This window comes from Hemitrygon akajei, chromosome 12, assembly GCF_048418815.1.
Source record: "Hemitrygon akajei chromosome 12, sHemAka1.3, whole genome shotgun sequence".
Classification (NCBI taxonomy): Eukaryota; Metazoa; Chordata; class Chondrichthyes; order Myliobatiformes; family Dasyatidae; genus Hemitrygon; species Hemitrygon akajei.
Window position 1 is genome coordinate 95353801 of NC_133135.1, and position 144179 is coordinate 95497979.

The window sequence follows — 144179 nt, forward strand, 5'->3', positions numbered from 1 at the left end:
AACAAACCAGGGATCAGAAATAAAGAGGTATCCAGGATTTGCACTTACAGAAAAGTGGCAAGGAAGAGAAATTCTACACGGGTCTGAGGCTCCCCCACTACCGGAAACATCCTCTCCATATCCACTTAATCTAGGCCTTCAAATAAAAAATTGTGAGATCCCCTCATTCTTCTGAGCTCCAGCGACTACAAGCCTAGAGCCAGCAAACACTCATATCACGAAGCCAGTGATCTGAGAGGGGCAGAAGCCAAGAGAAACGAATCAACTGAGTGCCCAGCTTTCACCTGGAATGCATCAGCGAAAACCCTTGATTTTCTTGCTTCTCGGCATCTGCTCAGCCACTAAGCACTTCAGTTTTTCCCCCAGCACAACAGTAAAGACTAAAGTAAACTAGCAGCTTTTTCTTGGAGAGGGGTGGTGGCGAGAAATGCTCCTGATCACTTAGGGCAGGATATAGTTTCAACTCGACACTGACGGAATGGAAAAGTCGGCCAACTTTTGGTGGGGGCGGGAGGGGAGTTTGGAGAGCACAAAATGAGGGAAGTGGTTACACTTAAACCTCCATAAAAGTCTTGAGTGACATAAGTCACTCAGGAGCCAAGTACACCAACTCTGGGCGGGTGGCTGTGTTTAAAATACAGTTGCGGTTGGAACTGGGTGAACTTTACCCTACTTAGCAGACAAAGCAGCACTGTCTCTTTAAAAGAGCCCAATGCATTCCTCCCAACAATAGCCGCAAAGGAAACGCCCCTCCCCCAACCGACAACGGCAACAGAATTAACCCATCGAGGTCCAGCGCGTAAAAACAAGCCCAAAGACCAAGATTAAATTAAAATAACTTTTAATTCATGTAAATTATACCATTAATACAATGAAAACAGTATTACAAAAACGAATAATCGAACACATTTGATGTCTTTATAAAACAAAGACGTTAAATAACCCGCACAGCAATCTAAACTGCTCAGTACGAATCCAATGCATATTAATATCTGCGAAAGGGCGCAGAACATACGGGAAAAAGGCAACTTATTCAGCAAGCTGTATTTGGTTTCGATATACTGCAAAACTTTGAAATACTCTTGCTACCTTTTCAACATTTACCGGGTCGCACTATTAAACCAGAAAAAAATCCACAGGAACTCCCAACTCGAAGAAATGTCCGCCACCGAGACTGAACACGCCTGTCAGAGGCCACCTATCCTCGCCATTTCCTCATTGAGAGGTGGTGCTCTCCACGTGATGCTGAGGGCGCCTTTTGAGAGGTGCAGGATACGAACCGAACCAAACCTCCTCAGCCGTGGCACATGCTCCAGAAATGAGAACCAGTCAAAGCCGACAAAGTCCTGGTCTCCATCTCTCCCAAAGGGCGAAGCTTTCAGAAAGCGACAATCGCCCTGTTCCAGGAACCCATGTTCCCCAGTACTTGATCACAACAGATCTGCCCGCTCTCGCCGTCACTCTCCTCCTTACTCAGGAGCCCTGAGAAACTGGAGCCGAAGATATTGATGAGATTGGAGACATTGGAGGTCTCCATTTCCTCTTCCTCTTGTGGGGAGGCAGTGGAGATGATCAAATGCTTCTCGGTTCTGGGCCTTTTAAACAGACTTTCAGGCTCGGCCTCCCCTTGCTCTCCGCTCCTCTTTTTACGGACGCAGCCCGGCTCTCGAGTCCCCCGGGCCTCCAGCTGCTGGGTACAAGTCGCAGGAGGCTGGCGGGGGGCGTGCTGTTCTTGCGGGGCCTTTGTCTCCGACCCTTGCTCATCGGAGGGCGGGCATAAAGTCCTTTCCGCCTCCGCCCAACTTGGCGCCTGTTCTTGAGGTTCAGTCCTCTCCGCCGCCTCCGCCCGGGCAGGCCCGTGCTCCCCGGGGCCCTCGCCAGCCATCCTCGCCTCCATCTCAGCCCAGTTGGGAGGCTGCTGGCCGCCCATTGCTGCCACCGGCTGGAACTGGCCTTGCGCCCGTAGGTAGGACTCTTCCTGCTCGTTCAGGTAGACCTGCCGGGCGCTCCTGAGCACCAACGACACCAACAAGTTCTTGTGTAGTTTGATGCCACCGCGCTGGACCCGGGACGAGTAGATCTTGCCGAGGGAGATGGTCATGATGCGGTGCGCCTCCACCTTAAACTCCATGATCTGGCTCGCAAACTTTCAGTCCCGGGAATCGAACGGGGAGCAGCCAAACCACCCAGTGGGAAGCTATGTGCAGTTGGATGAGTGATTTTCCCCGAGTGACTGGTAGCAGCAAGGCGCTTGTGAAATCTAGCTTCCCGCTACACACAAAACCACCGCGCCGCTTCGGGATAATAGTAACCGTTTAAAAATAGCAGTTCTTTATACCGCCCAGCCGACTCAACACTGTCCAATCACCATCGCCACAAGCGTTCCAAAAAAAAACGCACACCGACTCATCTAAGCCAATAGGCGTCCAGGCCCGCCTCAGCTTTATTTGAATAAGAGCCGTCACCAAACCGCTCTTAAAGCGGCATGATCTGCATTTCCCCAGCACTTTTGTACCGAATTTCAGGTGCACACCTTAAAATACCATGGACCCCGAAGAAAAGAAAGAGGATTACCTCCCTTTTTTGTTTGTTTGTCTCCCTGATGGGAACAAACATTATTCAGTTTGCTACACAGTCCAAAAATAATTGTGAGTTTATTTCAATTTCAAACTGGGTAACTTTCTTTGTGTCTTCTCAATTTCAATTATAGTCTCAAAACCTGTAAAAATCAGTAAAGATAGTGACTCTCTGAGTTTGCATTGAGGTAATATCTTTACCATTGTAAAAGAATTTGAGACCCAGTAACTTTATCAAAGTGGCCAAATCCTCAAATGCATGTGTACCCACCCCTTGCTGAAGTCAATGACCAGCTTTTTCACTCTGCTGATATTGAGGGGAAAGTTGTTGGCATGGCACCATATTACTAGACTCCGTACTTCCTTTCTGTACTCTAACTCATCATTATAACCCACTACTGTGCTATCATCTGCAAACTCGTAGATGGAATTAGAGTAGAATCTGGCCATGTCAGTTTCTGGGAGTAGAGTAGGGAGCTGAGAAGATAGATTTGTAGAGCACCACAGTTGCTGCCCATTTTATTTATATCTCAGTCCACAATCCTGGTTTCTGAACAGTCAAAGGAGACCCGCCCCCCACCCGCCATAGTATCCATTAACAGAAAGTGAAAGATGGTCATTTGAAATTTGTCTGGCCTGATTCCCTTCACCTATCCCAAGGCTGTGTTGCAGTCAGCTCTCTCCAGAGAGAGGAAGTGCATCACTTAGCAAACTCAAACTCTTCTATAATTGGTGAGCATCTGAGATAGTCAATTGCAACAATTAGTAGAATATAAAGCTTTAATTTATGTTTTAGTTCTAAAATAGATATTAATACAACATAAGAAGTGGAGAAGAGCACAGACCTATAATTTTTTATCCAGTAAACCATCATTGAAATAATAGTCATGTGAGACTGTAGATGCTGGAATCTGAAGCAACAGCCAAAGCAGTTACATCCCAAATGCACCATAATCGAGATTTCCACTTTTAGATACCCCACCACATTTTTCTTTATCCCTTTCTTTCTGTCATTCCCTCATTTCTGATCCTCTTGTCCTCCCATTTTTTATCCCCTTTCTCTCAGCCACTCCTTCACCCATCTTCTTCTCCTTCCCCTTACTGGCTATATCCACCTACTTGACAAACAGGTTTTCCATCCTCCCCCCCCCCCCCCCACCCATCTGATTACAACTGTCCTGATGAAGGGTCTCATCCTGAAGCATTGACTGTTTATTCCCCTCCATTGATGCTGTCTGACTTGCTGAATTTTGTGTGTGTTGCTAATGGTTCTCAGTCTCACCACCTTTACTTATTAGAATCTAGTACTGATGGTTCTTTGTATCCTTGTCAGCTCCCTCTGGCATCTTCACACTCCCAACTTGCTTGTTTTTTTAACTAATTCTTCTCTCTGACTACCTGAATCCATCATTCACGCACTACTGTCTCCCAACTCCATCCAATCACCTCCCCTACTTGGTAATACCTGCCTGTTATCTTACAGCCCTCCTCACTCCACCCCACCAACCACCTTGGATTCTTTCTTGCCACTCCTCATCTAACTGGCTGTCTTGCCTCTCCACTGTCAGATCTTTTGCAGGGTTTTGAACATAAAAATTTCTTTCCTCCCACAGATGTTGTATGGCCCACTGCATCCTTCCTGCAAATAGTTTACTGATTGAAATAAGAAATATTGTTAAGGGTTTCAACATAAGATGAACTAAAACAGGATAGGAGAGGTGTTGCAATGGAGGTGGGTGCAGTTCTACCTGGTAATATGGATCGGCTGAGCTGGAAGCTCAACTCAGAATCAAAGACAATTCCAAAGGAGTGAGATGGCTGTGAAATATGGCAAAGACAATAGCCAATTTGATATTATTTGGAAGAAACTACTCTTCACCTGATAATGAGTTTCAGAAATACAGGTGATGAAACACAAGTAATGGAGAAATCATGAGTGAGAAGGTGCAGAGAGATTTTAAGAGAATTGTTAGAGGATTTCTTGGGTCGACTGGAATTTCTGAGGATGGTTCTCCCCAAAATAGAGAGATAAGGTTTCATAGAAATGTATAAAATCATAAGACCATAACCATAAGATTACCCTTCTTCTCTACCCTCCTTTAAGAGCAGAATTATGCTATTTGGCCCATCGAGTCTACTCCACCATTTCATCATGGCTGATCCATTTCCCCCCCCTGCACCAATCACCTGTCTTCTCCCTGTAACCTTCCCTGCCCTGACGAATCGAAAATCTATCAACCTCCGCCTTAAATACACCCAGTGACTTGGCCTCCACTGCTGCCTGTGGCAATGAATTCCACAGACTCACCACTCTCTGGCTAAAGAAATTCCTCCTCATCTCTGTTCTAAATGTACATCCATGAGGTTGTGTCCTCTGGTGGGCACATCATAAAATCACGATGGGTTCAAAAAAATACAGAGAAACTGCCCCAAGACTTGATCATTCACAAATCAGGGGACATAAATATAAAATGACAGGCAAAAGGTACACAGGGATGTAAAAAGTATTGTGGTTTCACCTGTAAAGATATTAAGGAAAGATTCAATCAAAGCTTTCTGTAAGGACTTGGGAGCTGAGGGGAGTGGACTTGACTGGCAAGAACTGGACAGTTCAAGTGACCTTCCTGATTGCCCTGCTGATGGAATGGGATCGTCAGTGGAACCCACAGTGTGAATTCAAATGATGCCACCAAGGATCAGCAGGGTAAATAAACACTAGGCAGGAGTCAAGGACGCATCCTAGGTGGATCCACATAGGTGGATTGGAAGGAAAAGCAGGCACAAATTTGAAAGATGATAATGCTAGTCAATATGTTCCATTGATTGTCAACACATGGTCCGTGAAGTGTAGTGAGAAAGAGTTGGAAACAGGTATTAAGCCAGGCTGCCATGAGTTGAGTGAGGCATTCTACATTTTTAGAAGTTGATCCAGTGTCCCAGTAAATACTTATGCTTCAGCAAATGCCATCTTGCCTTCTGGGATCTTGCTGTGTAGAAATCAGCTATTGTGTTTCCAACATTACAAAAGCGAGTTTACTTAAAATTCACTTCATTTTGTTGTAAAGCTTTTTTAAATACATTGCGATTGTGAAAGGGATCATGTAATCGTGTCCAGAATGCTGCCTGGCATGTGCTATAAGGAAAGGCTGAACAAACTGGGTTTGTTTTCCCTGGAGCAGCAGAAGCAGAAGGGACTTTATAAGACTACCAGAAGCATCAATAGACAGCCAGTATCTTTTTCCTAGGATTGAAATGTATCATACCAGAGGACATGCATATTGAAGGTGAAAAGAGAAAGTTCAGAGAAGATGTGTGGGGCAAGTTTATTTTTTCATAGTGGTGGGTACCTGCAATGTGTTGCGGGAGGCGGGAGGTGTACACAGATGATAAAGGTGTTTAAGAGGCTCTATGAATATGCAGAAAATGGAGAGATATGGAGTGACAGGCAGAAGTGCTTAGCCACTGTAAATTAATTACTGTATGGCACAGTGTTGTGGGTAGAAGGGTTCTCAATGTAATTTGGTGAGCTATTGTCAAGGAAATTAGTTGGTTTTAAATCTGAATTAGCTTATTTTTATAACCAAGATGAAGGAATTTGAGGGGAAATAAGTTGCACGTGCAGATATGATACTAGTGAATAGTTTGAAGGCCTGAGTGGTTCCTGTTCCTGCAGACACACGAGACTATGGACACTGGCACCTGGAGCATCGTGTTCCTAACTTCCTAAAATGAAGGAGCTACCTTCGAGCCGGTCTTTACACCATCCGCTAAACAAAAATCTTGCTTGTGCGTGTGAGAGTGTACCCTTCTTCTCTACCCCCCTTTAAGAGTAGTGTTTTGATGAGGAATTTCCGCTGATGTAATGTTTATTGTCAGTTTCGGTCAGTCATGTGCTAAAGAAGAGGCGGGGCCTATTCAACATGTTTAAAAAAAATAAGATTATTTATTGTAGTTTTTAAAAGATTGATCGAAGTACAGCACTTGGGCTCAAAATTTAACGGTATGTGAACGAGTGGGATAACACGGGAGATCAGATTTGAAATAATTTGTACTTTTAATTTCCAATAGTTTACCATAAAGTAAATTTACAAACTTAGCGCCGCCGAAGTCAACCAACTTTTAACTTGCATCACTTTTTTTAAAAAAGCCTTGGAGAGCTGAAGATCGTCTTAATATTCCTGTCTACAAATGTTTTAACTCTGGCAAAAAGCAATACCTATTCAATTTGTTTCAATTTGCTTGTGTGTGTGGGTGGGGAAGGGTGCTTAAACTGGGCGGATCCTCTCTGTCACCACATCACCTGACAATATTAAAGAAATGACAAGCACAATGTGAGGCCAGAGGCTGGTTTCTGTAGTCCCTACGTCACGATTCAACATGTTGAAAGGCGTAACTTTCCATCTTTTACAATGCCAGAACGCATTTGGGAAATGGAAGCGAGTATCTTCATTCACTGACTCATATAGACCACAGTCTAGGGTTCTTCTCCCGCGGGAGTTGAGGGGTAGGGGGGCGGGGTGTATACACCTGAACAAGTGTATGTAAATATGAAGTAACAAAGGGCCACCTGAGTGGCTAAAGTATGGGAATGTAAAGACTAATGGAAACATTTGTAAAGGACTGAGAGTCATTGAATGGTTTATTGTATATAATTTTATTTTTTGAATAAAGTATATTTTGTTTAATAAAAAAATAGTGACATATGCAACGGCAGCCCAATATTGTTTTTTTGCCATTCTAAATTGTAATGTACAAGTTAGGGACTTCATTTTTAACTGGGAAAGCCTGCAGCTGACGTTTACCTGTGGCACAGGGTTCAAATTATCAGATCATTGGAACCTCTTCTGGGACAGGCTGCACTTTAACTGGAGGGGAACCAATATCCTGGCAGGCAGGTTCGCTAGTATTACTGGGGAAGGTTTAAACTACCTTGACAGGGGGATGGGAACCACAGCAACATGTCAGAAAGTGGGGAGATTGAGAAGAAGGTTCATATCATAGGCAGGGGCAAGGTAATGGAGAAAATTGGAAATGTTTAAAGGTTCAAAGTATGTGTATGTTAATGATAGGAATATTACGAGTAGGGATGATGAACTTGGAGCATGGATCATTATATGGAACTGGCCATATGTTGTGGCCATAACAGAGATCGAAGGACAGGAATGGTGCTTAATATTCCAGGGTTTCCATGTTTTGGAAAAGATAGAGAAGGAGGTAAAAAAACAGTGAAGGGGGGGCGAGTTGTATTATCAATCAGCTACAATATCACAGCTGCATGCAGAGGGGATGTAATGGAGGGCTTATCCACTGTGTCTGTGGGTAAAATTCAAAAATAAGCAAGGTCCAATCACTCAGTTGGGATTATACTACAGGACCCCCCTCCCCCTTCTGAGTTCCTGCTGAATTTCTCCAGCACTTAGTGTGTTTTAAGCATCTGCAGAATTTCTTGTATTTATGATTCTGTGATGTACTCTGGTCGCAGACCTTTACAAGCTTTAAAAACAAGTAAGAGAACTTTAAAATCAGTTCTAAAAGATATAGGAAGCCAATGCAGAGAAGCAAGTATGGAAGTGATATGTTCCCTCACTGGTTTTGGTTAAACGTCTACCAAGCGGTGTGTTCTGAATAAGTTGAAGTTGATCAATGGAAGACCAGTAACAAGTTCAGAGCAGTAATCTAGTCTGTTTCGTATAAGGGCGTGAATTAGTTGTTTTGCATCATTATGTGACAGAAAAACATACATTTTCAATATTTCTTAAATATAGAAATGCTGCTCTGGTGGGATTTAAAATTCAAATCTGAATCAAGGAAAACACAAGTTTATTACTTCTGATTTTACAAGGGGACCTAAGTTCCCAGGTTTATCAAGAAGTTTATCTTTTTTAGCTTTGAGACTATCCAAAACTATTTCAGGTATGTGCAAGGTTTAGGAAGCTAAGACCAACATAGCCCTTGAGGATTATAAAGAAAGCAGGAAAGAGCTCAAGTAGGAAATTAGGAAAGTAAAGAGGGGACGTGAAAAGTCTTTGGTAAGTAGGATTAAAGAGAACCCCAAGGCCTTCTATACATACATCAAGAGCAAGAGGATATCTAGGGAGTAGATAGGACCACTCAGGGATAAATGTCAAACATATGCTTGGAGACAGATGTGAGCAAGGTCCTAAATCAGCAATTACTGGAGAAAAGGACATGGAGGAGAGAGAAATCAGTGTGGGGTGTACTAATTTATAAGGGCATTTTGGGATAAAGAAAGAGTTATGTAGGGTCACAAGGTAGATAAATCCCCAGGGTATATGGGATACACTTCAGATTATTGAGGGAGGTAGAGGATGAGGTTGCTGGGGTCTTGACCAATATCTTCATCTCTAGTCTAGCCTCAGGTGAGGTACAAGAGGACTGGTGAGTAGCTAATGCTGTTCTACTGTTTAGAAAAGAAATGGGGATAACACTGGGGACTGGTGCACAGGACCGAAAGAAGCTGCAGAGAGTTGCAAGTTTAGTCGGCTCCAACTTGGATACTAGCCTACAAAGTACCCAGGACATCTTCAAGGAGCAGTGTCTCAGAAAGGACCTCCAACACTCAAGGCATGCCCTTTTCTCACTGTCACCATCAGGTACAGAAGCTTGAAGGCACACATTCAGCGATTCAGGAACAGCTTCTTCCTCTCTGCCATCAGATTCCTAAATGGACATTGAGCTCATGAACATTACCTCACTTTTTTTGATATATATTATTTCTGTTTTTTGCGTGATTTCTAATCTACTCAATGTACATATACTGTAATTGGTTTACTTTTTTTGTTCCTCTTCTTCTATATTATGTATTGCATTGAACTGCTGCTGCTAAGTTAACAAATTTTATGACACATGCCGGTGATAACAAACCTGAATCTGAATCTGATTCTGATTCTGGTGAGTCTCATGTCAGTGGCAGGGAGGCAACTGAAGAGAATTATTAGGACCATCACATTGACACCGATGAATATGCAAGATTTGTGACTGACTAAGTAGAGAACTGCATTGAAATCATTGTCATTATTAAACACATCTCTGTGAGGGTAATTTAGAAGTCATGGCTGACAGCAGAGGTCCAGGCACGGCTGAGAAATTGGAATGCTATCTTCGATTGGGGGATAAGACGACTGAGGTCAGCAGGATCTGCATTTTCCTACACCATCAGGAAGACAAAACAAGATTGTTCACAAAGAACATACAGCCATTTCTGGGACATCAGAGATATGAAGCATAATGTGGTAAGGCATTCAGATCATAATGGACTACATCCACCCTGTGCATCAATGACAATGAAGGACGTCCATTTAGAACTGAGATGCGGAGAAATTACTTTAGTCAGAGGGTGGGAAATCTGTGAAATTTGTTGCCACAAGCGGCTGTGGAGGCCAAGTTGTTGGGTGTATTTATGGCAGAGATAGGTTCTTGATTAGCCAGGACATCAAAGGGTATGGGGTGAAGGTAGGGGAGTGGGGATGACTGGAAGAATTGGATCAGCCTCTGATTGAATGGGGGAGCAGACTCGATAGGCTTAATGCCTACTTCTGCTCCTATATCTTATGGCCTTATGGACAAAGCGCCTTTCTTCCTGATAGTTTTACACTTGGTCTGATGGACAGAATGATGTGCCAGCAAGGAAGGCCTCCTTTCCCCCAAAGAGCAGACACTCTGGCTTCATCTGGTGTGAGGAAAACCCTAGCCAGGTAGAGCTGCAGGGTCTGATAACATACGCTGGTGGGTTGCTGAGGAACTGTGCAGCAATGTTAACAAAGGTTCTAAAAGATACCTTCAACATCTCTCTGGAATAGACCACTATCCTCTCAGGTTTCAAGGTGGCCACCATTGTCCCAGTGTCCAAGAGGGTGACAGTAACCTATTTCAACAACTATTGCCCAGTGGCACTGACCTCAACAATAATGAAATGCTTTGAGCGGTTGGTTATGGATCGTATTAAATCCGCTACGTTGGGCCCTTTCCAGACGTCCTATCACTCTAATTGGTCCACTGATGAATCCATAGCCTCTGCACTCCACTCTGTCTTGTTCCACCTGGAAAATAGTGTCTCATAGTCAGGATGCTCTATATCAACTTTAGCTCAGCATTTAATATGATGATTTCTCAGAAGCTGCTGGATAAACTGACCTTGTTCGGTCTCAACATCACTCTCTGTAACTGGATCTTGGACTTCTTGACAGAAAGGAGCTATAAGTACATGTTAGCCGAAACATTTGAGGGTTGAGGGTAGCATGGATGGTGGAGGAAGGGAAGCCCCTTTCTTTGAAAAAGGAAGACATATCCTTCATTCTAGAATGAAAAGCCTCAGATGCAGCAGAGACGGAGAAATTGAGAAAAGTGGATGGTGTAGTAGGGTGGGACAAGGTGTAGTCAAGGTAGCTGTGAGAGTCTGTGGGTTTGCAGTAGACATCAATGGATACGCTGTCTCCGGAGATAGAGACAGTAAGATCGAGAAAGGGGAGGGTGGTGTCAGAAATGGACCAGGTAAATTTGAGAGCAGAGCTGAAGTTGAAGGCAAAGTGGATGAAGTCGACGAGTTCAGCATGGATGCAGGAAGCAGCACCAATGTGGCATGGGAAAAGTGTGGGATGGTCACCAATGTAGGCTTGGGACATAGACTGTTCCACATAGCCAACAAATAGACAGGCATTGCAGGGACCCATGTGAGTGCCCATGGCTACACCTTTTGTTTGAAGGAAGTGGGAGAACCCAAAGGAGAAATTATTGAGAGTGAGAGCGACTTCCGCTAGGCGAAGGAGAGTGGTGGTGGAAGGGAACTGGTTCGGTCTGGTATCTAGGAAAAAAACCGGAGAGCTTTGAGGCCTTCCTCGTGGGGGATGGAGGTGATTAGGGACTGGACAACCATAGTAAAAATGAGATGATGGGGGCCCTGGAACTTGAAATCCTTGAAAAGATCAAGAGCGTTTGAGGTGTCACAGATGAAGCTAGGGAGGGTCAGAACCGGGGGGGGGGGGCGGGGGGAATAAAACAGAGTCGAGGTAAGCCAATAGGAGTTCAGTTGGGCAGGAACAAGCTGAAATAATGGGTCTATCTAGACAAGCGGGTTTATGGATCTTGGGTAGGAGGTAGAAAAAGGAGATGCGGGCTGCGGGAACTATGAGGTTGGTGGCGGTGGATGGGAGACCCCCAGAGTCAATAAGGTTGGTAATGGTGTGGGCTACAATGGCTCGCTGTTCCTTCGTGGGGTCCTGTTCAAGAGGTAAGAGGAGGTGTCTGAGAGTTGACGCTGGACCTCTGTTAGGTAGAGATCAGGACAGCACCTCCCTTATCTGCGGGTTTGATGGTGAGTTTAGAATTAGTGCGGACGGAATGGCGAGCAGAGCGTTCGGAAGGAGTGAAGTTGGAAAAGGACTGCAGCAGGCCAATGGGAGGGTGCTTCCCGTCGTAACCAGGGGCAACGCACACCCTCTGACCCGGTAGTGCTTGTTGACGGCCGGAGGTGGCAAGATGGTGCTGACGGGCAAGTACTGAGCGGAGGTCGGCCGCGGGAGAGGCGGAGCCCGGCCATCAATCGTCGACATGTCGTTGGAAGATCCCTTCTTCGTTGTGAAAGGGTTAGCAACGCCGTCTGCTAAAGCGGATGGAGCTCGAACCGGCCTCAAAGACCCCACCACCCGTCCTTCATCCTTCATCCCTATCGACCTCCCACCCACCCACCCAGAATAGTTGTTGCTACTTCCCTACCCACAACAACCCCATCCTTCCTTCTCCCGCAACAATCGATTTCCTCACACCATCGCTCCCTTCGTGATACCCTTCACCCGTAATTTCCTACCCGTCCAACACCGCGATCCACACCCCTCACACTGTGATTGTCGCTGATACCCTCCCCCACCGCACCCCGCCTGTGATTCCCTCCCCCCGTGACGCCCTAGCACCCCCTTCTCCCCTAGTTCTCTCCGGAAGTCCCCTCATTCCCATCAGTCAGCTCTCCCCTGACAGTTCACATCTCTCCCAATTTCCCCACCCTCCCCAAATAGTTTCTTCCGAGCCAGTCTCCTTCCCCTGACAGTCTTTTCCCTATCAGTGTACTCTACTCTCCACCTAAGTTTCCCCGAAATCCTCCCTCCCCTCAATTGCCCCAACCCCCTCTCCCTCCACCAAGTTTCTCCCTCTCCCCTTATGTAGACTTTACTGATTGATAGGTACCAAAACATATGTTTACTAATGTGTCCTTGCAGTGAAGTGCAAAAGGCAGTGAATACATCCCAAGGATTGTACCAACGATGGACTGAACTCCTTACTGATCCCTCTTCAGCCAGCAAGGAAGAGTGTGACTGGACAACCAATGAGCTGAGGAACAGTCTTCGTAGTATTGAGTGGGACTTGGAGGATCTTGATGAGACTATTAATATCCTTTAACTGCAGGTGCACTGTTTTTGATATTCCCTTTAGTCACTTATAATATTCTGTCAGTTTTGATTAATTAACCAAATCCACTAATGACCAGTAAGGGTGTTTGTGTCAAATCCACATGTTTCTGCCACAGACTGAGGGGTCCGAAGACCCCAGGTTGGGAACCCCTGCCCTAAGGGTTCTTGTTGTCCATGGAGTTGTTGCCTGTCAAAGCCTCTTCAAAGGCTGCTGATGTAACTTGCCACAGAATTGCAAATTATTTCAGGTAGCAAGATTTTCACTATAATTTATAATTCATTTAAGCATTTCAGAAATTTATAGCTTTGTGGTTTCCCTTCAGCTGGAAAAAAAAATTGCCATTTCAGTGAATTCCTCTTCCCAGTTTTTAGCCTGTAGATGACATTGCATCAAATGCAAATCCAAATAAATTTCATATGTGCTAAGATTTTCTCTTTGAATAAGGAAGGTTCATACCACACCAACCTCAGAGTTTTTTTCCCTAGATTGTGCATTAGTTCCACCATTTACCTTAAAACTACAATACTGTGCAAAAATTATATAGCTAGGCTGCTGAAGACTTTTGCACAATACAGTGCTGATTTTATGCACTGTACTGCTGCAAAAAAAATTCATGACATATATGAGTAAGTGCTAATAAGTCCCCTCCTTTACTCCCATGATTGTGTCACCACCCACAGCTCTAATCTGCCAATTTAAATTTGCTGACGACACTACTTTGATTGGCCTAATCTCAAACAATAACAAGGTGGCCTTTAGGGAAGAAGTCATCTCTGACACAGTGATGTCAAGAAAACAATCTCTCCCTCAATGTCGCAAAACAAAGGAGCTGGTTGTGGATTACAGGAGGAATGAAGATGGGGGTTAGAGGGTAAACAGCTCTAAATTCCTCAGCATCCACATCACCGAGGACCTGATGTGGTCTGTACACACCAGCTGTGTGGTGAAAAGGCACAACAGCGCCTCTTTCACCTCAATGGTTGAGGAAGTTTGGCATGGGACCCCCAAATCCTAAGAACTTTCTACAGGAGCACAATTGAGAGCATCCTAAGTGGCTGCATCACTGCATGGTATGGGAACTGTAACTCCCTTAGTCACAGGATTCTGCAGAGTGTGGTGCGGACAGCCCAGTGACTCTGTAGTTGTGAACTTCCCATGATTCAGGACATTTACAAAGACAGGTGTGTAAAAAGGTGTGTAGGGTCATTGGAGACCCGAGTTACCCCACCCACAATCTATTCCAGCTTCTACCATCTGGGAAACGGTATTACAGCATAAAAGCCAGGACCAACGGGCTCCGGGACAGCTTCTTCCATTGGGCCATCAGACTGATTAACTCATGCTGATTTGAGTATATTCTATGTTACATTGACTGAGAACAATTGAAAATAGAAATTTATTATAAATTACTATGATTGCACATTACACATTTAGACGGAGACGTAACGTGAAGATTTTTACTCCTCATGTATGTGAAGGATGTAAGAAATAAAAGTCAATTGAATTCAATAATGATTCTGATTCTGATATGCATCTCTATTGGTCACGGGGGTGGGTGATTGAGGGCATCATAGTTGGGAGAAGGGAAAGGGAGTGGGAAGCACCAGAGGGACATTCTGTAATGATCAATAACGCGAACACCTTGCCTGGTGTTTCAGGGGTGGATGTGTCTGCATCCAAGCCGCCCTGTGCCCTTGGCACTCCTTCCCAGCCCTCTGCCCCACACCCCTCCCACGCCACTCCACCCTTACCATTCCCAACATTTTTTGCTCCTGGCAGATTTATAAACTCACACTCCGCTTCGCATTGACAAATGCACTACTATGCAAAAGTCTTAGGCGCCCCAGCTATATATGCCTAAGACTTTTGCACGGTACTGTATGTCCTCTAGTAGTTAAGCATTCTGTACAGCCCTTACTATTGATGCTACCTGGGTGTTCTATATTGTTAAATAACTTAAGTTTAGATATGGCTATTATCATTCAAGTTACTGAATCGGCATAAGTCCCTTCGCAGCAGACGGAAGTAAAAAAAAACTGATAACTAGATTGCTATTGAAAGAAAAAAAATTCTGGTTTATTCTTACCTCAGATCATACTGACCATAACACCAGGCCCATAAATATGGTTGTCTCTTAACTATTTTCTCATTTCAGAGGCAGATTGGGATGGACAGTAAATGCTATGGTGGCAGCACCATTGCATCTCATGAACAAATAAGAAAGCATCTCATTTGTCTCTTTCCCAAAGCAAACTAACCTCAGCCAATTATACTATAAATCAATTTCTGCAATACTGTAAACATTTTCATAGATCTTCACCGTAGTTGTACTGTGCAAAAGTCTGAGGTATATATTTTATAGCTAGGGAACTTAAGACTTTATAAATGTAGAGTGAGTTTAAAATCTGGTGGGAGCAAAGGATGTTGGGAATGGTGAGGGTGGAGTGTCATGGATGGAATGTGGGACAGGTGGCAGAGAAGGAGAGTCAGGGGCAGGTGGTGGCGTGAGTGCAGATACACCCAAGCTTGAAACACCAGGCAAGGTCGTTTGATTTCATACAATTGTTTTATTGATCATTACAGAATGTCTTTTTGCTGTTCCCCACTCCCTTCCCCTTCTCCCAACCATGATTTCCATCTGCCTGCCCACTTCCCTCTTTCTCAGTCCACAATAGAGATCCATATCAGAATCAGGTTTTCCATCATTCACATATGCCATGAAATTTGTTTATTTTTGTCACTGCAACAGTACAGTGCAATATGAAAAATTACTACAGTACTATGCAAATGTCTTAAGCACCCTAGCTATATACAGTAGTGCTAGAAAGTTTGTGAACCCTGTATAATTTTCTGTACTTCTGCATAAGTATGACCTAAAATGTGATCAGATCTTCACAAAAGTCCAAAAACTAGATAAAGAGAAGCCAATTATACTTTGTATACAAAACATTATACTTGTTCATTTAGTTATTGAGAAAAATGACCCAATATTACATGTATGTGTTGAAAAAAGTACGTGAACTTTTGCTTTCAGTAACTGGTGTGATCCCGTTGTAGGGCAATAACTTCAAACGTTTCCAGTAACTGTTGATCAGTCATGCACATTGGCTTGGGGGAATTTTAGACCATTCTTCCTTACAAAACTGCTTCAACTCTGGGATGATGGTAGGCTTCTTTGCATAAACTTCTTGCTTCAGGTCCTTCCACAATATTTCTATAAGATTAAGGTCAGGACTTTGGTTTAGCCTTCCAAGTTATAAATTTTCTTCTTCTTAAACCATTCTGTTGCTTATTCACTCTTGTCTTTTGGATTATTGTCTTGTTGCATTATCCAACTTCTATTACACTTCAGGTGACGGACTGCTACCCTGACATTCTCCTGTAAAGTGTCTTGATACAATTTTGAATTCATTGTCCCCTCAATGATTGCAAGCTGTCCAGGCCCTGAGGCAGCAAAGCAGCTCCAAACCATGTTGCTCCTTCCACCACGTTTCACATTTGGGATGAGGTTTTGGTGTTGTTGTGCAGTGCTTTTTTCCCTCCAAACATAGCAATGTGCATTTCTGCCAAAAAGTTCAACTTCTGTTTCATATGTACACAGAACATTGTCCCAGAAGCATTATAGAATATCCAGGTAGTCTTTTGCAAACTTCAGATATGCAGCAATATTTTTTTTTCCAAGAGCAGTGGTTTCCTCTGTTGTGTCCTTCCATGAACACTAGTCATATTAAGTGTTTTTCTTATAGTGAATGCACAAACAGAGACTTTAGTAAGTTCTCAAGATATTTGCAGCTCTTGCTGTTACCCTTGGGTTCCTTCTCACCTACTTTAGCATTGTACATTGTGCTCTTGGTGTGATCTTTGTAGGATGCCCACTCTTAGGGAGAGTAGCAACAATACTGAGTTTCCTCCATTTGTAGACAATTTCTCTTGCTGTGGACTGATGATCATTCAGGTCTTTCAAAATGCTTTTGTAGCCTTTTCCAGCTATCAATGTACAATTCTACTAACATCCTCTGAAAGTTATTTTGATTGAGGCATGGTGCACATAAGCAGATATTTCTTGAGAAGAGCAGGCTCTGCCAAAAGCCTGACTTTATGTGTCTCTCTAATAGGGCAAGGTAGCTCCAGAACCCACACCTCCAATTTCATCTTACTGATTGAAACAGCTGACTCCAAAAAGATTTTGTAGAAGGCATTACTCCAAAGGTTCACTTACTTTTACCAACAAATACGTGTAATATTGGATCATTTTTCTCAATAAATAAATGAACAAATATAATTTTTAATTTAATTTGATTCTCTTTATCTTGTTTTAGGACTTGCGTGAAGATCTGATCACATTTTAGGTCATATTTATGCAAAAATAAAGAAAATTCTACAGGGTTCACAAACTTGCTAGCACGACTGTATGTGCCTAAGACACTTAGATGTCACCACATCTGTTCTGAAATTTGGTGAACAGACCTACAGTAAGCCAGCTATGTGTTATCACGCAATGATTAAAACTGGAAGTGAAGTTCACTGTCCAATTTACAACCAGCATTAATACTGGAAGTAAGTTGCCCCGTGATGGAATTTCCAATGGCTAATATTTGAGTAACTGGAATAATTTCCCAAAGTAAATGTTAAAGTAGTTGTGCTTACTAGCAAATTGAATTTGGTGACAGTATTGTTAAATCAAGTTGTAATACCTTAATAAAAGTACAAACCCCATTTCCAGAAAAGTTGGGATATTTTCCAAAATGCAATAAAAACAATAATCTGTGATATGTTAATTCACGTGAACCTTTATTTAACTGACAAAAGTACAAAGAAAAGATTTTCAATAGTTTTCCTGACCAACTTAATTGTATTTTGTAAATATACACAAATTTAGAATTTGATGGCTGCAACACACTCAACAAAAGTTGGGACAGAGTTAAAATAAGATTGAAAAGTGCACAGAATATTCAAGTAACACTAGTTTGGAAGACTCCACATTAAGCAGGCTAATTGGTAGCAAGTGAGGTATCATGACTGGGTATAAAAGTAGCGTCCATCAAAGGCTCAGTCTTTGCAAGCAAGGATGGGTCATAGCTCACCCCTTTGTGCCAAAATTCGTGAGAGAATTGTTAGTCAGTTCAAAAGGAACATTTCCCAACGCAAGATTGCAGAGAATTTAGGTCTTTGAACATCTACAGTACATAATATTGTGAAAAGATTCAGAGAATTCAGAGACATCTCAGTGCGTAAAGGGCAAGGTCGGAAACCACTGTTGAATGTGCGTGATCTTCGAGCCCTCAGGCGGCACTGCCTAAGAAACCGTCATGCTACTGTGACAATTATAGCCACTTGGGCTCGGGAGTACTTCGGAAAACCATTGTCACTTAACACAGTCCATCGCTGCATCCACAAATGCAACTTGAAACTGTATTACGCAAGGAGGAAGCCATACATCAACTCTATGCAGAAACGCCGGTGAGTTCTCTGGGCCTGAGCTCATCTCAGGTGGACCGAAAGACTGTGGAACCGTGTGCTGTGGTCAGATGAGTCCACATTTCAGCTAGTTTTTGGAAAAAAACGGGTGTCGAGTTCTCCATGCCAAAGATGAAAACGACCATCCTGATTGTTATCTGCAAAAGCCAGCATCTGTGATGGTATGGGGGTACATCAGTGCCCACGGCATGGGTGAGTTGCATGTATGTGAAGGTACCATTTACTCTGAGGCGTCTATTAGGATTTTAGAGAGACATATGTTGCCATCAAGGCGATGTCTCTTCCTGGGATGTCCATGCTTATTTCAGCAGGACAGTGCCAGACTTCATTCTGCACGGGCTACAACAGCGTGGCTTTGTAGACACAGAGTGTGTGTGTTTGACTGGCCTGCTGCCAGTCCAGATCTATCTCCTATTGAAAATGTATGGCGCATCATGAAGAGAAGAATCAGACAACGGAGACCACGGACTGTTGAGCAGCTGAAGTCTTATATCAAGCAAGAATGGACAAAATTTCCAATTGCAAATCTACTACAATTAGTATCCTCAGTTCCAAAACGATTAAAAAGTGTTATTAAAAGGAAAAGTGATGTAACACAATGGTAAACATGCCTCTGTCCCAACTTTTGTTGAGTGTGTTGCAGCCATCAAATTCTAAATTTGTGTATATTTACAAAATACAATTAAGTTGGTCAGTAAAACTATTGAAAATCTTTTCTTTGTACTTTTGTCAGTTAAATAAAGGTTCACGTGAATTAACATATGACAGATTTTTTTTATTGCAGTTTGGAAAATATCCCAACTTTTCTGGAAATGGGGTTTGTAGAAAATGCTGGAAATAGTCACCAGGTCAGGTGGTGTTGATGGAGAGAGAAACCAGAGAATTGAACTGAACATTTTCAGAACTGAAAAAATGGAAATTAAGTGTGATTTAAGTTGCAGAGAAGAAAGAGTGTTGTTGAGTGCCAGAATGGTTGTGACAGGATGGTGACCAAGAGCTAAAACTAAATTGCAGAAGCAGGAAATCAGAAATTGAAACAGAAAATAAAAATTGTATAGTAACTTAGCAGCATTTTCTGTTTTTATTTCAGGATTCCATTTTCTGTGGTTCTTGCTTTTAGACTACAATAATCCATCATTGTTTGAAAAGAGAATTAGATTCAGCCAAGCTACCAAACACAAGAATTATTTGTTAGGTGAAAGTATATATAGAAACAGATCAGAATCTGACATCTTTATAACAACAGTAATGTTGGGATGGCACCAAAAGGAGGTTGTGGAGTTTACCTTATTGCCTATAGGTTTAAAGTATATTTTAAATTGAGTAATTTGGGAGGAGATTGCTATTTGTGCCTAAGTTGGGGTGATGTGGGAAAGAGTGAGAGCAAAAGATGGGATTTTGAAATGTTTGGTGGCAAGGGCATTTTTTCCCCCCTGAGTATGTAAAGGCAATTAAAGCTAAAAAATGCTATAATCTGAGTAATTAATTTTTTTTACTGGATTTGATTATGTTTCTACAAAGCACATAATTCATTATGTTAAAGACAATATAATTTGTTGTTGAGTTTAAATCTACCATACATGCATCAGTTAGTTTGCCTGAACTGCACATTACGCATCGTGGAGACAAACCCTCGCAAGTTTAACCTCAATCCAGCAGAATTGAGTAAAAGGAAAGCGTTCATTACCAGTACAAAACAAATTGTAAAGGTAAGCCTTGCTGATGCTTGTGAAAATGAGTGCTTCATGTGAGTTGTGGCAGTGTAAACCGGAGGCCGGGGCTATGGGAGGTTGAGGATCAGTATCTCCTATTGTTGGGCAAGGACACAATGAGACTTGAGAGAATAACAGGGAAGATTGTGAGGAGAGGGAGTACAAAATTGTCCTCTTTTGTGGTTAATGCTATTGCTAAAAATGTATTAGTGTCTGGAGTTAACTTTGGTGCAAGGTATTAGTTAAGTTGTTTGCCTGTGTGGAAGATGAATGGATAATCCAGAAAATAATTTCAAATCTCACACAGTTTAAAGTCAATGGCCTGCTGTCTGATTGTAATTGAAAACTGAACTGATGTCCTAAAACTGTTTCAGGAGGGAACAAAATGTCATTTCCTTGTTATAGACATACCAAAAAATCTTTAGGGAAGTGAAGGCCAGGTTTAGTACAGAGCAATGCTCCCTCTGCAATCTTTCCCATAAGTACATTGGACTGTAAAGTGCCCTCTGGCTTATTCCAGCATTTCCATGAGGAAATGATAAATGGTAATCAAAGTCAAACGTATTAACTATGAAAGATCTTAGAATACTGATGTGTTTTGATATTCATATTCTTATTGCTGATATGGGAAGAAGATGCAGGACAAATCATGGAAAGATAACTCCTACAGATGTGGTTTTCAAGTATACATTTTCTACACTGTGTTTGTAGCCATGATTTAGCTCTATAACTGAGGCCATTTAGGTAACCTGCACATCAACCAAACAATTTGACTGACCATCTTGGCTTGGGGTGTTTGAGGGAGCATTAGAATCCTGTTGGTCATATGGAACACAGTACCAGTGTCTAGTGTGGGAAGTGTAAAAAGCATGTTGGAATCCGTTAGATCCGTCTGTTTGTTATTTTCCTCGCAGTTTAACAATTATCTGCTTATATTTAAGTAGTTCTAACAGTTTACTATGCATCTAGTGGCTATACAAAGTATAATTATGGAAAGCTCTGGAAGTTTCTTTGTTTTGTATTAAGTGAGTAAGTGCTTTCCCATTGGTTAACTGGACCCGCCATATTAATATTATTGGGAAGAAAGCATGACAGTTCCTCTATTTCCTCAGGAGTCTGTGGAGATTTAGCATGTCGTCAAAAACCCTGGCAAACTTCTGTAGATGTGTAGTGGAAAGAGTGCTGACTTGGCTGCATTATGGCCTGATATGGGAACACTAATGCCTTGAGTGGAAAATCCTACAAAAGGTAGTGGATTCTGCCCAGTACATCATGGTTAAAGCCCTCCCAAAATTAAGCATATCTACATGAAATGTTGTCATAGAAAAGCAGCATCCATCATCAAAGATCCTCCCCACCCAGGCCATGCTCTTTTCTCGTTGCTGCCATCAGGTTTTGTGCCTCTTGAGCAGTGGTTCCCAACCTTTTCTATGCCCCACACCCCTGGGAAATGTTTGATTAATGTTCGCAAAAGTAATATCACATTTGAAGATGAAGTCTAATTTCTAATTTTTGAACCACATACAATACTGCGGGTGAACAAATTGAACTTGAAAAAATAAGCTTTTAACTCAGTGCATAAAATGCAAATATAAATTGAGCAATTAGATTCTAATTTATTCAGAAAAAATTGTAAACAGTAAATTGATGAGACTCCTCAACTCTGAGGTGTAACTCCCAGGTAACACTGATGAGACTCCTCAACTCTGAGGTGTAACTTCCCAGGTAACACTGATGAGAATCCTCAATGCTGACTTGGGCAGCGGGAGACTGGAGTGAGTTTACGTCTCTCTCGACTCGGGCAGCGGGAGACTGGAGTGTGCTTGGGACAAACGTTACTACCACTTTTCAAGACACACTGGCAGCTGTCTGAGTGATGACTCATGACTTGTCACTCAAACACACAAGCCACTCTTTGTCGCACCCCCTGAAATTCCATCTCGCACCCCAGGTTGGGAACCCCTGCTCTTGAGAGAACTTGGATTAAGCACTAGAATCTAACAGAGTTGCTAAAGGATTGGAGAAGGAGCTTTGCTATGTATTTAACCCACCCCTACCTTTCCTTCCTTCACGATTTTTAGAACATTAGTTGTGTTTGGGTTTGTCCATAGTTTGAAATGCGAATTTATTTCTACTCAGTTACACTAATATATGCAGTAGTGGAACAAAATAGATGGGTAAAAGAAACACAGTCAGTATCATGGTTAACACTCCTATTTGGTGAGATTTGTAGTTACCTGCTGTGGTAAAACCCGAATCTGTTGTACTTACAGGAAATGAAAGATCACATGTCCAGTTCTTCGATGCAAGCATTAGTGGAACAGAGAAACCGACAGGTGTGTGGCTTTTATTGACGTTTGTTTATTATTGATTCAGAAACCTTGTGCGTAATAGGCACCACAGCTGAGATTTCTCATGGCCCTTTGGATAACATCAAGGTAAACAAGACATAACCTCTCAGTGGATTTCCCTGATGTGATTATTTTATTTTTTGAGATTCAATGCGGAATCGGACCCATGAGCTGTGCCACCCAGAAACCCCAGTTTAGCTCAAGCCTAATGACAGGACAGTTTGGAATAATCCTTACCATAAAATCCTTACAGACAGTGGTGGGAATTGAACCCAGGTGGCTGGTACTGTAAAGTTTTGTGCAACCACACTGCCTGTTAATTACTGTCAATGATGTCAGCATTATTTCAGTGTTGTACCAATTTGCCAAGAGCTCTGTTCCCTAGCTTGGAATCACTTGTCTGGAAAATTAAAGTCATTCCTCAACATAACAAGCTCTTACACCCCCTTTAACATGATTACCATGGCTGATTAGAAATACATGTTCATTAAAATCACTTACACTGACACTATTTGCCTCTTCAGAAGGCTTCCTCATTTGGAGAAGTGCCCAAAAAACAACGCAAAGGCAGATGTAGTATCGAGATGCCCTGGTCAGAAAGTTAGTGATTCTATTTGTTGGGCTGTTGGCTGGTTTTGTTTGGGATGTTGTTGGACAGATGGCTCCAGAAGCTAAGAGGAAGAAAATGTCCACTCGTATGACCACAGCTGGAAATTGAAAGCCATGGAATACTGACATCTCAGGTTCTTCCAGACCTGAATTCTAGTTGACTTTGGGCCTAGGCCAAATAGACCAGTTCCACATATTCCTATATTACTCAGCAGTTGCACACTGGGGTCCATTCACCTTGTAGGTTCAAATTCATCTTCGGGATCATTAGCATTTAAACAGGCTGTTTTAAGTACTTTCCATCTTTCAGATGAAATATTAAGCAAGAGATATTAAACCCATTACCATCCATGGTGTACATATGTAAAATAACCCACAGTACCGTATGGGTGAGTTCTATCTGGTATCTTCACCAGTATTTATCTGTTAAAATAGCATTCACAGTTTGAAGGATTTTTTGTTTTCTTTGGGCCTTTCCTCGATGGAGTTCAGAGGACGATGGTCTTAAAACTTAATATTGAAAAGCCTAGATTCAGATTCAGTTTATTGTCATTTGGAAACCACAAATGCAATGCATTTAAAAAATGAGATAACGTTCCTCCAGAATGATATCACAAAAGCATATGACAAAACAGACTACACCAGAAAATCCACATAACGTTTGGCAATCCCCAATCCAGAGTCCGGAGAGGCTGCTGCGTATTAATATCACGCTACCATCTTAGCACGTTCCCCAGAAAGGAGCTCCAAATCCACTAGACAAACAAGACCAAAAACTAAAGCTACAAGACCTGCACAAAACCACATAGTGTAAACAACAGTGTAAACAATAGCATAATTGATTAAAAAAACAGACTATGGGCACAGTAAAAATAGTCCAAAGATGTTAAAGGACTATAAGTTCAAAAGAAATCACCACACAGTTTCCACAAGTCCCCAGGGGTCCTGACAGACTCGCCATCCCACGCCAGCGGCAGAAGGGAATACCCCCGCTATGGACTTACACGGTGCCGCCCAACTTAGCCTCGCAGACGCAGCACACAACGAAAGCTCCGTCGAAACCAGCCTCGCAGATGCAGCACACACCGAAAGCAACCTGACCACAGCGGACTCCAAGTCCGTTGAACCTCCGAGCCAATGACCATCCCCTCCAGCACAGCTTCTCCGAGCACCATCCTCTGCCGAGCGTATTAAGACGGCCCAGTCATCGGCCATCGGCAACATGACCCCAAGGACTGGGGGCCTGTTCTTCCCAGCAGAGTCCCGAACCTCACAGCAGCAGCAGCAACGAAGAAGGTCTTCCTGGAGATTTCCCGATGTTCCTCCGTGCTCCCACATCTGTTTTCAATCGATTATGATTGCGCACGGCACCCCACTTCACAAATAACAGATAATCAGCTCCAGAGTGGCCGCTGCAAGCTGCCTTGTGCCACCATCTTGAAAATTATTTTAAAAATAAAAGATGAGGTGGATCTGCAGAGAATGTCTTCAATATTGAGGGAGCCCAGGATCTGAGGGTACAGACTCAGAATAAAGGAATGTCTATTTAGAACTGAGATGAGAAAGAATTTCTTCAGCCAGAGGATGGTGAATCCGTGGAACATTGCCATAAAATGCTGTGGAGGCTATTATTGGATGCATCTAAAGCAGAGATAAATAGCTTCTTGATTGATTAAGGGTTAAAGGAGAAAACAGGAGAATACAATTGAAAAATTAAAACAAAAAAAATCAGTTTTCTTTGAATGGTGAAGCAGACCCCATGGACAAAATGGCCCAATTCTTACAATTTTGCCTTTAAAACAACTGATCTGGTTATTATCATGTTTTAGAAACTTATTTGTTTGGTTTCTTATGTACTGCTTTGGAATTTTCTATATTAACTCAAGTTCTTTTATCCTGTTATCTTTAATGTGGGATGTTACTGTGTGGAGAATAGCACTGGCTCTTTGATGTTTGTGCAGGCACTGCTAAGCGCTAGGGGAAGCCAGAGACCAAGCTCCACTTCAGACAAATACAGCCGACTTGATCAAGAACTGCAAGCAGTGAATTCTCAGTTCATTGAGGACCAAAACATGCAACAGCAGGTAACCAAGCAAACTGACAGCACAATTGCTGCAAGTTGATTGCAGTGGGTGGGGAAATGGAAGTGTAGAATATCTTACAGCATTTGTCTATGATGGGAGGATGAGGCCCAGACTTAAGACATGACACCCTCTCAGAAAGGCTTGTATAGGGAGAGAAGGAGGCACAACCAGTTGATAGGATTGCCCTGTCCTTCACCAGATTACAGATCTGGTTCTAAGGCTGGGCTGAATGCAATTGAAATTAGGAAATGCACTGTTAAACTGGACAGGAAGAAACAGGGGAATTGTGATTGACATCAGCTTAGGTTCCTGCTTTTGCTGTGTTCTGCTCGTAGGTACAAGCAAAGCACAAAGCTAGGCTGCGAAGCCTATCAATGACAGCAACCTTTTGTATCCAGTGTCACAGTGAACTCAAAGACTTAAGGAATTACATCCAGCAAAAAGAGGAAAACAAGTTGAGCAAAGAAGGGAGGAACACTATAGAGAGCAGAAAAACTACCATCTACTGGAAAATAGCTAGGGTCAAGTGGGGAATCTTTGTGTAGATAAAGGAAGATGAGTTTATGGACAGCACAAAGAACTCACCATCCTCAGTTATAGAAATCTACCAGTCCTGTGTTGGTGATAAGTGGCTTTATTTAAGGAACGGAGGACCTAGGGACTTTGGGTTTTTGTTAACCTTTTTTAATGCCATTCGTCCACATAGTTGATCGTGGAGCAACAGGATGATCAGCTGGAGCTGGTTTCAGGCAGCATCGGCGTTTTGAAGAACATGTCACAGAAGATCGGCCATGAGTTGGATGAGCAAGCAGTGTAAGTGTTAATTCAGAAATATGCTTTCCTTAAGTTTCGCTTTTGTCCTGTTGTGCAGTCATTGCTCTGCTAAGTCCCAAAGTAAAAAAGCAATAAAGATGAAATATGAAGGTAAGCTCGCCAATACTGTAAAAGATACCAATATTTTTTGGATATATAAAAAATAAAAGGGAGATGAGAGTGAATATCAAACTGCTGGAAAATGATACTGGAGAGGTAGTAATGGGGAACAAAGATATAGCACTCAAAATTAATAAGTATTTGTATCAGTCTTCACAGTGGAACTCACCCAGTAGTATGCTAGAAATGCAAGAGAGTTGAGGGCAGAAGTGAATTTTGTTGCTATTACTAGGGAGAAGGTACTTGGGAAGCTGAAAGGTCTGAAGGTAGATAAGTCACTTGGACTAAATGGACTACACCTCTGAAAGAAGTAGTTGAGATTGTGGAGGCATTAGTAATGATCTTTCAAGAATCACAAGATTCTAGAATGGTTCCAGAGGACTGGACAATTGCAAATGTCCCTGCTCTCTTTAAAAAGGGAAGGGGGCAAAAGACAGGAAATTGTAGGCCAGTTAGCCAGACTTCAGTGGTTGGGAAGATGTTGGAGTCCATTATTAAGGATGAGGTTTTGGGATACTTGAAGGAACATGATGAAATAGGCCAAAGTCCTTGAGAGGTGATCTTGCCTGACAAATCTGATGGAATTCTTTGAGGAAATAGCAGGCAGGGTAAACAAAGGAGAGACAGTGAATGTTGTTCATACGGATTTTCAGCAGGCCTTTAACATGGTGTCACACATTAGGCTGCTTAACAAGATAAGAGCCCATGATATTACAGGAAAGATGGATAGAAGATAGGCTGACTGGCAGGAGGCAAAGCTTGGGAATAAAGGGAGCCTTTCTTGGTTGAATGCTGGTGACTAGAGATGTACCTCAGGGGTCAGTGTTAGGACCCCTACCTTTGATATTATATGTCAATGATTTAGATGATGGAAGTAATTGCTTTCTGGCCAGGGTTGCAGACAGTACAGAGGTAGGTGGAGGGGCAAGTAGTGTTGAGGAGGACGTGAGTGAAGTGAAAGGAAGGGAAGTATATGGTCATGCAGTTTGGTAGAAGGAATAAAGGCACAGACTATTTTCTAAACAGGTACAAATTCAGAAATCAGAAGTGCAAAGGGGTTAGAGAGACCTCGTGCAGGATTCCCTAAGGTTAACTTGCAGATTGAGTCAGTGGTAAGGAAGGCAAATACAATAGAACCATAGAACATTACAGCACAGAAACAGGCCTTGTGGCCCTTCTTGGCTGTGCCAAACCATTTTTCTGCCTAGTCCCACTGACCTGCACCTGGACCATATCCCTCCATACACTTCTCATCCATGTACCTGTCTAAGTTTTTCTTAAATGTGAAAAGCGAGCCCGCATTTACCACTTCATTTGGTAGCTCATTCCACACTCCCGCCACTCTCTGTGAGAAGAAGCCCCCCCCAATGTTCCCTTTAAACTTTTCCCCCTTCACCCTTAACCTATGTCCTCTGGTTTTTTTCTACCCTAGCCTCAGTGGAAAAAGCCAGCTTGCATTCACTCTATCTATACCTATCATAATTTTATATACCTCTATCAAATCTCCCCTCATTCTTCTATGCTCCAGGGAATAAAGTCCTGACCTATTCAACCTTTCTCTGTAACTCAGTTTCTCAAGTCCCAGCAACATCCTTGTAAACCTTCTCTGCACTCTTTCAACCTTATTAATATCCTTCCTGTAATTCAGTGACCAAAACTGCACACAATACTCCAAATTCGGCCTCACAACTTCATGCCCACAACTCATTAAACTTAGCCCATACACGAGGAAATCTGCAGATGCTGGAAATTCAAGCAACGCACACAAAATGCTGGTGGAATGCAGCAGGCCAGGCAGCATCTATAGGGAGAAGCACTGTCGACGTTTCAGGCCGAGACCCTTCGTCAGGACTACCTGAAAGAAGAGATAGTAAGAGATTTGAAAGTGGGAGAGGGAGGAGGAGATCTGAAATGATAGGAGGCTTTTTCCACTGAGGCTAGGGTAGAAAAAAACCAGAGGACATGGGTTAAGGGTGAAGGGGGGAAAGTTTATAGGATATGATGTGTGCCTTATACAACCTCACCATAACATTCCAACTCTTATACTCAAAACTTTGATTTACAATGTGGTCATACTTCCAAAAGCTCACTTTACTACCCTATCTCCCTGTGACGCCACTTTTAGGGAATTTTGTATCTGTATTCCCAGATTCCTCTATTCTACTGCACTCCTTAGTGTCCTACCATTTACCTTCTATGTTCTTTCAACTAACCTCCCATGCGGGACTTTGTCAAAGCCCTTACTGAAGTCCATGTAGACAATATCCACTGCCTTCCCTTCATTCACTTTCCTTGTAACCTCCTCGAAAAACTCTAATAGATTTGTTAAACATGACCTACTACACACAAAGCCATGTTGTCTCTCCCTAATAAGTCCCTGTCTATTTAAATACTTGTAGATCCTATCTCTTAGTACTCCTTCCAATAATTTACCTACTCCTGACATCAAACTTACCGGCCTGTAATTTCCCAGATTACTTTTAGAGCCTTTTTTAAAGAACAGAACAACATGAGCTATCCTCCAATCCTCCAGCACCTCACCCATATATACTGACATTTTAAATATATCTGCCAAGGCCCCTGCAATTTCAACACTAGTCTCTTTCAAGGTCCGAGGGAATTCCCCGTCAGGTCCTGGGGATTTATCTACTCTGATTTGCCTCAAGATAGCAAGCACCTCCTTCTTTTCAATCTGTATAGGTTCCATGACCTCACTACTTGTTTACCTTATTTCCATTGACTCCATGCCAGTTTCCTTAGTAAAAACTGATGCAAAAAACCCATTTAAGATATCCCCCATTTCTTTTGGTTCCATACGTAGCCAACCACTTTGATCTTCAAGAGGACCAATTTTATCCCTTACTATCCTTTTGCTCTTGATATACTTGTAGAAGCTCTTTGGATTAACCTTCTTCCTGACTACCAAAGCAATCTCATGTCTTCTTTTAGCCCTCCTGATTTCTTCCTTAAGTATTTTTTTGCACTTCTTATACTCCTCAAGTACCTCATTTGCTCCTTGTTTCCTATACATGTCATACAACCCTCTCTTCTTCTTTATCAGAGTTCCAATATCCCTAGAGAACCATGGTTCCTTATTCTTATTCACTTTGCCTTTAATCCTGACAGGAACATACAAACTCTGCACTCTCAGAATTTCTCCTTTGAAGGCCTCCCACTTACCAACAACATTCTTGCCAGAGAACAACCTGTCCCAATCCATGCTTTTTAGATCCTTTCTCATTTCTTCAAATTTGGCCTTTTTTCAGTTTAGAACCTCAACCTGAGGACCAGATCTATCTTTATCCATGATCATGTTAAAACTACTGGTGTTATGATCACTGGAACCAAAGTGTTCCCCTACACACACTTCCGTCACCTGTCCTAACTCGTTTCCTAATCGGAGATCTAATATTGCATCCTCTCTCGTCAGTACCTCTACATATTGATTTAGAAAACTTTCCTGAACACGTTTTACAAACTCTAACCCATCTAGACCTTTAACAGTATGGGAGTCCCAATCAATATGTGGAAAATTAAAATCCCCAACTATCACGACTTTATGTTTCCTGCAGTTGTCTGCTATCTCTCTGCAGATTTGCTCCTCCAATTCTCGCTGACTATTGGGTGGTCTGTAACTTAACCCGATTAATGTGGTCATACCTTTCCTGTTTCTCAGCTCCACCCATATGACCTCGGTAGACAAGCCCTCTAATCTGTCCTGCCTGAGCACTGCTGCAACATTTTCCCTGACTAGCAATGCTGCCCCCCCCCCCCCCCACCCGTCATCCCTCTGCCTCTATCACGTCTGAAACATAGGAACCCTGGAACATTAAGCTGCCAGTCCTGCCCCTCCTGTAGCCAAGTTTCACTAATGGCTACAATGTCATAATTCCACATGTCATTAGCATTCATTTCAAGAAGACTAGCATATAAAAGGATGTAGTACAGAGGCTTTATAAGTCATTGGTTACACATCACTTGGGGTATTGTGAGCAGTTGTGGGCCCCTTATTTGTGAAAGAAAGTGCTGGCATTGGAGAGAGTCCGGAGGTGGTTCGTGAGAATGATCCCTGGAATGAAAAGATTAACATATGAGTTGCATTTGATGGCTCTGGGCCTATACTCGCTGGAGTTTTAAAAAAATGAAGGCAAATCTCATTGAAACCTTTCAAATATTGAAAGGCCTAGATAGAGTAGATGTGGAGAAGATGTTTCCTGTAGTGGAGGAGTCTAGGACTAAAAGACACAGCCTCAGAATACGAGGACAGAGATAAGGAGGAAATTCTTTAGCCAGGGGTTGGTGAATCTGTGGAGTTTATTACTATAGATGGCTGGGGAGGCCAAGTCATTGGTATATTTGAAGCGGAGGTTGATAGGTTGTTGATTTAGTAAAGGCATTGTTTGAAGTTTTGTGGCGAAGGTGGGAGAACAGGATTGAGAGGAATAATAAATCAGCCATTATGGAAGAGGAACATGACCTAATTTTGTTCCAATGTCTTGTGAGTTTATGGAAATAAGCTTTGCTTTGATCTCTCTTCAACCCTCTGTTTTCCATGTCCTTAATTTTCACTGATGTGTTGCAGTTCTAGAAGTTGCAACAGCCTTTAGCAAAGTGTCCACTATAGCTAGATTTGACAGATTCCATCACCTAACCTCACCCTATTGTTACTGGGTACACGCGTGCACTTGGTAAGAACAGCAGGTTGACTGTCATCAACCCTGAGGTTTTGGAGACAGATGGCAAGGGTTCTGACAACTAAAGGAGATGATCTTTGCACAAAGGTAATGAGTTTGATGCTTGCTCTTTTCCAAAAGCTATTGATGCAAGGGATAAATTGGGAATTTCAAAACTTTGTTTCATTTTTATTTGACAGCAAATCAGACCAAGATGAATGGATGGAGTTGTGATACAAAAGACTCATGATTTGATTAAATGGTGGTGGAAACAAGGGGCTGAATGTCATTGTTCTGTTCTTATGGAGGTTGACAGAAGTACTACGAATAAGAGAAGTTAATAGCTAGCTAATGATTTGCAAACAAAGGTCTAGGAGAGAAGGTGAGAGGGAGTTAGTGACACTGGCTGTAGCACTGAACTGTTGAACAGAATGGGGGTTGTTCTCTTCCTGAGCTATTTCCCTAAACTCAATACAACAATTACTAATGTTCATTGGAGATTTCCTGCTTTTTCACTGCCCTGTTTTCTAGCTTTGGGGATGATGTCATTCATTTGAATGACAGTCAAGCAGGGATAGCATCGTAGCTAGAGTAACGTGTGTGCTTTAGTCTAGAACTGGATTATAATTTTTAAACTACATAGAATCAATAATACAGTGTATTCCAGTAAAGTGGGACACATCAGGACCAGTTAATTTTGTTCCAATTAAGTAGCTGTCCCAATTAGCCAAAGTTTCTCGGAAACATTAACATTTAAAGCAACATTTGTTGCTTTAAAATCTTTGTGACCCAGCTTCTTAGCTATCTTCCCTGACTTGTTTTTTAACATTGATTTACTGATGTGGACACCTTGTCCAGTTACAATAGGAAACCCTTGATTGAGGACCTCTTCAACATCTGGGTCCTTACCTTTACACTTTCATTTTTGGGAAGTTCCCTGTTGTTCCTTGCATAATGCCCATTCTTCTTGCAAATTATCTTGCTGATGTATTAAGTGTGCAATTGTAGATTTCAACACTCCAGTTTATCTCTGCTTGCTGACAATCAGTGGTGTTAGGCAGATAGCTTTTAATTTGGTCCAGTAGGATAATTTTTTCGGCTGGTGTCAAATCTTTTTGTGGCATCTTGGTAAGGATCTGAACTTCTTTAAAATCAAAATTAAAAAACCAAAGTGATCAAAAATCACTGCTTTTTGAATAAGCGTACGTTGGTCCAAAAGGACAACATAACACAAACACACGCAACTGATGCTGTTTAAAAACTGTACGCTTGAAGCACGGGTGTAATGTCTAATGGCTGCACAAGTGCATGTGACTGATGCTAGTTAGAAACTGTTCAGCAACAGTCTCTCATCCCAATTAAGCATCATGGTAGCCCAAATAAATGAAGGGGATCCCCTCTGTCTTTTTGATTAGTTTTTGTCCTTGTCTCAAACATGCAGCTACCCTGATTAACTGATGGCCCAATTAAGTGGAATCCATTGTATATACTGATGGAATTGACAGCGAGAGTTTTATATATTTGTGAAGAACAAGGGTGTGTGGGGGAGCCATGGGGCAACTTATTTTATCTCATATTTAGAGTAAAGGTGTTTCTGTCTTTGTGTATGTTTTGAGGGGATGTGGATGTGATAGGGTTTATTTGTAGGTGTTGGAATGCTATGCATATATAAGGAGGTGAGATATTTGTTGGTGAAGGAGAATGGCTATTTTCTGCATGTATTTGGAGGTAAAGGTAAGGAAGGTGTATACTGTTGGGGCTCTTACTAAGGATGAAGTCTTAAGTAGCTTTATTTTTAGAACAATCATGGCAAGGCATTGTAACTGAGGGAGAAGTGGAAAATCTCATATAAAGTGGAGTGAGTAACAAGTTCTATAAATTATTCAGTGCGTGTGGAGGGTGAAATTGGACCCCACTCCTTAGTTTAAGGTTTCACTGTATACTGTAATCTCCCACAGTATGCTTGACGAGTTCTCCTATGAGTTGGATAGCACACAGTCACGGATGGATAATGTAATGAAGAAGCTGGCCAAAGTGTCCCACATGACCAGTGGTAAGTTTGAGGAGCTGAACTTTCTTAGACCAAAATGCATGAATCTAATTAAGCTCTTTGAATCTAATTATTTTCTTTGAACTAAAGCCTAAGAGAATGTTTGTCTTCCCTAGGTTTTTTTTCTCTTGAAGAGAAACTGAGAGTGGAATTATTTAATATGCTGCAAGTTATGCAAGTTCTTGACTAATCACATCTAAGTAAACTTGTTTACTGTGAAAAGAATTAAAACTTATAAATTTTTCATCAAATACAACAACAAACAGTAATAATCATATGACAGAAATATTGTCAATGCTATAAATGATAAAAATGCTGGAAGCGGATTGCTGCTCAGCATCAGTGGAGGGTAAAAATTAGAGTTATTATTTCAGATAGAAAGTGTCACTGTACATGGAAGGCCATTTGACACTTTGTATAGCACTTTAAAAGTGTATTTAGTTATTCCACACTTGAGCATATTTTCTTTTTTGAGTACATTTCCAATTTATTGTTGACTTTGCCTAAGTAAATAACTGCTTAACTAAACAACACACACAAAATGCTGGAAGAACTCAGCAGGCCAGACAGCATCTATAGAAAAAAAGTACAGACAACATCTCGGGCTGAGTTCTTTTGACAGAAAGCCAAAACTGATTGAACTTCTGGACATTTGCCCTAATAGCATCTTATATGTTCCAATCTCTAATTTTGTGTTATTGCTCCAATGAAATGCTCTTGCTAATTTTTCCTCCATTGCTGTTACTTGTGACATTAGGTTGGGAATGGGGGGAAAGGGAACAAGAATAGTACAAGAACAAGTACAAACTGAGATGACCCAACACAAAAGGTGGTTAAAAAGTCAAGTTTAGAAGAAATAATGGTTATAGCACAATGTCGGTATATAAATAGTTTGGCATGAATAGCTCAAACAGAGATTCAGCGATTGATGGCCCTTCATCAGACTGGGAAAGTGAGGAAATAAGCATGCTAAAGAAGAAGAGGGTGGAGAGAGCAGAAGGAATGGCTGATAGTATGAAGGTCACAATAGTCTGTGATAATTGCTTTTGGTGCTATTAGTTGAGGGAAGTACTTGTAAATCATAGTCAATCTGTCTGAAAGAGTGTAGAACAAGCAGTAGAGAGTGATGAATAAAAATACATTGACAACATGCTGGAACTGATATTCAGAATCAAGTTTAACATCACTGGCATATTTTGGGAAATTTGTTAATTTTGTGGCAGCAGTACAATGCAATAATGATAAATATAGAAAAGAAACCAGAATTACAGTAAGTATATTAAATTAAATAGTTAAGTTTAAAAAATAATTGGATAGGGTGTATGGACGGGAAAGGAATGGAGGGTTATGTGCTGAGGGGAGGTCGGTGGGACTAGGTGAGAGTAAGCGTTCGGCACGGACTAGAAGGGCTGAGATGGCCTGTTTCCGTGCTGTAATTGTTATATGGTTAAAATATGTGGTGTAAAAGCAGAAATTTTTTAAAAAGTAGTGAGATAGTGTTCATGGTTTCAATGTCCATTCAGAAGTCGGATGGCAGAGGGGAAGAAGTTGTTCCTGAATCACTGAGTGTGTGCCTTCAGCCTTCTGTACCCCCTTCTTGACAGATAACAATGAGAAGAGGGCATGTCCTGGGTGGTGGGGGTCCTTAGTGATGCATCCCACCTTCTTGAAGCACCGCTGCTTGAAGATGTTTTGGATACTCTGGAAGTTAGTGCTCATGATGGTGCTGACTAAGTTTACAGCTTTCTGCAACTTACTTCAGTCCTGTGCAGTAGCCCCTCATACCAGATGGTGATGCAGCCAGTCAGAATTTTCTCCATAGTACACCTGTAGAAGTTTATGAGTGTTTTAAGTGTCAACCAAATCTCTTTGAACTCCTAATGAAATATAGCTGCCACCTTGCCTTCTTTATAGCTGCATCAACATGTTGGGTCCAGTTTAGGTCCTTAGGGATATTGACACCCAGGAACTTGAAATTACTCACTCTCTCCACTTTTGATCCTTCTATGAGGATTGGTTTGTGTTCCTTCGTCTTGCCCTTTCTGAAGACCACTATCAGCTCTTTGGTCTTGCTACGTTGAGTGCAAGGTTATTGCTACAACATAACTGAACTACAACACAACTACGTTGAGGGCATACAGGAGCTGGTATATCTCACTCCTATATGCTCTCTCGTCACCATCTGAGATTCTACCAACAAGGGTTGTATCATCAGCAAATTTATAAATGGCATTTGAGCTATGCCTAGCCACATAGTCATGGGTATAGAGGGAGTAGAGTAGCGAGCTAAGCACATACCCCTGAGGTGTGCCAGTGTTAGTTGTTGTTGAGGTGGAGATGTTATTTCTAATCCACACAGATTTTGGTCTTCTGGTTAGGAAGTCGAGGATCCAATTGCAGAGGGAGGTTCAGAGGCCCAGGTTCTAGAGCTTTTCGATCAGGACTGTAGGAATGATTGTGTTAAACACTAAACTGTAGTCAATAAACTGCATCTCATATAGATATTTGTATTATCCAGGTGATCCAAGGCCACATGGAACACCATTGAGATCAGGTGTGCCATAGACCTATTGTGGTAATAGGCAAATTGAAGTGGGTCAGATCCTTCCTGAGACAGGAGTTGATTCTAGCCATGACCAACCTCTTAAAGCATTTCATCACCATAGATGTGAGTGCTACTGGATGATAGTCATTACGGCAACCCACCCTGCTCTTCTTGGGCACTGGTATGATTGTTACCCTTTTCAAGTGGGTGGGAACTTCCAACTGCAGCAATGAGAGATTGAAAATGTCTAAATGTCCAAATTTATTCAGAACAAAATGCTGCAAATCTGAAATAAAGGAGAATACAGGGAACACTCAGCAGAACAGTCTACATCTGTGGAGATCTGCATTACAAATGGATGCATTTGCATAAGAGCTGGTTGGCTCTGACACAAACTGAAAGGGCTGCTTATCAGAAAGTGTTGACTTCAATATTGAGTCTGGCGGGGTGCTACATGCCAAGAAGGAAGGTGACGTGCTGTTCTTTGCACCTGCTTTCGACTTTGTTGAGGCCACAGTGTGAGGGAGATTTAAAATGGTGACTGGAAACTCAGGGTCATCCCTGTGGACTGCATGGAGATGTTCAGCAAAGCAGTCACCAAATCTATTTGGATTCTCCAGTGCAGGGGAGACTCATTATAAAAAACAAGTACAATGCACTAAGTTTGAAATGCAGGTGAATCATTACTTCACTTGGAAGAACTGTATTTGAGTCCCTAGATGGTGAGAAGGAAAGGTTCCCTGTGCCTGTGAAAGGGTGAGTAGTTGGTGGAGATGTAATGTTGAACTGGAAGATTGTGGAAGAAACAATGTTTTACAAGTGCTGGCAGGGGAGAGAAAGGAATGATGTGTTTGGTTGTGGACAGTCATTGAGGGAGCAGTAATTAAAGGATGAGCCACTAAATGCAGAGGCTAGTGGCTAAAGAGAGCCCTGTCTTTTCTCTGGCTCTAGGCAGAAGGTGTGAGGACAGAAATGTGTGTCACAGAGAAGGTGTGATTGAGATCTCTGTCAGTTATGAGAGGATGGCATCTGATAAGTACAAGCACGGAAAGTATGATTATCAGAACAGCCGACCATAACAAAGGAATTGGATGAAGAGAATAGTGTGCTGGGAGGCGGTGTATTCAAGATAACTGGAAGTCATTGGTCTCGTAGTTGCTAACCTCTCCTCTCAATTGGAGACAGACATTAAGGAAAGGAAGAGTCAGATTTGGACCATGTGAAAGTGAGGGCAGGAGAGAAACTGGCAACCAGAATGCAGCATTAATACAGACTCAAATAAGGACTGGTCTGGAAATCCAAGAAAGAAATTGAACAATTTCAGATAACCAGCTTTACTTCTTTTGTAGCAGAATTGGCCAGTTCTGGTATAGGGTTATCCATCATTTTGTTTTCTCTCTGCATGGATGTTATATGACCTACTGAGTATTTACAAAATTTACATTTACTTGGATTTCCAGCATCTGTTGTAACTTGCATCTCACAGGTTCAAACATCTGTCTCCAATTGAAAGGGTAGGTTAGCAACTAAAATCCACTGCTAGCCCAGTGACTCCTAGCCCAGTTTTTTTTTTGTCTCTCTGATCCCACCATTCATCATCCTCTTCACAGTCCCTCCAGACAGATCAACTGTCTGTCCCTCCAGACAGATCAATCAGATGGCTCTGAATGGTCCCCATGCTATCACAGATGTTCTTTTCACCCTTGCCCCTCTTCCCAACTTAAAACACACACATTTTCTCAATTTTAAATATCTGATGAAGCAGAATCTAAAATGTTGAATTTCTCTTCACAGGAGTTGTTTTACCCTGTTCCTCATTTGGGAGTTTGTACCTTCAGGAAAACACAAGAGAAAACAGAACTAAAATCCTAGCATGAGTGTTGTTTATTACTGAACAAGACAAGCAATCTTCTCCAACTAAAACAGCTCCTATAATTTATGAAGGGCTCATGATCTGGGTGCATTCATGAATTGTTATATTCAAATCAGTGTCCTAGAAGCAAACTATAAAGATGATTTTTAAGTTTATTGGGACTGCTCAGGCTTCTGATAGTGGAGTACTATTCTGTATCTGTTTATCTCTTAGAATGTGTAGGAAGCTGGTTGAAAATACCCAAATATGGCAAGGGGTTTTGATTTGCAGCAGGAAGTTGCAGAATGGAACAGGAAGTGTGAAGGGGATCTTGACAGGAAATGACACCAGGATGTAAGTTGGTTTCCTGCCTGGTCACTGACTCATTCATTGTTAAATCCTTGAGAAACATGCAGAAAGTGATATATTAACAGCACATTGCACCAGTAGTCTGTGAAAACACAGGCTTGTAGCTTCACTTCTAACAAACACTGAGCAATATAGTTGCATTACTTATATTTAGTGACCGCTTTATTGGCTTCACCTGTACACCTGCTTGTTACATAATCAACGAATCACATGGCAGCCACTCAATGCAGAAAACCATGCAAATGTGTTCAGACCAAACATCAGAATGGGGTAGAAATGTGATCTTAGTGACTTTGACTGAGAAATGATTGTTGGTGCCAGGCAAGGAGGTTTGAGAATCTCAGAAACTGCTGAACTCCTGGGATTTTCACAGACAGTGTATCTAGAGTTTACAGAGAATAGTGTGAGAAGCAAAGTGTATACAGTGAATGGCAGTTACTTGGGTGGAAACATCTTCTTAATGAGAGAGGTCTAAGGAGAATGGCCAGACTGATTCAACTTGACAGGAAAGAGACAGTAACTCAAATAACCGTGTTAGAACGGGGTGTGCAGAAGAGCACCTCTGTATGCACAACACATTGAACCTTGAAGTGGATAGGCTACAGCAGTGGAAGACCATGAACATACTCTCAATGTCCGTTTTACTCGGTACAAGAGGTATGTAATTAAGTGGCCACTGACTGTCTAGTTCAATGTTCTCAAAGGCAACATACAGTGTAGCAATGTTATAGACTTGATCGCTTGTAGAGAATATGTAACTGAGGTTGCACCAGCACCTGTGGGTTTTCTGGTTGGTTTATTTTTATCTCGTGTACTGAGATAACAGGATGCCTTCCAGAAAGATTATTCCATACATACCTCAGGGTAGTATACATGGAAAACAAAATGGATTAAAACATATAGTGTTACAAATAAACTACAAACACCATGACAAGGTAGTTTGAGAGATCAAGAGTTTATCTTTAGTGTACAAGGGATTTGTGTGAGTCTATAACAATGGAACCATGGGCCTGGCGGTACACGATTTCAAACCTTTTGATGATGGGAAGGGGGAGAATAGAGAATGACGAAGGTAGGGTGTTTTGCACAGGTATAACTTGTGGAGGGCTGTTTCAAGAGCGAAGAGACAATTTGTATATTTGAAACAAGTTGTACAATTAGTCAGCTCCATGTTGGATACTAGCCTCCATAGTGTCCAAGACATCTTCAAGGAGTGGTGTCTCAGAAAGGCAATGTCCATTCTTAAGGACCCTCCACCCAGGGCATGCCCTCTTCTCATTGTTATCTGTCAGGAAGGGGATACAGAAGCCTGAAGGCACACAGGAACAACTTCTTCCCCTCTGCCACCTTATTTCTAAATGGATATTGAACCATGAACACTACCTCACTTTTTAAAAAATGTATATTATTTCTGTTTTTGCACTATTTTAATCTATTTAATATACATATATATACTTACTATATTTGATTTACTTATTTTATTGTTTTCTTTCTATATTATCATGTAATGCATTGATCTGCTGCTGCTAAGTTAACAAATTTCACGACACATGTCAGTGATAATAAACCTGATTCTGATTCTGCTTTTGTGAGGCAGTGAGAAGTGTAAACAGAGTCAATGGAGCAAAAGCTGTTTTTTGTGATATGAATGCATCCCCATCCAACTCTCTGGAATTTCTTGCAATCCTGGGTAGAGCTGTTGCAATACCAAGCAGGATGTATCAGGTTAGGATGCTTTCTGTAAAAATTGGTGAAGGTCACTGGGGACATGCCAAATTTCCTTAAGGCTAAGAGTAGGTTGAAGCATTGGTGTACTTTATTGGGCCTACATGGTTGGTCCAGGACAAGTTGTTGCTGATGTTTACACCAAAGAACTTGAAGCTCTCACCTAATTCCACCTCAGCACCATTGATACAGATGGGGCATGTACTCTGTTCTGTTTCCTGAAGTAGATTAGCAGCTCCTTCGTTGTCCTGATATTGAGAGAAAACTTGTCTTGACACCAAGCCAGCTGGCTCTCAGTTTCCATCCTATGTTCTCTCCCATTATTGTTTTGAGGTCAGGCCTGGTACAGTGGTGTCATCCTCAACTTGAAAATGAGGTTTTAGCAGAATTTGGCCACACTGTCCTGTGATTCCTGGGTGCACAGTATTGATCACAGGATCATTGATGATAGGCTATTGCCTAAACAGTTAGTTTAGAGCCTTCCGTGCTGATGAATGATTTACAGTTCACACGTGTAGCCCTGTGTGCCACCCATGCACAGAATGAATCATCGATTTCTGCAGATTGGTGGTTACTGCTGCCCACTGCAGGATATGAATTTCCTTTCCCTTGGGTTGCAAGTTTACTTGTAAGTGCTCATGCTGCAAGTTTTAGCATCAATATCTTCACTGTCTGGAAAAGCCCTGAGATCACAAGATGCAGGATTTTTTGATGTCTACAGATGGAGCAGTCCAGGAGTGGTGCTCTCAGATTTTCACTTCTGCACACAGTTGTCTTCAAACTCCTGCGGTGTGGTCAACACACACAAAATGCTGGTGAAACTCAGCAGAGAAGGCAGCATCTATGGAAAAGAGTTAATAGCCAACATTTCAGGACAGGACCCTTCCTACAGTGTGGTGTTGTCTAGGTCAGAGGCATAACAATCTTGTAATGCTGGTGCATAGAGATCTTCACTAATGTCAGTCAATTTTTTTCATTTCTCACAGATTCAGGGGTTAGTCTGCTGTGCCTAAAAAAAGTCTTCCAAATCTGGCTCCCCTAGACCCATAAGTAATTAAGAATCCCTTTAATTAAGATGAGCTGCTTCCTGTTTTCATCCCTGCCTTCCTGTGTATGAGCTTCATTGTATGATAGGTGCATTCATGTGGTGGGTCAAGCATCAGCTAGAGTTGTGCCAAGGCAATGTACTTGGATCCTGACAAAGTGATGAATCTTACAGTGAGTGTCCCAGGTATTCTAGCATGGATAGTTGTACACCCAGGCAAGCTCCACTTACCCCTGAAAGGAAGGTAATTCTTACCAGAAGTTGCTTAGGAAATAACTAAAGTACAGCCATTTTTAATTCTGTGATCTTGTTCACACAGGCTGTACATAACCCCTCAAGGAGTGACTTTCCTGATACCTCTCTCTAGTTCCCAAGAGCAAATGAACCAGACATTTTTATGGTGCCTGTTTCAAGCCAGATGGTGCAGGCACATTTGAAGTAACTATAAGCCTGGTTGTACTTGAATGTTGAGAAAATGTAAGCAGCTGATGTTTCAGGCTGAGAAGGGTCTCGACCCAAATCGTCGACTATATATTCTTTTCCATGGATGCTGACTGGCCTGTTGAGTTTGTCTAGCATTTTGTATGTGTTGCTATGGATTTCCAACATCTGTAGGTTTTCTTGTATATATGGAAAAAATGTGTAATTTTTTTTGGAGATACAGGATAAACTAACGACCGCGCCGTGTAGTGTGCTGAGTCTCAAGCTCTGGCATTGTTTACTTTCTCAGCCTTGTTCTCTCATAGAATAGGTGTCAGTGTATCAGTACTCAGGAGGGGTACAGTATTGTTGGTTTATTTAAAAGTACAGTGCAAAGTGTTTGTCTCACTTATCTTTGTTGTGTTCTGCTTTTTTCTGTTCACTCCTTGCATCTCCTCTCATCCTCATTTAACTGCACAAGGAGAAGTAGTCAGTTTTACATCAATGTTGATTCTGCCTTGACAGGTTACAAATGTGTTTGCTTAGTGCCTTTCATTATCTTGAATTGGCCTTGTGCAAAAACTATTCTTGAAGTGTAATACACTAGGAAATAACAGTGGCCAACTCAGGCAATTAGATCTTACCAACAACAATGTGTGAATATAGAGCAAGTTATTTTAAGGTGCTGGTTGAGAGATAAATATTAGCATTGGAGCACATGGAAGAAATCCCTTTTCCATCTGAAATGGAGTTCTTTTTTTGTCCACACCTCAGCCTACAGTCTAATCCCAGTGGTAGTATCTCCTTCATTGCAGACCTCCTTCCATGTTAGACAGCAATGCACAAACTTTGGACTTGTTTTTCACTTGGGCAAACTGTATCTACTATCTTAGTTAACAGTAGCCACTGTGGTTAAGATGGATCTTCATTTAATCTGACTACCTGTCTGGTTATAACAACCAAAAGACACATTTGAAGTTCTGTTTAAACGAGATTGGAAGATAAAGTTACAATGATGCAAGCCCACAAGGAGATACGTAGAACATCACAGCAAAGGAACAGGCCCTTAAACCAACCATGTCCATGATGCCAATCAAACTAATCCCATCTGTCAGCATAAGGCCCATACCCTCTACTCCCTGCATGTTCATGTGTCCGTCATGACTGTTACTATTGTGTCTGCATCCATCACCTCCCCTGACATTGAATTCCACGCAACTACCACTCTCAGTGTAAAAACTTACTTCATAAATCTTTAAACTTTCCCTCTCTCACTTTAAATCTGTCTCTCGAAGCATTTGACATTTCTACCCTGAAAAAAGAATCTTATCTACCTTATCTATGCTTGCTATAATTCTATATTCTTTGTCAGGTTATCCCTTACCTTCCAAACTTGGACATAACAGTCCAAGTTTGTTCAATCTCCTTATTACTAGTATATCCAATCTGGGCAATATTCTGGTAAATCTTGTTTGCATCCTCTCCAAAGCCTTCAGGTCCATCTTGTGTGACACCCAGAACCTTTAGCTAACCAAAAAATTATACAGCTGCAATATGTATTCCCAACTTGCATACTCAGTGACACAACTGATAAAGGAAAGCATGCTGTACAACTCCTAGCCCGTTGTGTTGCTACTTTCAGGGTGTAATGGACCTGCACCCCAAGTACATCAGTGCTCCTAAGGGCTCTGCCATTTACTCTATACTTGCATTTGAATTTAACTTCCAACACTCCCTATCATTGCTCTGCCCTAGTTTCCAACTGATCTATGTTCTGCTGTATCTTGTGACAACCTCGGTTCCTACAAGTCCACCAGTTTTCGGGTCATCTGCAAGCTTACTGATTAGGCCACCTGCACTTTCATCCAAATCACTTATTAATACAATAAAATAATAAATAATACAATTAATACAAACAACTGATTCTGAGAACACTAATTATTATAGATCTCCAGTTAGAAAAACACTCCTGCACCATTTCCACACAGTCTTCTATGACCAAGCTAATTTTGGATCCAATGTACCAACTCATTGTAGACCCAATGTGCTTACTCTTCTGGTCCAGCCTACCATGAGAGATATTATAAAGTGCTCACTGAAGACAATTTCATTGCCCTATTCTCATCCATCATCTTAGTCACCTCCTCAAAATATCTCAGATTACTGAGACATAACCTCTCTCTCACTCAAAGCCATGCTGGTTATTCCTCATAAGTCTATCCTTTTCCAAATGAGACTAAGTCCTATCCCTAAGGATCCTCTCCAGTAATTGCCTTAACACTGAAGCAAGGCTTTCTGACCTATAATTTCCTGGCTTGCTCTTGTTGCCCTTTTTTTTGTAATTCAAATTTTTATTATTATTTATTCTTATTTTACAAAGCAGCACAGCATATCATAGAGCAGATACAGTACAGCATAGTTATACAGCCATCCCATGACAGGAAAACATGTAAAACTAAGAAACAGAAAAAACTTCTAATTTATGTTTAAATTAACATACAACCAAAATTGATCCCACACGTCTTGCACTTTTCCCTCACTGTTAATTCTTCCCAACATGTGTTCATATGATGAAATCTTAACCATTTTCTCAGTCCATTCCTTCACAGTGGGACATCTGGGTTTTTTCCAGTTTTGCAGCTGTGATGAGACCCACCTTTAAAATAGTAAATTTGTCATTGTTTACATTAGGTATCATTGTCCTATCACCCAGGAGACAAAGCCGTGGGCACAAGGGCAGTGTAGGACCCGACCAATTCCCCAACAAACCAAGAACTTTACACCAAAATGGATGAACCATGGAACACTCCCAAATCGTGGAAATATGTGCCCACCTCATTTTATATTTCCAGCATAAATGATTATCAACAATCCCCATTTTGTAGAGTCTAGTTGGTGTCCAATAATATCTGTGTACTATCTTATACTGAATAAATTTCCCTCTCGCTTCCCAAGTATGTCTACCCACATTTGATAAAATATTTGACCACTCATTATCTTCAATATTGCTTCCAAGATCCTTCTGCCATACTGCTTTGAGATTGTTACACGGTTCACCCACAGAGTGCTTGAACATTTTATAAAACGCTGATGCTTTATAAACTTCCTGTGGTAGTGTAAAGTATTCAGTTAAAGGGTTACTTTGTGGGCCACCATTCTTGAATATGCTACTAACACAATGTCTTATTTGTAAATACTTCCAGAAATTCCCTTTATCTACAGTTAAATTTCCTCTGCAAGTCCACATACGACATAAAAATCCCATTCTCATAGAGATCACCTACTGTATTTACACCTTTAATCTTCCATTCTTTCCTGTACAACATTCTTTTTCCAATGCATATCGCAGGGTTATTCCAGAGCGAGGAGTATAACTGAGTTAAATGTGACATTTTACAAGCTTTATGAATTGTACTTCACACACTCCTTGAGTGAAATAGTATAGATTTTAGATTACAACACACACTAAATGCTGGTGGAGCACAGCAGGCCAGGCAGCATGCTGCCATTAGATGCTTCCTTTCTTTTCCAATCTTTTTATTATTATTATTAATATCAACATAATAAGATTAATACATAGATAATGGGATTACAAACATACAAATTTAAACTGAACATGAAAGGATACATAAGCAATAGTTACAATATAAATGAGTCTTCCCAAATCATGGATGATACAAGTAACATATAAACAAAGCAAAACTCGGTATATCATAATATATATTAAAAAAAAGAAAAGAGAAAAAAATTATGCTAGAAAAACTAATCTAACAACCTAATAACTAATAAGGGAAAAAAAAGAAAAAAAAGGGGGGGAAAATGATGAAAAAAAAATGGGCTGTTTATAATATCTAACAAAAATACAAAATCATCAGTGTCGTCAACTCCGATCCTCTCAACATATGTAAAATCAAAACTGGAAAAACAAATAGGCTTGGAACAGGGTCACATTACATCATATGAAAATATTGAATAAATGGTCTCCATATCTTTTCAAATTTAATAGAAGGGTCAAATACAACACTTCTAATTTTTTTTAAATTTAGACATAATATAGTTTGAGAAAACCAATGAAATACGGTAGGAGGATTAATTTCTTTCCAATTCAACAAAATAGATCTTCTAGCCATTAATGTAAGAAATGCAATCATTCGACAAGCAGAAGAGGATAAATGGACTGAGTCCATCATTTGTAAACCAAAAATTGCAGTAATAGGATGAGGTTGTAAATTAATGTTCAATACCGTGGAAATAATATCAAAAATGTCTTTCCAATATTTTTTCAAAAGCGGACAAGACCAAAACACGTTAAAGACGCTATCTCAGAATGACATCTATCACAAATAGGATTTATATAGGAATAAAAATGAGCCAATTTATCCTTGGACATATGAGCCCTATGTACAACTTTAAACTGTATTAATGAATGTTTAGCACATATAGATGATAAATTAACTAATGGAAGAATTTTCTCCCAATTCTCAATAGGGATAGTAAGGTTAAGTTCTCTTTCCCAATCATTTTTAATCTTATAGAAGGGCTCTGAACGTATCTTCATAATTATATTGTAGAGTTTTGATATTACCCCTTTCTGAGAAGGATTTAGTTCTAGCAAATTCTCCAAAATACTCAAAGACTCAAGATTTGGAAAGGTAGGAAGTACAGTATTTAAGAAATTCCTAATCTGTAAATAACTAAAAAAAAATGAAATCTAGGCAAATTATATTTATTAGATAATTGTTCAAAAGACATAAAACAATTATCCAAAAATAAATTGGGAAAATCGTAGTAATCCTTTAATCTTCCAAGCTGAATAAGCTTGGTCTATAATAGAAGGATAAAAAAAGAAATTGGATACAATAGGAATATTTAAAACAAACTGAGTCAACCCAAAAAATTTCCGAAATTGAAACCATATACGTAAAGTATGTTTAACTATCGGATTGTCAACTCGTTTCTGCAATTTAGAAAGAGCAAAGGGAAGAGAAGACCCTAAAATAGAACCCAATGAAAATCCTTGTACAGATTTAATTTCCAGGTTCACCCAATGAGGGCTAAAAGATAAATCCCAATCCTTTAACCAACATATCAAATATCGGATATTGACTGCCCAATAAAAAAATCTAAAATTAGGCAATGCCAATCCACCTTCCTTCCTTGCCTTCTGTAAATATTTTTTCTCTAATCTAGGATTTTTATTCTGCCATATATATGAGGAAATTTTTGAATCAACATTAGCAAAAAAAGATTTCGGAATAAAAATTGGTACCACTGGAAATATATATAAAAACTTGGGTAAAATAATCATCTTAATAGCATTAATCCAACCTATCAGAGATAAAGATAATGGTGACCATTTAGTGAACAGACATTTAATCTGATTGATTAAGGGTAAAAAATTAACCTTAAATAAGTCCTTATAATTTTTTGTGATTTTAATCCTTAAGTATATAAAAGAGTCATTAACTAATTTAAAAGGTAAATTTCCATAAATTGGAACCTGTCTATTTAAAGGAAACAATTCATTCTTATTAAGATTTAATTTATACCTGGAAAAATTACTAAATTGAGCCAACAATGATATAACTGCAGGAATGGATTTCTCAGGATCAGAAATAAATAATAATAAATCATCTGCATATAATGATAACTTATGTATATCCGTCCCACGAGTAATGCCAAAAATGTTTGGTGATTCTCTGATAGCAATTGCCAAGGGTTCTAAAGCAATATCAAATAATAATGGACTAAGAGGACAGCCTTGTCTAGTACCCCGAAATAAACGAAAAAAGGGAGATCTTTGATTGTTAGTAAAAACCGAGGCTACTGGAGTATGATATATCAGTTTAATCCAGGAAATGAATGTCGGACTAAAATTAAACTTCTCAAGCACAATAAATAAGTATGGCCATTCAACTCTATCAAATGCTTTCTCCACATCTAATGAAATGACACATTCTGAAGTGCTATATGAAGGAGTATAAACAATATTCAATAATCTCCTAACATTGAAAAAAGAATAGCGATTTTTAATAAAACCAGTTTGATCTTCCGAGATAATTTGAGGTAATACCTTCTCCAGCCTGGAAGCCAGTAACTTGGAAAAGATCTTGGAATCTACATTCAATAAGGATATTGGTCTATAGTCAGTAGGGTCTTTATCTTTCTTCAATATTAAAGAAATGGAAGCTCTATAAAAAGATTGTGGCAGATTACCCAATCTAATTGCTTCTTCAAAAACCCTGCATAACCAAGGAGAAAGAGAAGGGGAAAAACATTTTAAAAATTCTACTGTATACCCATCTGGACCTGGTGCTTTCCCAGAATTCATAGAGGAAATAACCCCTTTAATTTCTGCATCCGTAATAGGAGTTTCTAATATCGAAAGATCATCTGATGATAATTTTGGAAATTTCAATTTCCAAAGAAAATCATACATGATATAATCATGAGGGAATTCAGAATGATACAGGGAGGTATAAAAATCTTGAAAAGATTTGTTTATCTCATCATGGTTAACTGTCAGATCACCATTCTGCTGACGAATCTTAATAATTTGGCGTTTAACCAAAGCATTCTTCAATTGATTAGCTAACAGTTTACCCGATTTATCACTATGTATATAAAAATCAGATCTGGTTTTCATTAATTGATTTTCAATCGAAGATGTAAGTAATAAACTATGTTCCATTTGAAGTTCAACCCTTTGTTTGTAAAGCTCCTTACTAGGAGCAGTCGAATATTTCTTGTCAATCTCTTTAATTTTATCAACCAATAAAAGAGTTTCCTTCTTAATGCGTTTTCTCAAACCAACGGAATAGGAGATAATCTGTCCACGTATATATGCTTTAAAAGTGTCCCAAAGTGTTCCGCAAGAAGTATCATCCGTGGAATTAGTTGAAAAGAAGAAATCGATCTGTTCCTTCATAAATTTAATGAAATCCGGATCTTGCGGTAAGGTAGAATCAAATCACCATTGTCTAGCACTAGAAGCTGTATCCATAAATTTTTTTAAAAAAATTTTTCCAATCTTTTTATTAGTATTAATAATATTATGAACAAAATACAATTGATATATTAATAAAGGGATTACAAACATACAAATTCCCATTACACATGAAAGAATACATAAGCAATGAATACAGTATAAATAAGTTTTCCCAAAACATGAACCATATAGTATATATATGAACAAGGTAAATCTAGATATTTCATAATATATAATATAAAAAAAGAAAAAAAATATATATATGCAAAATTGACTAACCTACTAATCTAATATCTAAGGAAAAAACGGAAGCAAAAAAAGAAAAACTAAAGAGAGAAAAAAAAGGGCTGTTTATAATATCTCACAAGAATACATAAACATCAATGTCGTCAACTCTGATCCTCTCAACATAAATACGATTAAAGCTGAAGAAACCAATAAGCTTGGAACAGGGTCGTATTACATCATATGAAAATATTGAATAAATGGTCTCCATATCTTTTCAAATTTAATAGAAGTATCGAATACACCACTTCTAATTTTTTCTAAATTTAAACATAACATAGTTTGAGAAAGCCAATGAAATACAGTGGGAGGATTAATTTCCTTCCAATTCAACAAAATAGATCTTCTAGCCATCAAAGTGAGAAAAGCAATCATTTGACAGGAGGAAGGAGATAAATGAAGTGAGTCCATCATCGGTAAACCAAAAATTGCGGTAATAGGATGGGGTTGTATATCAATGTTCAGTACCGCAGAGATAATATCAAAAATATCTTTCCAATATTTTTTCAAAAGCGGACATGACCAAAACATATGAGTTAAAGACGTGATTTCCAATTGACATCTGTCACAAATAGGGTTTATATAAGAATAAAAATGAGCTAATTTATCCTTGGACATATGGGCCCTATGTACAACCTTAAATTGTATTAATGAATGTTTGGCACATATAGATGATGTATTAACTAATTGAAGAATTCTATCCCAATTTTCAATAGGAATAATAAGATTAAGCTCTCTTTCCCAATCATTTTTGGTCTTATCAAGGGGCACTGAACGTATCTTCATAATTATATTATAAAGTTTTGATATAAGCCCTTTTTGAAAAGGGTTTAATTCAAACAAACTCTCCAAAATATCTGAAGACACAAAATTTGGAAACGTAGGAAGTACCATACTTAAAAAATGCCTAACCTATAAGTATCTAAAAAAATGAAATCTAGACAAATTATATTTATTAGATAATTGCTCAAAAGACATAAAACAATTGTCCGAAAATAAATCAGAAAATCTTAATAAACCCTTAGTTTTCCAAGCCAAAAAAGCTTGATCTATAATTGAGGGGTGGAAAAAACAATTAGATACAATAGGAATATTTAAAACGAATTGAGTCAACCCGAAAAATTTCCGAAATTGAAACCATATATGTAAGGTATATTTAACTATTGGGTTGTCAATTCGTTTCGGCAATTTAGAAAGAGCAAAAGGGAGAGAAGTCCCTAAAATAGAACCCAGAGCATAACCTGGTACCGATTTAATTTCCAAACTCACCCAATGAGGGCCAAAAGGACCATCCCATTCTTTCAACCAACATAACAAATATCTAATATTAACTGCCCAATAATAAAATCTGAAATTGGGTAATGCCAACCCACCTTCCTTCTTTGTCTTCTGTAAGTATGTTTTACCTAACCTGGGATTTTTATTCTGCCATATATATGAGGAAATTTTTGAATCAACATTAGTAAAAAAGGATTTCGGAATAAAAATTGGTACCGCTTGAAAAATATATAAAAACTTAGGTAAAATAACCATCTTAATAGCATTAATCCTACCTATCAGAGATAAAGATAATGGTGACCACTTAGTAAACAAGCCTTTAATCTGATCAATTAAGGGTAGAAAATTAAACCTAAATAATTCTTTATGGTTTTTTGTGATTTTAATCCCTAAGTAAATAAAAGAGTCATTAACTAATTTAAAAGGTAAATTACCATAGCTTGGGACCTGTCTATTCAAAGGAAACAATTCACTCTTATTAAGATTTAACTTATACCCAGAAAACTCACTAAATTGAGCCAACAATGATAAAACTGCTGGAATCTATTTCTCAGGGTTAGAAATGAATAATAATAAATCATCTGCGTACAAAGATACCTTATGAATATCTGTTACACGATTAATACCCAAAATATCCTGTGATTCTCTGACGGCAATTGCCAAAGGTTCTAAAGCAATGTTAAATAGCAATGGGCTAAGAGGACAACCTTGTCTAGTGCCCCGAAATAAACGAAAGAAGGGAGATCTTTGATTATTAGTAAACACCGAGGCTACTGGAGTGTGATAAATCAGTTTAATCCAAGAAATAAAGGTCGGACTAAAATTAAACTTCTCCAGCACATAAAATAAGTAAGGCCATTCAACTCTATCAAATGCTTTCTCCGCATCTAATGAAATAACACATTCTGAAGTGCTATGTGAAGGAGTATAAACAATATTCAGTAATCTCTTAACATTGAAAAAAGAATAGCGATTTTTAATAAAACCGGTTTGATCTTCCGAAATAATTTGGGGTAATACCTTCTCCAGCCTGGAAGCCAGTAACTTGGAAAAGATCTTGGAGTCCACATTCAATAAAGATATTGGTCTATAAGATGCACAGTCAGTAGGGTCTTTATCTTTCTTCAGTATTAAGGAAATGGAAGCTCTATAAAAAGATTGTGGCAAATTCCCCAATCTACTTTAATTGCTTCTTTAAAAACTTTGCATAACCAAGGAGAGAGTAGCAGAAAAACATCTAAAAAATTCTACTGTATACCCATCTGGACCTGGTGCTTTCCCAGAATTCATTGAGGAAATAACCCTTTTAATTTCCGCATCCGTGATTGGAGTATCTAATACTGAAAGATCATCGGATAATAATTTTGGAAAATTCAATTTCCCAAGAAAATCACACATGGTATTATGATCCTGAGGGAATTCAGATTGATACAGGGAGGTATAAAAGTCTTGAAAAGACTTATTTATCTCATCATGGTTAACTGTCAAATCCCCATTCTGCTGACGAATCTTAGTGATTTGATGTTTAACCCAAACATTCTTCAGCTGACTAGCTAACAGTTTTCCCGATTTATCACTATGTATATAAAAATCAGATCTGGTTTTCATTAATTGATTTTCAATCGGAGATGTAAGTAATAAACTATGTTCCATTTGAAGTTCAACCCTTTGTTTATAAAGCTCCCTACTAGGAGTGGTCGAATATTTCTTGTCAATCTCTTTAATTTTATCAACCAATAAAAGAGTTTCCTTCTTAATGCGTTTTCTCAGACCAACAGAGTAAGAGATAATCTGTCCACGTATATACGCTTTAAAAGTGTCCCAAAGTGTTCCGCACGAGATATCTTCCGTGGAATTGGTTGAAAAGAAGAAATCGATCTGCTCCTTCATAAATTTAATAAAGTCCGGATCTTGCAATAAGGTAGAGTCAAATCGCCATTGTCTAGCACTTGAAGCTGTATCCGTAAAATTAATAGAAAGTTTTAATGGAGCATGGTCAGAAATAGCTATAATATCATAATTACAACCAATTACCGATGGAATAAAACAAGAGTCAATAAAAAAAATCAATTCTCGAATAGGAATGATAAACATGTGAGAAAAAAGAAAACTCTTTGTCATTAGGATGGTGAAATCTCCAAATATCAAAAACTCCATTATCAGTCAAAAAGGAGTTAATACAAGTGGCCGACTTATTGGGTAAAGTCTGAATAGATATAGATTTGTCCATCAAAGGATTTAAACAACAATTAAAGTCACCACCCATTATTAACTTATATTCATTTAAATTAGGTAAAGAAGTAAATAAGGACTTAAAAAAATCAGGACAATCCACATTTGGAGCATAAACATTAACCATAGCAACCTTTTTATTACAGAGTAAACCCGTAATTAACAAAAATCTACCATTCGGATCCGAAAGGATATCATGTTGAACAAATGCAATAGAGGAGTCAATAAAAATTGAAACTCCCTTAACTTTGGCATTCGAATTCGAATGATACTGTTGACCCCGTCAAGACCTAAAAAAGCGATATTTGTCCTCCTTCCTCACATGAGTTTCTTGTACAAAAATGATATGAGCATTAAGTCTTTGGAATACTTTGAAAATCTTCTTTTGTTTAATCAGATGGTTTAAACCATTAGTATTCCAAGACACAAAGTTAATGGTTTGAGCCATGCTTCTAAAGTCAACCCTTTGGTATAGAAAGGGTTAACCAAATTATAAACTCATGCACCCGGAAGAGGAACAAAAATAAAGAGCGGACCCGGAAGTGACGACATCGTAGACATATTTGTAGTTCAAAAACAGCCCGAATGAAAAAACTGAAACAAACTGGTTAAAGAAAAATAAAAAAGGAAAACAGACCAACCCCCACCCCCACAAGAAAAAGAAAAAAAGCCAAAATATGGCTAGAAAAAGGAAAAAATGAGACTAATTCTACCCCCATATCAGTGGCAGACCACTCTGTATTTAAAGGATATATAAAAAAAAACCACCCCAACTTTAAAAATTATGATCACAATACTAAAATCTATGCTTCTTAATATGCTTAGTTGTAAAAAAAAGAATATAATCACTAAAAGTTTATAAATCGAGTTATAACCCAAACAAATCAAGAAGTATTTAAACTATGATAAGTGATGCATTATAGGAAGAAGACGAAAAAAGAAACAATAACGCCATCTTAAACAAAACCAAGAATATTTTTGCAAAAAACCACCATCTTGATAATAAAAAAAAAATTCCCTTCGAAAAGTTAAAAATATACCTTCAAGGGAACAAAAATAATAGTCAAAAATATAGTATAGTGGTTAAAGTGTATAAAACAGAACGATTAATATAACGAAAACACACTTTAACTTAAATATGAAGTATAGGATAAACCTACACCAATAACCAGAGACTAACTCTGGTTTGAAGAATCGAAAACCATCTTACACGATCAGAATCACTCATTTATTAGGGATTAGTATCTATAGCAGTAGGGAAGTTCTCCTCCAGATACTTTCTCGCTTCAAATGTAGAAAGGAAAACCTGGCGTGGAGCATTCGACGGAGATATTCTAAGCTTCGCAGGGTATAAGAGCACAGGTTTTAGATTTTTCTCATAACATTCAGACATTAGAGGTTTAAAAAGAAGCCTTTTTTCATAACTTCAGGACTAAAATCTTCCACCAAACGGAAGTAGTAATTTTGAAATTTAATCATCCCAGCCTTCCGAGCCTCACGAATAAGTTGTTCTTTGTCGTGTACATAGTGAAACCGGACAATTACCACCGGGGGTTTAGCTGAAGCACTCGATGAACGACTCCAAATTCTATGTGCTCGATCAAGTAATGGGGGGTTCTCTGGAAAAACCGACGGAAACGCATCTTTTAAAAGTTGAGCAAAATATTTCGAAGGATCGCCTTTTTCTATGCCGTCTGGGAGACCAAGTATACATAGGTTCTGTCTTCTGGACCGATTCTCCAAGTCGACACTCTTGGCTTTAAGTGTTTCCACCAATTTAATGGTCGAAATTAAATCCTGTTGCAATTTTTCAATTGTCAAATCTCGTTTCCGAGCTTCTTCTTGCAGAGACGCGATAAGAGCTTGCTGCTGGTTAATTACTGAATCCGTCTTAACCATATAATCTTGAAAAGCTTTTATATCTTGTTTAAAAACTTGTTGTAGTTCATCGAATTTTTTATCCAAAACCTCCATAAACAGTTCATAAGTTAACTCAGTGCTTGCTTCTTTCCATTACCGTTCGGGTTACGCCCCGGTTCTCGTCCTTTGGATCTAAGAGCCATTTCTGTTTGCATATCTTCAAAAATTCACAATAAACTCTTAACGATAAGCCAGAGAAAATAGCAAGAATCTTTTGGTGTAGGTAAAAATAAGTTGAATAAGGGTGATCAAAGGTTAAAAAAAGTAAAGGTTATGGAGCGGATCTAAAACAGTACTCACTCCATGAGCGTCTCCCGCTGACCTCCTCCATAAATTTAATAGAAAGTTTTAATGGAGCATGGTCAGAGATGGCTATAATATCATAATTACAACCAATTACCGATGGAATAAAACAAGAGTCAATAAAAAAATAATCAATTCTCAAGTAAGAATGATAAACGTGAGAAAAATGAAAACTCTTTGTCCTTAGAATGCCGAAATCTCCAAATATCAAAAATTCCATTATCAGTCAAAAAAGAGTTAATATAAGTAGCCGACTTATTAGGTAAAGTCTGAGTAGATATAGATCTGTCCAACAAAGGATTTAAACAACAATTAAAGTCACCACCCATTATTAACCTATATTCATTTAGATTAGGTAGAGAAGTAAATAAGGACTTAAAAAAATCGGGATAATCCACATTTGGAGCATAAACATTAACCATAGCAACCTTTTTGTTAAAAAGTAACCCAGTAATTAACAAAAATCTACCATTCGGATCCGAAAAAATATCGTGTTGGACAAATGCAGTAGAGGAGTCAATAAAAATTGAAACTCCCTTTACTTTAGCATTCGAATTCGAATGGTACTGTTGATCCCGCCAAAACCTAAAAAAACGATGATTGACCTCTTTCCTCACATGAGTTTCTTGTACAAAAATAATATGTGCATTAAGTCTTTGGAATACTTTGAAAATCTTTTTCCGTTTAATCGGATGGTTTAAGCCGTTAGTATTCCAAGAGACAAAATTAATGGTCTGAGCCATATTTCTGAAATCAACCCTTTGGTATATAAAGGGTTAACCAAATTATGAACTCATGCGCCCGGAAGAGAAACAAAAATAAGGGGCGGACCCGGAAGTGACGACATCACGGACATTTTAGTAGTTTAAAATCAGCCCAAATGAAAAAACTAAAAAAAACTGATAAAAAGAACATTAGATTTGGAAAAAAAACCCCACCCCCCCCACCCAAGAAGAGAAAGCTCCTCCCAAGCCAGGAAAAGGCTGGGAAGAAAGAGGAATGAAACTAAATCTACCCCCATATCAGCAGAAGGCAACTCCGTATATAAAGGAAAAAAAAAGATCCACCCAAACTCCAAAAAAAAAAGATCACTATACTAAAACAAACTTCTTAATATAATTGCTAGTAAAAAAACAAAAAGAATATAATCACTAGTAACTTATAAATCGGGTTAAAACCCAAACAAACCAAAAAAAAAATTAAGCTGTGATAAGAAATGCATCATAGGAAGAAGACGAGAGAGAAAAAAAAATGGTGAAATAAAAAAAAAGCAGAAGATATTTTAGAGAAGAAACCGCCTTCTTAGTAAAAAAAATCACCTTCAAAGGATTAATAATAATGACCAAAGGTAAAGTACAGTGGTTAAAGTAAGTGAAATAAAAAGATTAGTACGTCGAAAAAAAACTTTAATTAGAATATAAAATATAGAGTAAACCTACACCAATAGCCAGAAACAAAATCTGGTTTTGGAAACAAAAACTATCTTGTAATGATCAAAATCACTCATTTATTAGAGACGAGAATCCGAAGCAGTAGGGTAGTTCTCATCCAGAAAGCTTCGAGCTTCAGATGTGGAGAGAAAAACATGCCGTGGTGCATTCGGAGGCGAGATTCTGAGCTTCGCAGGGTATAAGAGCGCAGGTTTTAGATTTTTCTCATAACATTCAGACATCAGAGGTTTAAAAAGAAGCCTACTTCATTACTTCTGGACTAAAATCCTCCACTAATCGAAAATCGAATTCTTGGAATTTGACCATACCTAAACGCCGAGCCACACGAATAAGTTGCTCTTTGACATGCACATAGTGAAATCGGACAATTACAACCGGTGGTTTAGCTGAAGAACTTGGTGATCGGCGCATAATTCTGTGGGCGCGATCAAGTAACGGAGGACTGTCTGGGAATACAGAAGGGAACGCATCCTTTAAAAGTTGAGCAAAATACTTCGAGGGGTCCCCTTGTTCAATACCTTCCGGGAGACCAAGTATGCGTAAGTTCTGTCTTCTGGACCGATTTTCAAAGTCAACACTCTTGGCTTTAAGTGTTTCCACCTGTTTAATCATCGAAGATAATTTCTGCTCCAGTTTTTCGATTATTAAGTCTCGCTTCTGAGCGTCCTTTTGCAAAGTTGCGATTAGAGCTTGCTGCTGGTTAACTACTGAATCAGTCTTATCCATATAATCCTGAAAAGCCTTTATATCTTGTTTGAAAATTTGTCGTCGTTCTTCAAATTTTTCATTTAAAAGCTCCAATAACATTTCATAAGTCAATTCAGTGCGCTTAGGATCGGTCTTTTTCTTCCTTCCGTTCCCGTTAGAATCTTTCCCAGGGTCTCGCCCTTTAGATCTCAAAGCCATTTCTGTACTCATTTCTTCAAAATACATAATAGACTCTTAAAGATAAGTCCAAAAAAGTAGCAAGAATCTTTTGGTGTAGGTAAAAGTAAGTTAAATAAGGGTGATCATAGGTTAAAAAAAGTAAAGGTTAAGGAGCAAATCTGAAACAGTGCTCACTCCATGAGCGTCTCCTGCTGACTCCACCATTAGATGCTGCCTGGCCTGCTGTGTTCCACCAGCATTTTGTGTGTGTTGTTGTTTGAATTTCCAGCATCTGCAGATTTCCTCGTGTTAGGTTTTAGATTATTCTTGTTTTCCACATGTTGTGAGAGAATGTTAAGGGGAGAATGTGGTGCAGCCAAGCTCCGTTCCATAACTACCCAATCTAAATCAACATCAGCCCTGTCCCAATGTTTAGCTAACTTGGTCATTTCAAAGGATAATTTATATGCCCTGATGTCTGGTAGACTGAGCCCACCCATGTCCCTGGACATACACATCTTACTTATTTTAATTCTAGGCTGCTTCTTATCCCATAGAAAGTCACTAATTATTTTGTTGTGTTGCTTGTAGATCGAATCTGAAATATTTAAAGGAAGCATCATAGAAAGATAGTTAAACTGAGGTGCTATGACCATTTTAACTACATTGACTGTACCCCAGAGTGGCAGTCTCGGTGCCCCCCACTTATCCAGATTATTTCTTATCCTACTCAATAATGGATCATAATTTAAAATAATTATTTAATCCAAATTCTGACCTTTCTTAAACAAAGGAACAACATTGGCTATTTTCCAGTCTTCTCAGTGCAAGAGCTGGAGCATTGTGACTAAACACTTCCTTCTTTGCTTGGCTTTGTCTGGAATGATCCAAATGACAAACCTAGTCTAATGAGGGTGGTGGAGGATAGTGTTAGGAAAGAGTTTGGAAGGTCACTCACCGTACAATCAAAACCAACTGGAAAAGACACTTGTCTTCTGTATGATGCATTCTTTGTACCTGACATAAACCAGACCAACTTCCCTTATAGTCAACAAGGAAAAGGAAAATAGATATTTATTCAGCTTTTCTTTTTGTTTCATCCTACAGATCGACGGCAATGGTGTGGAATCATCGTTCTACTAATCATCTTGGTTGTGGTGCTGATACTGTTATTTACTCTCTGACCTGAACTGTTTGTGCAAGGGATAAATAGAGGAAGGAGCAGTGGTAAGAGGGAGGACAGAAGAAGAACCTGCCACTCTCTGGTGCTACTGTCTAGGCTGACCAGTCCCTGGGCCTTTGGTTGCTGAGTATGAAAAGTTTGTGCACCCCACCCATCTTCACTGCAATCACTGTTATTTTTTTACCTGCAGGGTCACTGCTGAATGTCTCGATTTAAATTGTTCATTCACAAAAATGCTGAGGGATTTACCCAAGGTCATGTGAACATTGGAAGTATAGGGTTGCACCCAGCGTTGTTCCCCACAGGATAGAAGAATATTGTTTTCCATGGATTTGGGAAAGAGGATTTTAGAGCCTTTGGCTTCCTAGTAAGTTTATATTTCTCCTAGAAGTAGTGCCCTTGATGGTTTGAGTGTGTACAGAAGGCTGTTGGGTACACTGCTGGCCAAGCAGACCACAAGACCCCAGTTTTAAGTATTGGTTTATGCAGAGTCAGCTAATTATAATTGGTCACAGAAGTAGTAGAATTAAAATCAAACTCCTGCTATTTGCTGTACTATGTGCAGATCAGAGGTATGGCCAGAATTGTGCTAGGCTGCGGTGCTTTCAATAATTAAACAACTTGTGTAGACAACAGCAGTTATTGAAAGCTATAATCACTGTTATCTCTGATTTCCACAACCCTTTCAACAGAGGAGAGAGGAATCTGTGATTAGGTTTAGATCATGAATGACCATATCCAGATATTTTGTGAGAATTCACAATGCAGAAACTCCTAGCATTAATTATTCCTCTTGGGAAATGGTTACTCAAGTGTTATGCAGGAACAAAATATGTGATGGGGTCACAGGTAGCCATTAAAGTGTTGGACTAGTATAGTGCAGACCATTAGCCTCATGTATCAGAAATGAAGAATCTGGAACTGTCTTGCAATCTCATGTTTCTGTTGGGCTGACCCACGTCTGCTTGTCTAACAGGCTGGGTAATGAGTTCATAAATGTGAAACTGCCATGGGCTTGGAAAATGCTATTCACAGGTGGTATTAAATTTACTTCTTGTCCTCACGTTTCTGTGCATTGTAGCATTTCTCTGCACTGGCATGTGATTGTGTTCAAATGTACTCTACCACCCCCATACATTTGAATAGCAACAGAAATCTCACAGTACATGCTTTTTTTTAACATGATAGATGGAATGAAGTGAGGGGCTAGAGTATGGGGATTGAGGTGGAAGGGGTGAAGTCGTCCCCAGGTAGAATATTCTATACTCAGAGAAATTCAGGTAAATACAGTATTAATTTTCAATTAGTTGGTAACTGTTTTGTTGTCCTTCCTCATCCTGCCATAAAACCATCTTTCCTACAAGTTCAAACAGACCATATATGCCTCTGTTATTTCTCAGTCCACTTCTTTAAATGACGGATGAAAGTTCAAGGTAAACTAGATGCTCTGAGGTTGTCACCATTAAATTGTTCATACTGTTTTTATCTCCGTAGCACATACACATCATACCTTTGATTAGCACTGACTACTCTGCAGTCTTTACTCCAAACAAAGCTGGTGTCTTTTGGCCGTCACACAGTTCCAGAGTCTCCTTTCTTACCATAGGAGAGAGCCAAAGGTAACAGTTACACTGCCAGTAAATGGCACATAAAAGAACTTATCAGAACCAGTTAGGTCCATAGGCTTCCCTTTCTCTCTCCCAAAATAATTTGTACAAAAAGGCTGAACAGCACCCCCCCCCCTCCTGTAAACCCTTTGCATAGCTGAACTGCTGCAGGTTAGGCAGTGTTGGTGTTAGAACAGCTGACATTTGCTTGTGCCCTGATACTTTGTGGGAAAGAGAGCCAGACAGGCTGCCAACTGCAGTACAGCAGGTGTGAATGTACCTGGTTTTGTCTGTAAACCCAGTGGGACTGGGCTCACCCTGCACATAATCACAAGCTGGGTAGCCACAGTAAACAGGGCGATATTTGAAATTAGAGGGTGACTAGAAGATAAAGAATCTGAAGGGGAGTTATATTTAGTTAAATCATTGAAGGACTTGATAGGAGGACACTGGCTGGAAATGCTTGTACACATGGTCATAGCTACAAAGGGTACACAACCATTTTGGATTTCAGTACTTCACACCACTGACCAGACATTTTCATTGCTGAATTGTTCAGTTAACGTCACTGTTGAGGAAGACCAGAGACACACCCTGGCCTCAACAGTTTGAAGTGGTTGAAAATGCCTTAACTGGTATTAGTAAAGAGCTGTGACGTAATGTAGGTGGATGGTAAAGAAATGCTCAATAACCATTGTCTAATTGAACACTGGAATTGACTCAAAGGCCTAACAGGCTCCTGCTGTTAATTATTTTTGTAAAACCCAAGAACCAAATTAAATATTTTAATTTTTTCAATACAGTACCAGCATGAGATATACACAGATGATTTTAAAAGAAAGACTTTACGGTGGTTATATGATAACAGAAATATTTAAATCATAAATATTTTGTTGTTCTAAACTGGCCAGTGTGATGTTAAGATGTTCCAGATATCTTTGGGTCAAATGTTCATATCAGACTATTGTACTTGTGGCTTGATGTTATCTTGCAGAATCTCACAGTTCAGGCATTGATGAAAGCTTCACAGAAATGAAGCACTGACCACTAACACCCAACTTCCATAAAATCCTAACACCTGTTGGAGTTGTGGTTGCTCACTTTGACAATGGGGAGGCAACATCTGCACTTTGCATGAAAGGAATTTGACAGAATAGATTGCCATCAGTCATTCTAATGTGTGGGCTTTAGTTCTGATCAATACTTACCCTCAACCAGCTGCTTTCCTTGGGAGGTCTACTAACAATTCTCAAATCAACATCATACATTAGGGTTTGACTAATTTGTCAAATTGGCCTTCTCTGCTGCATTAGTGTCAGGTGTTGCTTACTGGCAAAGCCATGCATTCGAATTCCAGTCCAGAGCCCTGAAACCAGTGCAGTACCTGGGGAGGGCTATGCTTTCCACAAGCCACCACCTTTCAGATGAAACGTCCAACTGAGGTCTTATCAGTTCTTTTGGATGGATAGAAAATAAAAGATCCCACTGCGCTATCCTAAAGAACAGGGCAGAAATGAACCATGGTAGTTTGGCCAGTTTTATTCCTTCATGTGCATTGGGAAAACCCAGTTCTCTGGTTAATGTTAGATTGCTGTTTGGGATCTTGGTGTGCACACATTGCATGTCATACTTCCTACATTACAGCAGCAATTGCAGTTGAAAAGTATCTAATTGACCATAAAGTGTTTGGATTGTTTTTAAGTTGGTGAAAGGTGCTATATAAATGCAAATCTTTACAAGATTACTGTGTGTCTTTTCATATAAACAATGATGTGATTTACAAATAAATGATGCATGATAATACTCATGTGTTTTCTTTTCTGGCTACTAGCTTATTTTGAGATTCTGATTCCTGATTCTGGATAGCCCAGCTAGGAGAAACATTGTTCCTACATCTACCCAAGCTTCATGAGAATTCCTGTTTTCAATGAGTTAACCTTATTCTCTAAACTCCAGAGTTTAGGCACAAATCTGCTTAATTACTGCTCATACAATAAGCCAACCATCCTAGAAATCAAATCAGGTAAATACCTTCATTGCAAGGACATTCTTAATAAGAGAGATCAGATCTGTTCACAGTATTACAGGTGTGGCCTCAAAGGTCCTGAAGTGATTGGAGTGAGATAGCTTTTGTATTCAAATCCTGTCGTCATGACATACCATCTGCCTTCCTAATTGCATTCTGAGCCTGCATACTATCTTTTAGTGAAATGTGTTTAAGCGTATCCAAATCCCTGTCAACACCAGCACTTTCCAATCTTGCACAATTTAAAAATTACACGTATTTTTTCCACGTCGCTTTTTGGATCTCTCTGTCCATGCCCTTAATGATTTTAACATCTCACAACTTCCTCTGTTCCAAGAAGAACAACTCAGCTTTTTCAGTCTATCCACATAATAATGTTTCTTTGTTTCTGAAATTATTCTAGTAAATGTCTTCTGTATTTTCTAAAGCCTTCACACCTTTTCCAAAGAGCAGTACCCAAAACAATCCATTTTTTTTCTTTTTCTCTCTCTTCTCCCCCCCCCCCACCTCTTTTTCTTCTTCTCCCCTCTTTGGGGCTGTACACTTTATATTGCTGCACTTTATTGTTCCAAAGTGGTTGATTCATATCTTTAGCTGGTACATTTACCATTGTTTATCTCTAACCTCTTGGAAGTCTTGACAATTTGCTACAATTCTTCTGTTGCTGCACTAAAATCTGCCTTTCAGAAGGCAGTGCCTCTGGTAAAAATAAATCTCTGAGCTACAATGTACATTTATCTTGAGTGTGAATAGAAGCTATCTATTGTTTCTCTATTTCCTGCCATTTTACTGTGTTTTTGTATCAGTCCTGCTATTGTCTCTCTTAATCCATGGAATTCATTTGGAGAAGGTTCACTGGAATGGGTGGGATATCAAATGTAAAAATTAAGAGGTGTGATAGGTACCGGTTTAGAAACATAAAATCCTGCAGAGTCTTGAGAGGATGTGGGAGAATCAGCAATGTGGGGCTGAATTGATAGTGAGATCAATCACAATCATATTGAATGAAAGAGCTGTTTTAAGGGGTCCAGTGTTTAAATTTATAATCCCATATGAGGCTAATCAAAATAATTTTGAAAGTCCATATCAGCCACATTTTCTTCACTGACCTTGAACTTGAAAGAATTTGTAAAGCTTTGGTTGATAACGGAGAGGGCAGGGAAAAATCTAGAGCAGAACTGCAGAATTGGAGGAGGAATAACTAATGGGATGTGAGAGGATCTGGCTAGTGTAATGTAAAAGCAAAGACTATCTCGTAAAGCTTCTAGAACAGGAGATATATCAGATACCAACTAGATACATTTCCACAGGAGAAGGGCAGGGAAACCGAGGCCACAGCTCACTAATTGCAAAAGAACGAGGGGAGTATAATAAAGAGTAAACTGTATATTCAGTGAATAATTCAACTAAAGGTAACTGGGAAAGTGGATTGGTAAAACAAAAATGTGAGAGTACAAAGCCTAATTGAAAAGTTTTATAAATACAAAGTGGATGTTAGTAAGAATTAAGATGGGGTGGGGACTAATAAAGATGGATGTACAAAAATAGTGCAAGGCTGAAACATTAATGAATACTTAGTACCAATTTTATGGTGAGATACTGCCAAACTCCCCACTGGTAGTGGCAGTAATAATTGAGAAAATGAAAATTGAAAAGGAGGAAGGGATGGCTATGCTTGAAGTAAGTACATCACCAAGACCAAATGTGATACATTCTACGTTACCAAAGTAACTGGAGGTGAAGATTGTACAAGAGCTCACTAGAATCTTCCATTGTTTCTTAGGTGCAGGAAAGATATCATAGGACTGGAAAACAGCAAAGGTGATGTCCCGGATCAGAAAAGGCTATAAAGGTGTGCCAGGAAACAATGGGACCATTGATTAACCTCAGTGAAGGGAAGTTTTTAGAAAAAATAATGCCTCTCTAGTATTACACATTTCATCCTAGGGAAAAAGATACTGCCTGTCTATGCTTCTCATAATCTTGCAAACTTTTATCAGGTCTCTTTTCCGCCACTGAAGAGAAACCAATTCAAATTTGTTCAACCTCTCCTTATTCTCTAATCCAGACAGCATTCCAGTAAATGTCTTGCACCCTCTTCAAGCCTCCACTTCCTTCCGGTAATGGAGCGACAAGAATTGAATGCAGCCTAACCTCTAGTTGCAGCCTAACCAGAGTTTTATAAAGCTGCAACATAACATGACTCTTGAATCCAATGCTTTAAAGGCAAACATACCATATCGCCTAATCAATCGGTGCAGCCATTTTCAGGGAGCTATGGACTTGGACTCCATAATCCCTCTGTACATCACTACTATGAAGGGTATTGCATTAACAGTGGGCTGGCCCTTTACATTTGATCACCCAAAGTGCAATATCTTTCATACTATGATAGATCACCCTGCAGTTTGAAATGAAGAAGCTAAAATCAGATGTAACAGTATTACGGTGGAGTAAAGGAAACTACAGAGGCATAAGAGAGGAGCTGGCCAAAGTTGTTTGGAAAGGGACACTGGCAGGGAATTTATTCAATCATTGTAGCAGAGCAGCAATGACTGAAGATCTAGGAGCATTCTAAAGGGAGGATGGAACAACTGTGGCTGACAAGGGAAGTCAAATACAGCATAAAAACAAAATAGAGTGGTTTATAATATAGCAAAAAAAAGAACAAATTTAGAAGATTAGGAAACTTTTAAAAAACTAACAGAAGAAAACCAAAAAAATAATGAGAGAAAAGATGAAATATGAAGGTAAGCTGGTCAATAATGTTACAAGGATCTTCCCTTTAGTAATAATGATCATGGGGGCACAGAGAGAATCTGTAATTCTCAACAAGTATGTTTATTGTCTCAATGGGAGAACAGGTGAATTTACACAATTGTGTACCTGTGTGCACACCTACTAAGTTTTCCTGACCTTTCATGAACAGTTAAAGAATAGAAAAGATAATACCATGTTCCTCATAGTCCCATTTCAAATCTCCACATCCATGGGGTACCTCACATCCACGATGTGATGACTAGAGAGAGTCATCACTGCCCTGCATCTGAAAACCTCTGGTTTTCATACTCATTCTTTACCAGTTCAAATGTTGCCTTTCAGTGTAATTGGCTATGGGTCATCTGACTGACACCTTCTTATTGACTCTGGTCCAGAAATGACAGCTGGTAATCTATGACTCTTTGTTTAAAATCAGTTACCAAACCTGCAACCAGCTCGAATCTCTCAGGACAGACACAGACCCCAACATTCAAAAACCTGGATGTTATACTGTATCAAAGAACACTTCACAAATAACTTCTGATTTGGATATGATCTCTAGACCAGCAGGTTACCTGCAACAACATTGTGTCTACTTTAAAACACTGATCAAGCCATGCAAGTTTATTTCACAAAATGGAAGGTGTACAGCTGTTCACAAAATGGCAGCCTCCATTTCTTCAAGCACCTAGCAAGAACAAAGACAATTGGTCTGTCTACTTCCACCGTCCTTGATTCATTAAAATTCATAGATTTGTAGATAGTATTTATTCTGGCCAACAATAATATAAAAAAGTATAGCACAAGTTTTTTTCAGATATATAAAGAGTAAAAGAGTGGATAGCAGACCACTGGAAAATGACATTGGTGAAGTGGTAATGGGAAACAAAAAAAAAATGGTGGATAAACTCAATAAGTATTTTGTGCCAGTCTTCACTGTAGAGCATACCAGCATTATGCCTGAGATTCAAGAGTGTCAGGGGAAGAAGTGAGTGTAGTCACTATTGCTAAGGAGAAGGTACTTGGGAAGCTGAAAGGTAGATAAGTCACCTGGACTAGATTGGCTACACCAGTGTCCTGAAACAGGTAGTTGAAGAGATCGTGGAGGCATTACTAATGATCTTTCAAGGATCACTAGATTCTGGAATACTTCCGGAGGACTGGAAAATTGTAAATGTCACTCCACTCCACTGTTCCCTCCGAACACCATGGGTGTGCGACCGCGCAGTAACTGAAATGCTCCCATTCACATAGCCTTTGTTGCTGGGCAGCAAGAATTTTCTCTTATAATGTTTCCTTAAAATGCCACACAGTTTTCAGGCCATGTAAAACTTTCTGCTCAGAGCAATGGTTGGTCTGCACAGCTGTAAAAAATATAAATATTAATATTGTTCTACTGTTTAAGAACAGTAGGAAGTTAAAGACAGGAAATCATAGGATGTTAGCTTGACTTCGCTGGTTGGTAAGCTGTTGGACTCCATTACTAAGGATGAGGTTTCAGGGTACTTGGAGGCACATAATAAAATAAGCCAAAGTCAGAATGGTTTCCTTAAGGGGAAACCTTGCCTGACAAATTTGTTGGAATTCTTTGAGGTAACTTGAATCACACAGGATGCTCAACAGCTTTGACAGAGTTTGAATGCTATTACCTTCTACAAATTCAAACCAAGTAATAGATGTGACAACAAAGTTTGCCTTCTATGCTTGCTTTGTCTGACAGAACATGAAGGCACCTTCAGGAATTCTTATCAACAACCTGTCAACAACCATCTGATCTCAGTCTCTGAGGCCAATGTGAGAGCATCCTTCAGGATGGTGATCCCATGGAAAGCATCCTGCCCAGATGGATACCTGGCCAAGTGCTAAAGACCTGTGCTGATCAACTGGCTGAAGCATTCAGCCTCTTACTTCAGCAGTCTGAGGTACCCACCTGCTTCAAGTAGGCTTCATTTATACCGGTGCCCAAGAAGAACATGGCAACCTGTCTCAGTGACAGGTTAGTGGAACTTCACAGTGATTAAACACATCAACTCCTGCCTGAATAGTGACTTGGGTCCACTCCGATTTGCCTACCATCACAACAGGTCACCAGCAAATGCCATTTCATTGGCTTTTCATTCAATGCTTGAACATCTGGACAGCAAAGATGTGTATATCAGATGCTCTTCGTCTACTACAGCTTGGCATTCAATACTATCATCCTCTCAAAACTAATCAATAAGCTCTAAGACCTAGGCCTTAATAGTTCCTTATGCAACTGGATCCTCAATTTCTTCCCTTGCAGACCCCAGTCAGTTTAGATTACCAACAACATCTCTTCCACAATCTCCATCAGTACCGATGCACCACAATGGTATGTGCTTAGCTCTTGCTCTTCTCAATTTATACTTATGACTGTGAGGCTAAGTTCATCTCCAAAGCCTTATTTTAGTTTGCTGATGACACCACTGTTGTTGGCTGAATGAAAAGTGGTGACGAATTAGCATTTAGGAGGGAGATTGAGAATCTGGCTGAATGGGGCAGCAGAACAACTCCTCACTCAACATCAGCAAAACTAAAGAGCTGATTATTGACTACAGAAGAAAGAAACCAGACGTCCATGAGCCAGTCCTCATCAGGGGATCAGAGGTGGAGAGGGTCGGTAACTTTAAATTCCTAGGCATTATCGGCTTTTTAGTTTTCTGATGTTGAGTGAGAAGTTGTTCTGCTGCCCCGTTCAGCCAGATTCATCAGGAAGGAGATACAAGAGCCTTAGGTCCCACACAACTAGTTTCAATAACACTTATTTCCCCTCAACAATCAGGCTCTTGAACCAGAGGGGATAACATCACTTCACTCACCACAACACTGAACTGTTCCCACAAGCTAAGGACACACTTTCAAGTGATAGAGTGGAGTTTCTGAGGCTTTAGCTCTTCGAGGCTTCAGTCAGAGAAGGCAAAAAAAATTTTTTTTAGATCATTGGGCTCTCTTCCAGGTAAGGTTGGACCTGCACAGGAGAAACAGTTTGCATCTGAACTAGAAGTGGACTAATATCCTAGTGACTAGGTTGCTAGTGCTGCATGGGGCGGAGGGGGAATTAAACTAGAGTTGCAGGGGTATGGGAACCAGAGTGTCAGAACAGATAGCGGAGAGATTGTGGAGACATGTTGTTAAGACCTCAAACAAAGTCAGGAATGAAAAGGTTGATCATGGTGCAACTAATATCCTGAGCTGCGGATAATTCAATGTGAGAAGTATCAAAGGAAAGGTGGATGAGCTCAGGGCATGGATCAATACCTGGAATATTGTAGCCATTAGTGAGACTTGCTTTCAGTAGGGGAAGAACTGGCAGCTCATTATTCCAGTGTTACATTGTTCTAGAGGCGACAGAGTGGGAAGGATTAAAGGAGGAATGGTGGTGTTACTAGACAGGGAAAATGGCATGGCAGTACTCCATCAGACCAGACTGGAGAACTCCTCTAGGGAGACATTATGGGTGGAACTAAGAAATAAGAAAGCTGTGACCACTTTAATAGGGCTATATTACAGACCACCCACAGTCCAAGGGATTTAGAGGAACAAATTTGTAGAGAGATCGCAGACTGTTGCAAAAAAAAGTTCTTACAGTGGGTAATTTTAACTTTCCACATATTGACTGAGACTCTCATACTGTAAAATGACTAGCTATAGATAGAGTTTGTCAAATATGTTCAAGAAAGTATTCTTAATCCGTACATAGAAGTCCCGACGAGAGAGTGTGCAATACTGGATCTGCTATTAGGGAATGAGACAGGGCAGGTGACAGAAGTTTGCATAGGAGAACACTTTGCATCTAGTGATCACAATGCCATTAGTTTCAAAGTAAATATGCAAAAAGTTAGGTCTCATCCATGCTTGAGAATCTAATTTGGAGAAAGGTCAATTTTGATGGTATCAGAAAGGATCTGGCAAGTGTGGATTGGTACAGGCTGTTACCTGGAAAAGGTGTACAAGTGGGAGGCCTTCTTAAATGAAATTTTGAGAGTACAAAGCTTGTATATGCCTATCAGAATAAAAGGTAAAGATAACAGGTGTAGAGAACCTTGGGTTTCAAGAGACATTGAGACTCTGGGTAAGAAAAAGAAGGAGGTGCATAGCAGGTATAGGCAGGTAGGGACAAAAAAGGTGCTTATGGAGTATTAAAAATTCAAGAGAATACATAAGACAGAAATGGGGGGGGATGCTAAAAGAAGGCAGACAAGGTGAAGGAGAATCCCAAGGGATTCTACAGATATGTTAAGAATTGCAAGGGACAAAATTGATGAGATCAGAATGGTAATCCATGTGTGGAGCCAAAAGAGATGGGGGAGATCTTAAGTGAATTTTTACATCTGTATTTACTCAGGAGATGGACACAGTGTCTATAGAAGTAAGGCAAAATGGCATTAAATTTGTTTACAGTTTACAGAGAAGGCAAATTAGGATGCTTAGATACCCAGGGCCTGACAAGGTGTTTCTTTGGACCCTGCTGGAGGGAAGTGCGGTAATTATTGTGGCCCTAACAGAGATAATTAAATCATCCTTAGTGACAGGTGAGATACCAGAAGGATATCATTAGGATAGCTAATGTTGCTCTGCTGTTTAAGAAAGGCTCTAAAAATAAATCAGGAAATTATAGGCTGGTGAGCCTGACATCAGTTGTGGGAAAGTTATTGGAAGTTGTCTTAAGGGACTGGATAGACATGGATGTCTTAAGGATAGTCAGCATAACTTAGTGCGTGGTAGGTCTTGTCTAACCAATCTTATAGAGTCTTAAGAGAGTTTTTCAAGGATGTTACCTGGAATGTTGATGAAGACAAGGCAGTTGATGTTGTCTACATGGATATGACAGGGTCCTACAAGAAGGCTGTGTTCAAGATGTGTTCAAGATGTGGTAGTAAAATTGATTAGACTTTGGCTTTGTGGGAGAAGCCAGAGAGTGTTAGTGGAGGATTGCTTCTCTGAGTGGAGGCCTGTGACTAGTGGTGTGACACAGGAATCAGTGCTGTATCTGTTGTTGTTTGCCATCTATATCAGTGATCTGGATGATAATGTTGTTAACTGGATCAGCAAATTTGTGGATGACACCAAGACTGGGGGTGTAGTGAATAGTGAGGAAAGCTATCATGACTTGCAGCAAGATCTGCATCTTCTGGGAAAATGGGCTGGACAATGGCAGATGGAATTTAATGCAGACAAATGTGAGGTGTTGCACTTCAGTCGGACCATCTAGGGTAGGTTTTACACAGTGAACACTAGGGGACAGAAGAGTGCGGTAGAACAAAGAGATCTGGAATTCATTGAAAGTTTTTTCACAGGTCAATAGGGTCATAAAGAAAGGTTTTGGCACATTGGCCTTCATGAATCAAAGTATTGAGTACAGGAGATAAGATGTTATGTTGAAATTGTATGAGACATTGGTGAGGCCTAATTTGGAGTACTCTGTGCAGTTTTGGGCACCTGCCTACAGGAAAGATGTAAACAAGGTTGAAAGAGTACAGAGAAAATTTACAAGGATGTTGCTGGGTCTGGAGGACTTGATTTATATGGAAACATTGAATAGGTTAGGACTTCACTCCTTGGAACGTAGAGGATTGAGAGGAGATTTGATAGAGGTATAGAAAATTATGGGGGACATAGAGTAAGCACAAGCAGGCTTTTTCTATTGAGTTTGGGTGTGACTACAACTAGAAGTCATGCGTTAAGGGTGAAAGGTGAAAAGTTTAAGGGGAACGTGAGGGGAAACTGCTTCACTCAGAGGGTTGTGAGAGTGTGGAATGAGCTGTCAGTGTAAGTGGTGCATGAAAGCTCAAATTCACTGTTTAAGAGAAGTTAGGATAGGTACATGGATGTAGGGGTAGGCAGTACTATGGTTCCAGTGGAGTTCAATGGGACTAGGAAGTTTGAATGGCTCGGCATGATCTAGATGAGCCTGTTTTGTGCTGTACCTGTACTTTTCTATAACTCCTGTTTTGTGCTGTACCTGTACTTTTCTATAACTCTAAGCATTCGACAACTCTTGATATTTATTGCATATTTATTTATTATTATTATTTTGGCTTTTTTCTATTTTTGTATTTACACATTTTGTTGTCTTTTGCACATTGGTTGTTTGTCCATCTTTGCTGTGTGTGGTTTTTCATTGATTGGTATTGTCTTTCTTTGTATTTGCTGTGAATGCCCACAAGAAAATGAATATCAGTGACATATATGGTGACATTAACAGTACATTTACTTTGAACTTCGAAATAACAAGCAGGATAGACTGAGGAGAATTAGTTGATGATGTTTACGTGAAAGCCTAGACAAGGTGCTCCATGTGACACTGTTAAACCCAGAGTCCATGGTATTACAGGAAAGATAATACCAATATGGAAGAAGGCTGGCTAACTGCCAGGAAGCAAAGAGTGGGAATAAAGGGAGCCTTTTCTGATTGGCTGTCAGTGACTAGTGGTGTTCCACTTTGGTTGTTATTGGGGCCACTTCTTTTCACGTTGTATGATGGAATTGATGGCGTTGTGGCCAAGTTTGCAGATACTACACACATATGTGGAGGGGCAGGTAGTGCTGAGGAAGTAGGGAGTTTGCAGAAGGACCTAGACAGATTTGGAGAATGGGCGAAGAAGTGGCAGATGGAATATATTGTAGGGAAAGGTGTATGGTGATGCCCTTAGATAAAAGGAATAAAGGTGTAGATTATTTTCTAAATGGGAAGAAAATTAAGTAAACAGCTGTGCAAAGAGACTTGGGGGTTCTCATGCAGGATCCCCTAAAGGTTAAGTTGCAGGTTGAGTCAGTGGTAAGGAATGCAAATGCAATGCTAGCATTCATTTCAAGAGTACTAGAATATAAAAGCAAGGATGTAATGCTGAAGTTTAGAAAGGCATTGGTCAGATCACACTTGGAGCATTGTGAGCAGTTTTGGGCTCTTTATTAAGAAGGGATGTGCTGTTATGGGATAGGGTCCAGAAGATGTTCATGAGAATAATCCCAAAATTGAAAAGGGTTAATATATGAGAGCACTTGATGTCTCTGAGGCTGTACTCACTGCAATTTTAAAGAAACTCATCGAATATTGAAAAGCCTAGATCAGTGGTTCCCAACCTTTTTTTGGCCATGCCCCACCTAATCACCTCTAAAATCCTGATGCCCCCTGTGGTGATATATAATTCTTATTATTCAAAAAGTGAACTCCTATTCACCTGGAGGAAGCCTAAAAGACCATTAACTTGGTTTAAACAAGCTTCCAAAGAACATGGCATTCATGAAAGAGAAAAATAAAAGAACCAAAGGACTGTTAAAGTTCTGAGGAAGAAATTACTAAGAAATTGTAAAAAAAAAGAACATTAAGTGATATTAAAATAATAATAATAATAATTAATGAATAAAACAATGCCGATTCGTTTCTACAGCATACAAAGACAGATACACCGTTTAAAAGAGATGACGCAATGTACACACCTTCACACCACCAAGAACCGAAAGCTACTGCAAAAAGCAGCATTGGCGCGACCTCGTATGAGTTTCTTACGCATTTGGACTTGTTCATTCGTTCCTTCCTACATCAGTCAATTCATTAATTTAATTATGAAAGCCATTTGATGGTTGTAATGATGGTGGTACACTATATATACAGTACATACGCAATTACACATGTACATACACACCAGTATTTTTATGTATGCATACTGTATATACACATATGTATTAACTCACACACACACTCATACTCACACAGACTTACTAGAAAAAATTCGCTGTTAATAACTCATTCTCAAATTGCCCCCCTTAAAAATCAAATTACCCCCCGTGGGGCGTATGCCCCACGTTGGGAACCACTGGCCTAGATAGAGTGGATATGGAGAGAATGTTTCATATAGTGGGGGTGTCTAGGGCGAGGATATGTATCAGAATAGAGGCACAGTCCTTTAAAACAGAAATGAGGAGGAATTTCTTTAACCGGAGTGTGTTGGATCTGTAGAATTTGTTGCCAGAGGTGGTTGTGAAGACTAAGTCATTGGGTATATTTAAAGTGGAGGTTGATAGGTTCTTTATTTGTAATTGTGTCAAAGGTTACATGGAGAAGACAGGAGAATGGGGTTGAAAGCCATGATGGACTCTGCTAATTCTGCTCCTATACCTTATCAGGTATGTTTGTGGTCTTCTGCTGTTGATTCATTATAGATCCAAGTATGTATGAGGCAAACACAATTGGAGGCAAGGATTATCATTTCCTTTCCCCACTGCACCAGATACACAACTATACCCTCTGTAAAAATGGCACTACTCACTAATCACTATCACAGCAGTGTAATCATGTACTAAATGCACACAACAGTGGGCATATCCAATGCAGAGCAGCAACAAATGATCTGCCCATCAATCACTATTATTATACCAGACAGTAGCCATTAGTAGCCACTGTTGTATATGACAGTGTACATCAATCATCAATACACTACTTGACAGTATTCAATAGCCACAAGATATCTCCAGATTAATCACTGTGTTACTAAGAGTCATCTATCATTCACTACTGATTAATAAAACACAATTACTTAATAGTAGATAATGGTTCATTGATTATTGCAGTGTGCAAATTGATCATTAATGCATAACAGATGCTCATTACCCTGAGTGATGCCCATTAAACAATATGATTGTACAACAGTGTGCAATATTCACAATTATTAAACATATCAATTAATCACTTGCGAGATGAGATATCCATTAATCACCACTAAACTACACATCAAGTCCATAACCACATTAACAAGCAGCAGACAATTAATGCCTGTCATCATGATTTCTATGCAATCACATTTTTCCCTGTCCATGAATATTACCCAATACCCCACTATTACCACTACACAACTATGATGTTTATCACTACACTTACCTGTTAATCACCAGGACTATACATTACAGGGCGTATTAATCACAATTACTGAACATAATAGTGTCCATCAGTCTTAGCCAGGGCGGCATCTTTTGACCATTAACTAGTAGTATAGCACAGTGCCTTTAATCACCATTACTTGCTAGAGCCTTCCCTGTTATCGCTATTACATTATTACTACTACTACTACTGCATAATGCCGACTGATGGTATAAGTGGCATCCACACCGGGCTTTGAGGTTTGAATCCTGCCAGCCCCTTGCACAATTTCCACCTGTGCTTTGAGTGTCAAGCTAGCAACTCAACCTTGTGAAACAAACTGAAAAAATGCCAATGAACTGGCAGGGATTGCCGCCTGATGTGCCACAAAGCTATCACTCATTAATCACTCCTACTATTCACTAATCACTATGGTAGTGCAGTGTTTCTATCACTATTACTCAACAGATTACCCTGTTATCACCACAGTGCCTGCTATTTACCCGTACAACATGGTGTCTCTGATCACAGCAAATACTGTGATACTGTTTCAGGTTGAGACCCTCCATCCACACTGGAAAGGAAGGGGTAGAAGCCAGAGTAGGAGGTGTAGGAGGGGAATGAGTACAAGCCAGCGAGAGATAGGTGCGACTGCTCTCCGACTCTTTGACCACGTGCTCACCAAATTCCATCTTTATCCGGTGTTGACTTTAGCCTCCCTACTCTTAGTTGACTCATAATATCTCCCAGGAATTGGGGAATAAGTAAGGTGATTAAATAAATATTAATTCTATGTTTCAATCAATTTTATTCAGCACACTAATATAAGACCATAAGATATAGGAGCAGAAGTAGGCTATTTGGCCCATCGAGTCTGCTCTGCCATTCAGTCATGGGCTGATCCAATTCTTCCAGTCATCCCCATTCCCCTGCCTTCACCTCTTTGATACCCCGGCTAATCAAGAACCTAGCTATCTCTGCCTTAAATACACCCTATGACTTGACATCCACAGCTGCTCATGGCAACAAATTCCACAGCTTTACCGACCTCTGACTAAAGTAATTTCTTCACATCTCAGTTCAAAATGGATGTCCTTCAATTTTGAAGTTGTGCCCTCTTGTCCTAGAATTTCCTACCAAGGAAAATAACTTTGCCATATCTAATTTGTTCAGGCCTTTTAACATTCGGAATGTTTCTATTGTTACGTATTCAGGCAACAATAAATATATATGAGTTAGGCAAGGGTTTTTATAACAAATAACACGTTTATTAAACACTGAAACAAACCCCCTCAAAAGTAAACAAACTCAAATGTCACCGGAACTCAGCTGCTGTGCGGCAGATTCACAGTTCTTAATAGCGTTGCATGTTCAAACAGTTCTTAAAGCGGTATTGAAAAAAAAAAGTTCTTTAAAGCGGTATGCCGAAAGTAAACAGTTCTCTAAAACGGTATGCCGAAAGTTCAAAAGCTCACAGTCCTTTTAAAAGGAGAGACTTTTTAAAGCGATTTAAATTCTCTTCCACGTCGTTGTCCTTCGATTCCCCGGCGTCGAACTTTCCCACGAAGAATTTTATAAAATATAACGGCTTAAAGGTACTGACCTTTCTTCCACACTATTCTCAAATCCTTTCTGGTCATCCCAGGGATTAACAGCGAGAATAGTCAACGAAATCCTTCCGAATGAGGATCACATAAGGTCGTAACCAATCCACCGTCGAAAATCGATTCTCCTCGATTTTTATCTTCCAAACTTTTCTTCACTCTCCACCAGCAAAGAAACCGCTGGCAATGACCTTTTAAACTTTAGGCATTTTATAAAACTTCATTTTTCAACTAAACTGCGTCATCACATTAAATCACGCAGTGACATGAAGTCAGCTTGGCAAATCCCGCCACGAACTGCCCCACCTGACAGGGTGGGTCTTTCTTTTATACCCTGTAAAAAAAACCTGTCACATGACCTCTACTGGCGGGAAAATGACATCACTCCACCATCACAAGACCATTACCTCATATCCAGTATAACTTCAACCCCAGTCATGTGACAAGGGTACCACTGTCACGTGTCACGGGTACGTAACACTATGAGATCCCCTCTCATTCTCCTGAACTCCAGGGAATACAGCCCAAGAGCTGCCAGACGTTCCTCATTCAGTAACCCTTTCATTCCTGGATACATTCTTGTGAATCTTCTCTGAACCCTCTCCAATGTCAGTATATCCTTTCTAAAATAAAGTGCCCAAAACTGCACACAATACTCCAAGTGTGGTCTCACGAATGCCTTATAAAGCCTCAACATCACATCTCTGCTCTTATATTCTATACCTCTAGAAATGAATGCTAACATTGCATTTGCCTTCTTCACAGCCAACTCAACCTGGAGGTTAATCTTTAGGGTATATTGCACAAGGACTCCCAAGTCCCTTTGGATCTCTGCATTTTGAATTATCTCCCCATCTAAATATTAGTCAGCCTGTTTATTTCTTCCACCAAAGTGCACTTTCCAACATTGTATTTCATTTGTCACTTCTTTGCCCATTCCCCTAAACTATCTAAGTCTCTCTGAAGACTCTCTATTTCCTCAACACTACTTGCTCCCCCACCTATCTTTGTATCATCGGCAAATTTAGCCACAAATCCATTAATACCACGTTCCAAATCATTGATATACATAATAAAAAACAGCAGTCTCAACACCAACCCCTGGTAACCGGCAGCCAGCCAGAATAGGATCCCTTTATTCCCACTCTCTGTTTTCTGTTGATCCACCAATACTCCACCCATGGTAGTAACTTCCCTGTAATTCCATGGGCTCTTATCTTGCTAAGCAGCTTCATGCGCGGCACCTTGTCAAAGGCCTTCTGAAAATCCAAGTACACCATGTCTACTGCATTTCCTTTGTCTACCATACTTGTAATTTCCTCAGAGAATTGTAGTAGGTTTGTCAGGCAGGATCTTCCTTTCAAGAAAGCATGCTGGCTTTGGTCTATCTTGTCATGTGCCTCCAGGTACTCCGTAATCTCATCCCTAATAATCAATTCCAACAACTTCCAAACCACTGATGTCAGGCCAACAGATCTATAGTTTCCTTTCTGCTGCCTCCCACCCTTCTTAAATAGTGGAGTAACATTTCCAATTTTCCAGTCATCCAGTACAATGCCAGAATCTATCAATTCTTGAAAGATCATCGTTAATGCCTCCGCAATCTCTGCAGCTACTTCTTTTAGAACCCTGGGGTGTATTCCATCAGGTCCAGGAGATTTATCCACCCTCATACCATTAACTTTCCTGAGCACCTTCTCAGTTGTAATTTTCACTGCACAAACTTCACTTCCCGACACTCTTGAATGTCCGGTATACTGCAGACGTATTCCACTGTGAGGACTGATGCAAAATATGCATTCAGTTCCTCTGCCATCTCTGTATCTTTCATTACAATATCTCCAGCGTCATTTTGTATTGGTCCTATATCTACCCTCAACTCTCTTTTACCCTTTATATACTTAAAAATACTTTGATATTAGTCATCACCTTCCTTTCATAATTCATCTTTTCCTTCCTAACGACATTCATAGATTCCTTTTACAAGTTTTTAAAAGCTTCCCAATCCTCTATCTTCCCACTAACGCTGTCTTCCTTGTATGCCCTCTCTTTTGCTTTTACTTTGGCTCTGACTTCATTTGTCAGTCACGGTAGTGTCCTTCTTCCCTTTGAAAATTTCTTCTTATTTGAAATATACCTGTTTTGCACTTCCCTCATTTTTCACAGAAACTCCAGCCTTGTTCCTCTGCTGTCCTTTCTGCAAATGTCCCTTTCCAGTCAACTTCAGCCAGTTCCTCTCTTGTGCCGTTGTAATTTCCTTTATTCTACTGAAATACTGACATATTTGATTTTACTTTTTCCCTCTCAAATTTCAGTGTGAACTCGATCATATTGTGATCACTGCTCCCTAAGGGTTCCTTAACCTTAAGCTCTCTTATCACCTTTGGATCATTGCACAACACTCAATCCAGCACAGCCAGTCCCCTAGTGGGCTCAACAACAAGTTGTTCTAAGAGCCATCCTACAAATTCTCTCTCTTGAGGGCCAGTACTAACCTGGTTTTCCCAATCCACTTTCATGTTAAAATCCCCAACGATTATCATGACATTGCCTTTCTGACATGCCTTTTCTATCTCCTGCTGTAATTTGTAATCTACATCCCGGCTCCTATATACAATATCTACTAACCTGACCATTAATCATGTGATTATTGGAATATCATTGTTATCTGACTGCTCATCTGAGCTAGTCCCACTTGCCTCCTTTTGGCCCATATCTTCTCTAAACCTTTCCTATCCATGTACATGCCCAAATACCTTATCTAAAACAATAATGAGGTGGCTTACAGGGAAGAAGTCATCTCTCTGCCATAGTGGTGTCAAGAAAACAACCTCTCCCTCAATGTTGCAAACCAAAGGAGCTGGTAGTGGATTACAGGAGGAATGGAGACAGACTAACCCTATTGACATCAATGGATCTATAGGGTTGAGAGGGTAAACAGCTTTAAATTCCTTGACATCCACATCACCAAGGACTTCACGTGGCCTGTAAATGCACAACAGCACCTATTTCACCTTTGGTATTGTTACGTATCCCGTAACTGGATCACTTACCAGCAAAGATAGAGAGGTCCACTGAAGTCTGATGGTACCATTTTTAAACGTTTTTATTTATAAAGGGGCACAAACAGAAGGTTAATACAAACATTTTTGATAGCATACGTCATCAATACTCAATCTAAAGCGCAGGTATAGTAATAATCAATCAGAAATAAGCTCTATCGTTGTCTAGGGGATAATATATTGTCCATTTGGAAATATAACAGTCATTCAACAGTCGGCAGGCTTCAGCCTTTTGGGAACCGCTGGGTTTCCCATGTTGGAGAGAGAGAGAGAGAGATTGGTGAGAAAAGGAACACTTGCCCGGGTCCTTACGAAGCAAAGCGGTGGAATCAGGGGAGTAGGCTTCCCTGTTGTTAGTTAAAAGTGTTTTTCCGTGATTCCAGCCACAGACTCCCGATTCGGAATCTAACGCACATGGCTTCCTTTGACGGGATCGCTATCGTGTCTCCTTGGTGCGTCTAAAGGGGTCGTCCCCCCCCAGACCCTCCTTTATACTTCCTCACGGGATCGCAGGTGTCAATCTCTCTCTCAACCAGCCCACTTTGCCCGAGGGCTTTACACGTGGTCTTCATGAGACAATAGTCAAGGTCGCCTTATTCTGCATCCCGGTGGAACGCGGTATTCAGCACGCCTCTCTCTCTCCCATTTCCTGTGTCTATTCAGCAGGTCTCTCTCTTCTCTTGGGTCATTGACCCCCACCTTCACTAGGGCTCTTGCGATTCTCACAAAGGAGGGGGCTGGTATCATAACACCTCCCCTCTTAAACGTTTTTTACCAGCGGTTAAAAACAGTGGTATAGAGTCTTACAGGATTTTTGAATCTACCACAATACACAAGCTTTTCTTTTCACAGAGTACTACTGTTATACATTCAAGTCAGTATCTAAACCATTAACGATTACAGTGTCCCTTTCTTTAATATCTTAACATCGCGTACCGTACTAAAAATCTTGTAGCATCAGACTTCAATTCAATAACCACCTATTTATTTATGTTTTTCTTCAGCAACAAAACTAAGGAGGTGTGATCTTAGCTTAGGTGCATCTACAAAAGTTTATGCGAATACTAATCGTTTCGGTCGTTTCACTTCACCGGCAGGTCTCCAAAGGGGCTGTCTTTATTATTCACAGGCTTTGGCGCAACCCCGTACAACCTGCTTTGCTGTTTAAAAATGGCATCCCCATTAACCGTCGCCTCTTTTTCGGTGAGTCTCCCCGTGGGGAACTTGAGTAATTTGGCGTGGTGAACTCCCGCCCGTCTCGTTCATCGGGGTCATCTTATCAACACCACTTAGACCATTTCCACCCAATTCTGTAATTTTACCCAGGTGGCTAGCCCTTTTGTCAGGACCATGCAGGCTGATGGGTTTCAGTTCGAACCTTTCCCTCAGGCCGCATTTAAATTTCGGCTTTTTCACAGCGCTCTCTTGAATAACAACAGCGTGTGGGGCACCTTTACATTCCAAATCAACCTGTAATCGATGCGCAGGCACCGCGTTACCAAGCCCTTGTTTCTGTAGCTTGGTTGCTTCTTCTGACACCAATCTAAACTTTAAATTTTCTTCATTCGATTTGGGAACTACAAACTTCCCGTTCCCTTCAATAATAATGTTTATTCCCCCTTGGTCGAGTTCCACTTTAAGGTTCACCACCCCTTCGTGTACCAACACTTGGGAACCCTCCCTTCCCCCAATTACCAGGGTTAACCCTGTCTTCACTAAACCCAGTCCATCTGACCCACAGGGACTGCATTCCTTTTCAACTGAATCAAATACCTCAGACTTGTTCTGAGCTCCATTACTAGGTTCAGTACCACGTGCATCCACATCTTAGACACACTCAAACGGGACATCTGCCTCTCCCAGGCTTTCAATACCCGTACCCTTTTCAAATTCTAAATTCCCCTGATCCTCCCAGTTCCTCTCTGGGCAACTCCCTTCCAGAGTAAACTCAGCACCGCGGGCTGAAACAACCTGGTCTGCCAACCCAGCAGACCTCTCCAAGGTAATGGCATCCTTTTCATCTAGGACTGCCTTCATCTCATTATCGGGAACACCTTGATAACTCTCAACTTCTTCAAACAGGGCTGCCACCCCCGACAGATCATCCATGTCCAACTCTGGACCTTTTAACAGCTTTTTCCGTCTCTCATCTTTATTTCCTACCTCTAGGACCTTTCTCTTCGCTAAGGGAAGATCTCACTCCTCTCCCTTAACCCCTTTCACTTTACTACTCTTCGGTTTACCACCCTCAGAACCCTCGTGGTACAGGGTCGGTAGGACCGTCTCGGCCAAATCAATACTGGCCAGATTTAAACTGCTCGCTTTCTCAGCTGCCTTTCTCGACAGGCTGCGAATGCTCGCGCCTGTGGTACAGACTGGAGATGTGAGGGGCGGGGCTGCAATCCTCACAGGCTGTTTGAGCCGTGTCCAAACCTGCCCCCTGGCTAAATCATTTCCGAATTTCCGAGGAGGACGTCCGCGTCAGTTCTCGGGAATTCTGATGGCACCCCTATTTCGACTGGTCCAGATACCAGCTCACAATCCATAATTACCTGATGTAGGGACACCATTTCTATTCTTGTACCTATCCCCTTCACGGTGACCATTCCCCTTCTCCGACCAAAATCTAGTATCTCACGGCGGATCAACGACAGCTCCACCCCGGTGTCTCGCCAGATTCGGACGGGAATGGGTGGGTCTCCCCCCTTCACGGACACGGTTCCGGGTGACAGCCAAGTCTCTGACCCTTCTCGTACTCTGTCTACCCGGGGCTCTCTCGTCGATTTACTGATTACCACGGCACACCCGATAGGGACCGCTGCTCTCCCTTTTTCTGGCTCCTTTCTCAGAGCAAAGCACCTAGAGGCAATATGTCCTCCTTTCCCACAATTAAAACAGGTCAAGCCCGGAAATCTCGGGCCGCCTGGCCTTTCCCCCTCAACCTTACCACTAGCTCCCGGCGGGACCTCTGCCTCAGCCGGCGGACTTTCCCTACCGTTCCGACGGTCTCTCGGGTAACCTTTTGGCGAGGAAATCTTTATCCTGTGGGTTAGGGCATATTCATCTGCGAACCTAGCAATTTCTGAGATGGACTTATTCGCCTTCTCATTCAAATACATCCGGATCTCCTCCGGAACACACCCTTTTAATTCCTCAATCAGAAATAACTCCCTGATACGCCCATAATCCCCGTCTACCTGTTCCGCAGTGCACCAACGGTCCAAGAGCACACCCTTTTCATAGGCTAGCTCGGTATACGTTTGATTCCACCCTTTCCGTAAATTTCTGAACCTTTGTCTATATGCTTCAGGTACTAGCTCGTAACTCAGGAGAATGGCCTCTTTTACTTTGGCATAATTCTCCGCTTCCCCTTCCTCGACGGCCAAGGCCGCATATGCTCATTGTGCCTTCCCCTTTAACACACTTTGTAACAAAGCCACCCACTGCTCTTTGGGCCACTTTTGATTTACTGCCACCTTTTCAAAAAGCAAGAAATAACTATCAACATCCGACTCTTCGAATGGAGGTACTACCCTCAACTCCCGACTAACATTAAACCTCTCGTCTTGATCTAACCCTAGATCTCTTCGCTCTTTCTTTAACTTCTCCATCTCCAAGTCATGTTCCCTCTGTTCTCGTTTTTCCTCATACTCTCTTTGCTTTTCAGCTCGTTCCCTCTCATTCTCGGCTACTTCTAGCTCCTTTAGTTGGAGCTCCTGCACCCTTTCTTTCTCTCTCTCAGCCGCTTCCAGCTGCTTTATTTTAAATTCATGTTCCAACCTTAATTTCTCCAACTCTAGCTGATCCATCCCACTCGCTGGTACTGTTTCAGGGATATTTTCCACTACCTCAGCTTCGAACACATCCTTCCCAATGTAATACCGAGTTATGGCCTCTCGCACCTCCCACTTTTTCATGGACGACCTCACTTCTGTGAGGTCCAATCCCTTCGCCAAATTTAGCAAGTCTGATTTGGTGGCCGCCTCTAGTGCCTCCACAGTCGGGTTTTTCATAAATTCATCCACGTCCATCTTTGCTGGTTTCCCGTCTGGCTACCCGCGTACCAGATCCAATTTATTTATTTATTTATTTATTTATTGACTTACAAACCTAATTCACTGCCCTCCCAATTAGGTTTCAAATCTCAAGACGAGGCCCCCACGTTGTTACGTATCCCGTAACTGGATCACTTACCAGCAAAGATAGAAAGGTCCACTGAAGTCTGATGGTACCATTTTTAAACGTTTTTATTTATAAAGGGGCACAAACGGAAGGTTAATACAAACATTTTTGATAACATACGTCGTCAATACTCAATCTAAAGCACAGGTATAGTAATAATCAATCAGAAATAAGCTCTATCGTTGTCTAGGCGATAATATATTGTCCATTTGGAAATATAACAGTCATTCAACAGTCAGCAGGCTTCAGCCTTTTGGGAACCGCTGGGTTTCCCGTGTTGGAGAGAGAGAGAGAGATTGGTGAGGAAAGGAACACTTGCCCGGGTCCTTACGAAGCAAAGCCGTGGAATCAGGGGAGCAGGCTTCCCTGTTGTTAGTTAAAAGCGTTTTTTCATGATTCCAGCCACAGACTCTCGATTCGGAATCTAACACACATGGCTTCCTTCAAAATGGCTTCCCACTACGACGGGATCGCTATCGTGTCTCCTTGGTGTGTCTAAAGGGGTTGTCCCCCCCAGACCCTCCTTTATACTTCCTCATGGGATCGCAGGTGTCAATCTCTCTCTCAACCAGCCCACTTTGCCCGAGGGCTTTACACGTGGTCTTCATGAGACAATAGTCAAGGTCGCCTTATTCTGCATCCCGGTGGAACGCAGTATTCAGCACGTCTCTCTCTCTCCCATTTCCTGTGTCTATTCAGCACATCTCTCTCTCTCTTGGGTCATTGACCCCCCCCCCCCCCTTCACTAGGGCTCTTGCGATTCTCACAAAGGAGGGGGCTGGTATCATAACAGTATGGGCCCCCAGATCCTAAGAACTTTCTACAAGGGTACAATTGAGAGCATTCTGACTGGCTGCATGACTGTCTGGTATAGAAACTGTACTTCCCTTCATTGTAGGACTCTGCAGAGTGTGGTACGGACAGTTGTGAGCTTTCAATGACTCAGGATATTTACAAAGACAAGTGTGAAAAATGGGCCCGAAGGATCATTCAGGACCTGGAAGGACCTTGCCCATTTTAGGGATGACTTACAGCAGAATGAAAAGTTTGAGCATATAGACATTAAGAAAGAGGATGTATTGGAGCTTTTGGAAAGCATCAAGTTGGATAAGTCACTGGAACCAGACAAGATATTCCCAGGCTACGATGGGAGGCGAGGGAGGAGACTGTTGTGCCTCGGGCAATGATCTTTGCATCATCAATGTGGATGGCAGAGTTCCAGAGGATTGGAGGGTTGCAGATGTTGTTCCCTTGTTCAAGAAAGGGGGTAGAGATAACCGAGGAAATTATAGACCAGTGAGTCTTACTTCAGTGGTTGGTAAGTTGATGGAGGAGATCCAGAGAGGCAGGATTTATGAACATCTGGAGAGGCATAATATGATTAGGACTAGCCAGCATGGCTTTGTCAAAGGCAGGTCGTGCCTTAAGTGACTGATTGAATTTTTTGAGGATTGGGAACAGATGTTCTCAGGGAAATGTACAGCAGAAATGTGGCAAATGTTCAGGGGATATTTGCATGGAGTTCTGCATAGGTATGTTCCAATGAGACAAGGAAAGAATGATAGGGTGTAAAACATGGTGTACAAAGGTAGTTGTAAATCTAATCAAGAAGAACTGAAAAGCTTACAAAAAGTTAAAAAAACTGGGTAATGAGAGAGATCTAGAAGATTATAAGGCTAGCAGGAAGGAGCTAGAAGGGGCCATGAGAAGGCCTTGGCGGACAGGATTAAGGAAAACCCCAGGGCATTCTATAAGTATGTAACGAGCAAGAGGATAAGACGTGAGAGAATAGGACCAATCAAGTGTGATGGTGGAAAGGTATGTATGGAACCAGAGGAGATAGATGTACTTTGCTTCAGTATTCACTACAGAAAAGGACCTTGGCGATTGTAGGGATGACTTACAGCGGATTGAAAAGCTTGAGCATATAGATATTAAGAAAGAGGATGTGCTGGAGCTTTTGGAAAGCATCATGTTGGATAAGTCACTGGGACCAGACGAGATATACCCTAGGCTACTGTGGGAGGTGAGGGAGGAGAATGCTGACCCTCTGGCAATGATCTTTGCATCATCAATGGGGGCGGAAAACATTCTGGAGGATTGGAGGGTTGCAGATGTTGTTCCCGCATTCAAGAAAGGCAGTAGAGATAGCCCAGGAAATTATAGACCAATGAGTGGTTGGTAAGTTGATGGAGAAGATCCTGAGAAGCAGGATTTATGAACATTTGGAGCGGCATAATAAGATTAGGAATAGTCAGCATGGCTTTGTCAAAGGCAGGTCGTACCTTACAAGCCTGATTGAATTTTTTGAGGATGTGACATGTTATATACGCCTAGGGTTCAATTTTTCTGTGGACTGTCACTTTAAAATGCCGAGAAAATGAGACTGACTTTTGGATACTGTTGGATTTCTGCTGACTACAAAATTGCTTGGTTACTATGGTGAGAGAGATGGAGTTATTTGATGGACAATGAATGTTTACATTTTTTCTGTGGCTTGTTTTGAATATACAAGGACACAGAGACACACACAATGAGAGTTAAGATGGATTCGGTCAATGGAAGACACCAGTGAGTGCAGTCGCTGGTTCAAACTTTCAGTAGCCCAAAGAGGTGAGTTGAGATCGATCCAGAGTATTGATAAATAACTCTTACAAGTGCTTCAACTCGAAGAAGTTTGCAGTGAGGAGAGGAGAGGAAGGTTTGAAACAGAAGATACCTAGTGACAAAGAAATCACTGTTTAGACTCTGTCTCCAAGTAGCCCGTAAGGGTGAGTTTGATTCCATTCGAATACGAAAGTGTGATTGTCACATGGTTAATCCACAGGAGTGGGTTTCTGGTGAGCGGAAACCTTTGTGTGTTGACCACACAAACCACAAGTGTAAACCACAAGTGTGTTTACCTTTGTCTGGGTGTGGTATTTCACTGAAGAAGGCACCCCTGTGGCAAATCACTGTTGGAGGTCTTTCATATGTCGTGGAACTGGATAAGCGGCTATCACGTTGTGCGGTTGGGGTAACCTTGTGGAAACTACCGGTGTGTCTACCCTTGCCTGGGTGGTAGTTTTCCCTGGAAGATGGTCCCCTTTGTGATAAACTACTGTTGGTGATAATCCATACATGGATTTGGTTTGAGTATCCTGTGGCCACCACTTTGGGATGTCCCGTAGCTGAATTCGGGTGTGGTACCACATGTGTTGAAAGGATATTCGTTGAAGATTACTGTCGATGATACTTTGTGTGTTGAGTGGAACAACTTCAGAGCTACAACCTACTGCTATTGTTATTTTGTATTGCTGTCATGGAATCTGTGGAATATCAAAGTAATTGCCTTCTCACAACATTCGCCTTTGGATTACAAATATCTCGTATTAATTAACCTGAGGATTGAACTGAACTTTCTTACATCCCATCATAAGACTGTAACTCTTTGCCACCTGAGCTTGAATGAGTTTAGGAACTTTATTTTTACACCTAAATATGCGTAACACTGCTAACTCTTGGCTTAAGTGGTTTAAGTTTCTATATTTTGATAGTTACTAATAAAATAGAGATTGATAAAACAGCAAAACTAGACTCCAGATGTGTTCTATTGCTGCTGATACTTTTACAGGGTTGTGTGTACGTAACAGACAAAGCACATTGATGAAGATAGAGCCGTAGATGTAGTGTATATGGATTTCAGCAAGGCATTTGATAAGGTACCCCATGCCAGGCTTATTGAAGTAAGGAGGCAAGGGATCCAAAGGAACATTGCTTTGTGGATCCAGAACTGGCTTGCCCACAGAAGGCAAAGAGTGGTTGTAGACGGGTCATATTCTACATGGAGGTCGGTGACCAGTGGTGTGCCTCAGGGATCTGTTCTGGGACCCCTTCTCTTCATGATTTTTATAAATGACCTGGATGAGGAAGTGGAGGAATGGGTTAGTAAATTTGCTGATGACACGAAGTTTCGGGGTGCTGTGGATAGTGTGGAGGACTATCAGAGGCTACAGCAGAACATTAATAGGAGGTAAAACTGGGCTGAGAAGTGGCAGATGGAGTTCAACCCAGATAATTGTGAGGTGGTTCATTATTGGTAGGTCAAATATGATGGCAGAATATGATATTAATGGTAAGACTCTTGGCAGTGTGGAGGATATCAGGGATCTTAGGGTCCGAGTCCATAGAACACTCAAAGCAGCTGCGCAGGTTGACTCTCATCAACTGTGGGATTGCGTTTAAGAGCCAAGAGGTAATATTGCATCTATATAGGACCCTGCTCAGACCCAACTTGGAGAACTTTGCTCAGACTCGGAGCAAGAAGGCTGTGAGTAAACTGCTGATTTTTCGGAGCGAGTGAGTTTTTTACTACTCTGGTTAAAGAGAGGCGAGACTGCGCAGGCACGTGACGTCAGTCAGCAGAGTGTGAAAGGTTTTAAAAGAAGGCAGCTATATTCAGCGGGCAGCGTTCAGAGCGGGCAGCGGAGTAAGGGACAGCAGACTGACAGGGCTTTGGCTCAATGGGCTTAGGCGATAATGGGACAAGGTGAGGTAGGAGGTATGTGTGTGAGGCCAGTTTTCTGTGTTTGGTGTTAGATGTGGGGGGCTCCTGGAGTCTCCCAGCCTCCCAGATGGCCATATCTGCACCAGGTGGGTCAAGCTGCAGCTCCTGAGGGACCAAGTTAGAGAACTGGAGATGCAGCTCAATGACCTTCGCCTAGTCAGGGAAAGCGAGGAGGTGATAGAGAGGAGTTACAGGCAGGTTGTCACACTGGGGCCACGGGTCACAGTCAGGAGGGGAAAGGGGAGAAGTCAGGTACTAGAGAGTACCGCTATGGCTGTACCCCTTTACAGTAAGTACTCCTGTTTGAGTACTATTGGGGGGAGCAGCCTACCTGGGGGAAGTGGAAGTGGCCACGCCTCTGGCACAGAGTCTGGCCCTGTGGCTCAGAATGGTAGGAAAGGGAAGAGGAAGGCAGTAGTGATAGGGGACTCTATAGTTAGGGGATCAGACAGGTGATTCTGTGGATGTAGGAAAGAAACTCGGATGGTAGTTTGCCTCCCAGGTGCCAGGGTCTGGGATGTTTCAGATCATGTCCAAGATATCCTGTGGGGGGAGGGAGAAAAGCCAGAGGTCGTGGTACATATTGGTACCAATGACAGTAGGAAAAGGAAAGAGGTCCTGAAAAAAGACTACAGGGAGTTGGAAGAAAGTTGAGAAGCAGGACCGCAAAGGTGGTAATCTCAGGATTACTGCCTGTGCCACACGACAGTGAGAATAGGAATAGGATGAGGTGGAGGATAAATGCGTGGCTGAGGGATTGGAATGGGGGCAGGGATTCAGATTTCTGGATCATTGGGATCTCTTTTGGCGAAGGTATGACCTGTACAAAAAGGACGGATTGCACTTCAATCCCAGGGGGACCAATATCCTGGCGGGGAGGTTTGCTAAGGCTACTGAGGAGAGTTTAAGTAAAGTCAAGTCAAGTCACTTTTATTGTCATTTCAACCATAACTGCTGGTACAGTACATAGTAAAAATGAGACAACGTTTTTCAGGACCATGGTGTTACATGACACAGTACAAAAACTAGACTGAACTACGTAAAAAACAACACAGAAAAAAACTACACTAGACTACAGACCTACCCAGGACTGCATAAAATGCACAAAACAGCGTTACAATAAATTATAAACAAGATAATAGGGCAGTAAGTTGGTGTCAGTCCAGGCTCTGGGTATTGAGGAGTCTGATAGCTTGGGGGAAGAAACTGTTACATAGTCTGGTTGTGAGAGCCCGAATGCTTCAGTGCCTTTTCCCAGATGGCAGGAGGGAGAAGAGTTTGTATGAGGGGTGCGTGGGGTCCTTCATAATGCTGCTTGCTTTGCGGATGCAGCGTGTAGTGTAAATGTCCATAATGGTGGGAAAAGAGACCCCGATGATCTTCTCAGCTGACCTCACTATCCGCTGCAGGGTCTTGCGATCCAAGATGGCGCAATTTCCGAACCAGGTAGTGATGCAGCTGCTCAGGATGCTCTCAGTACAACCCCTGTAGAATGTGATGAGGATGGGGGGGGGGGGGGGGGGGGGAAGATGGACTTTCCTCAGTCTTTGCAGAAAGTAGAGATGCTGCTTGGCTTTCTTTGCTTTGGAGCTGGTGTTGAGGGACCAGGTGAGATTCTCCACTAGGTGAACACCAAGAAATTTAGTGCTTTTAACAATCTCTACCGAGTAGCCGTCAATGTTCAGCAGGGAGTGGTCACTCCGTGACCTCCTGAAGTCAACAATGATCTCATTTGTTGTGTTCACATTCAGAGACAGGTTCAGAAACTGGAACTGTTGGGGGGTGGGAACTGAACCAAAGAGACTGGGGAAGAGGAGGATAGCTCACAAATAGAGAAAGCTTGTAGACAGTGCGAGAGGGAGGACAGGCAGATGATAGAGAAGGGACTTGCTCAGACCGAAGGCTTGAGATGTGTCTATTTTAATGCCAGGAATGTTGTGAACAAAGCGGATAAGCTTAGAGCGTGGATCAGTACTTGAAGATATGATGTGGTGGCCATTACAGAGACTTGGATGACTCAGGGACAGGATTGGTTACTTCAAGTGCTGGGTTTTAGATGTTCCAGAAAGGACAGGGAGGGAGGCAAAAGAGTAGCACTGTTGATCAGAGATAGTGTCACGGCTGCAGAAAAGGTGGACGCCATGAAGGGATTGTCATGTGGGTGGAGGTTAGTTACAGGAAGTAACTAACAGGTTAGTAATAACTTTACTAGGTGTTTTTTATAGGCTGCCTAACAGTAACAGGGATATCGAGGAGCAGATAGGGAAACAGATCCTGGAAAGTTGTAATAATAACAGAGTTGTTGTGATGTGAGATTTTAATTTCCCAAATATCAATTGGCATCTTCCTAGAGCGAAAGGTTTGGATGGGGTGGAGTTTGTTAGGTGTGTTCAGGAAGGTTTTTTGACACAGTATGTAGATAAGCCTACAAGAGGAGAGGCTTACTTGATTTTTGGTATTGAGAAATTAACCTGGTCAGGTGTCTGATCTCTCTGTGGGAGAGCATTTTGGAAATAGTGATCATAATTCTATCTCCTTCGGAACAGACAAGTTAGAGAAGCATTTAATTGGAGTAAGGGGAATTATGAGGATATCAGGCAGGAAATTGGAGGCTTAAATTGGAAACAGATGCTCTCAGGGAAAAATATGGAAGAAATGTGGCAAATATTCAGGGAATATTTGTATAGAGCTCTGTATAGGTACGTTCCAACGAGACAGGGAAGTTATGGTAGGGTACAGGAACCGTGGTGTACAAAGGCTGTAATAAATCTAGTCAAGAAGAAAAGAAAAGCCTACAAAAGGTTCAGAGAGCTAGGTAATGTTAGAGATCTAGAAGATTATAAGGCTACTAGGAAGGTGCTTAAGAAGGAAATTAGGAGAGCCAGAAGGGGCCATGAGAAGGCCTTGGCGGGCAGAATTAAAGAAAACCCCAAGGCATTCTGCAAGTATGTGAAGAGCAAGAGGATAAGACATGAAAGATTAGGACCTATCAAGTGTGACAATGGGAAAGTGTGTATGGAACCGGAGGAAATAACAGAGGTACTTAATGAATACTTGGCAGTGTGGAAGATCAGAGGGATCTTAGGGTCCAAGTCCACAGGGTGCTCAAAGCAGCTGCGTAGGTTGACTCTGTGGTTAAGAAGGCATATGGTGTATTGGCATTCATTAATCGTGGAATTGAATGTAGGAGCTGAGAGGTAATGTTGCAGCTGTAAAGGACCCTGGTCAGACCCCACTTGGAGTACTGCGCTCAGTTTTGGTTACCTCACTACAGGAAGGATGTGGAAGCCATAGAAAGGGTGCAGAGGAAATTTACAAGGATGTTGCCTGTATTGGAGAGCATGCCTTATTGGTTGAGTGAACTGGGCTTTTTCTCCTTGGAGCGAAGGAGGATGAGAGGTGACCTGATAGAGGTGTATAAGATGTTGAGGGGCATTGATCGTGTAGATAGTCAGAGGCTTTTTCCCAAGGCTGAAGTGGTTGTCACAAGAGGACAGAAGTTCAAGGTGCTGGGAAGTAGGTACAGTGGAGATGTCAGGGGTAAGTTTTTCACTCAGAGAGTGGTGAGTGTATGGAATGGGTGCCAGCAACAGTGGTGGAGGCGGATATGACAGGGTCTTTTAAGAGGCTTTTAGATAGGTACATGGAGCTTATTAAAATAGAGGGGTATAGGTAAGCCTAGTAATTTCTAAGGTAGGGACATATGTGTCTATGTTTCTGGTCACCTCACTACAGGAAGGATGTGGAAACCATAGAAAGGGTGCAGAGGAGATTTACAAGGACATTGCCTGGATTGGGGAGCATGCCTTATAAGAATAGGTTGAGTGAGCTCGGCCTTTTTTCCTTGAAGCAATGGAGGATGAGAGGGGACCTGATACAGGTGTACTAGCTGATGAGAGGCATTGATCGTATGGATAGCCAGAGGCTTTTACCCCAAGGCTGAAATGGCTAACACAAGAGGGCACAGTTTTAAGGTGTTTAGAAGTAGGTACAGAGGAGATGTCAGGGGTATTTTTTTTTACACAGAGTGGTGAGTGCATGGAATAAGCTGCCGGCAACGGTGGTAGAGGCAGATACGATAGGGTCTTTTAAGAGACTCCTGGATAGGTACATGGAGCTTAGAAAAATAGAGGGTATGGGTAACACTAGGTAATTTCTAAGGTAAGGACATGTTCGGCATAGCTTTGTGGGCCAAAGGTCCTGTATTGTGCTGTAGGTTTTCTACATTTCTATGTTTCTATGAGTTGTCAGGTATAAGTTTTTTTATGCATAGAGTTTTGAGTGCGTGAAATGGGCTGCTGGCCATGGTGGTGGAGGTGGATACAATAGGGTCTTTTAAGAGATTCCTCGATAGGTACATGGCGCTTGGAAAAATAGAGGGCTATGGGTAGCCTGAGGTATTTCTGAACTAAGTACATGCTCGGCACATCATTGTGGGCTGAAGTGACTGTATTGTGCTGTAGTTTTTCTATGTTTCTATGAGTCACCTCAACCACAATCTATTCTAGCTGCTATCATCTGGGGAACGGTACCGCAGCATAGAAGCCAAGACCGACAGGCTCTGGGACAGCTTCTTCCATCGGGCCATCAGACTGATTAACTGATGCTGATCTGGGTGTATATCTATGTTACATTGACTGTTCTATTTGTTATAAATGATTATAAATTACTATAATTTCTCATTGTACATTTAGACAGATGTAAAGATTTTTACTCCTTATGTATGTGAAGTAAGTTAGAAATAAAGTCAATTCAATTCAATTCAGTAAATGCTGTAATTGTATCCAGGACATCTTCAAGGAGCGGTGTCTCAGAAAGGCAGCGTCCATTATTAAGGATCTCCAGCACCCTTTTCTCACTGTTACCATCAGGTGGGAGATACAGAAGCCAGAAGACACACACTCAGCGATTCAGAAACAGCTTCTTCCCCTCTGCCATTCAATTCCTAAATTGACATTGATTCCTGAACACTATCTCACTTTTTTAACATACATTATTTCTGGTTTTTGCATGATTTTTAATCTATTCTATATAGGTAAACTGGAATTGATTTATTTATTTATTTATCATTATTATTATTTTTTTTCTTCTTTCATATTATGTATTGCATTGAACTGCTGCTGCTAAGTTAACAAATTTCATGACACATGCCGGTGATAACAAACCCGATTCTAATTCTCTACCACGTCCTCTGTCAGCTTATTCCTTACATTCACCACCCTCCATGTGAAATATTTGCTCCTCAGGTCTCATTTAAATCTCCTCCCTCTCTCCTGAAACCTATGCCTTCCAGCCTTGAATTCGCCTACCCTGGGAAAAACTCTGACCATCAACATTGCCTCTAATTTTTTTTTACAGCAGTGCAGACCAACAATTTTTCTGAGCAGGAAATTTCTGCACGGCCTGAAAACTGCATAGCACTTTAATAAAACATCATATAAAAGAAAATCCCAGCTGGCTGGCAACAAATGTATATGGAAGCATTTCAGTCCCTGTGTGATTGTGTGGCAATGCACTGGAGAACTTAGAGGAAATAATGCTTACCATCCACTTTATCTATGCCCCTCATGATTTTAGAAACCTTTATAAGGTCATCCCTCTGCCTCCATCATTTCAGGTAGTTTCAGCCTACCTGCTCCCTCCTCCAATCCCAACCTTGAGAATCTTTTCTGCATCCCTTCTAGCCAAGTCACATCCTTCCTATTGTCCATCTCCCACACCACATCCTCATCACATTCTACAGAGGTTGTATTGAGAGCATCCTGAGCAGCTGTATCACTGCCCGGTTCAGAAATTGCACCATCTCAGATCGCAAGACCCTGCAGCGGATAGTGAGGTCAGCTGAGAAGATCATCAGGGTCTCTCTTCCTGCCATTATGGACATTTACACTACACGCTGCATCCACAAGGCAAACAGCATTATGAAGGACCCCACGCATCCCTCATACAAACTCTTCTCCCTCCTGTCATCTGGGAAAAGGCACCGAAGCATTTGAGCTCTTACGACCAGACTATGTAACAGTTTCTTCCCCCAAGTCATCAGACTCCTCAATATCCAGAGCTTGGACTGACACCAACTTACTGCCCTCCACTGTGCCTATTGTCCTGTTTATTATTTATTGTAATGCCTGCACTGTTTTGTGCACTTTATGCAGTCCTAGGTAGGTCTGTAGTCTAGTGTAGTTTCTTCTTTTTGTCTGTGTTGTTTTTATGTAGTTCAGTGTAGTTTTTGTGCTGTTTCATGTAGCACCATGGTCCTGAAAAACGTTGTCTCATTTTTACTGTGTACTGTGCCAGCAGTTATGGTTGAAATGACAATAAAAAGTGACTTGACTTGACTTGTGTGACAAGCAGAAGTGCACACAACATTCCAGCTGCAGTTTCGTTAACAATTTATGTATGTGCTGATACAAATAAGTCACTAAAGATAAATGCAATGTTGTTTTAGTCCTTAATGCTCTACAAGGTGGTTTTTATTAATCATTATTTAATTAAATAATAGTGCACAGGAATCATTATTACCCCACATAACCTGCATCCATGAATTACTTCCACTGTACATGCTAATATCCATTAAATGCTGTAGGTGTACAGAGCTGTGCCTATCAATTACTGCCCGACTTGCAGTAATGCAATGTCGAGATAAAACTGTATGACTGATGGTAGTTGTGTCTGAAAGGGCAAGGCCTCGTGGGATTTCAAGACAAGGATGATATCTTTAAACATTATTGTTGCCCATCTGGGAGCGAATCTAGTCAAGCGCACAGGGGAGCGATGGTAATGGAGTGGTTAGCACTACGTTTAACAGTGCCAGAGATCAGAGTTCAATTCACGCTGCTGTTTGTTAGGAGTTTATACATTCTCCCCATGACCTTGTGGGTTTCCTCTGGGTATGGATTCCCCCCATATTCCAAAGGCGAACAGGTTAGCAAGTTGTGGGCATCTTTTATTGACACTACAAACGAGCTGCCCCCAAGCACATCTTCGGATGGTGTTGGTTGACGCAAACAAGATATTTCACAGTGTTTTGATGTACAAGTGACAAATAAAGCTAATCTATACCTTTAAATTAGGAGCTGGACACTAGGGTCAATGTTGTTATAACTATATAACCATATAACAATTACATCACGGAAACAGGCCATCTCGGCCCTTCTAGTCCGTGCCGAACACTTACTCTCACCTAGTCCCACCGACCTGTACTCAGCCCATAACCCTCCATTCCATTCCATTCCTGTCCATATACCTACCCAATTTTACTTTAAATGACAATATTGAACCTGCCTCCACCACTTCTACTGGAAGCTCGTTCCACACAGCTACCACTCTCTGAGTAAAGAAGTTCCCCCTCGTGTTACCCCTAAACTTTTGCCCCCTAACTCTCAACTCATGTCCTCTTGTTTGAATCTCCCCTACTCTCAATGGAAAAAGCCTATCCACATCAACTCTATCTATCCGCCTCATAATTTTAAATACCTCTATCAAGTCCCCCCTCAACCTTCTATGCTCCAAAGAATAAAGACCTAATTTGTTCAACCTTTCTCTGTAACTTAGGTGCTGAAACCCTGGTAGCATTCTAGTAAATTTTCTCTGTACTCTCCCTATTTTATTGACATCTTTCCTATAATTTGGTGACCAGAACTGTACACAATACTCCAAATTTGGCCTTACCAATGCCTTGTACAATTTTAACATTACATCCCAACTCCTATACTCAATGCTCTGATTTATAAAGGCCAGCATACCCAAAGCTTTCTTCACCACCCTATCCACATGAGATTCCGCCTTCAGGGAACTATGCACCATTATTCCTAGATCACTCTGTTCTAATACATTCTTCAATGCCCTACCATTTACCATGTATGACTTATTTTGATTATTCCTACCAAAATGTAGCACCTCACACTTAGCAGCATTAAACTCCATCTGCCATCTTTCAGTCCACTCTTCTAACTAGCCTAAATCTGTCTGCAAGCTTTGAAAACCTACTTCATTATCCACAACACCACCTATCTTCGTATCATCTGCATACTTACTAATCCAATTTACCACCCAATCATCCAGATCATTAATGTATATGACAAACAACATTGGACCCAGTACAGATCCCCGAGGCACACCACTAGTCACCGGCCTCCAACCTGACAAACAGTTATCCACCACTACTCTCTGGCATCTCCCATCCAGCCACTGTTGGATCCATTTTACTACTTCAATACTAATACCTAACAATTGAACCTTCCTAACTAACCTTCCATGTGGAACCTTGTCAAAGGCCTTACTGAAGTCCATACAGACAACATCCACTGCTTTACCCTCGTCAACTTTCCTAGTAACCTCTTCAAAATATTCAATAAGATTTGTCAAACATGACCATCCATGCACAAATCCATGTTGACTGTTCCTAATCGGACCCTGTCTGTCCAGATAATTAAATATACCATCTCTAAGAATACTTTCCTTTAATTTACCCACCACTGACATCAAAGTTACAGGCCTATAATTGCTAGGTTTACTCTTAGAATCCTTTTTAAACAATGGAACCACATGAGCAATATGCCAATCCTCCGGCACATTCCCCGTTTCTAATGACATTTGAAATATTTCTGTCAGAGCCCCTGCTATTTCTACACTAATTTCTCTCAAGGTCCGAGGGCATATCCTGTCAGGATCCAGAGATTTATCCACTTTTATATTCCTTAAAAGTTCCAGTACTTCCTCCTCTTTAATCATCATAGTTTTCATAACTTCCCTACTTGTTTCCCTTACCTTATACAATTCAATATCCTTCTCCTTAGTGAATACCGAAGAAAAGAAGTTGTTACAAATCTCCCCCATCTCTTTTGGCTCTGCACATAGCTGTCCACTCTGATTTTCTAAGGGACCAATTTTATCCCTCACTATCCTTTTGCTATTAATATAACTGTAGAAACCCTTTGGATTTATTTTCACCTTACTTGCCAAATTAACCTCGCATCTTCTTTTAGCTTTTCTAATTTCTTTCTTAAGATTCTTTTTACATTCTTTACATTCCTCGAGCACCTCAGTTACTCCATGCTGCTTATATTTATTGTAGATATCTTTCTTTTTCTGATCAAAGTTTCCAAAATCCCTTGAAAACCATGGCTCTCTCAAACTTTTAACCTTTCCTTTCAACCTAACAGGAACATAAAGATTCTGTACCCTCAAAATTTCACCTTTAAATTACCGCCATTTCTCTATTACATCTTTGCCATAAAACAAATTGTCCCAATCCACTCCTTCTAAATCCTTTCACATCTCCTCAAAGATAGCCTTTCTCCAATCAAAAATCTCAACCCTGAGTCCAGTCCAATCTTTCTCCACAATTATATTGAAACTAATGGCATTGTGATCACTGGATGAAGTGCTCCCCAACACATACCTCCGTCACCTGACCTATCTCATTCCCTAACAGGAGATCTAACACTGCCCCTTCGCTAGTTGGTACCTCTATGTATTGCTGCAAAAAACTATCCTGCACACATTTTACAAACTCCAAACCATCCAGCCCTTTTACAGTATGGGCTTCCCAGTCTATGTGTGGAAAATTGAAATCTCCCACAATCACAACCCTGTGCTGACTACAAATATCTGCTATCTCCTTACAAATTTACTCCTCCAATTCTCGCTCCCCATTAGGTGGTCTATAATACACCCCTATAAGTGTTACTACACCTTTCCCATTCCTCAATTCCACCCAAATAACCTTCCTAGATGAGCCCTCCAATCTATCCCGCCAGAGCACCACTGTAATATTTTCTCTGACAAGCAATGCAACACCTCCCCCTCTTGTCCCTCCAATTCTATCATACCTGAAGGAATGAAATCCAGGAATATTTAGTTGCCAATCACATCTCTCCTGCAACCATGTTTCACTAATCGCCACAACATCATATTTTCAGGTGTCAATCTATACTCTAAGCTCATCCACCTTTCTTACAATGCTCTGAGCATTAAAATAAATGCACTTAAGAAATTCTCCACCTCTTCCTCTCTGTTTATCTCTCACGATGCAAATAACTTTACTATCTTCTTTTTCTTCCTTCTCCCACGCATCTGTTCCTACACTCTGGTTCCCCTCCCCCTTTGTATCTAGTTTAAATCCACTGGAGCCCCTCTAGTAAACTTACCTGCAAGGATATTTGTCCTCCTCCAGTTCAGATGTAAACCATCCCACCGAAACACATCCCACCTTCCCTGGAAAACTGCCCAATTATCTATAAATCTGAAGCCCTCCCTCCTACACCATGTCTTCAGCCACGTGTTGATTTGTGCTATCTTACTATTTCTAAACCCGCCTGCACGTGGCACTGGTAGCAATCCTGAGATTGATATTCTGGAGGTTCTGTCCTTTAACTTGGCACCTAGCTCCCTAAACTCACCTTTCAGGACCTCCTCACTCTTCCTACCCACGTCATTGGTCCCTACATGGACCACGACATCCGGCTGCTCACCCTCCCTCTTGAGAACACTGAGAACTTGATCTGAGATATCACGGACCCTGGCACCAGGGAGGCAACAGACCATCTGGGATTCTCGATCTCTTCCACAGAACCTCTTAACTGTCCCCCTAACTATCAAATCCCCTATCACTACTGCTCTCCTCTTTTCCCTCCTTCCCTTCTGAGCTGAGGGTCCAGTCTCGGTGCCAGAGATGTGACCACAGCAACTTGTCCCCGGTAGGTCGTCCCCACCAACAATATTCAAAACGGTATACTTATTATTGCTGGGAACGGCCACATGGGTGCTTTGCCATTCTGTCTATTCCCCTTCCCTCTCCAACCACCCAGCTACCTGTCTCCTGACTCTTAAGAGTGACTCTGTCCCTGTAACTCCTGTTTATTTCTGCCTCTGCCTCCCGAATGATCTGAAGTTCACCCAGCTCCAGCTCCAGTTCCCTAACACGGTTTGTCAGGAGCTGCAGCTGGTTGCACCTTTTACAGGTGTAGTCATCAGGGACAATTGTGTCCGCCCTGACTTCCCACATATTGCAAACAGAGCACTCAACTGCCCTAACTGCTGCCTCCATTCCTACTCCTAAGGTAATTAAATCAATTAAAGGAACTTACCCGGCCTTACCTCACTTGGAGTGAAGCTCGTCCTCAGCCTCTGCTCGCTGAATCCTCTCGAGCCAAAGCCTTCCTACTCTGTCTCCCTCTACTACGTTGCCCGCTCCATTAATCTGCTTGTTTTTTTAAACTCTCCCGCTGATCTCAGAGGCTGACTTTCACGCGCTTGCACAGTCGTGCCCCATTCAAACCTTGCCTCTGCCTGTTCTCGCCGAAGCCTGTTGAGCCAAAGCCATCCCAGTGTTGAAGATAGAAGAGCAGAAGCTGAACCCTTTTCCATCAGCGATACCAAGAAAGTTGAGCAGCACCCTCATCTTCACAGGTTGAAGCCTTGTGTTCACATCAGCTTCTGGAGAATCATTCATCTAAAGCGGTCACAGGAAGCTACAGTCCTGTTGAAAACATGTCTGTCTGGTGTAGAAGGTGTAACACCTGGCCACTTCCTGTCCAATTAGTATTACAATGTCAAGAATTTGAGGTGGCACGGTAGCATAGTGGTTCGATCAATGCTTTACAGTACCGGTGACCCAGGTTCAATTCCCACTGCTATAACTCTGTAAGGAATTTGTACATACTCCCTGTGACCGCATGGGTATCCTCTGGGTACTCCAGTTTCCTCCCACAGTCCAAAGACCTAGCAGTTGGTAGGTTAATTGGTCATCGTAAATTATCCTGTGATTAGTCTAGGGTTAAATCAGGAGATTGCTGAGCTGTATCTCTACATAAATAAAATTGATATTTGGTTCATTTCTCCCCCATGTCTATTTTGATTGCAGTTCTGGCCACAGGGAGGAACATTAAACCCAAAATAATCACTATAAATATAATATCTTGAGGTTCACAAGAGTACAAAGTGTTAGCTGTGGTGTGGTTGATAGTTGCTCTTGGTTGAAAATTCTATACTGGGTACTTAAGCCCAGAAAACTAACCACATGCTTCAGTGCCATATTAAGGTGCAATACAGTGCAGCGATGAGTTTGCCTTCTTTCTGACGACACTTTACACTGAGGTCCCAGCTGCTCCCTTACATGGATGTGAAAGTTGAAATAACATTATTTCAAGGATTTATCCTTGTGAAGGCACCAAGTAGTGTCACAAAATGCTGTGATCTGCTGATTATCTAATTGTTACTGGAACCATTTCCTTCATTTACAGCAGTGAGAACCCCTCGGAAGTACTTCATTAGTTACAGAGCACCAGTGGGAGATTTGAAACAGGCCACATGGATGCAAGTCTTTCATTTTTTAAAACATAATAGAGTTTGTGTGCACCACTTAATACTTTTGCACATACTTATCAGTGTTTGTGCACACTGTCAAATAGTTAATTTAATCTGAGCTTTTGTGTACCATTTTGATAGAAGTTATGATAGCAGAAAGCAGTTGATTGGGCAATCAAGATTTGAATAGCTCAGACTCAGCAGAAAGCAGCTGATTGGGCAATCGAAAATTGAAAAGCTCAAGCAAATGAAAAGAGGGGTAGCTCAAGCAGAGCGGCCAGTGAGTGAGTGGGCCAGTGAAGGAGTGGAGCTTTGAGGCTTTGGCTAGGGAAGAAGTTAAAAAGCAAGACCTCAAGGCTGGTAATCTTAGGATTGCTGCTTGTGCCACGAGACAGAGAAGGTAGGAACAGAAAGTTATGGCAGATGAATATGTGGCTGAAGAGTTGCTGCAGGGGGCAGGGGTTCAGCTTTCTGGATCACTGGGATGTCTTCTGGGAAAGGTCTGACCTGTACAAAAAGGATGGGGTGCAGCTGAACTGGAAAGGGACCAACATCCTGGTGGGCAGGTTTGCTAGAGCTGTTGGGGATGGTTTAAACTAGTTTGGCAGGGGGGTGGGAATCAGAATGATAGATAGATAAATAGATAGATAGATACTTTATTCATCCCCATGGGGAAATTCAACTTTTTTTTTTCCAATGTCCCATACACTTGTTGTAGCAAAATTAATTACATACAATACTTAACTCAGTAAAAAATATGATATGCATCTAAATCACTATCTCAAAAAGCATTAATAATAGCTTTTAAAAAGTTCTTAAGTCCTGGCGGTTGAATTGTACAGCCTAATGGCATTGGGGAGTATTGACCTCTTCATCCTGTCTGAGGAGCATTGCATCGATAGTAACCTGTCGCTGAAACTGCTTCTCTGTCTCTGGATGGTGCTATGTAGAGGATGTTCAGAGTTTTCCATAATTGACCGTAGCCTACTCAGCACCCTTCGCTCAGCTACCGATGTTAAACTCTCCAGTACTTTGCCCACGACAGAGCCCGCCTTCCTTACCAGCTTATTAAGACGTGAGGCGTCCCTCTTCTTAATGCTTCCTCCCCAACACGCCACCACAAAGAAGAGGGCGCTCTCCACAACTGACCTATAGAACATCTTCAGCATCTCACTACAGACATTGAATGACGCCAACCTTCTAAGGAAGTACAGTCGACTCTGTGCCTTCCTGCACAAGGCATCTGTGTTGGCAGTCCAGTCTAGCTTCTCGTCTAACTGTACTCCCAGATACTTGTAGGTCTTAACCTGCTCCACACATTCTCCATTAATGATCACTGGCTCCATATGAGGCCTAGATCTCCTAAAGTCCACCACCATCTCCTTGGTCTTGGTGATATTGAGATGCAGGTAGTTTGAGTTGCACCATATCACAAAGTCCTGTATCAGTTTCCTATACTCCTCCTCCTGTCCATTCCTGACACACCCCACTATGGCCGTGAGTGCAGAGATTAGGGTAGAAGGACAAGGGCATGATGTTATGTGTTCTGAGTTGGTGAGGAAGGACAGGCGGGGGACAAAACATCAATGTAGCCAGTTAGAGTGGTTGAAATGTGTCTATTTCAATGCTAGGAGTATTAGGAATAAAGGGGATGAACTTAGAGCATGGATCAGTACGTGAAACTACGATTCTGTGGCCGTTACTGAAACTTGGCTGGATGAAGGGCAGGATTGGCTGATGCAGATACCAGGGTTTAGGTTTTTTAAAAGGAATAGGATGGGAGGTAGAAAAGTGGTGGGGGGGAAGTAGCATTACAGGTCAGGGATGGTATCACAGCTATAGAAAGGGAGGACGCTGCAGAGGGAGTGCCCACTGAGTAGGTGTGGGTGGAAGTCAGAAATAGGAAGGGATCAATCACTGAGCTGGGAGTAGTCTTTAGGCCCCCAAATAGTCCTCAGGACACCTAGGAGCGGATAAGCAGGCAGATTTTAGAATGGTGCAGGAAATACAGGGTTGTAGTTATCGGTGACTTCAACTTCCCTCATATTGACTGGCACCTCCTGACTGCAAGGGGGATAGATAGGGCTGATTTTGTCAGGTGTGTTCAAGAAGGATTCCTGACACAGTATGTGGACTGGCCGATGAGAGGAGAGGCCATACTGGATCTAGTTCTGGGTAATGAACCTGGTCAGGTGGCAGACCTCTTCGTGAGGGAGCAGTTTGGTGAGAGTGACCACAACTCCCTTAGCTTCAGCATAGCTATGGAAAAGGATAAAAACAGATAAAATGGTAAAGTGCTTAACTGGGGAAGGGTTAACTTTGAAGGGATGAGGTAGGAAATAGCGAGAGTAAATTGGAAACAGATGTTCAAAGGGGAAAGCACAGAAGTAATGTGGGAGAAGTTTAGGGACCACTTGTGCTGGGTTCAGGATAGGTTTGTCCCACTGAGGCAAGGAAAAAATGGTAGGCAAAGGGAACCGTGGCTGACGAAACACGTGAGGCAACTCGTCAAGAGGAAGAAGGAAGTATATGTTAGACATAAAAAGCAGGAAGCAGGAGGGGCTCATGAGAAGTATAGGGTAAGCAAGGAAGGAGCTTAAGAAAGGACTTAGGAGAGCTTGAAGGGGGCATGAGAAGGCCTTGGCATGTAGTATTAAGGAGAACCCCAAGGCGTTCTATGCGTACATGAGGAACCTTACATCGGTGAGGTTGAAATAGAACAGGCCTGTGTGCTGGACGATGTGGAGATTAAGGAAGAAGAAGTGTTGGATCTTCTTAAAAACATCAAGGTTGATAAGTCCCCAGGGCCAGATGTGATATACCCCAGGTTGCTGTGGGAAGTGAGAGAAGAGATCGCTGGAGCAGTAGCTTTGATCTTTGAATCCTATTTGGCTGCAGGGGAGGTGCCGGAGGATTGGAGAATGGCAAATGTAGTTCCTTTGTTTAAAAAAGTTAATAGGGAGAATCCTAGAAACTGTTGACCGGTGAGTCTTACATCCGTGGTCTGCAAACTATTGGAAAGGATTCTTAAGAATAGGATCTACGAGCATTTGGAGAAGTACAGTCTACTCAAGGATAGCATTCAGTTCTGGTCACCTCATTATAGGAAGGATGTGGAAGCTATGGAGAGGGTGCAGAGGAGATTTACCAGGATATTGCCTGGATTGGAAAACAAGTCTTATGAGGCAAGGTTAGCAGAACTGGGACTTTTCTCTTTGGAGCATAGAAGGGGACTTGATAGAGGTCTACAAGATTATGAGAGGCATAAGTATGGTGGATAGCCAGTACCTGTTTCCCAGGGCATGAATAGCAAACACCAGAAGGCATATGTACAAAGTTAAGGGAGGGAAGTTTCAGGGAGACATCAGGGGTAAGTTTTTTACACAGAGGGTTGTGGGTGCCTGGAATGACTTGCCAGGGATGGTGGTAGAGGCTAAAACATTAGGGGTAGCTAAGAGCCTCTTGGACAGACACATGGATGAAATAAAAATAGAGGGTTACAGGGTAGTGTGGGTTTAGTACATTTTTAAGGAATATATGGGTCGGCACAACATCGAGGGCTGAAGGGCCTGTACTGTGCTGTAGTATTCTAGTGTCTAGTGTCATTTGATATCTATCTGCATACTATATTTGATAACCTGGAGAGGGATGGGCTCCGCCAGGTTTCAGTTGCCTAAGACAACTGAATTGCCTAAGTACAATGCCTCTAAGTTCATTGCCTAAGTACAATGAACAATCACCAAAAAGAATGGTGCAAAATGCTTGTCATGACGGCGCCCCGATGACCCCACCAGGAGCGCGCGCGCGCGCACACACACACACACACACACACACACACACACACACACACACACACACACACACACACACACACACACACACACACACACACACACACACACACACACACACACACACACACTTTCAATGACCGCAGGGAGTCTGGAGCAACCACATTCAAAAATTAAACAATGGACCAATTAACTACAAGTCTGTGGCACAGACATTAGTGCCTGAAACAGAAGTCCTTCCTGTAACATGTTGTTACGGATTTGCACCGCTTTCTTGATCCCTCTGGACACGATTGCCAATCAGCAGCTGGGGTCCAGGCAAGAGAATTCCCCTCCTCCCACCACATCTCACTGTCTCTGGGTGCAGCACACCAGCTGGATTCATTAGCATTGCAATGCCTGCTGACCTGAGGATGCATAGGTTGGAAGTTTTAGTTAAGCGGCTTTTCACTGATGATCCTTCCAGCATTTAATACCCTGCACATCTCCAACTAACAAAGGGAGGCATGCTAAACAGAACATATAACCATTAATCATAGAACCATATAGAGACAGGAGTACAGTGTTACGTACCCGTGACACGTGACAGTGGTACCCTTGTCACGTGACTGGGGTTGAAGTTATACTGGACATGAGGTAATGGTGGAGTGATGTCATTTTCCCGCCAGTAGAGGTCATGTGACAGGTTTTTTCTACAGGGTATAAAAGGAAGACCCACCCTGTCAGGTGGGGCAGTTCGTGGCTGGATTTGCCAAGATGACTTCATGTTACTGTGTGATTTAATGTGATGACGCAGTTTAGTTAAAAATGAAGTTTTATATAATGCCTAAAGTTTAAAAGGTCAGAGCCAACGGTTTCTTTGCTAATGGAGAGTGAAGTTTGGAGATCAAGAAAAATCGATTTTCGATGGATTGACTTCGACCTTGTGTGATCCTCATTCGGAAGGATTTCGTTGACTATTCTCGCTGTTGACCCCTGGGATGACCAGAAAGGGTTTGAGAATAGTGTGGAAGAGAGGTCAGTCACTTTAAGTTGTTATATTTAATAAAATTCGACGTGGGAGTTCGACGCTGGGAATCGAAGGACATCGACGTGGAAGAGAATTTACATTGCTTTAAAAAGTCTCTCCTTTTAAAAGTACCGTGAGCTTTTGAACTGTCGGCATATCGTTCTTTGAACTGTTTTCATTCGGCATATCGCTTTGGAGAACTTTTTTTTCAATACTACTTTAAAGACTGTTTGAGACTGCAAAGCTATTAAGAACTGTCTGACCAGCTGCCAGCAGCTGAGCTCGGACCATTGTTTGGGTTTGTTTACTTTTGAAGGGGGTTTGTTATCAGTGTTTAATAAACATGTTATTCGTTATAAAACCCCTTGCCTAACTCATCTATATTATTGTTGCCCGAATACGTAACATAATTATGGGGGCTTCGTTCGGAATTGAATTATTTGAGTTTAAAAAGTTTTTTGAATTTTGAATCGGTGTTTTGGTAACGGGGATTGCTCGGTTTTTTTTTGTTTGATTGGCTTGTGAGTGGTATTCGGCAACGATGAATATTGATGAGTTTCTGGATTCGCCAGTCGCGGATTTGTTAGCGAAGGCGAAAAAAACTGAAGTCTCTGAACTTGCTAATCGTTTGCATCTTAAAGGGATCTTGCCAACTACATCAAAAGCTGTAATACAGAGAAAGATCGCATCACATTTTGTGGCTTCGGGTCATTTTGAAGAATCGATTTTAGAATCGTTTCCAATAAGTAATCTGGAGATGCAGTTGCAAATTGAACAAATGATGTTAGAAAGGTGTAAATTGGAAATTGAGCAAAAGCAGAGGGATTTTGAATATGCAATGGAGAAATTAAGGTCTGTAGAAAAGTCTGCTGATTCTAGTAAACCGTTTGTTGCTAGCCAAGAAATTAAATTGGTCCCTCCATTTAGTGAAACAGAAGTGGAGAGATATTTTCAACATTTTGAAACTATTGCTCGGATGTTAGAGTGGCCGAAAGATAAATGGTCAGTGTTATTACAGAGTGTGATTAAAGGCAAGGCACAACAGGTTTACACAGCTTTAACTGCTGAGCAAGCATTAGATTATGATATTGTGAAAGAAAATATTCTCAAATCGTATGAATTGGTCCCAGAAGCGTACAGGGAAAGATTCAGGAGTTTGAAAAAGTCTGTGGAAAAGACTTATGTGGAATTTGCCTATGATAAAGCTATGTGTTTTGAGAGATGGGTTTCTTCTAAAAATGTAAATGAGGACTATGATACATTGAGAGAGCTGATTTTGATGGAGGAATTTAAAAGAAGCATTCCTGTTGAAGTAAGGACCTACTTAAATGAGAGGGATACTGATAAATTGCAGGACTGTGCTAGATTAGCTGATGAGTATGTTTTAATCCATAAGAATAAATTTCCTCAGGGTAGAATTTTTAAGAGGAAAAATAATATGGAGACTCAAGGTAAATCAGAAATTAAATTAGAGGTTAATGAGAGAGGTAAGGAGGAAGGACAACCTGTGAAGGAAAGACAGTTTGGTCTTATTTGTAACTATTGTAAGAAGCCTGGCCATGTAATAGCTAACTGTTTCAAATTGAAAAAGAAAGAGAAGGAAGCAGTTCCGGATGCTTGTGTGCAACATACTAAAGCACCTGTAAAGTTACAGGGTTTGGTAAACACAAATGAGGATTTGTTAGAGTCTGACAAAGTTAGAAAGGGATATGATCATTTTATAACTGAAGGGTTTGTATCCTTGAAAGAAGGATCTACTCTGGTGCTAATAAAGATTCTTAGGGATACTGGAGCTTCTCAATCACTGATGTTAGATAGTGTGTTGAAGTTTAATGAAGAGAGTGATACTGGTGAGGTGAATTACATAAGAGGTGTTGGAAGTGATTTTATGCCTGTACGTTTACATGAAGTAAATTTAAAGTCAGGGTTAGTTACAGGATTTGTTAAGGTAGGATTACAGCATAGCTTACCTGTGAAGGGTATTTCTTTATTGTTAGGTAATGACTTGGCAGGTGGACAAGTTTTTCCTGAAGTGCATTTGACAATGGAATCAGAGGAACCAGAGGTGAATTCTAATACAGATTTTTCTTGTGTTGTGACTAGAGCTATGGCTAAAAAGATTGATGTGCAGAATGAGGTTGTTACTCATGACTGTTCAACTCAGGATTTGAGTTTTGAGGATGTGTCAGAAACTTTCTTACCTTCGTTGTTTGAACAAGATTCTGGGAGTAAGTCTGACTATGAAGATTTATCTTTGTCTCGGAAGGAGATGATAGCAGAGCAGAATAGAGATCCTGAGATTGTAAAATTAAGGGAACAAGCTTTACTAGGTAATGAAATTGAGAAGGTGTCAGTAGGATATTACTTGGAAAAAGGAGTGTTGATGAGGAAGTGGAGGTCGCCTACAATTCCTGCAAGTGAGGAATGGAATGTTGTTTATCAGGTAGTTGTTCCTAAAGTTTATCGGAATGAGATTTTGACTTTAGCTCATAGTGTGCCTTTAGGTGGACATCAAGGGGTAAGGAAAACTGTGGACAAGATTTTAAAACATTTTTACTGGCCTGGTTTAAGAAAAGATGTGGTGATGTTTTGTAAGACGTGCCATACTTGTCAAATTGTGGGTAAACCAAATCAGGTTACACCAGTAGCTCCATTACAACCTATTCCAGCATTTGGTGAACCGTTTTCTAAAGTTATTGTAGATTGTGTTGGTCCATTACCAAAGACAAAAACTGGTTATCAGTATTTGTTGACTATCATGTGTACTTCGTCTAGGTTTCCAGAGGCAGTACCACTTAGGAATATAAAAGCTAAAACTGTGACGAAGGCTCTTATAAAATTCTTTACTTATTTTGGATTGCCTAAGGAAATACAAACTGATCAAGGTAGTAATTTTATGTCTGGATTGTTTCAACAGATAGTTTATAAATTGGGAGCTAAGCAAATTACTTCGTCTGCGTACCATCCAGAATCGCAAGGTGCTTTGGAGAGGTTTCATTCTACTCTTAAGAATATGATTAGGACATATTGTGTGGAGAATGAAGGTGACTGGGATGAGAGTATAAACTTACTTTTATTTGCAGTAAGGGAATCGGTACAGGAATCTTTAGGGTTTAGTCCATTTGAACTTGTGTTTGGGCATAGAGTTAGAGGACCTTTAGCTTTATTGGAGGAACAGTGGATTAGTAAGGAAGTGCATACTAATTTGTTGGACTATGTTTTGAAATTTAAGGACAGGTTACATAGAGCTTGTAGCTTAGCCAAGGAAAATTTAAAGTTGGCTCAGGAGAAAATGAAGACTTGGTATGATAAGGAAGCTAGGATGAGGATGTTTAAGCCTGGAGATAAGGTGTTGGTTTTTTTCCCAGTGCAGACAAATCCTTTACAAGCTAGATTTCATGGACCTTATGAAATTGTGTCTAGAGTTAATGATGTGGATTATGTAATAAAAACTCCAGATCGTAGAAGGTCAACACAACTTTGCCACATAAATATGATTAAACCATATTTTGCGAAACAATCTGATACTGTGACTGTTGTGGTTAGTGAGAATGAGTTGGATTTAACTGGGAACATGATAGATGATTCATCTGACTTTCATTCTAAATCTAACATTGTTTCTGTTAGGTTACCTAATTCGACTATTTTGGAAAATATGGATGAGAAATTAGCACATTTACAGCTAGAGCAGAAACAACAGATGAAGGAATTGATTTTTAAGTATAAGGATTTGTTTCCAGATGTTCCGAGAAGGACTACTATAGCTTCACATGATGTAGATGTTGGAGATGCCAAACCTATTAAACAACATCCATATAGGATGAACATGGAAAAATGTGAACTTGCTGAGAAAGAAATTGACTACATGTTAGAGAATGATATTATTAGACATTCTAACTCGAATTGGAGTTCGCCATGTGTAATGGTGCCAAAACCTGATGGTAGTATTAGGTTTTGTACGGACTATAGGAAGGTGAATGCTGTAACGAAGACAGATGCATATCCAATTCCTAGAGTAGATGATTGTGTAGATAAGGTTGGAAAAGCAAAGTTCCTTACAAAGATTGATTTATTGAAAGGGTATTGGTGTGTTCCATTAACGGACAGAGGTAGAGAGATTTCTGCATTTGTAACTCCATCTGGGTTATATGAGTATAATGTTCTTCCATTTGGGATGAAGAATGCCCCAAGTACTTTTCAGAGGATGATTAATTCTGTGATTCAGGGTTTGAAAGATACTGATGCTTATATTGATGATTTAGTGACAGGAAATGATACTTGGGAAGCACACATTATTGCGGTGGAGAAATTGTTTGAAAAGCTTTCAAAAGCTAACTTGACTATTAATTTAGCCAAGAGTGAATTTGGACATGCTACTGTGACTTACCTTGGTTATGTTGTGGGTCAAGGTAAGGTAGCTCCTGTTCAGGCAAAAGTTCAGGCAATTTTGGAAATTCCCACTCCGACGGGGAAAAAAACTCTCAGAAGGTTTTTGGGAATGGTAGGATATTATCGAAAATTTTGTAAGAATTTTGCTAATGTTGCCCTTCCATTAACTAATCTTCTGCAGAAGAATGTAAAGTTTGTATGGACAGTGTTTTGTCAGGAAGCATTTGAAAAATTGAAAACAATGATATGTGAACAACCTGTGCTTAAGGCACCTGACTTTGAAAAACCTTTTTCATTAGCTGTAGATGCTAGTGATGAAGCTGCGGGAGCAGTATTGATGCAAAGGAATGAGGGTGATGAGGTTGATCATCCAGTAGCTTACTTTTCTAAGAAATTTAATAAGCATCAAATAAACTATTCAACAATAGAGAAAGAATTGTTATCTCTTGTTTTGGCTTTGGAATATTTTGAGGTATATGTTGGTACAACTCAAAAACCACTTATTGTTTACACTGATCATAATCCGTTAGTTTTTCTGAGTAAGATGAAAAACAAAAACAGAAGATTGTTAAATTGGAGTTTGATGTTACAAGAGTACAATATTGTGATAACTCATATTAAAGGTAAAGATAATGTGGTTGCTGATTGTCTATCTCGATATTGAATGTACAATGTTTTTTTTTGGAGTGGTTTTTTTTTATTGTAACACTCCTACTGTATTATATATTGTGTATGTTATGTAATTTATACATTTGTTTTTTTTTGTAAGTAATTGTTAAAATTTTTGTTCTTGTCAGACCAAAAATGTTTTTTTTGGAGGGAGGTGTTACGTACCCGTGACACGTGACAGTGGTACCCTTGTCACGTGACTGGGGTTGAAGTTATACTGGACATGAGGTAATGGTGGAGTGATGTCATTTTCCCGCCAGTAGAGGTCATGTGACAGGTTTTTTCTACAGGGTATAAAAGGAAGACCCACCCTGTCAGGTGGGGCAGTTCGTGGCTGGATTTGCCAAGATGACTTCATGTTACTGTGTGATTTAATGTGATGACGCAGTTTAGTTAAAAATGAAGTTTTATATAATGCCTAAAGTTTAAAAGGTCAGAGCCAACGGTTTCTTTGCTAATGGAGAGTGAAGTTTGGAGATCAAGAAAAATCGATTTTCGATGGATTGACTTCGACCTTGTGTGATCCTCATTCGGAAGGATTTCGTTGACTATTCTCGCTGTTGACCCCTGGGATGACCAGAAAGGGTTTGAGAATAGTGTGGAAGAGAGGTCAGTCACTTTAAGTTGTTATATTTAATAAAATTCGACGTGGGAGTTCGACGCTGGGAATCGAAGGACATCGACGTGGAAGAGAATTTACATTGCTTTAAAAAGTCTCTCCTTTTAAAAGTACCGTGAGCTTTTGAACTGTCGGCATATCGTTCTTTGAACTGTTTTCATTCGGCATATCGCTTTGGAGAACTTTTTTTTCAATACTACTTTAAAGACTGTTTGAGACTGCAAAGCTATTAAGAACTGTCTGACCAGCTGCCAGCAGCTGAGCTCGGACCATTGTTTGGGTTTGTTTACTTTTGAAGGGGGTTTGTTATCAGTGTTTAATAAACATGTTATTCGTTATAAAACCCCTTGCCTAACTCATCTATATTATTGTTGCCCGAATACGTAACAACAGAAACAGCTCAAATCAAAAATCAAATCATTTAATTGTTATTCAAACCATACATGTTTACAGCCGAAAGAGACAGCATTCCTCTGGGGCCAAACTGCAAACAAATACATGCATACACGTGCTTTCAAAATAGAGAGAAAGGGGGAGAAAAGAATATAGTCACGTAAGAAAAGACATCTTTAGACCAAGACCATAAGCGACATCCTACAAATTGATGGTTCCCGGTAGTCCAGCCTGTAATTTCACCGATGCAACACTGGAAGACAGCACCGACAGGGGAGGATACCTCCTACCGAGCCTGGATGCCACGCTTCAACACAAGCTCAAGGCCTGAGCCCTAGTTCTCACTACAACGGAGGTGACGCTGCTGCCTAGCTACCAAACAAGGGAAGTAGGCCTGCGGCAATCAACGTCCAACAGGGACATGCAATCGCAAAAGAAATGTACAAGACAGTAACTCATATTTTCACTGCTAATCTCCTTCATGCCAACTCGAAGGCACCAACAACAAGTGGCAGGTAACAGCATGTTCTGCACCCTGGTTAGCTCTTCTGAACCCAAACTGGCTTCTCCTGTGGCCTGACTCAAATCCCTGGGTCTAATGGCCCAGCTCCAGCTAATCCCTCTAAAATGTAGTTTTCACTCTGCACAGGAACTTCCTTCCACCCATACATCTCACCCTAACAAATATATCCTGTTCCTCTCATATATCGATACAGCCTGGCCTTAAATCCATCTTAATCTTTCTGAATTATAACAAACCCCCCCTTCATACCACTCTTAGGGTAAAGGTGTTCCTTTTCACTTCCTGACAGAATTAACAGCGATTTTTCATGTTGTTGTCTCCAGTTCTGAATTTCCCTCAAAAACATCTACTCTACACCATCCATTCTCTAATTCTTTCTAAATTTGCCTGTGTCCTGGAGAATTCCAATTGCTGCAAACCATGAGGGGATGTGAGTGGTGAGGAGGATACCGAGATCTTGAGGTGATGCAGACAAGCAGAGTCAGTAAGTGACAGACAACATGTGAAAAATCTGAACTTGCGTAGGTAAACAGAAATACTGAGGACTTTCTTAAAAATAGAGTCATAGAACACTTAAAGTACAGAAATAGTCCCTTTGGCCCAACTAGTCCATGCCGAACCATTTAAACCACCTAGTCCCATAGCCCTACATTCCTCTCCCATCCATGTACCTATCCAAACTTCTTAAATGTTGAAATGGTGTAAGATTGTGAAACATTGATGTTCAAAGGATCATTGGTGTCCTTGTATACAGGTGTTATCAACTACTTAGGAAGGTGAAAGGCTTGACATGTGTCAAACAAGGAGGGATTAAGAACACTAAATCTCTTCTAGAGTCAAGAAGAATATACAAAATGTTGATGACTTCAGGAATGTGTAGAACACAGTTGAAGGAGTTGACCACTTAGGACCAAAATTAGAAGAAATCTTTTAGTCAGAGGGATCATGGATCTTTGGAATTCTCTACCCTGGAGGGCCATGAAGGGACATTGGTTCCACAAAGTAAAGATCAACAGACCTTTAGATAGTGAAGGAATCAAGGGGCATGGGGCTAGTGCAGGAAAATGGTGTATGAGGTAAAAGGTCAGCCACAATCGTTGAATTGTGAAACATCCTCAAGGAGCTGAATGGCCTATTCCCATTCTTCTCATGTAAGAGTTAAATCAGAAAAAAAAGTTATCCTTTTCTTGCTAAGTATGTGAGTGTTACCAACAATCCCTAACTGCTGTTAGACTATGCGAATGAGCCATGCTCTTGTGTGCCAGTAATTACATTGGTTAAAATCTGTAGGGATTTGACCCAACAATAAAGAAGTAGTAGGAATGCATTTCAAAATCAGGATAGTGCACAACTTAGAGATGAACTTTCAAGTTGTGCTTCCTTCAAAATGGTTGAACATGCAGTTATGGAGTCAGAGCAACACATCATGAATGTGTTCCATGGATTATGTTCGGCACAATAAGTCCATGCCAACCATGGTGCCCACCCATCTAGTCAAAATTTCCTGCATTTTTCCTATCTCCTAAATTGCATCCCACCTTGTACCTATCCAAATGCTTCTCATATGATACTATTGCACCAGCTCATTCCACATACTCACCATTCTCTGCGTGAAAATGTTGCCCCTCAGTACCTTTTATCTATCTATCTACAGTATCTATCTGTTTATCTATTTACTTAGAAAGACAGCACCATATTAGGTCTTTCTGGCACAACAAGCCTGCTCTGCTCAATTACCATAAGACCATAAGATATTGGAGCAGATTTAGGCCATCTGGCCCATTGAGTCTGCTCATGGCTCCTCCTCAAACCGAGTTCCTGGCCTTCTCCCCGTAACCTTTGATGCCATGTCCAATCAAGAACCTAACAATCTCTGCCTTAACCCCTCAACCAGGGCTCCACAGCTGCATGTGGCAACAAACTCCACAAATTCACCACCCTTTGGCTAAAGGAATTTCTCCACATCACTGTTTTGAAAGGGCGCCCCGCTATCCTGAGGCTATGCCCTCTTGTTCTAGACTCTTCCACCATGGGGAAAGATCCTTTTCACATCTACTCTGTCTAGGCCTTTCAACATTTGAAAGGTTTCAATGAGATCCCCCTCATCCTTCTGAATTCCAGTGAGTACAGACCTTATGATACAAGAATATTTACATATCCTTGTATGATAACCCTTTCTTTGCTGGAATCATCCTTGTGAACCTCTTCTGAACCCTCTCCAATGCCAGCACATCTTTTCTAAGATGAGGGGCCCAAAACTGTTTGCATTACTCAGGTGAGGCCTCACCAGTGCCTTATAAATCCTCAGCATCACATCCTTGCTCTTGTATTCTAGACCTCTTGAAATGAATGCTAACGAGGCATTTGCCTTCCTCGCCACCGACTCAACCTGCAAGTTAACCTTCAGGAGTGTTCTGCACAAGACTCCCAAGTCCCTCGGCACCTCAGATTTGTGGATTTTCTCCCCGTTTAGAAACTTGTCTGCACATTTGTTTCTACTACCAAAGTGCATGACCATGCATTTTCCAACATTGTATTTCATTTGCCACTTTCTTGCCTATTCTACCTGTTTCCTCAACACTACCTGCCCCTCCACCAATCTTCGTATCATCTACAAACTTGGCAACAAAGCCATCTATTCCATCATCTACATAAAAGAAGCAGACCCAACACTGACTCCTGGAGAACACCACTAGTTTCTGGCAGCCAACCTGAAAAGGATCCTTTTATTCCCACTTTCTGCCTCCTATCAATCAGCCAATGCTCTAACCATGTTAGTAACTTTCCTGTAATACCATGGGGTCTTAACTTGGTAAGCAGCCTCATGTGTGGCACCTTGTCAAAGGCCTTCTGAAAGTCCAAACATACAACATCCACTGCCTTCCCTTTATCTATCCTACTTGTAATCTCCTCAAAGAATTTCAACATGTTCGTCAGGCAGGTTTTTCCCTGAAGGAAACCATGCTGACTTTGTACTATCTTGCCCTGTGTCACCAAGTACTCTATTACCTCATCCTTAACAATTGACTCCAGCATCTTTCCAACCACTGAGGTCAGGCTAACTGGTCTTTCTGCTGCCTTCCTACTCACTCTTGGAGTGACATTTACAATTTTCCAGTCCTCTGGCATCATCCCAGGGTCCAATGATTTTTGAAAGATCATTATTAGTGCCACCATAATCTCTAACACTACCTCTTTCAGAACCCTAGGGTGCAGTTCCCCTGGTCCAGGTGACTTAGGTATCTTTAGGTCTTTCAGCTTTTTGAGCACCTTCTCTCTTATAACAGTAACTGCACTCACTTCTTTTCCTTTGCACACTGACTACAACATCAGACATACTGCTAGTGTTTTCCACAGTGAAGACTGACACAAAATATTCATTTAGTTCATAATCCTTGTCCCCTGTTATTATTTCTCCTGCCTCATTTTCTAGCAGTCCTACACCTACTCTCATTTCTTCATCGAGGAGCAGATAGGGAGACAGATTTTGGAAAAGTGTAATAATAACAGTGTTGTTGTGATGGAAGATAATTTCCCAAATATTGATTGGCATGTCCTTAGAGTGAGGGGTTTAGATGGGGTGCGTTTGTTAGGCGTGTTCAAGAAGGTTTCTTGACACAATATGTAGATAAGTCCACAAGAGGAGAGGCTGTACTTGATCTGGTATTGGGAAATGAACCTGATCAGGTGTCAGATCTCTCAGTAGGAGAGCATTTTGGAGATACTGATCACAATTCTATCTCCTTTACCATATCATTGGAGAGGGATAGGAACAGACAAGTTAGGAAAGCAATTAATTGGAGTAAGGGGAAATATGAGGCTATCAGTCAGGAACTTGGAAGCATAAATTGGTAATGGATGTTCTCAGGGAGATGTATGGAAGAAATGTGGCATATGTTCAGGGGATAGTTGCATGGAGTTTTGCATAGGTACGTTCCAATGAGACAGGGAAAGGATGGTAGGGTACAGCAAACATGGTGTACAAAAGCTGTTGTAAATCTAGTCAAGAAGAAAAGAAGAGATTATGAAAGGCTCAAAAAACTAGGTAATGATAGAGATCTAGAAGATTATAAGCCTAGCAGGAAGGAGCTTAAGAAAGAAATTAGGAGAGCCAGAAGAGGCCATGAGAAGGCCTTGGTGGACAGGAAAACCTCAAGGCATGCTACAAGTATGTGAAGAGCAAGAGGATAAGACGTGAGAGAACAGGACCAATCAAGTGTGACAGTGGAAAAGTGTGTATGGAACCGGAGGAAACAGCAGAGGTACTTTGCTTCAGTATTCACTACTGAAAAGGATCTTGGCGATTGTAGGGATGACTTACAGTGGACTGAACAGCTTGAGCATGTAGATATTGAGAAAGAGGATGTGCAGGAGCTTTTGGAAAGCATAAAGTTGGGTAAGTCACCAGGACCGGATGAGATATACCCCAGGCTACTGTGGGAGGCGAGGGAAAAGATTGCTTGCTTACTTACTTACTTTATTGTCACCAAACAATTGATACTAGAGCGTACAATCATCACAGCGATACTTGATTCTGCACTTCGTGCTCCCTGAAGTACAAATCGAAGTAAATATAATAAAAATTTAAATTATAAATCATAATTAGAGGGGTGTCCGGTGATGTCATCGTCGAGAATGGCAGCTTAAGTCACTAGCTTCTCCAGAATGTTACGCCTGTGCCCCAACTCTGAGGGGCCGAAGGGTACGAAGTAGCCCCCTCCTTTTTGAGAATCGCAAGATCGCTATTAATTCAGGTCAGGAGACCCAGGAAATGAGAGAGAGAGACGCAGAATCCACAAGGGGTTTGGAATGTCCTGGCCCCTCAGCGATACAAAGCCACAGGAAACAGCCATTGTCTCTTGGAGACGGAATTGTGTATTGAGTACTGTACTATTTATTTGAAGCCCTCAGGGAATGACCAAAAGTGGGCTGGTTGAGGGGTGGCATCATTCCAACCTGATTGACATCTGAGACGCCGTGAGTAAGGATAAAAGAAGGTCTGGGGAACAACCCCTTTAGACGCACCAAGAGAAATGCTAGAAGTCCCGTGACAGCATTTAATAGCGACAGCCGGTGGAGGGCCCACGTGTGTCCTTTCCCGTTGCCCGGGACTGAGGCCTTACCACGGAAGACGGCTTAGCTAAAGAAGAGATCACCACCGACGACATTTCGAAGGATCGACATCATAAAAAGGAAAAACGGGCAAGTTCTAAAAATCCGTCTCTCTCTCCAACCAAAAGCTGCAGCCTGAATGAACTTGAGTGACTTTTATATTTCCATCGGACAATACATTATCCCCTAGACAACGATAGAGCTATTTCTTATTGATTATTATTATACCCGTGCTTTTAGATTTAGTATTAACGATGCATATTATCTGTATGTTTGCATTGATATTATTTTTGTGTATTTTTATCAATAAATACTGTTAAAAATAGTACCATCAGACTTCAATGGACCTCTTTATCTTTGCTGGTAAGTGACCCAGTTACGGGGTACGTAACAACTTGGGGTTCTCATCTCGGGATTTTATACCAAATTGGGGAGCCAGTGAATCGGGCTTGTAAGTCCAAACTTGGATCTGGTTACGCGGGTAGTCAGACGGGAAACCAGCAAAGATGGACGTGGGTGAATTTATAGAAAACCCGACTCTGGAGGCGCTAGAGGCGGCCACCAAATCGGACTTGATAAATATTGCGAAGGGACTAAACCTCGCAGAGGTGAGGTTGTCAATGAAAAAGCGGGAGGTGCGGAGGGCCATAACTCAGTATTATATTAGGAAGAATGTGTTTGCAGCTGAGGTATTGGAAAATATCCCTGAAAAGATACCAGCTAGTGGGATGGCTCAGTTAGAGTTGGAGAAATTAAGGTTGGAACATGAAATTAAATTAAAGCAGCTGGAAGCAGCTGAAAAGGAAAAGGAAAGAGCTGAGAAAGAGAAAGAAAGGGCCGAGAGAGAAAAAGAACGGGCCGACAAGCAAAGGGAGCATGCGCTCCAGCTAAAGGAGTTGGAGGTGAAAAGGGAGCATGAGCTCCAGCTAAAGGAGTTGGAGGTGAAAAGGGAGCAGGAAAGAGCTGAAAAAGAGCAGGACAGGACTGAGAAACAAAGAGAGCATGAAATTCAGTTAAAACAGCTGGAAGCAGCTGAAAAAGAGAGGGAAAGAGCCGAGAAGGAAAGGGAGGCAGAGAAACAGAGGCAACATGACTTGGATATGGAGAAGTTAAGGCAAGAGCAAAGAGCTCAAGGGTCAGACCGAGAGGAGCAGTTTAATGTTAGTCGGGAGTTGAGGGTAGTACCTCCGTTCGAGGAGACGGATGTTGATAGTTATTTCTTGCTTTTTGAAAAGCTGGCAGTGAATCAGAAGTGGCCCAAAGAGCAGTGGGTAGCGCTGTTACAAAGTGTGTTAAAAGGGAAGGCACAACGGGCATATGCGGCGTTGTCCATGGAGGGGGAAGAGGCGGAGAATTATGCCGAAGTAAAGGAGGCCATTCTCCGGACTTACGAATTGGTACCTGAAGCGTATAGACAAAAGTTCAGAAATTTAAAGAAAGGGTGGAATCAGACGTATACCGCGTTTGCCTATGAGAAGGGTGTGCTCTTGGATCGCTGGTGTACAGCAGAAACAGTGGAAGAGGATTTTTGACGTCTCAGGGAGTTAATTATGATTGAGGAATTTAAAGGTTGTGTTTCGGAGGATATCCGGATGTATTTGAATGAGAAGCCGAATAAGTCCATCTCCGAATTTGCTAGGTTCGCAGATGAATATGCCCTAACCCACAAGACAAAGTTTTCCTCAAATAAAAGTTACCAGAGAGACCGTGGGAACGATAGAGAAAGCCCGCCGGCTGAGGCAGAGGTCCCGCCGGGAGCTAGTGGTAAGATTGAGGAGAGGCAAGACGGAAAGGGATTTCCGGGCTTGACCTGTTTTAATTGTGGAAGGGGGGGGGGGGGACATATTGCATCTAGGTGCTTTGCTCCGAGGAAGGAGACAGGAAAATGGAAAGCAGCCATCCCTATAGGATGTGCCATGGTGATCAGTAAATCAACAAGAGAGCCCCGGGTAGACAGAGTACGCGAAGGGTCTGAGACTTGTATGTCAAACAGAACCGTGTCTGTGAGAAAGGGAGACCCACCAGTTCCCATGCGGATCTGGAGAGACACGGGAGCTGAACTGTCATTGATTAGCAGTAAGGTACTGGATTTTGGTCGCAAGACGGGAATGGTAGCTGTGAAAGGAATAGGAAAAGGGACAGAAACGGTGCCCTTGCATAGGATCATTATGAATTGTGAGCTGATATCTGGACCAGTTGAAATGGGGGTGCGATCAGAGTTCCCGAGAACTGACGCGGACGTCCTTCTGGGTAATGATTTGGCCAGTGGTAAGGTTTGGTCAGCAATGAAGCTAACGAGACAGCCGGTGGAGGTCCCGCCCCTAGATTCCAAGATCTATCCCACATGCGCGATCACTCGCAGCATGTCGAGAAAGGCAGCTGAGAACGAGAGCAGTTTAAATCCAGCCAGTATCGATTTGGCCGAGACGTTTTTACCGACCCTGTACCACAAGGGTTTAGAGGGTGGTAAAACGAAGAGTAGTAAAGTGAAAGAGAGTAAGGGAGAGGAGGTAGACCTCCCTTAGCAAGGAGAAAATTTATAGAGGCACGAAATAAAGATGAGGAACAGATAAAGCTGTTAAACGGTCCAGGGTTGGACATGGATGATCTGTCTGGTTTGGCAGAACTGTTTGAAGAAGTTGAAAATGCTAAAGGTGTTCCCGATAATGAAATGAGGGCAGTCCTAGATGAAAAGGGTGCCCTTACCTTGAAGAAGTCTGCTGGGTTGGCAGATGAGGTTGTTTCAGCCCGCGGGGTTGAGTTTACTCCGGAAGTGAGTTGCCCAGAGAGTAGCTGGGAGGATCAGGGGAATTTAGAATTTGAACAGGGTACGAGTGTTGAAAGCCTGGAAGAGGCAAATGTCCCATTTGAGTGTGTCCAAGATGTGGATGCACGTGGTACTGAACCTAGTAATGGAGCTCAGAAAAAGTCTGAGGTATTTGATTCAGTTGAAAAGGAATGCAGTCCTTGTGGGTCAGATGGACTTGGTTCAGTGAAGTAAGGGTTAACCTTGGTAATAGTGGGAAGTGAGAGTTCCCAGGTGTTTGTGCTCGAAGGTGTGTTAAAAGTTAGTGAGGAGTTAAGTATTGTATGTAATTAGTTTTTGCTACAACAAGTGTATGGGACATTGGAAAAAAGTTGAATTTCCCCATGGGGATGAATAAAGTATCTATCTATCTAATTAAATTCCGTACCCTGCTAAACTTTGAGTGTTTTATGACGACGGGACGCGGTTGTACCAGACAGTGGAAGAGGCAACTACAGACATGAAGGCCAGAGGGTTGCCCATCAGCGTGACCAAACTGAGGGAAAGCCTGGCAGAGGAATTATCCCGCTCTGCTTTGGAAATAGTGAGAGAATCGAGAAGGCAGGAGACGGGAGAAGGCCGAGAGAAGTTTATCAGGAAGAGACCGGGAGTTTCCCAAAGACAGTCCTCACCCCCTTCAGAAGAGCCATAAGGTTTGGCTAACTTTAAAAATGTTGAGAAGCTAAACGGAAGCAAAAGTAGACGGTGATATACCTATCTCAAATACTTATTATAATGTGGAATTTATATTACTTAATTGTTATTCTTCATTCGCTCACTTACTCCTTTTTCCCCACCAAAATGAGAATATATGTGCATATATGTGTATGTATATATATATATGTGTGTGTGTGTGTGTGTGTGTGTGTGTGTGTGTGTGTGTGTGTGTGTGTGTGTGTGTGTGTGTGTGTGTGTGTGTGTGCATATATATATATGTATATATAGGAGTACACAGGGAAATCTTTTCTGTGTAATGCATTTGTTCACTGACTTTTATGAATACTGCAATGGGGGCCCTCAACTCACAAGTAGGAGGGGTTATCCCCCACAGCTAGATATTTCCTTTAGCTCAACGCAGGGTCATCTACTAGAGACCTCAGCCTTGGAATCACACGTTCATTGCCATTTGTGTTATTATTTGCGTTTCTTGGTTCTTATTTGTTCAGGGAGTAGATAGATTAAGTTTTATTCTAATTTCAATGATACATTGACAGATAAATACAGATGGCTAAGGACAAGGTAAAATTCATTTCTTTTAATGTCAATGGGCTATTAAATCCAATCGAACTTAAGAGAATTTTATCAAAAATGAAAAAAGAACAAGCTCATGTAGTACATTTACAGGAAACTCATTTAAGTGATAATAAGCATAAAAAACTAAAGAGAATGGGCTTCACTAATTTGTTTTTCTCCTCATATAAATCAGGACATCGGAGAGGAGTTGTTATTCTTATCTCAAGTAAGCTAAATTTTGAAAAAGTATTCGAAATGGGAGATAAAGAGGGCAGATATATTCTGGTGAGGGGGAATATAGATGGAAATTCAGTTACTCTATTGAATATATATGCACCTCCGGGAAGTGATTTTGCTTTCTTTCAGAAAATTACTGATATTATGGTAACAGAAACAGAAGGTATCCTGATATGTGGGGGAGACTTAAATTTACAATTACAACCAAAGTTAGACTCTTCCAATAGAAAAACTTAAGAAACAAAGTCATTACATAAGAAAGTTAATACACTTTTTGAGGATGTTGGTTTAATTGATATATGGAGGGACCTTTTCCCCGACAGAAGGGATTACACTCATTATTCTGCCCCCCATTCCATATATACAAGAACAGACTATTTCATAACATTTGGAAAAGACAAAGACAAAATAAACACCTGTGGAATTGGGACAATAGATGTAAGTAACCATATACCTGTATATCTATCTGTTGATTTTGATCTACAACCAAAGAATACTATTTGGAAACTAAATTCAAGTCTACTCAATGATCCGTACTTTAAGGAACAAATTAAAAAGGAAATTGGTCTCTACTTAGAATTTAATTATAATGGAGAGATTTCACCTCTCATTTTATGGGATACTCTGAGGCGGTCTTAAGAGGGAAAATTATAGCGATATCATATAAGAAAAAATAAGGAATAAAACATTAGAGGAATTACAAAATAGGCTGAAGGAACTAGAGAAAAAACATAAATTGAATTTGGCACAGGATACATTAGGGGAAATTAAAAGAATTAGGAATGAAATAAATAATTTGGTTACGCAAGAAATCAGGAAAAACTTAATGTTTCTGAAACAGAGACATTATGAAAGACATTACGAAATCTATGAAAATACTGGCGTGGAAACTGAAAAAAAAGATAGCAGAAAATACAATTCATAGAATTAGGGACCCAAGAATGAAAATGATAAAAAATAAGCTAAGTGAAATTCAAGAAGCTTTTGAAGTGTTTTACAAAACTCTATATTCCAAAGTTCCAGGGGGAAGCATAACCCAGACTGACACCTTCCTGAATTCTCTACTCTCACTTTAAGCGAAGAACAAAATAGAACGATGACTGCTGACATAACTGAAGTTGAATTAAAAGCTGCAATTAGTAGGCTTAAATTAGGCAAGTCACCAGGATCAGATGGGTATACGGCAGAGTGGTACAAAGAATTTTAAAATGAGTTAATTCCTGTCTTACTCCCCACACTGAAATGGGCTCTAAAAAAGGCACAAATGCCACCCAGTTGGAAGCAAGCGATAATCTCAGCTATACCAAAAGAAGGCAAGGATAAAATGGAATGCGGGTCATTTAGACCAATATCCATTCTTAATGTAGATTATAGATTATTTACCTCCATCATGGCCAAATGATTAGAGGAGTTTCTACCCATACTGATACGTAACAATCAGACAGGTTTTATACGACAATGCCAGACACAAGACAATATACGAAGGACACTTCACATTATGGATCATATACAAAAAAATAAAATCGAAGCAATAGTGATAAGCGTGGACACTGAAAAAGCATTTGATTCGGTTAATTAGAATTTACTTTACAGAGTTTTACATAGATTTGGTTTCCAAGACACAATTATTAAAACTATACGGACACTATATGACAATCCTACTGCTAGGATTAAAATCAATGGATATTTATCAAATAGTTTTACCCTAGAAAGGAGCACGAGACAGGGTTGTGCATGGTCACCGCTACTCTTCACCTTATATCTGGAACTATTAGCTCAATATATCAGACAAAATGAAGATATCAGGGGAATTACTATTAAAGGGACAGAGCATAAATTGGCTTGTTATGCAGATGACATTTTGATCTATCTAAGGCAACCAATATACTCTTTACCTAAATTGATGCAATCCTTTGAACAATATGGTCAATTATCAGGATACAAGATCAACATAGATAAAACCCAATTACTTTCATATTACTATAACCAACCAAGAGAAATTGAAAGTAGATACCCCTGGGCATGGCACACAGAGTCTTTCAAATATTTGGGCATCATTATGCAAAATTATCAGAATGTAATTCTCAGCTTTTATATAAAATAATTAAGGAAGATGTGGCAAGATGGAACCTGATTCCTTTTTTCAGTCTCAGTTCAAGGATTGAGTCTATTAAAATGAATATACTGCCCAGACTGTTATATCTCTTTCAGACCCTACCAATAGAGATTAACCAAAATCAATTCAACGAATGGAACAAGATGCTATCAAGGTATATTTGCCAGGGTAAAAGGCCTAGAGTTTGTCTCAAAACTTTGCAATTCACAAAGGAAAAGGGGGGATGGGGCCTACCTTCTCTTAGAGATTATTATTTTGCAGCACAGTTGAGAGCTCTGATATGTTGGTGCAACCCATCATATGACGCTCAATGGAAGAACATTAAGCAGAGGGTATTTCCCATCCCCATACAAGCAATTTTGGCTGATAACAACCTGAAATGGTACATAAATACTATTGATAACCCATGGGTGAAATTGACTCTTAAAACATGGAAAATTACTATAAAAGAATATAATCTAGAGGGAGATATTGCAATTCTTAAATGGTGTGCATATGACCCGGATTTTACACCAAATAAATTGGATGCTAGATTTAAGGGCTGGACAGCTAAAGGAATAACACTTCTTTGCAACATAATGAAAGAAGGAACATTGTTCAGTTTTGAAATGCTTAAAGAGAAACACATTAGAAAAACAAGATTTTTATCGGTATTTACAGATGCGACAATATGTTAATAAGATGCTTAAAAATGTAACCAAGGCAAGTACATGCTTGATAGAGCTATTTAGAAAAGCATATAATTCAGATAATGGTAGTAGAATCATTTCAGGCATGTATAAGGGGTTGTCAAATCTTAAAACACATTCGACTTCATACATTAAAACAAAATGGGAGAATGAAGGAGGGATAATTATATCTGAGGAAGAATGGACAACAATATGGAGTTATCAATGGAAACGTACCAGTTCACAGAAATGGAGGGAGTTTGGATGGAAAAACTTGATAAGATAATCCCATTATGATAGTAACCTCCCTGTTTGCTGGAGAAATTGTGGAAATCAAAATGCAAATCATTATCATATTTTTTGGGACTGCCCTGTTATCAAAAACTATTGGAGGGGGATACACAATGCCCTACAAGACATCTTTAAATGTGAAATACCCTTAGAGAGTAAGACCATATATTTTGGATATATACCTCAAGAATGGTTGAAAAGAGATAAATATTTAATGAATATACTGTTGGTGGCTGGTAAAAAGACTCTTACTAGGAAATGGTTATCACAGGAGAGCCCAACTTTAAATACATGGATGGAAATTACAATGGATATTTACAAAATGGAGAAGATAACAGCATCTGTTAATCATAAGCTGGAACAATTTGATTCATACTGGGAAAATAGGTTTAACTACATAATCCCTCATAGGCCTGATTTTATTCTCACAAATCAATGAATATGTTGTAAAAAAAAAGATCACTCCCTACTTGTACATAGTTCTTTCCTTTTGCTTGTTTTTTCTTTCCACTCTTTTCTATAAGTGTATACCTCAGATAAATACTTTGTGGAGATTTGTGATATGTATGATTATATGATATATATGTACAATGTCTGAAATACATCTTATGGAAATGTTTGTTTGATGATGAACTTCAATTTAAAAAATTACAAAAAAATCATAATTAGAAAATAGAAAAGGGAAAGTAAGGTAGTGCAAGTCAGGTCCTGATATTTGGAAGGTATGGCCCAGATCTGAGTCAGGATCCGTTCAGCAGTCTTATCACAGTTGGAAAGAAGCTGTTCCCAAATCTGGCCATACGAATCTTCAAGCTCCTGAACTTCTCCCGGAGGGAAGAGGGACACAAAGTGTGTTGGCTGGGTGGGTTGTGTCCTTGATTATCCTGGCAGCACTGTTCCGACAGCGTGCGGTGTAAAGTGAGTCCAAGGATGAGCCTCCGGCGATGATCTTTGCATCATCAATGGGAACAGGAGAGATTCCGGAGGATTGGAGGGTTGTGGTTGTTGCTCCATTATTCAAGAAAGGAAGTAGAGATAGCTCAGGAAATTATAGACTACTGATTCTTACTTCACTGGTTGGTAAGTTGATGGAGAAGATATTGAGAGGCAGGATTTATGAACATTTGGAGAGGCATAATATGATTAGGAATAGTCAGCATGGCTTTTTCAAAGGAAGGCCATTCCTTATGAGCCTGATTGAATTTTTTGAGGATGTGACTAAACACATTGATTAAGGTAGAGCTGTAGATGTAGTGTATATGGATTTCAGCAAGGCATTTGATAAGGTACCCCATGCAAGGCTTATTGAGAAAGTAAGGAGGCATGGGATCCAAGGGGACATTCTTTTGTGGATCAAGAACTGGATCTTGCCTCCACAGAAAGCAAAGGGTGGTTGTAGACAGGTCATATTCTGCATGGAGGTCGGTGACAGTGTTGTGCCTCAGGGATCTGTTCTGGTACCCCTACTCTTCGTGATTTTTATAACTGACCTGGATGAAGAAGTGGAGGGATGGGTTAGTAAATTTGCTGATGACACAGAGATTGGAGGTGTTGTGGATAGTGTGGAGGGCTGTCAGAGGTTACAGCAGGACATTGATAGGATGTAAAACTGGGCTGAGAAGTGGCAGCTGGAGTTCAACCCAGATAAGTGTGAGGTGGTTCATTTTGGTAGGTCAAATATGATGGCAGAATATAGTATTAATGGTAAGACTCTTGGCAGTGTTGTGACTCAGAGGGATCTTGGGGTCTGAGTCCATAGGATACTCAAAGCTACTGCGCAGGTTGACTCTGTGGTTAAGAAAGCATACGGTGCATTGGCCTTCATTAATCATGGGATTGAGTTTAGGAGCTTTGAAGTAATGTTGCAGCTATACAGGACCCTGGTCAGACCCCACTTGAAGTACTGTTCTCAATTCTGGTTGCCTCAATATAGGAAGGATTTGCAAACCATAGAAAGGGTGCAGAGGAGATTTACAAGGATGTTGCCTGGATTGGGGAGCATGAGTGAAATCGGCCTTTTTTCCTTGGAGCGACAGAAGATGAGAGGTGACCTTATAGAGGTGTATAAGATGATGAGAGGCATTGATCACGTGGATAGTCAGAGGCTTTTTTCCCAGGGCTGAAATGGCTAGCATGAGAGGGCACAGTTTTAAGGTGCTTGGAAGTAAGTAGAGAGGACATGTCAGGGGTAAGTTTTTTACGCAGAGAGTGGTAAGGGTGTGGAATGGGATGGTGGTGGAGGCGGATATGATAGGGTCTTTTAAGAGACACCTGGACAGGTATATGGAGCTTAGAAAAATAGAGGGCTATGGGTAACTCTAGGTAATTTCTAAGGTAAGGACATGTTCAACACAGCTTTCTGGGCCGAAGGACCTGTATTGTGCTGTAGGTTTTCTATGTTTCTATATCTATTTCTCTTTGTCCTGTCTACCACTCTCTGACCTATCTAACTCGATCTGACCTGACTAACTCTCTCTGATCTGTCTAATTCTCTAACACACTCTGACCTGGCTAATTCTCTCTGACCTAACTCTCCCTGACCTTTCTAACTCACACAGTCCTATGTAATTCTTTCTGACCTGTCTAACTCTATCTGACTTACTTAACTCTCTCTGACCTGTCTAACTCCCTGTGGCCTGTCTAACTCTCTCTGACCTGCCTAACTCTTTCTGACCTATCTAACTCTCTCTCTCTCTCTCTCTCTCTCTCTCTCTCTCCTGTACAATGATGAACATCTACAACGTTTGTAATAAAATGTTTGTAACTGTAAGAGTTGTACCTCATCCTTGACTTCTGAGGGACTTTCTTGACAATATCATAATCAGAAACAGAATTAGGTTTAATGTCACCGGTGTGTGACATGAAATTTGTTGTTATGTGGCAGCAGTACATTGCAATACATTATAATGAAAACTGTAAATTACAGTAAGAAATATATATTTTTAAAAGTTGTATTAAATAAGTGGTACAAAAAAAGAATAAAAAAGTTAAAAGGTGAGGTAGTGTTCATGGGTTCAATGTCTGTTCAGAAATATGAAGGCAGAGGAGTAGAAGCTGTTCCTGAATCGTTAAGTGTGAGGCTCCTGTAGCTCCTCCCGGATGGTAGCATTGTGAAGAGGGCATCTCCAGGTTGATGGGGGTCCTTAATGATGGATGTAGCTTTTTGAGGCAATATTCCTTGAATATATCCTAGATGCAGGGGAGGTTAGTGCCATGATGGAGCTGACTAAGTCCACAACTTCCTGCAGCTTATTTTGATCCTGTGCAGTGGGACCCTCATACCAGATGATGATGCAACCAGTTAGAATGCTCTCCACAGTACATCTGTAGAAATTTGCAAGTGTCTCTGGTGACATAACAAATCTGGTCAAACTCCAAATCCAACAGATGAAAATGGAGAGATCCAGAAAAAGAAATGAAGAGTTTAAGATGAAAGTGAGAGCAGAATGGAAACTGGCTGCAAAAGAAATGAAATTTCCAATGACTGCATGAGTGCAGGAAACAAGCACCAGTGCAGTCATTGATGTACCAGAGAGAACGTTGAGGTACACTGCTCCATGATTCTCACTAAAAGGTGCCCCTTGGGCTCATATGAGTTCCCATAGCTACAGCTTTAATCAGCAGAGAAACTGAGTAGAGAAGTTGAGCATAAGTTGCTCAATGAGAGGATGAATTCAGCCAAGTAAATGGAAGTTGCTTCCAGAGGACCTTTGGAATAGGAAGAAGCAGAAGTCCTCAGACATTTCTTAGTAGGAATGGTAGTGTATAGGGTCTGTATGTGTAGAGTAAAGATGAACTACTTGAAAAAAAGGGCTTTTGGATGGACAACGTAAGAGGTATGTTTGCTGGGTGTGTAGATGGTGAAGGATAATGTCTTATGGTCTTTATTCTTTCTACCAAAGTGCAAGACATGTACATCCCTACATTATATTCCATCTGCCACTTATTTGCCCACTCCCCCAATCTGTTTATGTCCTTCTACAGACTCACTAGTTCCTTAAATTATCAACCTGCCCCTCCACCTATGTTCATATCGTAGACAAACTTGGCCACAAAGCCATCAATTTTGTCATCCAAATCATTGACATATAACATGAAAAGAAGCGGTTCCACGACTGACCCCTGCGAAACACCACTGGTCACCAGCAGCCAATCAGAACATAGAACATAGAACATAGAATAGTACAGCACATTACAGCTTAATCCACCTGGCCAATCTTCCCTGGACCCCATGCCTTCTGACTTTCTGAATAAGCCTACTGTGTGGAACCTTGTCAAATGCCTTACTAAAATCCATGTAGATCACATCCACTGTGCTACCCTCATCTATATGCCTGGTCACCTCCTCAAAGAACTCTATCAGGCTTGTTAGACACGATCTGCCCTTCACAAAGCCATGCTGACTGTCCCTGATCAGATCATGATTCTGTAAATGCCAATAAAAATCCTATCTCTAAGAATCTTTTCCAACAGCTTTCCCACCACAGACATAAGGCTCACTGGTCCATAATTACCCAGACTATCCCTACTACCTTTTTTGAGCAAGGGGACAACATTCGCCTCCCACCAATCCTCTGGTACCATTCCCGTGGACAACGAGGACATAAAGATCCTAGCCAGAGGCTCAGCAATCTCCTCTCTCACCTCGTGGAGCAGCCTAGGAAATATTCCATCAGGCCCTGGGGACTTATCCGTCCTAATGTATTTTAACAACTCCAACACCTCCTCTCCCTTAATATCAACATGCTCCAGAACATCAATCTCACTCATATTGTCCTCACCGTCATCAAGTTTCCTCTCATTGGTGAATACCAAAGAGAAGTATTCATTGAGGACCTCACTCACTTCCCCAGCCTCCAGGCACATCTTCCCATCTTTATCTCTAATCCAGGGGTTCCCAACCTGGGGTGCCCACACCCTCAGGGGGTGCGACAAAGAGTGGCTTGTGTCCTTGAGTGACAAGTCACGAGTCATCACTCAGACAGCTGCTAGTGTGCCTTGAGAAATGGTAGTAATGTTTGTCCCAAGCACACTCCAGTCTCCCGCTGTCCGAGTCAACGTTGAGGATTCTCATCAGTGTTACCTGGGAAGTTACACCTCAGAGTTGAGGAGTCTCATCAGTGTTACCTGGGAGTTACACCTCAGAGTTGAAGAGTCTCATCAGTGTTAGCTAGAAGGTTACATCTCAGAGTTAAAAATCATCTCATAATGTCAAAATCTTTATACATCCCGAATCAACCATCGAGTAACGACTTCACATTAAAACCAAACCCGCAGACAGTAGGTAAATTATTCAATTATAAAATTTTAAAAAGCCGCATTTTGATAAAAAGCAGCTGAAGTCATTCATTCATATTTGTCTCAATGCATTAAGGAAGTTTTGAATTTCAAAGGTTTTTTTTCTCTTAAAAGGTTTTTTTGTTGAATCGTTGATAATTTTGGATCGTGTTAGTTGAGGAGGTATCATGGTTAGCACCGAGGACTTTGAATCATGTGATGGGAGTTCATATCTCCGATAATCATCGGAAATAGGTGTGTAAATTCAGTAGAGAGTAGCCTAATAAGTCGCGTCGCGTCCCCATAGCATTTCCACCTGACGATTTATCTTGGCATAATTGTAGATAATATCATAATATAATATTCAAAAGCATATTTCTCACGATACTTTGCTATAGGTTGAGTAAAGCAGTCATCCCTGACTTAGTCAGATAGTTTTTCTCATATTAGCTCATATTTTTCTCTTTTATCTTTAACCCTTCATCATGTCAAAAAGAAGGAAATGGAATGATGACTATGTGTGCTTTGGTTTCACTTGCACAACAAGAAATGATGGCTTGCAAAAACCCCAGTGCATTCTTTGTAGCATTGTATTTTCCAACTCAAATCTGAAGCCATCCAAGCTTCAAGAGCACTTCAAGAACAAGCATGGCAGAGCTGATGTTGAAGGACATGATGTTGGGTCATTGAAAATCAAAACAGCTTGTTTTGATTCACAAAGAACTCTTCCAAAATTAGGTTTCATTTCTGTTGAAAAACCACTACTTCTTGCTTCATACCAAGTGGCATATAAAGTGGCCAAATCCAAGAAGCCCCATACAATTGCAGAAGATCTCATCAAGCCATGTGCACTGGAATGGCAACAATTATCCTGGGCAAAGAAGCAAGAAAAAAATTTGAACAGGTGCCCCTATCAAATAATGTCATTCACCACCGAATCAGTGATTTGAGTGAAGATATTTTGGACCAAGTCATCTCAGATTTCAGAGCTAGTCTTAAAATCTCTATTCAGTTGGATGAGTCAACTGATGTCTCCAGTTGTAGTCAACTCATCACATTAGTGAGGTATGTCAATGATGGTGCTGTAAAGGAAGATTTCCTGTTTTGTAAAGATCTGAAAACAAACACAATTGCAAAGGATGTGATGCAGCTGGTGAAAGACTTTTTTGCCAAACATGATTTAGATATCAAAGTCATTGGTTCTGTGTGCACTGATGGGGCACCTGCAATGCTTGGAAAAAAATCTGGCTTTTCTACATTGATGAAAAAGGAGATTCCAGACTTGCAAGTTACCCATTGTTTTCTTCATCGGCATGCTTTGTCATCAAAAACATTGCCTCCAAATTTGAAGGAAGTCCTTGATACTTGTGTGAAGACCATCAACTGGATCAGGGGGCGTGCTTTGAACCATTGCATCTTCAAATCATTTTGTGAGGATCTGGGAAGTGAGCATTCAGTTTTACTTTTCCACACAGAAGTCCGTTGGTAGTCACAAGGACACGCTTTAACCTGCTTCTTTGAACTGCGGGAAGAAATTAAGTTTTTTGGAGGAGCATGAATGTAATCTGGTTGGGGCAATGGAATCACAGGAATTTGCCCAAATGCTGGCTTACTTAGCTGACATTTTTACTCGTATGAATGACCTGAGAGCTTCTCTTCAAGGAAAAGGGATAAGCATATTGAAGGCTTGTGAAATGTTGAATGCCTTCAAAGAAAAGTTACGTCTTTGGCGTCGAAGGATGGAAAGAGGCAGTCTCTCAAATTTTCCTTCACTAGAAGAGATGGTTGATGATGCTGGATCCATAACTCCTACTGTGTGTGAAGAAATTGTGGCTCATTTGGAAATGCTGTCAGAATCGTTTGATGGATATTTTGCTGCCGGAGACTTGAAGATTTCAGAAGAATGGATCATGAATCCATATTCCTACAATTTGGAGAAAATGTCAGATGATGAAGAGCTGAAGGAAGATCTTATTGATTTGTGGACAAATCGAGCTCTTGAAATGCAATTTGAAAGCAAGACTGTGGAGGAGTTTTGGTGTGCAGCACTGGACATGTTCCCAAGACTTGGTGGAAAAGCACTCCATGTCCTCATTCCATTTGCAATAACATACTTGTGTGAATCTGGATTCAGTTCTCTTTTGTCAATCAAGACAAAATCTAGGAATCGCCTGAATCCACAGGCAGACCTGTGGATCGCAGTCAGCAAGAAAGTTCCACGCTTTGACAAAATCATGAATGAGAAGCAGGAGCAAAGAGGTCATTGAATTTTATGTTCACAATTGGGATTGATTTTACTGTTTACAATTTTTTCTGAATAAATTAGAATCTAATTGCTCGATTTATATTTGCATTTTATGCACTGAGTTAAAAGCTTATTTTTTTAAGTTCAATTTGTTCACCCGCAGTATTGTATGTGGTTTAAAAATTAGAAATTAGACTTCTTCATCTTCAAATGTGATATTACTTTTGTAGGGGGTGTGATCATTAATCAAACATTTCCTAAGGGTGTGGTGCACAGAAAAGGTTGGGAACCACTGCTCTAATCAGTCCTACTTTCACTTCTGTCATCCTTTTGTTCTTCACATAATTGAAGAATGCCTTGGGGTTTTCCTTTACCCTACTCGCCAAGGCCTTCTCATGCCTCCTTCTTGCTCTTCTCAGCCCCTTCTTAACCTCCTTTCTTGCTACCTGATATTCCTCAATAGACCCATCTGATCCTTGCTTCCTAAACTTCATGTATGCTGCTTTCTTCCACCTGACTAGATTTTCCACCTTACTTGTCACCCATGGTTCCTTCACACTACCATTCTTTATCTTCCTCACCGGGACAAATTTATCCCCAACATCCTGCAAGAGATCCTTAAACATTGTCCACATGTCCATAGTACATTTCCCTGCAAAAATATCATCCCAATTCACACCCACAAGTTCTAGCCTTATAGCCTCATAATTTGCCCTTCCCCAATTAAAAATTTTCCTGTCCTCTCTGATTCTATCTTTTTCCATGATAATGCTAAAGGCCGGGGAGCAATGGTCACTGTCCCCCAGATGCTCACCCACTGAGAGATCTGTCACCTGACCCGGTTTGTTACATAGAACATGTATGTATCCAAGCTCTCAGTTCATCACCTTTGTTCCTGATGCTTCTTGCATTGAAGTACACACACTTTAGCCCTTCTACCTTACTATCTTTACACCCTTTATTCTGCTTCTTTTTCATCAAACCCTCTCTATATGTTACATCTGGCTTTACTCCATACACTTCTTTCACTGCTCTATCGCTCCGGGTCCCATCCCCCTTGCAAATTAGTTTAAACTCTCCTGAACCATGCTAGCAAACCTACCTGCAAGGATATTGCTTCCCCTCAAGTTCAGGTGCAACCCATCCAATCTGTACAGGTCCCACCTTCCCCAGAAGAGATCCCAATGATCCAAAAATCTAAAACCCTGCTCCTTGCACCAACTCCTCAGCCGCGCATTCAACTGCCATCTCCTCCAATTCTTACCATCACTATCACGTAGCACTGGTAGCAATACTGAGAACGCCACCCTTGAGGTCCTGTTCTGCCTAGTTCCCGAAACTCCCACTTCAGGACCTCATCCCTCTTCCTGTCTATGTTGTTGGTACCAACATGTATCACGACTTCTGGTTGTTTTCCTTCTCGTAACAGTATGTCATGCACCCGGTCAGAGACATCTCGGACCCTGGCACCCGAGAGGCAACAAACAATGTGGGTGTCCTTCTCACGTCCACAAAATCTCCTGTCTGCTCCCCTGACTATAGAGTCTCCAATGATGACAGCTCTCCTCTTCTTCGTCCCATCCTTCTTCACCACAGGGTCAGACTCAGTGCCAGAGGACCTGCCACTGTGGCTCACACCTGGTCGGTCGTCCTCACCAACAGCATCCAAGACAGTAAACTTATTATTCAGGGGAATGGCTACAGGGGTGCTCTGCACTACTTGTCTACTCTCCTTCGCTTTCCCCCCTCGGACTGTCACCCAACAACCTGCTTCCTGCAGCCTAGGTGTGACTACCTCCCTGTAGCTCTCATCTATGACTAATATCATCGTTACCTAATACTAGATCTAGTATGGCATTCCCCCTAGTCGGCCTGTTAACATACTGTGACAGGAATCCATCCTGGACACACTTAACAAACTCTGCCCCATCCAAACCCTTGGAACTAATCAGGTGTCCATCAATATTAGGGAAGTTAAAGTCACCCATGATAACAACCCTGTTATTTTTGCACCTTTCTAAAATCTGCCTCCCAATCTGCTCCTCGGTATCTCTGCTGCTACCAGGGGGCCTATAGAATACCCCCAATAGAGTAACTGCTCCCTTCCTGTTCCTGACTTCCATCCATACTGACTCAAAAGAGGATCCTGCTACATTATTCTCTCTTTTACTCCTTATATATCCGGAAAAAAAAACTTTTTGGTACTGTATCCACTTTTATATTACCAGCCAGCTTACCTTCATATTTTATTTTTTCTTTCTTTGTAGCTTTTTTGTTGCCTTCTGTTGGTTTTTAAAAGCTTCCCACTAATGTTTACTATAGTATTTGCTCTCTCTTTTGCATTTATGCTGACTTTGACTTCCCTTGTCAGTCATGGTTGCCTCATCCTCCCTTTAGAATACTTCTTCATCTTTGGGATGTATCTTTCCTGTGCCCTCAGAATTTCCCCCAGAAACTCTAGCCATTGTTGTTCTGTCATCATCCCTGCTAGTGTCCCCTTTCAATCAGTCTTTGTCAGCTCCTCTCTCATGCCTCTGTAATTCCCCTTGAGTGGCCTGCCGTTGGTCAAAGTCAACCAAGGTTGTTGTGTCCTAGCTATCTACGTTGTTGGTGCAGTACCATCTGTGGCTAATGAAATGAATGTGAGATTGGCAGTCTCTGTTGCAAAGGTCATATCTATAAATGATCTCAGCTCTGCTGGAGATGCAGCATTCCTTTCTTTGGGCCCGTTTATCTTCTGACGATTTCAGGAATTTTTCCTCGCCTGACTTAAGCTGTTATTTCAGGGTGCTTCTCTGTATGAGGCGGTCCTTGTAGTGTAGTTGCAAGCAGCCAATGGTTCTCTTGCCTGAAGCTAGCTTACCAGAGGATGCCTTTTGGGATGTGGCAGACCTGGCCCAGCCAGTATAGCCTACACTGTCTGAGCAGGTACATACTAGTAAGGCCAGCATGAGAGAGAACCTCAGCATTTGGTAATCTCTCTTTCTCTCCAGGACACGCCCAAAATGCACATAGGCACCTTAAATGGAAGGTGTTGGGCCTTTTCTCCTGCTTAGTGTGTGTTGTCCATGTCTCACTGCTGTACTCCACTGTAATACAGATATATTTGATTTTAGCTTCTCGTTCTCAAACTGCAAGGTGAATTGTATCGTATTATGATCACTGCCTCCTCAATGTTTATTTACCTTAAGCTCCTTAATCAAATTGAGGTAATTTTCTAATACTCAATTCCATAATTACCATTCCCTTAGTGCGCTCAACCACAAGCTGCTCTAAAAACCCATCTCATAAGCATTCTACAAACTCCCTTTCTTGGTATTCAGCACCAACCCCTGATTTTCCTAATCTACCTGCATATTGAAATCCCTCATGACTATCATAACTTTGCCCTTTTTTTATGCCTTTTCTGTCTCACATTGTAATTTGTCCAGATTGTAATCACATCCTGGCTACTGTTCAGAGGCCTGTACTATATATAAATCCCATCAGGGTCTTTTTACCTTTTCAGTTTCTTAACTTTACCCACAAGGATTTCATAAGAAGAAGGGGTCTGCCATGTACTGGAGGGATTTTTGCCTTGGATTCCCAGTGTTGCATCTTGATATCCTTGTTCTAAGACATCTAGAGTTGTGGGTCTCTGTAACCACAGAGGAAGACAATAAAGATAGTGGATCAGAATTAGGTCACTTGGCCCATCGAGTTTGTTCCACCATTTCATCATGGCTGATCTACTTTCCCTCTCAGCCCCAATTTCCTGGCTTCTCCCCATGCCCCATCATGCCCTGAGCAATCAAGAATTGATCAACCTCTGCCTCAATGACTTGGCCTCCACTGCTACCTGTGGCAATGAAGTACACAGATTCACCAGTCTCTGGCTAAATAAAACCCTCTTCATCTCTGCTCTAGAAGGACACTCTTCTATTCTGGGGCTGTGACCTCTGGTCTTAGACTCTCCCACCATAGGAAACATCCTCTCCATATTCACTCTTTTGAGGCCTTTCAATATTCAATAGATTTCAATGAAGACACTCCTCATTTTTCTGAAATCCAGTGAGTAGAGGCCAAGAGCCATCAAACAATCCTTACATGACAAGCCTTTCAATCTCAGAATCTTTTTCACGAAACTCCATTGAACTCTCTCTAACGTCAGCACATCTTTTCTCATATAAGGGGCCCAAAACAGCACACAGTACTCCAAGTGAGGCCTCACCAGTGCTTTATAAAGTCTCAACATTACATCATTGCTTTCATATTCTATTCCTCTTGAAATGAATGCTAACATTGTATTTCCCTTTCTCACAACTGACTCAACCTGCAAATTAACCTTCAGGGAATCCTGCATGAGGACTCCCAAGTCACCTTGCACCTCAGATTTTTGAATTTTCTCTTCTTTTATTTCTTCTACTGAAGAGCATGACCATATACAGTACTTCAACAGTGTATTCCATCTGCCACGTCTTTGCCTATGTAACACTTACCCACAAAGGCTGGTACATGTCTAGGGGAAAAGGAGATCCAGCCACACACCAACCCACCTCCCGTACACGCAGGTGCTGTGAGAATCGCGTTTATGCCTCGCGCCCGCCAACAGTATCAAACCCACAACAAATACCGGTATGAAATACACTTTAAAGAGTTTACTAAAATTAAAAGAGTATTAGGCAATACAATATATATATATATACAAGAAAAAAACAAAAGGCGCCAACTTATCAAAGTTCAGTCAGTTTAGTGCACTCGTTGGAGCTCAACCAGCGAACCATTCGACTCTTCGGCGCTTGCCCTCCCGACTTCCACGACTTCCACGTCTTCCACCTCGGACTCCCCGGTGGTCTTCCGAGCGCACGTCCTCCTTCCTCGGCGTCTCCCTCCCGACTCCCTTCACCCCCAAGCCCGCGCAACCCCTCCCCCAAGTTCCCAGCCTCACAAAACACAATAACATTCCCCATTGATTAACAAATGAATACAATTACCATATCAGCCATTCTAAAGCGAAACAACGGCGAGAGAAACATTTAACAGACAAAGAAACATTCCTACTCGTAACAAACCAAAGAAGCCCTTTTTAGTAACATACACAGGACATTGTACATTCTCTGCCCACCAGCAAATGTCATGCCCTCATGGCATTACTAGAGTTCCCCAAAGCTTCTTGCAACACACAAAACCCAACCCAGGTGCAGAAAGCAGTGACATAACTAACCAGAGCAGTAGAAATCACACTCGGTTCTCCTGATACCACATATGTCAACCGCTCCGGGGGGCGCCTAATCCTCTGAGATCTCCATACCCCTTCTGCCCCACTGGGCTCCCTCTCCACCTGCGAACCCACTGTCTCGGACACCCCAGGTCTTCCTGACAGACCCTCACCCCCTTCCTCACGGGGGTCCTCCCTCACCTGAGATCTCTCCGGCTCACGCTCGGGCTCCACCCTCTCTCCCACCAATGTTGGCTGCCTCTCCATCTGACCCTCAAGACCTTCCCTCCTCTCACCCAATTCAGTATGGGAAGGGCCAGGTGTCTCCTCTCCTGATACTGGAGCACCAGCGAATGGGAACAGGGGCCATTCATCTGAGTCGTCCTCTTCCGAATCAGTAGCCATTTCCGGGCGAGGGACCCGTCCCCGCTCTTCAGCAGCGGGCTCTTCCCTTTCTCTGCGCCCTCGCAGAGTCCTTGTACTAGGCGTAACCTCCCACTCTGGCTCCGTATCCACCTGCACCGCTTGACCCAGCGGCAGCAGGTGATTCCGATGGAGTACCTTGATAGGCCCTTTCCCATCCTCAGGTTTCACCCTGTAAACTGGCAGGTTCGGCATCTGGCTCTCTATTACATAGGGGCTGGCCGCCCATCGATCTGCCAACTTGTGCTTACCAGGGAGTCCCAAATTCCGTAAAAGGACCCGGTCGCCCGGCAATAATTGAACAAACTTCACCTTTCGATCATACCGCATCTTATTCCTCTGATTTTGTTTGGTAGCCGCCGCCTCGGCCAACTCGTACGCCCGCTGTAACTCCCTCTTCATGTCGGACACATACTTTAGATGGGACTTCCCGGGTAATTCACCCACTTCACCCCCAAAACACAAGTCAATGGGCAACCTCGCTTCCCGCCCGAACATCAGATAATAGGGCGAATATCCTGTAGCATCATTGCGAGTACAATTGTAACAGTGAACCAATTGTCCAATATGACGACTCCACCTGCTTTTCTGCCCAATCTCCAGTGTCGCGAGCATATCCAACAGGGTCCGGTTGAACCTCTCTGGCTGCGGATCTCCCTGTGGGTGATAAGGGGTAGTCCTGGATTTCTCAACCCCAAGCATAGTCAGTAATTCATGGATAAGGCGGCTCTCAAAGTCCCACCCCTGATCGCTATGGATTCGCCTGGGAAGGCCGTAATGAACAAAATACTTCTCCCATAACACCTTCGCCACTGTCGTCGCCTTCTGATCCTTAGTGGGAAATGCCTGAGCATAGCCAGTGTAATGATCGGTGATGACTAAGACATTCGCGGTGTTGCCGGTGTCAGGCTCAATCGACAGAAAATCCATACATACCAGGTCCAGAGATCCCGCACTCTGCAAGTACGACAGTGGAGCCGCCAACGCGGGCAGGGTCTTCCTCCGGATGCAACGACTGCAGCCCCTACAGTATTCTTCGACTTCCCCCCTCATCCGGGGCCAGTAGAACCGGTCTTTGAGTAATCCATAGGTCTTTTCCACCCCCAAGTGTCCAGAATCATCATGTAGGGCCTGGAGTACAGCCTGCCAATACTCCTCCGGCAGGACCAGTTGCCAACAGTGGGGTTGGTCCGGAGGCGCCGTTACCCGGTACAAGATTTGGTTCTTTAACTTCAACCGAGACCACTCCTTCAACAACAGGGGCACGAATGGGTGTTACGCCTTCTCAGCCAACGCCCCATCCCCCCTCTCGACCGCTCTCCACACTGTGCCAATGCCTGGGTCATTTTGCTGAGCAGCTGCCACTTCCCCCGGACTCAGTTCCGGCAACTGTTTAGTCCGCAGTGCGGTCAGGTCACAGTAAGCTAGGGGTATGGCGTCGTCAAAACCCCCCAAATGGTCCACGGCTCGTTCCAGCCTCCCTCTTCCCTCGGCCTTCATGGTGATAGCAAACTGACACATTGCCTTCACTCCAGGGGCAGGGACACTCTCCCACTCCTCGTCCCTCTCCTGCTCCCCCGGCTCCCGACAAGACAAAGCATCCGCATCGACATTCTTGCTTCTGGGCCGGTACCTCAGGCTGAAATCATATACCGACAAGGCCGCCAGCCACCGATGTCCTGTGGCATCCAGCTTCGCCGAAGTCAAAATATAAGTGAGAGGATTGTTATCCGTTCGCACCTCAAACTTGGCTCCGTACAGGTAATCGCCCAACTTGTCCACCACCGCCCACTTCAGCGCCAGGAACTCCAACTTGTGAGTGGGATAGTTTCTCTCCGATGGCGACAAGCTTCGGCTGACAAAGGCTACCGGCCTCAATGCTTTGCCATGCTCCTGGTACGGAACAGCCCCGAGACCCTCTCGACTGGCATCCGTGTGCAGCACATATGGCTTCTGGGGATCGGCAAAAGCCAACACTGGGGCCTGGGTCAGTGCCCTTTTCAAAGATCGGAACGCCTCTTCACATTGATCATCCCATCTCGAGCCAAAAGGTTCCACCGGGTTCCAGTATCCTCCAACTCTGGTCCCCGTCCTTTTCTTTCCCACCGGGGGATAGCCACACAACAGCTGAGTCAACGGGTGACACACTTTGGCGTATCCTTTCACAAATCGCCGGTAATACCCACAGAACCCCAAAAATGAGCGCAGAGCGCCCACTTTCTGGGGTCTCGGCCAGATGGTCACGGCCTCTATCTTGGTTGGATCAGTAGCCACTCCCTCTCGCGAAATGATATGGCCAATGTAGCTAACCGACGACTTGCAGAACTGGCATTTGTCCAGGGAAAGCTTCAACCCTTCTTCATCAAGCCAGCCCAACACCTTCAACAGCCTCTCCTCATGTTCCTCCAAAGTCGATCCAAACACTATCAAATCGTCCAGGTACACCAGCACCTCCAACAGATTCATATCCACCACAGTTCTCTCCATGAGCCTCTGGAAGGTGGCTGGGGCTCCCGATATGCCTTGGGGCATTCGTTCGAACTGAAAGAACCCCAGCGGGCAGATAAAAGCGGTCTTCTCTTTATCGCCCGCACTCATCGGGATCTGGTAATACCCACTTCTTAAATCCAGCACACTGAACTACTTCGCACCGCTCAGGCAGGCCAGCGCATCCTCGACTCTTAGGACAGTATATTGATCAGGGACAGTTCGCCGATTCAACGTCCTGTAGTCAACACACATGCGCACTCGCCCATTCTTCTTCCGTGCCACCACTATTGGGGACGCATAAGGACTTCGGGACTCAGCTATGATTCCGGCCTCCTTCAACTTGCACAAGTGCTGCCGCACGTCCTCAACATCTGCCGGAGCCAGCCGCCGGGATCTCTCTTGGAACGGGGTGTCCTCCGTCACCCGGATGGTGTGGCGAGTGCTTTTGGAGCAGCCAACATCAAACTCGCCCTGAGAAAAAACAGCTTCCATCTTCAGCATCTTCTCCACTAGCCTGTGTTTCCACTCCGGCGACACAGGGGAATCCCCGAAGTTAAAGACTTCAGCGGTCAGCTCCCTTCGATGCTCCGATCTCTCCCCGTTAGGGGTCCTCACTGGTGCGCTAGACATTACCGTCACTGGGAACAGATGTGCCAGCGGCATTCCCCTCTTAAAGGTGATTTCTCTTGCCGTGGTGTTCCTGACACTTATAGCTATATGCCTCGCATGTACCACCCCTGGTCTCTGCACTTCAGGCCTCACCAGCGCCCCCGCCGGAAATCGTGTCTCCCCTTCAAGATTGTCCGGGGCGTCTACTAACAGGGCTTCACCCGTCGGCACTCCTGGGAATCTGGGGGTCCCCATCACTAGTGCTACCTCCCCGGGTCGGATCACCTTGGGCCTCGCCTGCGTACATCACACCGTCCCTCGTTTACACTCCGGGTCCAGTCCCAGGGAGGCAACCCCTTCTTCGAACACTGCTCGAAACACTGGATGCACCGAGAGGGTCTCCAGAAAGTCTTCCCCCGCTTTCTCCTTACAAGCTCCCAGGAGCCGTCGCACAACGGGGGAATTAGTCCCCACCAGGAGGGCAACACCACCGGTTTCCACCAGGTCAAGACACACCAACACCAACGTCTCAATAGCTTCGGACACTCCCACATCGCCCTCCGAGAACTCCAATCTCACCGATAGGTACCCATCGTATGGGTAGTCACCCTCGTTCACACCCCAAATCTGCAGGGCGTCAAATGGGGTTACGGGCAAATGCTTTAGATATTGGTTGTAGAAAGACCGGTACAATAAGGTCACCTGCGATCCCGTATCCAGAACGGCTTTTGCGTAAACTCCCTCTATCCGTAGACCCACACTGGCACGGGGTCCTACCAGCCCATCTGGAATAGAGGCGTGGGTACCCGGTGGTCCCCTGGCTGATCTCTGGGAACGTGTTCCTCCAGAGGCTCCAGTCCGTTCCCTCACTGAGCCTCTCCTAAGTTTCCCGACACCTCCCCCTTCTTAGTCGCAGGGGGGCTTGTCCTCCGCGGAACTCCTTGTCTCTCACAATCCCACCTAAAGTGTCCCTCCTCTCCACAGTTATAGCACACCCTCGGCCGCCCACAGTCCCGCCTGAAATGCCCCTCTTTCCCACAGTTAAAGCACACGCTGCCTGCCGCCCCTCCTCTCCCAGGACGACTCCCGCTCCCAACCCACTGCACTGGTCGCCCCTGAGAGTGGGTACCTCCCCTGTCCCTCCCCTCCAGAGGGGGTTCTCTACCCCCCAGTGGGTTGTCATTCCTCCACCCAGCCACCACTTCCTGTATCGCTGAGGATCGCTCCCGTAGGCCCGCGCCCCTTTTTCACCCCAACGCTCACTCTTCCTCCCGCACCTCTCTAATCAGTGGCCCGAACGATGGAGGAGGGCCTTTCCTATAAGCCTGCCTAATAGTCCACGCCACCTTGTCCTCCTCCAGAGAGCCACTGAATAACTGACTCATCCTCACGCTAGCCACGTCAGGCGCCTTCACTACCCCCCGGCGCCGCAGCCCCGAGAGCATCCCCCCATCCTAAATATGTACTCGGAGAGCTTTTCCCCTCTCCATTGTTCCAGGCGTTGGAACTCTGCTAAAAGCAGCCAGGGTTCCCCTGACAACCCAAATGCTCCCTCCAAAACTTCTATACTTTCCTCCACTGAGGCCCCAGACTTTTCAGCTTTCAACTCCTGGACTGTTTTGGCTGCTAAACCCCTCAAACTTCCCACCAATTGCTGCCTCTTCTCCTCCTCCGAGCCTGGCCACTCCTCTAACATCAAGGGTGCATGCTCAATCCAGGTCTCATAGTCCACCTCCCCGTCCGGAGTCGGATTGGCTCCGGAGAACACCCTCAGCTTCAGCCGTGGCCTCTCGGCCATTCCCACCAGGGAGTTAAGTGCGGCTGCCAGCTCCAAGGCTTCCCCACTACCTGGGGGGCAGGGCCTAGTCACGACTCCCTCCTCCCTCCTCCCTTTGCTAGTGCCTGCCACCTCTCTGGGGTTTTCCTCTAGCTCTAGCTCCTCCTCCGATGTCTCCTCCGCCTCATCCTCGGAGAGGGTGTGGAGCCCCCACAGCCCCTCCTCCCCCGGTACACTGACCGTCGCCGGCAGTTCCAACGTCCTGACGTCAGCACTCGTACTAACCAACACCCAGCTAGACTCCATCTCTTTACCACACCGTCTAGCTACCAATTCTACCTGCCCCGTACCCTTCACCAAACTTAACCCCCGCACTACCGCATCTCCCGAAACTCAAAAATCCACTCCGTTCACTACGCATGCGTACTGTACTGGTACACCTTCAAATTCGCACCAGCGAACAATCTTATCCCTGTCCATCTGCGCTCTGCTGCCTGCGCGATTCCACAGCCCCCTGACAATCCAATCCGGGATGAGCACCCCACAAATGTAACACTTACCCACAAAGGCTGGTATATATCTAGGGGAAAAGGAGATCCAGCCACACACCAACCCACCTCCCGTACACGCAGGTGCTGTGAGAATCGCGTTTATGCCTCGCGCCCGCCAACAGTATCAAACCCACAACAAATACCAGTATGAAATACACTTTAAAGAGTTTACTAAAATTAAAAGAGTATTAGGCAATACAATATATATATATATATATACAAGAAAAAAACAAAAGGCGCCAACTTATCAAAGTTCAGTCAGTTTAGTGCACTCGTTGGAGCTCAACCAGCGAACTATTCGACTCCTCGGCGCTTGCCCTCCCGACTTCCACGTCTTCCACCTCGGACTCCCCGGTGGTCTTCCGAGCGCACGTCCTCCTTCCTCGGCGTCTCCCTCCCGACTCCCTTCACCCCCAAGCCCGCGCAACCCCTCCCCCAAGTTCCCAGCTTCACAAAACACAATAACATTCCCCATTGATTAACAAATGAATACAATTACCATATCAGCCATTCTAAAGCGAAACAACGGCGAGAGAAATATTTAACAGACAAAGAAACATTCCTACTCGTAACAAACCAAAGAAGCCCTTTTTAGTAACATACACAGGACATTGTACACCTATTCCCCGAATCTGCCTAAGTCCTCTGTAGCCTCTCCACTTTCACAAAACTACCTGTCCCTTCACCTATCTCCGTACTGTCTCCAAACTTGGTCACAACGCCATCAATTCCATTATCCAAATCAATGACATATAACGTGAAAAGAAGTAGGCCCCTGTGGAACACCACTTGTCACCAGCCGTCAACCAGGAAAGGCTCTCTTTATTCCCACTCCTTGCCTCCTGCCAATCAGTCACTGCTTTATCTAGAATCTTTTGTATAATACTATGTGCTCTTAACTTGTTAAGCAGCCTATTTTATAGGCTAAGACCTATTTTATCATGCGCCTTCAAGTACCCTGAAACCACATCCTTAACAATCAGCTCCAACATCTTCCCAACCACTGAGGCAGACTAACTGGCCTATAATTTCCTTTCTTCTACCTCTTTCCCTTTTTGAAGAGTGAAGTGAAATTTGCAATTTTTCAGTCCTTAGAACCATGCCAGAATCAACTGATTCTTGAAAGATTGTTATGGTCGGGTCCGAAGTCCGCATTCCGGTTCTTGATCCGGTCCACGGACTCCGGACTCTGGGTCCTTTGACCTTGGTTCACCTTGAGCTCAAATAGTCACACCTGAGGATCATCTTGGCTTGTTTGGGCTCAAGGAGGCGCACCTGATGCCTATTGGTTGGCAGTGTATATAAGGGACTCTGGGACTGAGTATAGTTGGGGGTTGTCCTGCTCACCCTGGTTTGGAGCGACCACTGTTATAGATGAGTTCTGTGAGTTCGTCTGAAAGTCACCCTGGACTGAGCTCCCTTCCTATCCCTTGCCTCTGTTGGGTAAGCCAGGCTGGACTGCTGTTGCAGTCCCCAGCAACAGTCCCCAGCAGGGGAATCTGCCCTTTCTGATCCCATGCCTCCTATGGGTTGTGCCCTGTGACCTGCCCAGGCCCCTGTGTCCTGCCTGGGAGGTCTGGGCCCTGCCCAGGAGTTCTGTGGCCTATCCTCCCAGCACTCCTAGTTCCAAGAACCCATCCTTGAGACCCCAGCCTCAAGTCTACCCTCGAGATCCTCTCTGAGCTCCAGGATCACCTTGAATGCCACGTCCCTCATGCATGCCAAGGTCTCCACATCTTGTCCCGTCCTGCCCCCAGTACTTCAGTGCCTGCGTCCTGAATTTGGGTCCAGTCTCACGTCCCCTTCTGATGAAGATTATTGCTAATGCCTCTACAATCTTTTCAGCTACCTCTTTCAGAACCCTGGGGTGTATATTATCTTGTCTAGGTGACTTATCTACCTTTAGACCTTTCAGTTTCAGTCGTAGCAGTAGTAACTTCATGGTGTTCTGCCTCTGACACTCTCGAACTTCCAGCATACTGCTAGTGTCTTCCACAGTGAAGGATGATGCAAAATACTTATTCAGTTTGTCCACCATTTCTTTGTTGCCTCATTATTACCTCTCTGGCATAATTTTCCAGCTGTCCTCTTGCCTCTCTCTTACACTTGATATATCTGAAGAAACTTTAGGTATCCTCTTTAATATTATTGGCCAATTTAACTTCATATTCCATCTTTGCCTTCTTTATGACATTTTTAGTTACCTTCTTTTGTTTTTTTAGAAGTTTCCTAATTCTCTAACTTCCCACTATTATATGCTATTATATTTGCTCTATTATATGCCCTCTTTTTGGATTTTATGTTGGCATTGACATCTCTTGTTAGCCATTGATGTGTCATCCTGGCTTTAGAACACTTCTTCCGCAGGGTTCCGGTGATGTCATCGTCGAGAATGGCAGCTTAAGTCACTAGCTCCTCCGGAAAAATGCGTATTAAGCCCCGTTATTCCATCAAATATAATATTTTTCGAAAAATATTTGAACTGAAACGAGGGGCAAGAATGGGGAAAAGGAATGGAAATTTAAAAAGTGACACTGCGGAGCCTGCGTCCGAGAGGAGTGTAGCGAGCGGCTCTCCGACCCGACCGCGTGCGAGCGAGGCGGGCGCTGGGCCTCATTCAGGCGAAGCGGCGAATATCTTTGAACTCCTGAAAGAAATAATGGAGGTCCAGAAAGAAATAAAGCAGCAGCTCCGGGATATTAAGGCAGAGCTCGCCAGCGTTAATCAAAAAATAGCGGTGGCAGAGACTCGAATCAAGAAGGTGGAAGATCGTGTTCAAAACGTGGAACGGATACTGAGTAAGACAATAAAAATATTACATCAGCAAAAAGGTAAACTGCTTGACCTGGAGGGAAGATCACGGTGGAAAAATATCAGAACCTACAACGTTCCCGAAGGAGCGGAGGGCTCGTCTATGACGGAGTTTGTCGAAAAGCTACTGCGGGACGCGTTGGATATTCCCTCGGTTATGAAGCTGGAAATCGAGAGGACACACTGGTTCCGAAACCTACCCAGGATAGAAAGCCACGCTAAATAATAATAAAATTCCTTCGGTACAGCACCAAGACGTAGATTCTACAAAGGGCCTGGGGTAAGAAGAGTGTTTTTCGACGATAAATTAATATATTTTGACCAAGATTACCCCCCCCCCCCGCGGTCCTGCAGAAACGCAAAGAATACTCTGAAGTAAAGTGAATACTAAAGCAAAATAAGATTAGATTTCAAACTCCGTACCCTGCTAAACTTCGAGTGTTTTATGACAACGGAACGCGGTTGTACCAGACAGTGGAAGAGGCGACTACAGACATGAAGGCCAGAGGTTTGCCTGTCAGTGTCACCAAAATGAGGGAAAGCCTGACTCAGGAACTACCCCGCTCCGCTTGGGAAATAGTGCGAGAAACAAGAAGGCAGGAGACGGGAGGAGGCCGA

At 41.8% G+C, this 144179-nt stretch overlaps 2 protein-coding genes across 3 annotated transcripts; one reads left to right on the plus strand and one right to left on the minus strand.

Moving 5' to 3' along the window:
• Positions 1–824: 824 nt before the first annotated feature.
• On the minus strand, positions 825–2323 carry ier5 (immediate early response 5). Its single transcript, XM_073063693.1, has one exon. The coding sequence runs from the start codon at positions 2129–2131 to the stop codon at positions 1379–1381; it is 753 nt and encodes a 250-aa protein (XP_072919794.1). The 5' UTR covers positions 2132–2323; the 3' UTR covers positions 825–1378.
• Positions 2324–12039: 9716 nt separating this feature from the next.
• On the plus strand, positions 12040–60761 carry stx6 (syntaxin 6). 2 transcript variants are annotated; one of them, XM_073063694.1, is made up of 8 exons: positions 12040–12178; positions 12806–12975; positions 20091–20185; positions 22462–22524; positions 25110–25232; positions 25939–26045; positions 32797–32891; positions 57276–60761. In XM_073063694.1, exons 1-8 carry the CDS (start codon positions 12144–12146, stop codon positions 57350–57352), a joined length of 765 nt encoding a protein of 254 aa, XP_072919795.1. In that variant the 5' UTR covers positions 12040–12143; the 3' UTR covers positions 57353–60761. The 2 variants fall into 2 exon arrangements, with proteins under 2 accessions (XP_072919795.1, XP_072919796.1); XM_073063695.1 differs by lacking the exons at positions 12040–12178; positions 20091–20185 and having other exon boundaries at positions 12856–12992.
• Positions 60762–144179: the final 83418 nt, after the last annotated feature.

What these genes read in the sequence shown, in the direction of transcription:
- ier5 (XM_073063693.1), bottom strand. Translation starts at nt 2,131, where the DNA reads ATGGAGTTTAAGGTGGAGGCGCACCGCATCATGACCATCTCCCTCGGC.
- stx6 (XM_073063694.1), top strand. Translation starts at nt 12,144, where the DNA reads ATGTCGTTGGAAGATCCCTTCTTCGTTGTGAAAGG. An exon ending in GGATCTTGATGAGACTATTA is followed by an intron (nt 12,976 to 20,090) that starts ATATCCTTTAAC and finishes ACTGCACATTAC; the next exon opens with GCATCGTGGAGACAAACCCT. An exon ending in GTACAAAACAAATTGTAAAG is followed by an intron (nt 20,186 to 22,461) that starts GTAAGCCTTGCT and finishes TTGTACTTACAG; the next exon opens with GAAATGAAAGATCACATGTC.